Here is a 101,840-nt window from a genome sequence, read left to right as displayed (position 1 = left end):
TTTTGATCTGAAGATCACTTTGAACTCATAGACCATATTAATAATTAATCAAGGGAACCAGGTGGTGTTTGATTAAGAGACCAGCAACTCCCCCACGCCAGGGCGTATGTAGTAACTTCGAAATACAGCACGCATCTGTCTCTCGCTTATTTTGTTTGGGACAGAAAGACACTTCCCTGGGTCCTTTCTGGTTTGTACCCAGTGAGGCAGAGACCCTCAGGAGCATTTCAGGGCTGATGTTCACTCATTCATCCAACAGACATTTTGGAGTGTCTGCCACGTGCCAAGCCCTGGCTCCGCCCACCTCTGCCTGAACCCATGCGCGGTGGTCAGGGCTGGCAGTGAGCAGTTCTGAGATGGTTGGGGGGATGCAAGACACAGTGGAGCATGGGGTGGAGACTACCTGCTGGACAGTGGTCTCCCCCTGCTTCCGAGCTGTCCATAAAGTCATGAGCTCTGGAATGCACACACCACACTTTGCAGATGAGGAGGGGAGCGTTTCCTGAAGTGTTACTAAAAAACCTGTAGCAGTTCCTGCATTCTAGGGTAAAAACAACTCTGCTTTGAGTGGGACCCCTTGGTGAGCCTATTTAGTCTTGTAGATATAAGGCACATACCCACTGTTGGAGGGGAGATTCCAAGGGAGTCATCTGAACGCAGATGTTTCTGAGATGTTAACTACTGGTCTCTTGTTTGTGTTCTTATTTTTTTTTTAGTGTTTATTCCTTTTTGCTTTGGGGGGATGGGTGAGTGGGGACAGTCGTGGCATTGATTTGCTTAGCATATCACAGGGAACAGAGAACAGAAACGTGCTGTGTTCCTTAATTAGGGAGGCCCGGTCTAAGTGACACATGGCCCGGCAGCTGCTACGTACAACCCAGATGTTTTGCTTAATGATGGAAAGATGGACTTCGGGAAACCCTGAATAACCTCTGCAGAGATTATTGTGATGAAAAAGGGAGCTGGTTTTGCTGGCCGGGAGTGGGAGATAACGAGGGGAAAATATACCCGTCAGGCGTGCCAACTGACACAAGGGGACTGAACCCCATCTCTGGGGCAGCAGGCCAGAGGCTGAGGAGAGAGCCAGACAGAGGAGACCCCCTAGTGACACTGGGAGCAGGGATAAGCTGCTCCCCAGTTCCTAGTTTTATGTTTTTGTCTTATGCTTATAATCACCTTTTGTTAGCTGCAAGCCTCCTGCTCGCTGTGTGTGGGGGGGGATAAAGGAAGGGGCCAGTGTTCATGGCTTTTAGCACCTGAGAGGGCTGCAGCTATGGGGAGAAGAGGTTCAGGGACCCCCCCAGAGGGAGTGTATTGGGAGCAAGCAGACCAGAGTTTCCGTGTGGGAGTCCTCTGGAACCTTCTGGGACGGAACTGGATTTCCCGCAGTCAGGCGGGAGGGAAACTTGTTCAAAAAAGTAAAGATTTAAAAGGGAATCATGACTTTTGACTCTTCAGGAATGGGATTTTTATGTCACACGTAGTCAAGCACAGCACAAGGGGAGGGGGTGTTGGAGGCATGGCATGATGCTGCGAATAGACCATTCTGACCCTACACTGTTCCTATTAAAACTTCTTTTATCACTTTAGCAGAACAATACATGCTCTAAGAATGCTTTCCGAGCCACTCAAAGTTCTGTTCTCTTGAAGTGTCTGTTCCCAGTGCTTTTGAAGCCCACCAGCCTATGGTTAACTGGGCAGATGCTTTAATCAGAAGATAACTATTTATGGACCACATGATGTTTCTTGGTGCAAAATGGTTCTTTTTTTTTTTTTTTCTTCTTCTTCTTTTTGTTTGATTATGGTGGGTATTAAAATATATTCGGTTTGCTAGGTTAAATATAAAAAGACTAATTTTTTCTGTGTGTTTTCAGAAAGATTGCTTAAATTTCAACTTCAAAGTTAAAGCATATTTGAGTTTGTAGCAACATGGGGGGGTGCCTTGTAAATGAGTAATTTGGGGTTCTTCCAGTTCCGTTTCAAAAGAAGGACGTTTGAAAAGAAATCACTGGAGGCCACAGGTTCCTGGCATTTCCATCTTGATGCAGGATGGCTCCCGCAACCTTTGCTTGATCCTGCGAGCCGTGAGCGTGGTGGCAGGGAGAGTTCTGAGTTGGGAAGACAAGGGAGGTTTGGCTGGCTTTAGTGGATTTCCCAGAGCCCTGGCTTCTGCACTTTGCATGAGCATCAGAACCCTCCCTTTAGGCATAATATCATCGAGCTGCCTGATGAGTGAAACAGGAAAAATGGAGCAGCTCTGGGTTGCGCAGGGCCCAGAGCTTCATTTGGGCAGCCTGGGGGCGTGTGCTAGACCTGAAGCCCTGGCGGACAGGCTCTGCCAACAGTTGAGGGGAATAAAGTAATAATGACAAGGACAGCAGTGACATTCGCGGAGCGTTCACGCTGTTCCAGGTGCTGTTTCTTTCTCTTTTTTAAATTTATAGTGAATTTTATTAAAATTTTTTTAATGTAATTTTTACTTTATATTGGGGTATAGTTGATTTACAATGTTGTATTAGTTTCAGATGTACAGCAAAGTGGTTCAGTTATACGTATACATATACCCATTATTTTCCAGATCCTTTTCCCATATAGGTCATACAGAGTATTGAGTAGAGTTCCTTGTGCTATACAGTAGTTCCTTGTTGATTATCTATTTTATATATAGTAGCGTGTATATGTTAATCCCAGCCTCCTAATTTATCCCTGTGCTGTTTTAAGTACTTTTGGACGACCTTCAGTCACCCTAGGGCTCCATGTGTTCATTATGTCCATTACAGACTTGGCCCCCGTGAACAAGTAGCACCCGCTCACCCAGCTTTACACAGTGCTCCAACTGGGTAAATGTTTATAGCAGTAATGTCTCCACTTGGCAAAATAAGGACTTTAAAGTCAAGAGCTGCTTTATCATGAACCCAGAGATAAATACCAGAAGAGGGTATTTAAGGCCCGAAGATGCATAATTGAAAAGGGAAATGTGGGCAGGGAGAAAGGGCTAGTCATCCACGGGGCTCACAGCAGAGGCGGAATTAATTGCATATAATCCTAATACCAGACCTTGGCTTTTGGGTGAATAGTAATAGATATTCATGAGTAGGATAAGCTTTCAAGCTGACCTATGATACCTTTGGGACAGAAAGTCCCTGCAGGGTACAGACACTGAACTGTGATTACCCAAATGCAGTGTCTCTCACAGGGCTGAAGCAACAAGGTGTGTCCTCTTTACTGGGAGGTGGCGGGAAAAAACTCAATCCCGGGAGGAACTCAAGAGCCATGGATCATCAGAACCTCTTAGGTGGGAATCCACTTCCAGGATTGAGGCTGCACAGGGCCACCCACCATTGGCTGCAGCAGAGCTTGCCCGGACGCTGAAACCCATCGGGAGGGCAGCTCTGGCGTCTCAGGGATCCCAGTCTGGCACATTGTAGCAGGAGCAGCCTTCACCACCATCTTGGCTCAGGGGGATAAAACAAGAAGTTTCAGTAGTTCTCACTCACATGCAGACGCTGAGGGTTCTGTTCTTCCATTCCTCTATGCCCCATGGGTGGCAGCCCTGGGGCTTCGCAGGGCAATAGGAAAACAGTGCTCTAAACTGATGAAACTGCCTTTTGGGGGCTCACACTCAGGACTTCTACTCTGCAAGGCTGGGCTCCAGAAGGGTGGGGCGGGAGAGGCTCACTGAGCCTTGTCTGTTTAAGGGCACTACCCAGACCCCAAACACGAGGACCCGGCCAGATATATAATATTAAGAAAAGTGTGGAAAGAAAGATATTTGGCATGGTTGAGCTGTCATCCTCCAAATACAGGGAAATAACCTGCTAGAGACGTCTTGAAGTCTCACCTCTGGATATTCCCTGAGCCACAAGTAGACCTGTGTTAGGACTCTCTTAGTTTCAAGGGACAGAATACCCAACCACAAAATTGCTTAAGCGAAGTGACGAACTTACTGGCTTAAGTGACTGTCAAATCCTGGAACAGAAAAGAGTACATCTGGATTTAGGCCTTCATAACATCAGCGTCAAAATACCCTGATGGGCCAGTTCTCCAGAACTGTGTGATTACTGTGGATTAGGAAGTGAAGGAGTCAGGCGGGCAGAAGCAGCAAATGACCACAGTACACCTTAGGATCTCAGATCTTTGCTCTTCCTCTCCCAGTAGGACCCCAAACATGACCTAGCGCACAGAAGCTGATGGTTCTGTCCAGACTCATGGCTGGGATTCCTTAGAGAAGCTTTAAATGTAGTGAGATACGCGTGTAGCACTTGTTAACAGATTTCCCCCCTTAGGTTATTCCATAGGAAGTGTGTGTTTTGGGGTATACAGTTTTTGTGGTTTTAGTTCAATTCAGCATCGTAGAGAATCTATGGTTACAGATCGGGCTCCGTGGAAAACAGACTCTGAGGTGGAGGTTCGTGGGCAGGAAGCTTACTGGGGGAAAGTGGAGGAAGCAGGCTGGGGCAGAGGGAGAAGCTAAACTGTGATATGGTCCCAGCAGAGGCCCAAGCCAGCCTAAAGGGAGCTCTGGGGCTGGGATGGCCTTACAGAATTGTCCTGCATTGAGGCAAGAGGGTCAGTCCTCTCCATCTCTCCATTTATTAGTGTGTGGCTGCCAGCTGTCAAGGATGCGGGGGTGACCTTCCAAGAGAGGGTCTCAGTTGGGAGCTGTCAGCCACCACCAATCCTAGCAATTGGGGGAATTTGCCCCTCAGACCTAAAGACGGGGAACCAGGCAGCACACACTTTTCACCACACCTACCGTTTTCTGGGCAGTGTGTCAATTTCTGGAGATTCAGTGATAGAGACTCCTTGAGAAATTCAGCCTCTGGAAGAGGCACCCACAGGAGAGAAAACCACGGGGTTGCCTGCCCTCCGCATATGCTATCAATGGGATCCTGTCGGCAAATGTGAAAATGATTTCCATTTTAGGGTTGTTTGGATTTTACTCACTAATGTAAAAGTTGCAGATGGGACTTTCTTCACAGCCTGGTAACTAGTTTGTGCAAAAGTGTAACTTAGAAAAAAAGAATGTAACTTCACCTCTACTTGGAGTCCCCATTCTGTCTGATGGCAGACAGCACTGGTAAACTCAGTCATTTCAGGTTTTAATTGAGCCATTTCAGAATATTTTCTTCTCTTTCTTTTGCCCAAGAATGGTACCTAAGTGACACGGGAGGAGGCTGGAGTCCAGTCTTCTACTCCCCTCTGTCCTATGCTTGCATCTGCCTCAATTGAACTTATCCTGTCTCGGTCTGTGACTGTCCCTCTGACCCAGCATCTTGCTGAGGAACTTGCAGGTTTGTTCCTTTCCCAAAGGTGCAGTCCATACCGCTTTCCAGTAGGGTGCACCCTCCTCAAGACTCTGAAACTCTTCAAGCCATCAGCCCCCAACCCCCTTTTTAAAAATGGAAATACAGTTGACGTGCATATTATGTTAGTTTCGGGTATGCTACACAGTGATTTGACATTTGCATACATTATGAACTGATCACCACGATGTCTAGTAACCATCTGTCCCCATACCAAGTTAAATATTATAATATTATGGACTGTACTCCTAATGCTGTACATTACACCCTTGTGACTTCTTTATTTTATAACTGGAGGTTTGTACCTCTTAATCCGCTTCACTTATTTCAAGCCATCAATTCTTAGCTTTAGCTGTTCTCTTGGCCTGTTTGGAGGCCTTGAGGGTCTTGGGTCTGTCATCACGCCCTTTCTGGTATATAGTTGCCTTTACTCTGCTGCTTCCTTATCTTGGGGCAGGGGAACATCCAGACTAGAATGCAGGGGATTTCCCCGGCGGTCCAGTGGCTAGGATTCGGTTCTTTCACTGCAGTGGTCCTGGGTTCAATCCCTGGTCGGGGAACTAAGATCCCACAAACCACATGGTGCGGCCAAAAAAAAAAAAAAAAAAAAAAAATTCCAAACTAGAATGCAGTCAGCTGACAAAAGCCTCCCTTGGGAGTGGGGCACAGATTCCTTCTGCTCTCATTTCCCTAATTTGAGGGGGACAGAACCTAGCGTATATGTCACCTGGAATGGGTCACATTTTAAGCACTTTATCCTCTATGTCAAAATTATTTTTGGTAATAGTCATGAAATGAAATAAATAATAATAATAGCCAGAATAAATATATAGTGAAAAAAATTTTTAAACTTCGTATACATAACTATGCAACAAAAACAGCAGAATAAAGTAAAAAGAATTACAAAGCACAACTATTTACTCAAAAATTTTTATTCTACCTTACAGCTTGAACTTTAGTTCTTTAGCTACAGCCTTATATAATAACATTTTATATAAATAACTGTCCAGTAAGCAAATTAAAAAAAAAGGAAACATCACCAAAAGGTACAATCTAGGCAACTATTAAATTGTACCACTGATATAATATTTTGTTTTCTTAATTTTTCTCTTTAGTTTTAAATGAGTTAATCACTTAAAAACTGTAAAATTCAATGTAAAAATATTATTCAAATTCAGTAAAATATTTCATATGCAAAATGAAATGTTCACTCACCGAACAAAAATTTACATCTCACAGTTTTTGTTTTACTGTTTTAAATTTTAAACACAGATAAAACTTCAAGTCGTCACATAAAATGACATAGTCAAAGTCAGTCAAGTTCAGGTTTTTTATCTGTCCAATCACTATGCTTTCATTGTTTACTTTGAATCCTCTATTTAAAGTCAGGAATATGTCGTACCACAGGGACTGCAGACATAAGAATGTCCAAAGTGAGCTGGTATGATTCTGAATCCTCACGAACTTGTTCTTGAAATGAATGTGTGTAGCTGGGCCCACAGATGCCTGAAACCAACTGGAAAACTGGGAGTTCTCCAAATCAATGTCCATGTAGGGTACAATATTTATTAAGTGATAAGTAACAAAATGTGCTAACTTGGAGCCTACAGATATATTATTAAAACTTAACAGTAGGGACTTCCCTGGTGGCACAGTGGTTAAGAGTCCGCCTGCCAATGCAGGGGACATGGGTTCGATCCCTGGTCCAGGAAGATACTACATGCCTCAGAGCAGCTAAGCCCGTGAGCCACAGCTACTGAGCCCGAGTGCCACAACTACTGAAGCCTGCGTGCCTAGAGCTTGTGCTCTGCAACAAGAGAAGCCACAGCAATGAGAAGCCGGCGCACCGCAACGACGAGTAGCCCCCCGCTCGCTGCAACTAGAGAAAGCCTGTGGGCAGCAAGGAAGACCCAATGCAGCCAAACGTAAATAAATAAATAAATAAAAACAAAAAACAACAGTAATCACATCAATTATTTAGAACTTAGACCAACAAAATATTGTTTCTGGTTGGTTAGAAGGAGCTTATCATTTACATGAACGTTACCGATGCTCGGTGATAATAAAACAGAGACTGACTTTGGGTTAAGTTTTATTATTGTTTTCAAATTCTCTATGTAAATGCACCTCCTTACATTCTTTGTTTCCTACTGAGTGGGTGAGTTCATTGTCTCCGTTGTGGATGGTGGGGTGTGTACCCTGACCAAAGTTCTTTATCAGCTCCTACTCTTGCTCTCTCTCTCTCTCAATTTTTTTTTTTTTGAGTCTTAAAAGCTCCTACCCTCTTGTTTCCTCTCAGACACCCCTTCTCCAGCTTAGAAGATCTTTGGCTAGTTTTGGGGTTAAGGGAATGACATAGAGGACAGGACTCGCTAAATACAATGCCTCCCTAAATTTTTGTTACACTTGGACAAAGATTTTTGAACCCAAAGTAAAAAATTTGCTCGCTTCACCTTGACAGTTTCCCTCCTATGACATGGTGACTTGCTTCTAGGTTTAATAATTCATTTCTAAATGGTTCTGAAGAACCTAGGGGCAGGACAGGGTTAAAGACGCAGACGTAGGGAATGGATTTGCGGACATGGGGAGGGGGAAGGTAAGATGAAGTGAGAGAGTGGCATTGACATATATTCACTACCAAATGTAAAATAGATAGCTAGTGGGAAGCAGCCGCATAGCACAGGGGGATCAGCTCGGTGCTTTGTGACCACCTAGAGGGGTGGGATAGGGAAGGTGGGAGGGAGATGCAAGAAGGAGGGGATGTGGGGATATATGTATATGTAGAGCAGATTCACTTTGTTATACAGCAGCAACTAACACAACAATATAAAGCAATTATACTCCAATAAAGATGTTGAAAAAAAATTCATTTCTAGCTAGTTGACCTGAAAAGAAAGATCTAGGTAGGATGATCATAAAAATGAAACAGGCACTTTTGGTAGTAAAAGGAGACACTCTGAATAATTATTCCAAGATAAGAGGTGTAGGCTGGGCAAACCAGGATGTATCCACCCTAGTGCATAAGTGAAGAAGTTAAATGGAGTGGTGTGTGTGTATGTGTGTGTATATGTGTGTGTGTATTTGGGGCTGGAGAAAACATAAGACATAGTGGTTATTACTTAAAAATATTATCTTGTTTCATGTAAAAATATAACATACAGCACTGATAAATACCCCAGGCCTCTAAGATACATTTTTGATGATATAACTCTAGCATATATTATTTTAAATTATGTTCTTTCCCTTTGCACTAAATACAGAGTCTTCTGGCTTAAGCCAAAGTATCACCTAATGTAACCAAAAAAGGTTTCTAGTTTTTAAGAATGCCAGATAATTTTTTTCTTTTCCTCAGCGATCATTTTCTGAGACCGTATGTTTCTTTTTCACTAAAAAAAATGTGGTGCTTTCATTTTTATATTTTCCAGTTATTTTGTAAAATTATTTGCTGCTTTCCCGGCATTGCTCAGAAAAGTCATTAACTATTCTTTAATAAATCAGTCCCTGATGTAACTCAACCTGGAGTTCACAACCGGGATTTGCCCCTGTGTGAAGCAACTGGATTCCAAATTCCAACCCTTGTCATTCAGAGCATTTGTTCTTGTGCCCTTCATCTTGGGACCGTATTTTAAGTTATACTTGAAATCACATTGTTTTCTCTGTCTTTGGCTTCCTTTGGGGCTTTAGGTCCTGCTGCTCTAAAGAGTGACTGCTCATGCTCTTGAGGTGCTTTGAAGGTCTAGCCAAGAAAGTTTTGGGCCTATGAATGGTCTAGATTTTAGGGCAGACCACCCCCAAAATAAATTCCAAATTTAGTGAAATCCATCCAGCAGTTTTGTGTGATGTTTTTATATACAGACAGAAGGTAACTTTTGTTGACACAGATAAAAGTGTCAAATACCTCAAGTATAAGTGCCCAAACTCTGCTATGTAGTCAGAGATGGTGATGCGGCCACAGTGGAACCGTTAATTTGGTGGGCAATGTAACTGCTCGGTAGCTGCAAATGTTTATCCATTGGTGTATGAAGAGCAGCCCATCAAAGGTGCATGAATGTACTAACACATAGAGATGAAGATTGTATGGAACTCAAGTACATGGAAGACGAAGCTGTTCCTTGCCCCGGTCAGTGCAGCATCACAATAGCTACCCAGAAATGCATTAGTCTTCCAAAAGGCAGGAAGTGAGGGAAGGGCACTTATTCAGAGAAGAAAGAGCCTATTCCCTGCCTACTGATAAAAGAGCCATTTATTCATGGCCATGGATAAATACATTTGAACTAAACTGACCATCTTAAATGGGGTATCTCTGCCCTTGGATTAATCTTTCACAGCTAGGGTCGACTGGATGTGAAATATGTATGAAGTTGCTGGAGAATCATTCTGAGCAAATATTTCTGTCCTGGGAATTTGAAACTTGGCTGAAGAAATGCACAGAAGGGAAATTGTTGGGCTCAGTCATGTTAATGGCTTCAGAGTACAAGTTCCAGATTCCTGCTGCCCGGGCTCCAGAGGTAGCCTCATCCCTGCCTTTCTGAGACCTGTTTCTTCAAATCTTTTGATTTTCTAAGCTGCCCCAATATCCTTTCAAGAACCCTCCTTTTGTTGCATAAGCTGGCTGGCTCTGTTGCTTGAAGTTGGAAGAACCACCTCCACCCACCAAAAAAATCAGAAACCCAGTTTGATTGTCAGGAATTGTTTTTCAGGCTAAGATGGGTCAAAAGTCAGTGAGACTTCCGTTCCTTACTCCTGGATGGGAAAACTGTAGCCTGTGACACACGGTGGAGAATCAGTTTGTGGTTGTCTGTTCTATGTCTTCGGTGAGAAAGAAGGTGCTGTCTTAGACCAGAGGTAAAGAGGATGAGGAATGGGAGACTCTGGGTTGGGGTAGTGGCTTCTAGCTGCTCTGCATACCTTAAAATGGAGCTCAACAGAGCCAAACTTTGACATTATTGGTCCGGCACATGAAACTCAGGGCATTGCCTGAGCCCCCGAATAGCCTCTTAACCACTGCGAGATAATTGAAGGGAGGAGACCTTGGTGTTGTGTGTCAGGACTCTCCTCTCACTGAAGAGTCAAGTTTTAACTACCACAAGCCCTCCCCACCCCGCACCAAACTTTAGGGGCTCCAAAAAAGCCCAGGGTTCAGGGAGATGGGGTAGGAGAAATACGGCCCCTCTTTGTCCATTGCGGTCCTCCTTTTGCTGGAGGGTGGGTGCAGGTCCCCAGTGCCAATAGGCTAGAGGAAGGATTCCAAAATCCTTTGACGTTGCCAGCTCCAGTGTTATTGAGGTAGAACAAGCTCCCCAAACTGGCTGCTAACAGCGTTTCCAGCGGAAGTCCCAGTTCCCTTCTGCCTCTCCAGGAGGCTCTCCAAGATCAGCCAGTGGGTCTGACCCAGGCTCCTGTCAAACTACTACCTCTGTGCTAGGACTTGGAGCTTGTGAGATTTTGCGTGCCCCATTTAAGAGTGGAGTCTGTTGCCTGCAGCTCTCTGGCTCTCCTGATTATAATCCCGCTGGTTTTCAAGTGAGACTTTCTGGGGTCTTGTCTTCCTGGTGCAGGACCCTTGGGCTGGGGAGCCTGACGTGGGGCTTGGACCCCTCACTCCTTGGGGAGGACCTCTACACTTGTGATAGTCCTCCCATTTGTGGGTCACTGACCTGGGGGTCTGGATCATGACAATATCGTGTCTCTGTCCCTCCTCCTGTCTCATTGTGGTTCCTTCTTTATGTCTTTAGTTGTGGAAAATCTTTTCTGCTAGTTCTCATAGATGGTTGTTCTATAAGTAGTAATTGTGGTGTGTCCATGGTCAGAGGTGAGATTTGGGTCTTTCTACTCCACCATATTGGTCACCTGCCAAATCATTGAATATTGAATTTAGGAATAGGAAAAGGGAAAAAATCAAATTGACTCCTAGATTTCTTTCTTCTGCATCAGAATGACATTCTCTAAATACCAGAAGGGCAGATTTATGCTTTCCTTCTACTATTTTCTTGGGGATGTCTAAGTAGGGTTTTCTAGTTGGTATTTGAAATATACGTTTAGACAAAATAGAGGGTCTAGGCTGTAGACATAGCAGGTACAGGTGCACACCAAGTCTCTATCAGTGTCAGGAGTACCAAAGAAGGTCATGTCAAAGGAGAAGAGAAGAGGGCTAAGGATAAGCTCTTGGAACTCTGATTTTAAGTAGAGCATTGAGAAGAGAGAGCCAGCAAAGTAGATATTAAGAGTGGCTAGACAAACTACAAGAGAAAAAGAAATGTATCTTGCCACTATCTCCTTCTGATATTCTACCTCTTGCTACCATTTGCTCCTCTTGTTTATCCTGTAAATGGTACTCCCCTTCACCCAGTTACCCAAGTCAAAGCCTTTACAATACCCTTTGACTCTCCTTTATACTCACTCAAGGCTCAGTCAGTTCCACATCCAGTGAATTCTACTTAATAAACATCTTTCCATCATCACAATAAGTCCAGAGAGAAAATTGTAGTGTTGGCTGACTTCATATGGTTCCAGCCAAAACTGAAGAAATGATATTCATGTTAATTTGGGCTGCTTCACTGCAGACCCATGAACACTTTAGTATTTGTCTTGGGTTGGTTTCCTGGAAAAGAAGTTCTGAGGCACAAATGTGCACACAGGAGGTTTATTACAGTGTACTCTTAGAATTACATTCCATAAGTATGTAATGGAAGCATGATTGTTGAGAGGTACATGTTGAATCATGATAGAAAATCCTTAAGCCATTTCACGGGCAGGTGTGGAGATGGAATGGCCCTTCAGAAGTGTCTGGAATTAAGCCATAGTGGGAACCTTTGTAACCCCACATTGACTAGTCAGTAGATACAGGCTGCCCCTCACTGGAGGGATGTAACCTTGGGAAATGTAGTTCCCTTTGACGGAGGGCAATTCTAAGGGAAGCTATGAGCCACCACTTGCCAAAACTCACAGCAATGAGGGATTAGTATTTTGGTCCTTAAAGGGAGATTTAGGTGGTACATCAAAGCTATCACAGTTTCCATCACAGTCCACAATTTGTGCCACACAGATCCACTTGACTTGTATGAATTCATCTCACCAGGGAACAGCTCCTCAGGCAAAACTTATAAGACAGAGTTAGAATGGTGATCTATACACAGATCCCATCATTGTAGCTGGTCTCAGTGTTGCAGATGTTACTCATCATCTCTCTCCTGCAAGATCCATTCTAGATATCTCTTGGTCTCCTGGTCTGGTCTGCACACCAGAAGGAATGACACAAATCCAACCCCTGAGGCATCAGAGGTCCTATTCACCATGGCTTTTTCAGGTCCTGGCAAATTCTCATGTCCCCTTATTGTCAAAATTATTCAGAATAGTACCAAGAGATGTCCCAATGGAACACTGATAGCAGAGAAAAATGATGTAAGGCACACTGAGAAGATCAGCTGTATTTCCTGCTGCTTATCAGGGTCTGTTAATCTAGTCAGATTGGTGACTCCCTTCTAGAAATCTGATGTGAATTAGGGTAGGCATAGCTTAATGTTTGAGGCTCTTCCTGTGTCTCCTGCTGGAAATGTTCCCATTCTGTATACCAGGATCTCTGTACTCAGAGACCCTTGATTTGCAGTGAGAGAAAGAACAAACTTCCCAAATGGGGCGCTGAGAGTTTGATAAGATTGAGCCATTTCAACTTCTACCATTTTGTTCTCAGGCTATTTAATTCTACCTATGGGGGAACAATGCACCATATACTGGTCATTGATTTAGAGTATATACTGCATCCTGAAAAAAGTTTCCCATTTTAGCAGAGTATCATCTCCTAACTGAAGTCTCAACTGCACTTTCACAAGGCTGCTCCATTGCTCTTGGGATTGGCATCTTCTGGGTAGTAGAGTGTGTGATAGAACCAGGGGATCCCATGGTCATGAATCAACTGCCATGCTCTTTTCCTTCCACATCTGTTGGTTCAACGAAATGTTATGAAGAATCCTGTTTGGTTGACCATACATTCTCAATGCCTTTGGATAGTTGAGGACTGGTTGAGGGCATGAAGACAAAAAAGAGAAATCTTTACCCAGAATATATGTTAATTTTATTCAAGATGACCTCTACCCCTTTGGAAATGAAAGGTATCTAATGTAATCAACTTGTCATCAAGGTGCTGGTTGGTCTCCTTGAGGAATTGTGCCATATTGGTGACACAGCGCATATCTCTATTGCTTGCAGTTTAGACATTTGGCAGCAGTGACAGCTCGTTCACAGGTAGTGGGTGGGATTCCATGCTATGGGACCTGTACCTAACCTCAATCCCTGCCTCCAATCAGGAGCCAATTTTGCTTACACTGGAGAGGCTGATGACAGACAATGGTGGGCATCAACTCTAAGTCATTTTGGTTATGTCACTGTTTAGTGCCTCATCTACCCTCTGTGGGCTCTAGTGGGTGATAAATATGATACAAAGACCTTCACAACTCATGCCACTCCCGTAGACGCCTCCACATGCCTCTTGCCCAGGTCTTCTATCCCCCTACTATCCAATCTTTCTGTGTTTAGGCCCAGACTAACAAGCTAAGCCATTTGAAAATCTCTTTAATCCATATATATCTGATGGCAGGCTACTTCTCTTTTTATACAAAGTAGATGACCAGGTGTCATGCCTGAATCTCTGCCCATTTAGAGAAGTTCCTGTAAGCACTGACATTCAAGGTCACCCAGAGTGGGCCAGGAGTTCAGAAAACAGTCAGTTTGTGACTTGTATGCATATGCTGAGTCATTCCACATGTGAACCTAGCTCAATTATTTTCTTCCGCTGTCTTCTAGTCATGACAGGTACCCAGGGGGGCTTGGTGTGAACTGAGATGAAGTGTAATAATAGTAGACGACAGGGACTCTGAACTACACTCTTGTGTAACTTATTTGTGTCCTCTGTCCCTGCCTGTGCTTGTCCCTTGCTTCAGAATTCTTGATCCTCAGAAACTGTGAGAGAAAACAAATGTTTCTTGTTTTAAGCTGCTAAATATTGGAGTGATTGTTTTGCAGCAGTAGATAACTTCACGTTTCTACCAACATTTATCTTTTTTCTTTTTGATAATAGCCATCCTAACAGGTGTGGCTTTGATTTGCATTTCCCTGATGATTAGTGATGTTGAGCACCTTTTCAAATCCTTATTAGCCATTTATATGTTTTCTTTGGAAAAATATCTATTCAGGTCCTTTGCACATTTTTTAATAGGATTTTTTCTTTTTTTGCTATGGTTTCATGAATTCCTCATTTTCAATATAGTTACTGTATTTTTCATCTCCGGAATTTCTGATTGGTTCCCTTTTACAATTTCTATCTCTTGTTCTTATCTTGTTCATATACAGTGTTCCTGATACCTTTTAGTTCTTCGTCCATGTTTTCCTTTAGCTCTTTCAGCGTATTTAAGGCAGTTGTTTTAAAGCCCTTGTCTATTATGTCTGAGGCCTATGTTTACAAAGGGATGTTTTCTGCTGCCATTTTCTTCCTTTGATTGCACCATATTTTTCTGTTTCTTTGTATACTTTGTTTGGTTGAAAATTGGGCATTTGAAGAAACAGCCACCTCTGCTAATCTTTGTACATGGCTTTCTGCTGTCCTTTCTGTCCTTCACTAGTTAGCAGAGTGCGCTTTGAGCCTTAAAATCAGCTCAAGGTGAAGCTTAAGGTCTTCTCTGGCCTTTTCTGAGAATGCATCCTGTGTGGGTCTTCATGTGGCTTTTACAATTCCTCTGTATACACTGCTGCTTTTGAATTTCTTAATTTTGCAAAAAAATCTCACTTCAGCTTCCCCTCGGGGCTTTCATGGTTTGTTGTATTCTCCACCAGTAATCTCTGACTGAGGCTTCTGTAGATCTGTGGTCCCACCCAGTTTTTATAACCATTGCCCCTTACTTTTAGTTTCTTTTTTTCAGCCTGAGATCTGAGTTATGCTCCTTTTCCTGCCCTGAGATCTTTGGTGAAACAGAGACCAGTACTTCAGGCAGCCCCCAAATCAGTTAGAACATTGCAAATAAGGTCGTATTTGCTCCTCCCAGTTTTGCAGAAGGGATTGGGAGCTGGGCTGCTACTTTCCCTGGATTATCACTGTGTTACACTGGGGAAGGGATGGAGTAAATGTGAGTAAACATTTCTTACCCTTTTGAATGTCCTTTTTCTTAACTGGTGTTCTCTTGGTTGCTGTAGTCCTTTGTTTGTTTTCCAGATCTCCTATAAAATTATTTCAGGCAGTCTCTTTTTTTTTTTTAATCAATGTTGCCATGAGGGAATGAGTGCTTTGCGTTTCCTCATTTGCCATCTTTCTCCTTATATTTTGAAGGTCTCTTATTAGGTGTGTAAATGTTTGTAATTGTTAGATGTTCATACTGCATTGAAACTTTTATTAATATATAATGTTCTCTTTTGTCTCTTGTGAACTTTTAGATTTCAAGTCTATTTTGTCTGATACTGGTATAGCCAACCCAGACCCATTTGCATGGAATATCTTTTTCCATCCTTTCACTTTCAACCTATTTTTCTTTGGCTCTACAGTGAGAACTATAAATATATCAACCCTTGCCTTTTTACCCTTGTGTCTTTCCCACATTCCTATAGTTTGCCATGTCTGTGCTTCTTTGTCTCCTGGAAGGCATTTTGCAGGTGAAAAGCAGAAGAAGCTTGTAAGACTGATTGACTTTGTTTTAAAAATCTGAAGTCCATGGGGATAACTAGAAGGTCTCTGGAAGAGGTAATGAAAGAAGGGGAAAGACATTGAGTGTTTGTTTGGGAAGGGTAGAAAAATGGGGGAGATTCTGTGGGTTATGGAGGAGAAGGACCCAGTAGCGCCCTGGGGAAACAACAGACCCATAACAGAGTGGCTGCATAAACTGTTGACGAGTAGGCCAGATTCCAGTGCCTGATGTGGTGGTGAATGGCAAGGTGGTAGCAACCAAGTGTGTACAGGGCCAGTATTAACAGATAACTGACAATCAGCTATCTTGTTCTTAACCTATCACTGTGGCATTGCATATGCCCATGGGATCTAGACAGTCCTGGTAGGGAAGGATTATAGAAATAATCTCCCAAACTAACTGACTTGTGATTGACTGCGAACCTGGAGGAAAAGAGAACTTAAAATTATGTTCACCCGTAGAAAATAAAGATGTGAGACCACACCTGTAGCTGTGTACTGAGATATATACTGTTACACCTGCTTTATGCCCATCTTTTTCATTTCATCTGTATACATAGATTGCTTACCACACTCCTTGGTAATTACTATGTGCTCAGTCAACAGCTGCTGGATTAATGAAAGTTTATTTTAAAGCTCTTGATAATGATGCCAAACTGTGTTTTTAGCACCCATCTAGCATGAATTATTTTATAATTCCACCATCGATTAATACATTTCCATTGAACTGCACTCTCACTAGTCTTGACAATAAACACACTTTAACTTTTGGTCTTTTGAAAATAAAAGTTGATATTTCATTTTAACTTGTAGGTCTTCAATTTCCAGTGGGTTTGTACAGTTTTTCATACATTTATTGCCCATGTGGCATTTTTTTCTCTTAAAAATGTTATGTTCTGGCTCTTACTCATTTTTCTATTGACTTATTTATCATCTTTTTTGGTAGATATTTATGAGAATTCTACATATTAAAATACACTTTGAAAATTTTTTACTTCATCATTTATGCTTTCACTTTTGAAACCTTATAATATTTTGAAATTTTACATATTCCTTGATTGAAACTTTGAATACAGAAACTTATAAAAAAGAAAATAACAGTCACTTAAAAGTCCACCATTAAAAGTGAATTGTTGGGACTTCCCTGGTGGTGCAGTTGATAAGAATCTGCCTGCCAATGCAGGGGACATGGGTTCGAGCCCTGGTCTGGGAATATCCACCATGCTGTGGAGCAACTAAGCCCGCAAGGCACAACTACTGAGCCCGCATGCCACAACTACGGAAGCCTGTGTGTCTAGAGCCCGTGCTCCACAACAAGAGAAGCCACTGCAATGAGAGGCCCATGCACCGCGATGAAGAATAAGATAATGAGACATTCACCCAGATTCAGACAGGCCAATTTGTTCAATTTGCAGCATCAAGCTACTAGGGACAATTATGTTTTCTCCTGCTCCTTGGACAATAACATATTCTCTTGTGTTTCTGGAAAATAATTCTGCCCCTGGGCAATAAAAACCACAGAATTAAAGCCCGAACACAAACTATGGTATATGCTCTTTAGGCTACTGGGCAGTTAAACAGGCCAACTGAAGATCCATACTGTAGGACTCTTATGTATCTGATGATTACCTTAGGGGGTACCCACAGAAGTGACTGATAATGTTCTCATGATGGATATTACCTATTGATAACAGGCCAGCAAATGGCAACAAAATTTTAAGATCCAGATTGAAGATCAGTGAACTCTCTCATTTATAGTGCACAATCTGGCTCCCTCCCGCCTATGCTGAGTGGACTGGTATTGATTCAATGACTTTGACGTAATCCCTATAGTCAAACTTTATCCGTTCAAGGAAAAGCAGAACTGGGGCAAAGTCTAAAGTTCATCAGTTCCTAACGAGCACCAGATACATTATGCACTGATGAAGGTGTATTGGGGAACTTATGGCAACAAAGGAATCTCTTCATATTTTTGGATACTGAGGAATAATTCACTGTGCTGCCAGGAGGTACTCATGTTACATTGGGAAATTACTTTAACTGGATATGGCAATAACTTTCAGATTGGACAAAGGACTGTTATAATTTTGTGGGTGGGAACTTTAGGGCTGATACACATCAAGTAGTGGTGATTGATACTGCTGAATGTATTGTGGGAATAAATATGTTATATATGTATAGTATTCTGGTTATTGTAAGGGTGTTCCCAATGGGGAAATGTTGTAATTCAAAGCAGATTAGTAAGATAAGTGTACACCAGGAACCATCTATCTTCCCCAGCATTGTCACGTAGTTCCTTTGTAATAGTAGAGGATAGCATTGTAGAGGGAAACTGGTTACTACAGTAATCATGGAGATAATGGAGGAAGAAGAGCTTAATAAAAATATCACATTATTAAATAGCTTTGTGTGATCAATCAAAAAAGTCCAATGAAGCTTGGTGCTCCACTGTGGACCCCTGAAATTTAGGGAGGCATTATCTCCCTTGCAACTGCAGTTGTGATATCATGAAGTCATGGAGTCATCATGGAGTCCATTGTGCAGACCGAGGGCACATGTTAAGCAGTGATGACATTGCTAATGCCTGTTAAGAGACAGTTTCTTATTGCCATTTGGGTTCTAGTGAGGTATGAGCCTTCCTGATCTGCCTCCCTCAGGAAGGAGCTGCCGAGTGTAAAAAATATACTTTAGCTGCAGACTAGCATCAGCTCTTCATCAGTGGGGTGTCCCACAACTCAGACTATAGTCTTCTGGTCCCTTTTTGTGACCTCCTTTGTGGTTTGTGGGACAAAGACTATGAAGAACTTGTATCCTTGGTTACTCTTCACTTTACTGTCTATGTAGATAAATAAAAATGGTTTGTTTTATCTGTACTATCTGAATTAGTTAAGGCCCTGATCTTTTGATGTGATCTTGATAGACTAAGGATGAGCTCTTGGAGTTGTGGTTTGAAAATGGAGCATGGAGGAAATATAACGAGCAAAAGAGACATTAGGAATAGCTAGAAAATCTATTTTAGATATTGTCTACTTCAGATATTCTTTTACTTATTATTGCTTGCTTCTCCTGATATCTCTGTAAATTTTACCCTCATCCATACAGTCATCCAAATAAAATGCCTGGTTTTCCCTTAACTCTTTTTCGGTACACGGGCCTCCCACTGCTGTGGCCTCTCCTGTTGCAGAGCACAGGCTCCGGACGCGCAGGCTCAGCAGCCATGGCTCACGGGCCCAGCCGCTCCACAGCATGTGGGATCTTCCTGGACCGGGGCACGAACTCGTGTCCCCTGCATCGGCAGGCGGACTCTCAACCACTGCGCCCCCAGGGAAGCCCTTCCCTTAACTCTTTATTGTCATTCACTCAAAATTCAATGTCAAATTTGGTCAATTCTATCTACTAAATCTACTTCTATCATCATAATGAAATCAGAATGAAAATCATAACATTTCCTGACCTAATACAATTTTAGCCCACAATGAAGAAACAGTATTCATGGTCTCTTGGTGTGCAGTAAAGACTTTAACTCAATGGCTTAGGATGTTCAAAACCTGCTCTATCTGAGGAAAGGACTGGCCTTTTTCTCTCTCCTGGGGGACAACCTATAAGTCTTTTGAATATTTGATTTGATAAGGGTTTATTTGTATATTTGGGACTTGAGCTATGACAGATAGTTGAGCTATGAATCTGATTTATGGTGAATGAGTGCTTTTGTTAACCTGGGGCCATGGGTCATTTTATATCAGTCTGACCTCTTGGGGGACTAGAACTGAGTAGTTAAGGGCGGTCACTTGGGGCTGTCCAACTTACAAGACAGACACCCAATAAAAACCCTGGACACCTAGGCTTGGGTGAGTTTCTGTAGCTGGAATTTCTTCATACATCTTGTCATATACCACACACGTGTTGCTGGTAGAATTAAGCAGTGTATGTAACTCCAAACAGGAAAGGACAACAGGAAGCTTGTGCTTGATTTCTTCTGGATTCCACCTAAGGCATTTTTCCTTTTCTGATTTTAATTTTTCTTTTCACTGTAATAAACCATAAGCATACTATAACAGCTTTTCAGAATTCTGTTACTCCTTCCAGTCAATCATGAAACTCAAATGTGTTCTTGGGGAGCCCCAACACTCTTGGGATACTTCAGTGAAGGTAAATCAACAGATTAGTCTTTGTTTTGCGTCTGGTGTTTTGGGATAAAAAACCCTCTTAGCCATTAATTTTCATGCAGGAGGTTTATTAGAACTACAATCTATAAGTTTGTGAGGAAGGCATGACTGGTTACAGCTAAATGTTGAACCAGTATTGTTGCAACAGAGTGCCCAGGCAATCTATGGGAGGAGGTAGAGATGGAAGAGCCCTTTAGAAATGTCTGGTATCAAGTCACAGAATGAGCCAAGTTAATGCCACAAGGACGAGTTATTGTGTATGGGCAGTCCCTCAGGAGTGTAACATTGAAGGATGTACATCACTTTGACCAAGGACCAGTCCAAGGAATAGTTGTGTGCATTAAGTCATACTCTTGTTGTAGCCCATCTATCTTGCCCATAGGGATGGTATGCTTTATTTATCATTGCCATAGGTTGTCTAAAATGGAACAATATCTGCTATATCTAGGAAGTGAAACACATAGATAAATGACAAAAAGCAGCTCTTTAGTTGAGATATCCTTGTATAAGAGTTTTCAGCTCCTATAGAACATGCTATACAGACAATGGCTTATGGTGACTAAGCCACTTAGTCTCTGTCTTGTGATCAACAGCAGCTTATGGACTCTGGAGAAAATAGATTCTGGGAAACTGGGATCAACCAATGTATCTTTGAGTTTTCTGAAAAGAAAGATGATAGGATGGTAAAAAACAAAAACAAACAAACCCCAGCTTTACTAAATTGCATGAGTGCAATTGCAGGTCTCTAGTTTTCACACATTTCCTTTTCTCAGGTTCACTACAAGACTATATTCCACTCAGTGATGTCATAATAACTTTGAGAATAATAAAGGGTAATAACTTAGGGAGGGTACCAATGGAAGCCTCTTTCAGCAGAGATTTTCATGCCTTGTCATTACATAAATCACCTGCTGTCCTACTAATAGCTGCACTTGCTTTATGTACTACCCTTCTTTAGGAACCATTGACTAGATTCCATGATACTATTTCTGAATAATTAATAGAATTAGATTTTATATAATGATTGTCAAAAATTATATACAGCCTCATGGTTCAAAAGGGTATGGTTGACAAGGCCTCTGTTAGTGGGTAGTCTGTGTCTATGTCCAGGAAGAAGCTCTAATATTATAATTAGGAAGCAAGTTTTGCCATATAACATTTCCTCACTTGATTTTAAATGTCATTAGTTATCTGAATTCGGTTTTTCCTTTTATAAAAATCCTTTTAAGAAATACTACAAAATACAGAGTAAACAAAACATGTTCACTGATTATCCTGTTGCAGAACAATGGCAGATTGGATGTTTTTGAAGAATGACCCTGCAACTCTGTGTCACACTGAAAGGAAAATTCCCCAACCCTCTCACCACAATTTTCTATACTTGTGCTTACTATACTTCTCCACCAAAATATACCTCACTCTACTCTCTGTATCACAGAGCATCTGCTGGGCCACAACTGCTGGTGTAACGTCAAAGACCCATGAGGACCTGTGGGACTTTATCTGCCATGCAGCATCAGATTTTATGGACTGGCAGCTAGCCTTTGGGGTGAGGCACAATAGATGCTGTCTAGTCTTTCTCATGATGGGATATCAAACATTTCATTAGGAAGAAGATCAGATAAACCAATGACATTCATTATTGATAATTCCTTGGTATCTCCTTTCTCTCATTCCCACTTTCTGCAAGTGGGAATTTCTGTGCTTCTTGATCTCTTGGAAGTCATTTGGCAGGGAAAAGGCAAAAGAAGATGTAAGACTGCGGCTTCCCTGGTGGTGCAGTGGTTAAGAATCCACCTGCCAATGCAGGGGACACAGGTTCAAGCCCTGGTCTGGGAAGATCCCACATACCGTGGAACAACTAATCCCACAAGCCACAACTACTGAAGCCCGCGCACCTAGAGCCTGAGCTCCGCAATAAGAGAAGCCACCGCAATAAGAAGTGTGTACACCAAACAAAGAGGAGCCCCCACTCGCTGCAGCTAGAGAAAGCCCTTTCACAGCAATGAAGACCCAACGCAGCCAAAAATAAAAAAATAAAAATAAAAAAATAAATTTATTTTAAAAAGAACTGAAATAAAAAAAAGAAGACTGTAAGACTGATTGACTTGATTGTGTTTCAAAAACTAAAGCCCATGGGATAACTAGAAGGTATGTGTGGAAGAGCTAATAAGAGAAAGAAGTTGAGTGTCTAGGAAGTCTGAGGATGGAGGAGTGCTTCTAGGTTCTGGGGGAGCAGGAACCCAGTCCTGAGCCCTGGCAACACTCTATGGAAACAGAAGACCCTTTCCACTGTGGCTGTAAAAGGAGCTGAGCTATCAGATGAGAAGCCCCAGATTCCAACATTTCATTGTGGTGTGAATGGCAGAATTGCTGCACTTGAGTATCCACTGGTCCAGTAGTAATCTCTTTGAACAGGTAACTGATAACCAGTGCAGCTCCTGCTTGTAACCGTATATACTCCTGGAATCTGGATAGCTCTGGTGTGGAAGACTTGTGGAAATAATTTCCCAAAGTAACTGATTTGCAATTTTCTACCAGCTTGGAGGGAATGAGGACTTTAAAATAAATTTTCTTTGCCCATAGAAAATAAAAATGTGATGCCACACCAGTACACATAGACTAATATCTGCTCTATCTGTTTTTATAAAAATTTTTTCATTTCCTCTTTGTATCCAAGGTTCCTATCATACTGCTTGGTAACTATTATATGCTGAATAAATGGTTGCTGAATCAATGAAAGATTTTTAAAGCTCTTTATAATGACACCATTCTGTTTTACGCAGTTGTATGGCATACGTTATTTTATAACTCCACCATCAATTAACAAGTTTCCATTTACATTCTTCGGAAAATAAAAGTTGGTATTTTACTTAGCTTGTATGTCTTTAAATTCCAGTGGTTTTGTACAGTTTTTCATAAATTTATTAGTCATAGGATATTTTTCTTTTGAAAATTATATGCTCTTGCCTTTTGACCATCTAATATTGAATTATGCATTCTTTTCATGAATATTTATTAGAATCCTACATATTAATATATAATCATTTTGAAAATTGTTAATTTGTCTTTTGCAGTTTATTTTTGATAGTATCTTATAATATTTTAGAATGTTGCATTATCCTTTTAAAACTTAGAGTACAGAAACTTACAAAGAAGAAAGTAAAATCTCATAAAGGTACACCACTAAAATTTAACAGCTTTTATCATTTTGGTGAATATTTTTTCTAGACTTCTCCCATAAGTTTTTAGAGTTTTGTCCAATAGAGGTTTTAAATGAGTATTTAGTCAAATCTACCTATATTTAAGTCGTTGGCATTTGCTTTACTTATCAGAACATTTTCTTAATCCCAAGATTTTGTACCCACGTTTTCTATTAATAACATGGCTTAATTGTTCTATTTGTCATTTTAACCATATGGAATATATATTTTTTTGGTTTAGAGAATGAAATCAAATTATTAGTCATTTATTTCTAAAGTTAGTTAATGATATTTATTACATAATCATTTTTTTCTACCAGTGATTTATGATGCCCAAATTATCAAATTTTAAGTGTTCTACACACCACCATCTCATTCTGGACTTCTTTTGATTTGTAAATGCATCTGCATTTCATTTCAGCGTATGCTGCCCCAAATACTTGCACCACCTTCCCTCCATAAACTTCATTTTTCTGGATCTTGTCTATAATTAATTTGTAGATATATTTGGAACTTTTTCAAATTGTCCCCAAAGTAATTATTACATCAATTACTCAGTCATTAATTACAGCCAAATCAATGTTTTAAATACTATTCTATCTTTCTTTCCAGAAACATGCTAGGGTTCTACAATTATACACATATTTTATTATGATCCCTTTAAAAGTATTATGACTTTCCTCAAACTTCTTATTATGATTAGTCATAGGCATTTTATATATAGTTATTTAGAACTGCAATTGTAAATGGGGTCCATTTTTCCTTTATATCTTTTTATTTATTTGTTTTCCAAATTTTGCCAATATCTGGGAATGATCCTAATTTTTCTTGTTTATCTTGCTCTTTGATTAGCAGTTAGTTCCTGAAATCCTTTAAAACTGTGTCACTTTCATGGAAGTATCTTCCTGCTTTGCTTTTCTTGAGCCTTTTCTCCTAGGACAAATACAATGAAAACAACAAACAAACAACATTTAAAAAACATGGAAAAACATCTATGTCTTGTATTCTTTAGAGCAAGCTGATTCTTGGTCCACGAGTTTTGATAAAAACCATGACACCTGGGCTTCCGTGGTGGTGCAGTGGTTGAGAGCCCGCCTGCCGATGCAGGGCACACGGGTTCGTGCCCCGGTCCGGGAGGATCCCACATGCCGCGGAGCAGCTAAGCCTGTGAGCCATGGCTGCTGAGCCTGCGCGTCCGGAGCCTGTGCTCCGCAACGGGAGAGGCCACAACAGTGAGAGGCCCGCGTACCGCAAAAACAAAAAAACAAAAAACAAAAAAACAACCATGACACCTGCCTTGAGAATTTGAGTAACTTTTTTTTTTTTTTTTTTTTTTTTAAATTTATTTATTTATTTATTTTTGGCTGTGTTGGGTCTTCGTTTCTGTGCGAGGGCTTTCTCTAGTTGTGGCAAGCGGGGGCCACTCTTCATCGCGGTGCGTGGGCCTCTCACTGTCACGGCCTCTCTTGTTGCAGAACACAGGCTCCAGACGCGCAGGCTCAGTAATTGTGGCTCACGGGCCTAGTTGCTCCGCGGCATGTGGGATCTTCCCAGACCAGGGCTCGAACCCATGTCCCCTGCATTGGCAGGCAGATTCTCAACCACTGCACCACCAGGGAAGCCCTTGAGTAACTTTTGTGAAGAAAAAAGCCAAGCTCCCAGGGCAGAATCTAGAGAGGCAGCTTTGATAGTTTCAGCGCTCACCCTTGGACACCATGGTATAGGCTAACGGGGTCTTTGGAAGAGGCAAGGGAAGTATATAAAAGTTTTTAAACCCTTTCAAATTCTTGATCACTTAAAAATACCAATAACTACCACCCTTTTCCTCTCTTTTCTTTTTTTTTTCTTTTTTTTGCGGTACGCGGACCTCTCACCGCCGCGGCCCCCCAACGCCGCGGAGCACAGGCTCCGGACGCGCAGGCCCAGTGGCCACGGCTCCCGGGCCCAGCCGCTCCGCGGCATGCGGGACCCCCCAGTACCGGGGCACGAACCCGCGTCCCCTGCACCGGCAGGCGGACTCCCAACCACTGCGCCACCAGGGAAGCCCCCTCTCTTTTCTTAACACTTTAATTCCCAGTGAAAACCAGATGGTCTGAATCTTACAGGCAGCACAATAGGACTCCTTCCCCTGAGATATATTGTCATCTGTGGAAGGGGCTCTTGTCCTCTCACTGATCTCCCTCAGATCTTCAGCGACCAGGGCAGGTCACAGACCTACAGACACCAGCAATCTCAAGAGGTTACTGCCCTCACTGGGCTGAGGACTGCCAGGATCGGAGGGATGAGAATCTGGTGTTTGGATCTGTGCATGTTTGTGAAACACTTTCAAGGGTATGTATGTCACACTAGGGCATTGATTTTGGCTTCTTCATCACTAAACCTACTGGTGCCTACTCGTGTTGGTCTGTGTGATCTAGGGAGGCTTGGGGGAGTCTGAGGTCACTGTGAGGAGGGATGAGGCTGTAGCTAAACCAAAGGCACTGACCACCTGGAGTAGTCTAGGTGTAAGCCTTCTCCTGGGGACAATGACCCTGCATGGTGCCTTGCCCTCCTCAGCACGAACCTATATCACACAGCAACCCTAAGGGAGAGCCAGCGGTTTACTCACTCCTTTTCCACATCCTGGATGGAGTCAGGCAGAGGCTTATTCCTGGTTTCAGGAAGGAGTGGAACAACAAGGCCAGCGACGATAGAGCAGACTCCATAGATGATCCAGGGTAGGTGGGGAGAATATACCGTTAGGATCATCAAGAGGGGAGCCAGGGCTGCCCCAATATTAGATGCAATTCCCATGAATCCCGAGGCTGTTACCCTTGGAGTGCAAACAACAATACAAAAATAATCTGGTATAAATCCATACAAGTAATTTGTGATTTATTATTTTGCTTTGATTATGGGAGACACCTCAGCAATATTTAGATACATGAAGGCTGATGACGTACTCTTACACTTAAAATATGCTCTTATTTGCTCACAAATTTTTCAAGTGCACAAGTGCATTAAGACATGTTTTCATTATTTACAAAATACTCTTACCAACAGCACCTACCCTTTAATCATTCAGCAGATTATGGGAGATGATACATTAAAGGGCTTAACCCATGCCTGACAAAAGTGAGATTTTAACAAAAATTTTGGCTATAATTTTTGTTATTATTAATACTATTATAATCAATGCTTTTGATAATGAATCAGATTAGTTTTCTTTCCACTATAAGTCTTGATTAGCTGGGAAAGGTCTGTTTTGACGCTGATAGAGCTTCCATGAGATTGTGTACCTGATAACGGTGGGGACTAGTTCATTTCCATGGGCAAAAGAACACATGAGAGCCATAGAAGAAACTGCTATTCCCAAAGTTGACAAAGCCACACGCAAGGTCTGTATTTCTGGGGAAGAAGACAAGTGAGACTCAGGCAATCGGAGCTGAAGAAATCACCATCCACCAAATTATAACTGAAAAAGACACAGTTGCGGGACATCCCTGGTGGTCCAGTGGCTAAGACTCCACGATCCCAATGCAGGGGTCCTGGGTTCGATCCCTGGTCAGGGAACTAGATCCCACATGCCGCAACTGAAGATCCCGCACACGGCAATGAAGGTCCCACGTGCTGCAACTAAGACGCGGTGCAGCCAAATAATTAAGTAAATAAATAAATATTTAAAAAAAAAGAAAAAAGAAAAAGACAGTTGGAGACATTTGCATGTGTTAAATACCTGGTAGAGAAAGCGCACAGGGGCAGAGAATGTGCACAGCCTAATAGCTGAGAAATGTGACATCTGTATATTACAACTTAAGTAAGAAATTAAAAACCTGAGTTATTGCATCAACTCTTCCTACATATCAGAGATTTCAGAAATTTGCCAAAGATGGAGAGGGGAACAAAAGCCCAGCAAGAGTTTGCTTTCATTTACTCTGACCAGTGTCTCCTCTGCCTTTCATGTATAACATAGGACTATCATATGAGCAATTACTGATGGACGTCAGACTCATCAATATCCTCCAGGAGTTCAAAACCTGGGTGTTTACACAATATTGACATGGGGCTAGGAATTCAGTAGAGAGTAATAAAAGAATGGGGCTCATATTAATGGATAAGCTGGAGAAGTGCTTGATCTAGAATAATATTTGAAGATTCAAGAATAAGGATCTGTTTTAGGGAAAATATAGTTAGACTTTGGAAACCTCTGAAAGGAAGTTTCAGAAAGTCAGTTTTTTATTCAATTAAAAAAATCACGAAAGTGTTACAATATGGGAGTGGGCTCTGTTGTAAGGCAGCAAATTTGCGTTGATGCTGATATTCAAGATGGGATCCTGTAAAGTGCGTCACTGCACTGGGAGTTAGCTGAAGCATGGTGACCACATGGGTTCCCCTATTGATTACATATGGTCATTTAATTTTGTAAAATTGATTTTAAGAGAGGCTGTTAACAGCTTAATGCCTTTTTCCTACTCTCTGTACCTTCTATGCTTGAAGACAAAGGATTAAAAATACCTTAGAGTCAAGATGACACCCTGGGACCAGGGTTGCCGTTATGGCAACCTAATTCCAGACACAAGAGTGGATACATAGAACCAGGGAGTAAATTTTCACTGAAACTGTAGAGAGACCAGACAGAGGAAGTGACAGTTGTGTCCTCACATGAGATACAATTATATGTAGTGACATAATACTGTCATTTACAGTTACAAGGGTGATTGGCCAAAGAGAAAGTGATCAATTGCTTTCCCAGAGGAACTGTCAGGAATAAATGGCACCAATTACCAAGAACTTCTCAGATATGATGAAGACAACCATATGTCTGAACTGACTTTTACTGACCTTTGACTATTTCTCAGCCACTTAATGACAGAATCTATCCTAAATCCTCAGATTGGTTTTGGAAAATCCTTAAAACCCTAGTCTTCACTTCCTTCTGCCTTCAGATTCTGTCTTCAAATCTCTGAGGTAAGACATTTTCTTATTTCAACCTGTGCTCTCTTCTCACCTTGAGGCGAAAATGTGATGGCCAGAATGGAGACTCCAAGGAGAAACATGAAAAGCGTCTGGCTTACTTGACGGCCCAGGTGATTCAGTGCCAAAAATGCAACATAATTGGCTGGGAGGTTGACTGCACCAAAAAGAACCTGGAACAGGAAAACATTGCTCCCCATGTACTGGAGGTGGAGAATCAGGCCAAAAAAGGACATGAAGTTTGCAAATCTGTGGTGAACAAAAACAAAAGACACTTATCATAAGATTTAGAGCCTTTGTCTTACAAATGATGATAATAAATATTAGCCAGGCAGCCAGTGGTTGGTTTTAAAGTATAAAAACATGGTATATTTTATAGAATAATTCCTCGCAAGGCGATGATTTTAAAATTCTAAAATTGGAGCTCCTAATTATTGTTAAGCTTTGGGGGAGAGTTTGGAGTGTTTTTTGTGGAGGATGCATGATGGAGCCTTCTAGTGTTTTAGAGTTTTTTTCTATATCTTTATCTGGGTGATGGCTGCATATTTACATATGGAAATATTCATTGAGCTGTATATTTTTGTGCACTTTACTGCTTGTAATTTTACCTCCATTAAAATGGAAACGAACAAGTGAAGAAAGTTAAAGCCAATGTCTGTACCATGACTGAAGTTCTCAGTCTCAGTTTCCAGTGATGAGATTGGTAGGGTGAAATGATAAACAAAACTCTCCATTGTATAAATAGCTCTGGGTCAGTATTTTCATAACCCGTTGACTACTCTAAACACAGTAATTATCATTATGGCTTCCTCTGTATTTTATCTCAAATCTGTTCCCACAACATGTTGTATCCTTTGGTATGGGATAGATTCATGTCTCCACTATTTTAACGTCCCTCATGCACTCTGAGAAGCCCACCTCACAAAGGACAGGAGACAGATGTTCTTACGCAGGCTGGGTGTGCGGAACAAGTCAAACACAGAAGGTTTGGTCTGTGCGGCCTCCAGCTCTTCCTGCAGGATGGATCTCACAACCTACAACAACAACAACAACAGACTGTTCAGTTGTCACACAACGGGAAGCACTGTGAGGCCCTCAACAGATGACAAGATAGATGATGTCCCTTTCTGTCTACTGGAAAATATAGCCACTGAGGACATAATGACAGGAGTAAAAGTGGTATGACTAGAGAATTACCGAGTTAAAGAGGACTGAAGGAAATGACGTAGCAACAAAAATATTCAAACACAAGATTTGAGAGGACTTCAGGGCATCAGAAAGGGAGTGTACCTTAGATACTCAGATTAGAAAGGGAATCAAATGCAGAGTTGCTTGGATTACGTTCCAAAGCTCCATTTGTGCCAGATGGGCATGAAAGACCTGAGAACTAAGCTTGGTTATCAGCTGGCTGTCCTTTGCAGAGAAACTGTTTATCTCAGGAAAAAGAACATTTCCTGAGAATCTTTATTTTGGTTCTTTTCTCAGTCACTTTGGGGGAAATCCTGGCATGTTGTGCCTCCATGAATGAGATGCCTAGAATTAAAACTGAGGATGAAATTAGGAGAGATCTTGGTATAGAATGATTTAAACCCAGAGTTGGTTATAATCTGGAGTTACTTAATAGCCCTGCAACGTGCTAGGTATATACCTTGAGGAAGGTAATTAAATATTTCTAAAACTCAATTTACTTGTCGTTAAAAAGAATAATAAGTAGAAGAATCAGAGTAGGAGGAGAATAGGTGGAGAAAAATAATAGCATTTCCCTCACAAGGGTTTCCTGGTCCATACATGAGGCTAAAAATATGCATAAGGAATTATATCCAGCATACCTCAGATACTTACTTATTAGTTATTCAAACAATATAGTCTTAATTCTTATCCCACTTCTACAAATGAAAACGTACCATGAAGTCCATTGGAATAATTCCATGAGGAATTCAGAGAAATGAAAGGCCACCCTAACTGAGGACCTACACATGCAAGAATGTCCTTTCATTTAAAGAACAAGCCTAAATAGTGAAATATTGGACTTACACTTTAAGAAGAGAGGAGTCAGGATTGCATCTAACACCAGAATCCCATGACCACAGGCCATTGTCATGGATGATAATGTAAGAATGTGCTCAAATAATACTTTAAACTTGGGCCAGATGAGGGATGCAATGCCTGCAAGACTAGCCTTAAATTACATCCAATATCAAAGTTAAAGTTTGCAATATGGTGTGGTTATTTTACACTGGCCGTTCATTTTTGGTGAGCAAGAAGAGACGTGAATAGTGTTAGCAGATGTATTTGGGGGGCGATGCCAGATCACTTACAGGAACTCAAGGAGCTCCTCCTACCTGGTAAAATCCTTATTCAGGGGAAAAGAGGCCCATATTCAAATGGGAGCCTGCTGTATCTTCATTTTTTAAAAGGTACTTTTCTCTCTGATCTTCACTTCATTTTCTTGCTTAAAAAATGCTTTGTACCACTCATAACACTATCTTGGGGTAAAAAGCATGAAACAGCCCTCGACTGAACCCTTGCCCAGTAGCGTTCTGGAATCAGTGTGTAAAAATTCACAAAAGCCCTTTGTTAAAGTTTTAGATAGTTTGTAAAGCAGTTGCCATCTTGTTGGTGGCATGAAACTCACTGTGGTGGTAATAGTCACACCATGGAAATTGATAATTACCACAAATCTGAGATCTATGCTTCTTTTCCTCTTGTAACGTTAAGTGTTAAACATTTACCAGCACACCAGTGGCTTGACCCCTCTGTAAGTCATTTGGACTGCTCTCAACTGCAAATTTAATCATCTCTCTGCCTGGTTTAAACCTGGATAGTTCTACCTTAACCTGTAAGACCCATTTCAGATGTAACTACTTCCAATATGCATTCATTGCCCACATATCTGCAGTTCAGATTATATGTCCCTCCTTGACAGTCACATTCCACCCTTGCTTTAATTCAAAGAGACTTTATCAAGCCCATTTTACTTGCTGAGTGTGATCTTTCTGAAGACAGAAACTGTAGACCTTTCCCCTCGGCGACTGTCACAGGATCTGTCATCAAATAGTCCTGAAATAAATTTGGAAGAGAAAGAGGAAGACAAAAAGAAAAAGGGAAGACAGGGAGGGTGGAAGAAACTGGCTGAAGGCGGAATGCATTTAGAAGCTGAAAGATCTGAAATTCAAGAACCAATATAGGTATAAAACATTGATTTGGAGAGCTTTGAGAAGATGTTTGTCAATGAGATCAGAAATGGAGAAAATGGACATTTATTTCTTCAAAATTACAATTTATGATATTTAGAAAGAAACGTCTCTTAATGTAGAATAGTTGGGAAAACTCTGAAGTTTTATGGATGTAAGAGAAACCTGCAGAGGATTCAGGGGAGAAATTTGTGTTGGTCTCTCATAGTTGCCATGTCATTTACCACCACATAAGTGTGCCGTCACTGAGTTTGTGAGAATCGAGTTTCAATTGAATACTTTTTAATGGTTTGATTGGACAGTGCACCTTGGGATCCTTTAAGAAACTGTATTTCTTATACAGCCTGAAGTGTATTTCAGGCTGGGCTACTGTGGAGCATGGTTCTTGTGTTTCTACTGGGTCTGAAACAATTAGGACAATAGAAAAGAAGACTGTACATGTCACACAGGAATAGGAGGAGGAAATTGGACAGAGCAGAAGTGAGAGGAGAGTATCAGAATTTGGAATGTACAGAGTTTAGAGCAGGAAGGAAGGTAGATAAGACCACAATTGCATTGAAATACCAGAACCAGTAGAATAAAATGAGCAGGGGAGGAGGACAATTTATTAAAAGATAAAGAAGGAAAAGATGGAAAAATGAATCTGCCAAAGGATGACTGAAATAAGAACTGACCAAAAAGAAGTTGCCTGAGACACACTGGTGGCTTGGGGTAGGGGCACTTTCTTCATAATCTTCATGTTTCCAAGAAGAAAGACTTTGAAAGAGTAATACTACAGACCACTTTATACCTACCCTCACTGCCCCTGGAGAACTGAGGTATTTGACTGGTAAACTAGGAGAATGCAATGGATATGCTTCAGTGACCCAGAATGCCTTTAGAATGAAAATTCATTCAGATTTGCTGCCTGGGTCACACCTTATATTTAGCAATGCAGGCTCTGCATCGGTGGAAAAACCTGGCACTTGTGAATAAGTTCAGTTGTGGGTTGAAGTGTTAGCAAACTTATTGTTGCTTGAATTAGACACTTCTTCTATTTCAGTTTTCACTGTTGTGAAAAACATAATTTTTTATTGTCATCTTTCTGAGCACATTAACTATCCCTCAGTTGGGTGTGATTTAAGCAGAGGAAATGTTTATCATTTACTGGACTCCAAGACAGCCAAAACTGGATTAATCAATGGATTGTTATTGACATGAAGGGGAACAGCTTTAAGTAAGAAGGATTGTCTGGAGTGAATGTGTTTGGCAATCTGTCAGATGGAGGTTAAACATGACTAAGACCACAAATTTCTGAATAATCTTTACAAAATTTAAAAAATGAAATTAAGGCAATTTTGGGTACTCATTCATACATAGAATCCAGTTCCTAAACCAAATTTCATTTGTTCCTCTTTTACAATGTTGTCTTTCTTCTTCTTGGCACTGAGGTGATTGTCATTTGCCGTTTACCCTGATAATGCATTGTTCCTTTCTTTCTTCCAGCTCGTAACACTTATTTTTGTTATTGACCTGGCAGATAACTTTCCTGTAAGATTTAAGCTTTAATTCTTTGGATTGGGCCAACCTGGTAGACAAAATACTAGGTGAGGTCTTGGAACTAAAGATACTTCCAAGATATTAGTTGGCCCAAAATAATTTCCTATAAATCAAGTATATATTGACACAGTCTCAGAGTGCCATAGAGCTCCACCTAAATTTCAAAATTTCTTTAAAAAAAGGACTATGCCAATGGTTCTTTATCTTCTCAGGGCCTCTCAGGGCCACTGCCTCTATGTAATAACCCCAGGCACCATGCCACCCTTCTCAGGACCCCAGCAACATGCCTGCCTGTGGATCCCATCACCAGACCTGCTTTTGGCCCATGACCAGCAGCAGGCCCATCCAGGGACCCGGAAAAGAGACTTGCCTACCAACAACAGCACCTGTGGACCCTGACATCTAGCCTGTCCACAGACAATGGCACCAGGCCTGGCCACAGACCCCAGAACAAGTTCTGCCTCTCCATGGATGCTAGCAGTGGACCCTCTCACCTGCAGACCCTGGCTGAAGGCACAGCCATATGTGGACCGAGGCAGTAGGACAACTAATGAACCCTGCTAACTGGCCCACCTGTAGTCTCTGCCAATGGCCTGCCCAGAATTTCCAGTGACTGGTGAAGAGCTTCCCTGACAAAGCCAGACTGTAAAGACTGGAAGAAATAACTCCTTCTTCATATGCACAAACACCAATACAAGGCTGCAAGGATCACAAAGAATCAGGAAAACATGACGTCACCAAAAGAACAAAATAAAGCACTAGTATCCAATTCTTAAGAAGTGTAGATCTACAAACTGCCTACAAATATTTAACAATAATCATAAAGAAGCTAGTGAGCTGCAAGAGAACCCAGAAAGACAACAAAATGAAATAAGGAAAATAACACATAAAGAATATAAGGAGTTCAAAAAGAGACAGAAACCATAAAAAAGAACCAAACAGAAATTCTGGAGCTGAAGCATATAATAAATGAACTAAAAACTTCAATTAAGAGGTTCAACAGCATATTTGATCAAATAAAATAAAGGACCTATGAATTCAAAGACAGGCCATTTGAAATTATATAGTCAGAGGAACAGAAAGAAAACAGAATGGAAAAGAGTGAAGACAGCCTAAGGAACTTATGGAACAATATAAAAAAATCAGTATACACATTATAGGAATCACATAAGGAGAAGAGAGAGAGAAAGGACAAGAAACCTCATTTAAAGAAATAATGGATGAAAACTTCCCTTATCTGGGGAGAGTGGTGGATATTCAGATTCACGAAGCACAAAGGACTCCCAGTAGGTAGACCCTAAAGAGGTCTACATGGAAACATATTATAACTAAATACTCAAAAGTGAAAAATAAGAGAGAATTTTGAAAGCATCAAGAGAAAAGTGACTCACCACACTCAACAAAACTCCCATAAGACCATCAGTGGATTTCTCAGCAGAAATTCTGTAAGAAAGGAAAGAGTGGAATAATATATTCAAAGTACTGAGAGAAAAACCTGCCAACCAAGAATGGAGTGCCCAGCAAAATTGTCCTTTAAAAATGAAGAAGATAAAAACTTTCCCAGAGAAAAACTGAGGGAATTTGTCACTAATAGACGTGCTTTACAGGAAGGGCTAAAGGAAGTTGAAATGAAAAGGATACTAAGCAGCAACACGAAAGCATATGAAAGTAAAAATCTCTATGGTTAAAGTAAATATAAGACAAATACAGAATAATCTAATACCGTAATGGTGGCATGTAAATTTCTTTAACACTAGTATAAAAGTTAAAAGACAAAACTGTTAAGAATAACTAGAACCACAAAAATTATTAATAGATACATGATTTGAGAGAAGTGAATTCTGGCATTAATAACATCAAACATGTGTTTAGGGAAAGTAAAAGTATAGTTTTTGCTCATAATAGAATTTAAGTTGTTATCAGCTTAAAATAGACTGTTATAACTATAAGAAGCTTTATGCAAGTCTCATGGAAACAACAAAGAGAAAACCTACAGTAGATATACAAAATAAAAACAAAAAAGAATCAAAGTATTGTATATCACTATAAAAAATCAAATCACAAGGGAAGATAGCAATAGAAGAGAGGAAAAAAGAACAATAAAACAGAGGGAAAACAATTTATCAATTGTAAGTACTTACCTATCAATAATTACTTTAAATGCAAATGGATTAAACTCATCCATCAAAAGATATAGGGTGGCTGAATGAATTTTAAAAAAAAGATCCAATTTTATGCTATCTCTAAGACAGTCACTTTAGATTTAAAAACACAGTAGACATAAAGTGAATGGACTAAAAAAGACATTCCATGCAAATGATAACCAAAACAGAGCAGGGATAGTCAACTTGTACAGATAAAATAGACTTTAATCAAATACTGTCACAAGAGACAAAGAAAGTAATTTATAATGATAAAAGGATCACTGCAACACAAAGATATGACATATAACCCACAAAGATTGAATCAAGAAGAAACAGAAAGCCTCAATAGGCCAATAACTAATAAAGAGTATGTGACAGTAATTTTAAAAATTCCAGAAACAAAAGCTTAACACCATAGAGCTTTACAGGTGAATTCTACCAAACATTTGAAGATTAATTAATTAGATATTAATTAATTAATACCAATCCTCTCAAACTCTTTCAAAAAATAGAAGACAAGGACAGTTCTAAACTCATTTTGTCAGACCAATATGATCCTGATACCAAAGTGAGACAAAGATACCATAAGAAAAGAAAAGAAAAATGCAGGCCAATATTCCTGAAGAACATAGTTGAAAAAATCATCAAGATATTAGCAAACCAGGGCTTCCCTGGTGGCGCAGTGGTTGAGAGTCCGCCTGCCGATGCAGGGGACACGAGTTCGTGCCCCGGTCCGGGAAGATCCCACATGCCGCGGAGCGGCTGGGCCCGTGAGCCATGGCCACTGAGCCTGTGCGTTCGGAGCCTGTGCTCCGCAAGGGGAGAGGCCACAACAGTGAGAGGCCCGCGTAACAAAAAAAAAAAAAAAAAAAAAAAAAAAAAAGATATTAGCAAACCAAATTCAACAGCATATTGAAAGGATCGTGCACCATTACCCAGTGGGCTTTATTCCTGGGATGCAAGGATGCTTCAATATAAGCAAATCAATGTGATACACCAAATTAACAGAATGAAGGCTAAAGATTGTGTGATTACCTCAATAAATGCAGAAAACACATTTGACAAAATTCAATGCACTTCCACGGTAAAAATTCTCAACGAATTAGGTATTGAAAGAACTTACATTAAAGGCCATGTATGTAAAGCCCACAGCTAACATCATACTCTATGGTGAAAAACTGAAAGCTTTTCCCTTAAGATCTGGAACAAGACAAGGATCACACTTCAGTGTAGGACTGGAAGTCCTGGCCAGAGCAATTAGGTAAGAAAAAAATTAATAAAAGGCATTCGAATCAGAAAGGAAGAAGTAAAATTGTCTGTTTGAAGGCAACATGATCCAATTTGTAGAAAACCCTAATACATATCCAAAAAATTGTTAGAACTAATAAATGAATTCAGTAAAGTTACAGGATACAAAATTAACATATAAATCAGTTATATTTCTATACGCCAGCCATAAACTGTCTAAAAATAAAATTAAGAAAACAATCCTGTTTGCAGTAGCATCAAAATAATAAAGTATTAAGGGATAAACTTAACCAAGGAGGTGAAAGAATTGTATACTGAAAACTATAATCCCTGAAGAAAGAAATTAATGCAGATACTAGAAAATTGAGAGACATCATGTTCATGGATTAAACAAATAAATTAATACTGTTAAGATGTCCATACAACACAAAGCAATATGCAGATTCAATAAATCCCTGTCAAAATCCCAATGGCATTCTTTACAGAAATAGAAAAAACAATCCTAAAATCATATGGAAACACAGAAGGTCCCCACAGTCAAAGCATTTTTGAACAGAAACAAAGCTGGAAGCATCACATATTCTGATTTCAAAATATATTACGAAGCCACAGTAACCAAAAGTGTGATACTGGCACGAAAACAGACATATAGACCAATGGAACAGAATGGGGAGCCCAGCAATAAACTCATGCATATACAGACAATTGATTTCTGACAGTTGTGCCAAGAATTCACAATGGGGACAGGATATTGTCAATAAATGGTGTTGGGAAAACTGGATATCCACATGCAAAGGAATGAAACTGGAAACTTACACTATACACAAAATCAACACAAATGGATTAAAGACTAAAATGTAAGATCTAAACTGTAAAATTCCTAAGGAAAACATAGGAGAAAAGTTTGTTGATATTGGTCTTAGCAATAATTGTTTGGATGTGACACCAAAAGCACAGGCCATGAGCAGAAATAGACAAATCGTACTAAATACATCAAACTGAAAAGCTTCTACACGGCTAGGAAATAATTGACAAAATGAAAAAGCACCTACAGAATGGGAGAAAATATTTGCAAGCCATATGTCTTATAGAGGGTTAATATCCAAAATACATAGGAAACTCGTACAACTCAATAGTAAAAAAGCCAAATAACTTAATTAAAAAATTGGCATACGAACTGAATACACATTTCTGCAAAGACAGCATACAAGTGGCCAAGAGGTACATGAAAAAGTGCTTAACACCACTGGTTGTTAGGGAAAGGCAAATCAAAATTACGAGTTATCACTTCACACCAGTTAGGATGGCAATTATAAAAAAAAGTAATTAGTGCTGGTGAAGATGTGGAGAAAAGGGTACCCTTGTACACTGCTGTTAGGAATGTGAAATTGTGTAGCCACTATGAAGACAGTATGGAGTTTGCTCAAAAAATTAAAAATAGAACTAGTATATTATCCTGTAATCCCTCTTCTGGGTGTATATCCAAAGGAATTAAAATCAAGATCTTGAAGAGATATCTGCACTCACATGTCCACTGGATCATTATTCACAATAGCTAAGATATGGAAACAACCTAAATGTCCATCCATGGATGAATAGAAAATATATATGTGTGTGTGTGTGTGTGTATACACATATATAGGTAAAATGGCATATTATTCAGCAATATAAAGAAGGAAATTCCACCCTTTTCCACAGCATAATGAACCTAGAGGTCATTACGCTAAGTAAAATAATCCATGTGCAAAAGAACAAATACTACATGATACCACTTATGCGAGGAATCTAAAAGAGTCAAACCCGAAGAAGCAGAGAGTAGAATGGTGTTTGCCAGGTGCTGGGGGATGAGAGAAATGGGGAAATATTTGTCATAGAGTACAAAGTTTCAGTTGTGCAAGATAAATCAATCCTAGGGATCTACTTTACAGTCTAGTGTCTAGGGTTATAATACTGTACCATATACTTAAATTTGCTGTGAGGGTAGATCTTATGTTGAGTGTTATCACAAAAAAATAATGAATAAAGGGCAGAGAGAGTTTTAGGAGGTAATGGATATGTTTATTACATAAACTGTGGTGATGATATTTAGATGTATACTCATCTGCAAATACATCAAGTTGTACATTAAATATGTACAGCTCTTTGTATGTTAATCATACCTCAATAAAGTGTTTTTTAAAAAATCTATCACACGTGTAATTGAACTTATTTGCAGAAATGTTTTATTGCTTCTCTTTGGCTGTCTAGCTCCTAGCACTCTCTTTTTCCTGTTAAATGAGGGCAGATGATTTCTCCTTGTCTCTATTAGCATTCCTTTCATTCTCTTATCGTTGCAAACAAAAAAGTTAACAACAGAAATACCATATGATCTGGCAATATCAATTATGGTTATGTAGCCAAAAGAATTGTACACAGGATATTGAAGAGATATTTTCATACTCATATTCATTGCCACACTATTCACATATGGAAACAACCTAAATGCCCATCAATGGATGAATGTTTAAAGAAAATATAGTATATTCATACCATAGGATATTATTCAACCATAAAGATGAGGAAATCCTGCCATATGCTATATCATAGATGAATCTTGAAAATTTTGCTACGTGAAGTAAGTCAGTCACAAAAGGATAAATAGTTCTCATAGAAGGATAAATACTGCATGATTCCACTTATATGAGGTATCTAAAATATTAAAATAATAGAACAATAAGAAGAATGGTGGTCACTAGGGACTGGGGACAAGGGAATTGAGAAAGTGTTGTTTAATGGGTATAGTTTTAGTCATGCAAGATGAAAAAGTCCTAGAGCTCATTGTACTTATAGTTAACAATACTGTATTGTACAGTTAAAATTTTAGATTTCATTCTATGCATTTTGAACACAATAAAAGTTATTTTAAAATGTATGTTAAAATTTCTCTTTTTAATATTAAAGCTCTGTGAAAAATGGAATTCTGACTCATACTGCTATGCATGACCAAGCACCATGCCTACTACATTATAATTTTTCAATAAATAATTTATACATTCATGACATGGTGAATGGTCTACTTTATGACATACAGCAGCATCTGCCTTCCATACCTGGGGTGGAAAATAAAAAAAGAGAAAAATCTCTCTGAAGCCTTTCCACTCAGTCATGTTCTTGGAACTTGTAATAAGTAGAATGTAAACTCCACAAAACAGGGATTTGGACTATTGTGGTCATTACCATATTTCCTATATAGAACAGAATGTCCTTTCAGTAAATATACCATGAATGGAAGCATATATGATTGACTTGACAAATAAGCCTCCTTATGCTCTATTCTGCGTGGTCACTAAGCCGCCCTTCAACTTGCCTTACTATCCTGAAAAAAAAAGCCTTTGAAATGTTAATTGGAAAGAAATGGATTAGTTTTTGTTACTTTCTCTAATACAAAGTGAGAACAATAACAACCTTTACAATCATAAATATTGTACCATTTTTCTAGATTCCACATATATGCGTTATCCGCCTCTGTTGAGTAAAATATCTGCATCCAGTCCTTTCGGCATCAGCATCCTAATGTTCACTCAAACCATGTTGACAGCTATTGAAGACCAGGACGATGAGGTAAGAAGATCCCAAACCACACCAGGGTTCCCACCCCTTATTCACTTTATGGACACTGACTAGTGTATATGTCAGGTCATGTCTTTCCTATATTCCATAACCAACTCCCTCTCCTGTTCACCTCCATGGTTAGAGCGTCTCCAGCATTCTTCCTTCCATTCTTGTGAGCAGCTTTTCTAAGTTCCTTTAAGCCCTCCTCTGGTTTGTTGGTGATAATCAGCCACCGAGCAGACTCTGCCAGCCACCTGATCAAAGAAGAGGACAGGGGTGCCATCAACTTTCATTTGCCCATTTTTTTTCCACAGAGGCTTTTTCCTGAAATGCCTCTCCCCTCCCATCTAATACCTATCTCTTGTTCTGTTATACCAGGAAATATAAACTTATGTTCTTTTGTACCATAACTAGGAAGCTGTGAAGATGACCTCTCCATGCAGTACACCTTCACTGCCGGGAATATAGAGTTGGAGTCATAGTGCCCTCCCCCCATTATTCAGCAAGATATTATCAGTTTTAGCAAATAAAACACGGTGTTTGGGCTTCCCTGGTGGCTCAGTGGTTGGGAATCCACCTGCCAATGCAGGGGACACAGGTTCGAGCCCTGGTCCGGGAGCATCCCACATGCTGCGGAGCAACTAAGCCCGTGCGCCACAGCTACTGAGCCTGCGCTCTAGAGCCCACGAGCCACAGCTGCTGAGCCTGCGTGCCACAACTACTGAAGCCTGTGCGCCTTGGAGCCCGTGCGCCTTGGAGCCTGTGCTCTGCAACAACAGGGGCCACTGCGATGAGAGGCCCACGCACTGCAGCGAGGGGTAGCCCCCACTCGCCACAACTGGAGAGAGCCCGCATGCAGCAATGAAGACCCAAGGCAGCCAAAAATAAATAAATAAATAAATAAAATTTTAAAAACCAACAAGAAAACCCACTGTGTTTAGTTAAATTTGAATTCAGATGAACAGTGAATATGGGTAATTCTTGAGTATGACTATGTCCCATGCAATTTTTTGGACATACACTAAAGAGTATTTGCTGTTTATTTGAAATTTTACTTTAATGAGACACTGTATTTTATCTGGTTAGTAAAGGAAAATACAGAATTCTTAGGTAAATAGAAATTTCATATAAACAATTAATAATTTTTAGTGTAACTATGCTCCATACAATATTTGGCATACTATACAAAAAGTTTATTGCTTTATCTAAAATTCAAGTTTAACTGAATGCCCTTGATATTATCTGGCAACCCTACTCGTTCTGCTTCTTTAATTGTACATAGGGCACAGATTAGTAGAGCATGTGCTCAAGTGTTGACTAAGACCAACCAGAATTCTTGCATCCTAATTTCAGGTACCTTGCATCTAGGATCCTCTAAGACAAAGGAAGTAAGAAAGCTTATACCTTGAGGAAAGAAAGAAGACAAATAATGGTACAGAAAACACCAGCTGAAGGGTGTGCCAGTCTCGAATGGCAAAAGCTAGTCCTCCTAGGGTGATCTGTCCTATGCAAGCAGCACAGATTGACATGGTCATTCCCATGGCTTGGAATCGGGGCACTGTCCATTCTACAACTGAAAGAAAACACAAACAGGATTTTGACTTCAAACAAAGTTAGAATTTCAAAGTCAAAGTTAAGGCTTGGAAAATGGCAAACACCCAAAATTTTGACTTACTAAGCACAGAAATATTTGTCAGGATGCTCATGGTAGAAAACCCAGCCAAGAAGCGTAGGGAGCAGTAAATGAGGAAGGTGGGAGCAAAGGCTGCACAGGTGTCAGTAATGGCGAGCTGGAGCAAACACCATCTGAGCATTAACCTCCTCCCAAACCTGAGAAATGGAAACAGGTTAGATATAGTAATAGTAACAACCTGTTGTAGAAATGAACAAAAAGAAGACACACTTTGAAATTTAGGGGATGTTTTGTTATTTTTATTTTATTTTAAATTATTTTCTGTTTTTCTTTTTTCCCCCAGTTTTATTGAGATATAATTGACATAGAGCACTGGACAAGTTTAAGGTGTACAGCATAATGATTTGCCTTACATACATCATGAAATGATTATCACAGTGCTTAGTGAACATTCATCATCTCATATAGATACAAAATAAAAGAAATAGAAAAAAATTTTCCTTGTGATGAGAACTCTTAGGATTTACCGTCCTAACAGCTTTCATATATAACACACAGCAGTGTTAATTATATTTATCATGTTATACATTACATCACTAGTACTTATTATCTTATAACTGGAAGTTTCTACCTTTTGACTGCCTTCATCCAGTTCCCCCTCCCCTCATGCCCGACTCTGGTAACCTCAAATCTGATCTCTTTTTCTATGAGTTTGTTTTTGGAGTATAATTGACCTACAACACTGTGTTAGTTTCTGTTACACAACATAGTAATTCCATATTTCTATACATTTCAAAATGATCACCACGATAAATCGTCTTTCACTATACAAAGATATTACATTGTTATTGACTATATCCCCACACTGTACATTTCATACCCTTGACTCATTTATTTTGCACCTAGAAGTTTATACCTCTTAATCTCCCTCACCTATTTCTTTCCCCACACACCTGTCCCCTCTGGTAAACTACCTGTTTTTTTGTTCTCTGTATCTATAACTGCTTCTGTTTTGTTATGTTTGTTCACTGTTTTCTTTTTTAGATTCCACATTTAAGTGAAATCAGTATTTGTCTTTCTCTGTCTGAATTATTTCACTTAGCATAATACCCACTAGGTCCATCCATGTTGTTGAAAATGGCAAGATTTCATTCTTTCATATGTTTTATATGTATAAAACATATCTTCTTTATCCATTAATCTATTGATGGGCACTTAGGTTGCTTCTATATCTTGGCTATTGTAAATAATGCTGCAATGAACTTAGGAGTGTATATATTTTTTTGAATTATTGCTTTTGTTTTCTTCAGATAAATATCTAGGAGTGGAATTTGTGGGTCATACGGAAGTTCTATTTTTAATTTTTGAGGAATCTCCATACTGTTTTCCATAGTGGCTGCACCAATTTACATTCCCACCAAGAGTACATAAGCATTCCCTTGTCTCCACATCCTCACCAATTTATTGTCTTTTTGGTAATAACCATTCTGAAAGATGTGAGGTGGTTTCTCATTGTGGTTTTTTTTTTTTTTTTAGGAATCTTGTGGAGAAATCCTATACTAGACTATACTCAATAAATACTTTTTTTTATTTAACAAATTTAATCAGTTATACATATACATATGTTCCCATATCCCCTCCCTTTTGCGTCTTCCTCCCGCCATCCCTATCCCACCCCTCCAGGCGGTCACAAAGCACCGAGCTGATCTCCCTGTGCTATGCGGCTGCTTCCCACTAGCTATCTACCTTACATTTGGTAGTGTATATATGCCCATGCCGCTCTTTCGTTTTGTCACAGCTTACCCTTCCCCCTCCCCATATCCTCAAGTCCATTCTTTAGTAGATCTGTGTCTTTATTCCTATCATAACCCTATGTTCTTCATGACATTTTTTTCTTAAATTCCATATATATGTGTCAGCATACAGTATTTGTCTTTCTCTTTCTGACTTACTTCACTCTGTATGACAGACTCTAGGTCCATCCACCTCATTACAAATAGCTCAATTTCGTTTCTTTTTATGGCTGAGTAATATTCCATTGTATATATGTGCCACATCTTCTTTACCCATTCATCCAATGATGGACACTTAGGTTGTTTCCATCTCCGGGCTATTGTAAATAGGGCTGCTATGAACATTTTGGTACATATCTCTTTTTGAATTATGGTTTTCTCAGGGTATATGCCCAGTAGTGGGATTCCTGGGTCATATGGTAGTTCTATTTGTAGTTTTTTAAGGAACCTCCATACCGTTCTCCATAGTGGCTGTACCAATTCACATTCCCACCAGCAGTGCAAGAGTGTTCCCTTTTTTCCACACCCTCTCCAGCATTTATTGTTTCTAGATTTTTTGATGATGGCCATTCTGACTGGTGTGAGATGATATCTCATTGTAGTTTTGATTTGCATTTCTCTAATGAGTAAAGATGTTGAGCATCCTTTCATGTGTTTGTTGGCAGTCTGTATATCTTCTGTGGAGAAATGTCTATTTAGGTCTTCTGCCCATTTTTGGATTGGGTTGTTTGTTTTTTTGCTATTGAGCTGCATGAGCTGCTTATAAATTTTGGAGATTAATCCTTTGTCAGTTGCTTCATTTGTAAATATTTTCTCCCATTCTGAGGGTTGTCTTTTGGTCTTGTTTATGGTTTCCTTTGCTGTGCAAAAGCTTTTAAGTTTCATTAGGTCCCATGTGTTTATTTTTGTCTTTATTTCCATTTCTCTAGGAGGTGGGTCAAAAAGGATCTTGCTGTGATTTATGTCATAGAGTGTTCTGCCTATGTTTTCCTCTAAGAGTTTGATAGTGTCTGGCCTTATATTTAGGTCTTTAATCCATTTTGAGCTTATTTTTGTGTATGGTGTTAGGGAGTGATCTAATCTCATACTTTTACATGTCCCTGTCCAGTTTTCCCAGCACCACTTATTGAAGAGGCTGTCCTTTCTCCACTGTACATTCCTGCCTCCTTTATCAAAGATAAGGTGACCATATGTCCGTGGGTTTATCTCTGGGCTTTCTATCCTGTTCCATTGATCTATCTTTCTGTTTTTGTGCCAGTACCACACTGTCTTGATTACTGTAGCTTTGTAGTATAGTCTGAAGTCAGGGAGCCTGATTCCTCCAGCTCCATTTTTCGTTCTCAAGATTGCTTTGGCTATTCGGGGTCTTTTGTGTTTCCATACAAATTGTGAAATTTTTTGTTCTAGTTCTGTGAAAAATGCCAGTGGTAGTTTGATAGGGATTGCATTGAATCTGTAGATTGCTTTGGGTAGTAGAGTCATTTTCACAATGTTGATTCTTCCAATCCAAGAACATGGTACATCTCTCCATCTCTTTGTATCATCTTTAATTTCTTTCATCAGTGTCTTATAATTTTGTGCATACAGGTCTTTTGTCTCCTTAGGTAGGTTTATTCCTAGATATTTTATTCTTTTTGTTGCAATGGTAAATGGGAGTGTTTCCTTGATTTCACTTTCAGATATTTCATCATTAGTATATAGGAATGCCAGAGATTTCTGTGCATTAATTTTGTATCCTGCTACTTTACCAAATTCATTGATTAGCTCTAGTAGTTTTCTGGTAGCATCTTTAGGATTCTCTATGTATAGTATCATGTCATCTGCAAACAGTGACAGCTTTACTTCTTCTTTTCCGATTTGGATTCCTTTTATTTCCTTTTCTTCTCTGTGGGTAAAACTTCCAAAACTATGTTGAATAAGAGAGGTGAGAGTGGGCAACCTTGTCTTGTTCCTGATCTTAGTGGAAATGGTTTCAGTTTTTCACCATTGAGGACGATGCTGGCTGTGCGTTTGTCATATATGGCCTTTATTATGTTGAGGAAAGTTCCCTCTATGCCTACTTTCTGCAGCGTTTTTATCATAAATGGGTGTTGAATTTTGTCGAAAGCTTTCTCTGCATCTATTGAGATTATCATGTGGTTTTTCTCCTTCAATTTGTTGATATGGTGTATCACGTTGATTGATTTGCGTATATTGAAGAATCCTTGCATTCCTGGAATAAACCCCACTTGATCATGGTGTGTGATCCTTTTAATGTGCTGTTGGATTCTGTTTGCTAGTATTTTGTTGAGGATTTTTGCATCTATGTTCATCAGTGATATTGGCCTGTAGTTTTCTTTCTTTGTGACATCCTTGTCTGGTTTTGGTATCAAGGTGATGGTGGCCTCGTAGAATGAGTTTGGGAGTGCTCCTCCCTCTGCTATATTTTGGAAGACTTTGAGAAGGATAGGTGTTAGCTCTTCTCTAAATGCTTGATAGAATTCGCCTGTGAAGCCATCTGGTCCTGGGCTTTTGTTTGTTGGAAGATTTTTTATCACGGTTTCAATTTCAGTGCTTGTGATTGGTCTGTTCATATTTTCTATTTCTTCCTGATTCAGTCTTGGCAGGTTGTGCATTTCTAAGAATTTGTCCATTTCTTCCAGGTTGTCCATTTTATTGGCATAGAGTTGCTTGTAGTAATCTTTCATGATCTTTTGTATTTCTGCAGTGTCAGTTGTTACTTCTCCTTTTTCATTTCTAATTCTATTGATTTGAGTCTTCTCCCTTTTTTTCTTGATGAGTCTGGCTAATGGTTTATCAATTTTGTTTATCTTCTCAAAGAACCAGCTTTTAGTTTTATTGATCTTTGCTATCGTTTCCTTCATTTCTTTTTCATTTATTTCTGATCTGATTTTTATGATTTCTTTCCTTCTGCTAACTTTGGGATGTTTTTGTTCTTCTTTCTCTAATTGCTTTAGGTGCAAGGTTAGGTTGTTTATTCGAGATGTTTCCTGTTTCTTAAGGTGGGATTGTATTGCTATAAACTTCCCTCTTAGAACTGCTTTTGCTGCATCCCATAGGTTTTGGGTCGTCGTGTCTCCATTGTCATTTGTTTCTAGGTATTTTTAAATTTCCTCTTTGATTTCTTCAGTGATCACTTCGTTATTGAGTAGTGTATTGTTTAGCCTCCATGTGTTTGTATTTTTTACAGCTCTTTTCCTGTAATTGATGTCTAGTCTCATAGCATTGTGGTCGGAAAAGATACTTGATACAATTTCAATTTTCTTAAATTTACCAAGGCTTGATTTGTGACCCAAGATATGATCTATCCTGGAGAATGTTCCATGAGCACTTGAGAAAAATGTGTATTCTGTTGTTTTTGGATGGAATGTCCTATAAATATCAATTAAGTCCATCTTGTTTAATGTATCATTTAAAGCTTGTGTTTCCTTATTTATTTTCATTTTGGATGATCTGTCCATTGGTGAAAGTGGGGTGTTAAAGTCCCCTACTATGATTGTGTTACTGTCGATTTCTCCTTTTATGGCTGTTAGTATTTGCCTTATGTATTGAGGTGCTCCTATGTTGGGTGCATAAATATTTACAATTGTTATATCTTCTTCTTGGATCAATCCCTTGATCATTATGTAGTGTCCTTCTTTGTCTCTTCTAAGAGTCTTTATTTTAAAGTCTATTTTGTCTGATATGAGAATTGCTACTCCAGCTTTCTTTTGGTTTCCATTTGCATGGAATATCTTTTTCCATCCCCTTACTTTCAGTCTGTTTGTGTCTCTAGGTCTGAAGCGGGTCTCTTGTAGACAGCATATATATGGGTCTTGTTTTTGTATCCATTCAGCCAATCTGTGTCTTTTGGTGGGAGCATTTAGTCCATTTACATTTAAGGTAATTAGCGATATGTATGTTCCTATTCCCATTTCCTTAATTGTTTTGGGTTCGTTATTGTAGGTCTTTTCCTTCTGTTGTGTTTCTTGCCTAGAGAAGTTCCTTTAGCATTTGTTGTAAAGCTGGTTTGGTGGTGCTGAACTCTCTCAGCTTTTGCTTGTCTGTAAACGTTTTAATTTCTCCATCAAATCTGAATGAGATCCTTGCTGGGTAGAGTAATCTTGGTTGCAGGTTTTTCTCCTTCATCACTTTAATTATGTCCTGCCACTCCCTTCTGGCTTGTAGAGTTTCTGCTGAGAGATCAGCTGTTATCCTGATGGGGATTCCCTTGCGTGTTATTTGTTGTTTTTGCCTTGCTGCTTTTAATATGATTTCTTTGTGTTTAATTTTTGACAGTTTGATTAATATGTGTCTTGGCGTATTTCTCCTTGGATTTATTCTGTATGGGACTCTCTGTGCCTCCTGGACTTGATTAACTATTTCCTTTCCCATATTAGGGAAGTTTTCAACTATAATCTCTTCAAATATTTTCTCAGTCCCTTTCTTTTTCTCTTCTTCTTCTGGAACCCCTATAATTCGAATGTTGGTGCGTTTAATGTTGTCCCAGAGGTCTCTGAGACTGTCCTCTGTTCTTTTCATCCTTTTTTCTTTATTTTGCTCTGCAGCAGTTATTTCCACTATTTTATCTTCCACCTCACTTATCTGTTCTTCTGCCTCAGTTATTCTGTTATTGATCCCATCTAGAGTATTTTTCATTTCATTTATTGTGTTTTTAATCGATGTTTGATTCATCTTTAGTTCTTCTAGGTCCTTGTTAACTGTTTCTTGCATTTTGTCTATTCTATTTCCAAGATTTTGGATCTTGGAAGTAGAATCTTGGATCATCTTTACCATCATTATTCTGAACTCTTTTTCAGGTAGACTGCCTATTACCTCTTCATTTGTTAGGTCTGGTGGGTTTTTATCTTGCTCCTTCTCCTGCTGTGTGTTTTTCTGTCTTCTCATTTTGCTTATGTTACTGTGTTTGGGGTCTCCTTTTTGCAGGCTGCAGGTTCGTAGTTCCCGTTGTTTTTGGTGTCTGTCCCCAGTGGCTAAGGTTGGTTTAGTGGGTTGTGTAGGCTTCCTGGTGGAGGGGACTAGTGCCTGTGTTCTGGTGGATGAGGCTGGATCTTGTCTTTCTGGTGGGCAGGTCCACGTCTGGTGGTGTGTTTTGGGGTGTCTGCGGACTTTTTATGATTTTAGGCAGCCTCTCTGCTAATGGGTGGCGTTGTGTTCCTGTCTTGCTAGTTGTTTGGCATAGGGTGTCCAGCACTGTAGCTTGCTGGTCGTTGAGTGAAGTTGGGTACTGGTGTTGAGATGGAGATCTCTGGAAGATTTTCGCCGCTTGATATTATGTGGAGCTGGGAGGTCTCTTGTGGACCAGTATCCTGAAGTTGGCTCTCCCACCTCAGAGGCACAGCACTGACTCCTGGCTCCTCAATTTGGGATGATTTGTTGTCTATTCATGTATTCCACAGATGCAGGGTACATCTAGTTGATTGTGGAGCTTTAATCTGCTGCTTCTGAGGCTGCTGGGAGAGATTTCCCTTTCTCTTCTTTGTTCTCACAGCTCCACGGTCTCAGCTTTGGATTTGGCCCCACCTCTGCGTGTAGGTCGCCGGAGGGCGTCTGTTCTTCGCTCAGACAGGACAGGGTTAAAGGAGCAGCCGCTTCGGGGACTCTGGCTCACTCAGGCCGGGGGGGAAGAGAGGGGCACGGAGTGTGGGGTGAGCCTGCAGCGGCAGAGGCCGGCGTGACGTTGCACCAGCCCGAGGCGTGGCGTGCGTTCTCCCAGGGAAGCCGTCTCTGGATCCCGGGACCCTGGCAGTGACGGGCTTCACAGGCTCCCGGAAGGGCGGTGTGGACAGTGACCTGCGCTCGCACACAGGCCTCTTGGCGGCGGCGGCAGCAGCAGCCCCAGCGTCCCGCGCCCGTCTGTGGAGCCCCTTTAAGCAGCGCTCTTAATCCCCTCTCCTCGCGCACCAGGAAACCAAGAGGGAAGAAAAAGTCTCTTGCCTCTTCGGCAGCTCCAAAGTTTTCCCGGACTCCCTCCCGGCTAGCTGTGGCGCATTAGCCTCCTTCAGGCTGAGTTCTCGCCGCCAGCCCCAGTCCTCTCCCTGCGCTCTGACCGAAGCCTGAGCCTCAGCTTCCAGCGCCGCTCGCCCCGGCAGGCGAGCAGACAAGCCTCTCGGGCTGGTGAGTGCCGCTCGGCACCGATCCTCTGTGCGGGAATCTCTCCGCTTTGCCCTACCCAGGTATGTGGGGTGTTTCTTGCCTTTTGGGAGGTCTGGGATCTTCTGCCAGCGTTCAGTAGGTGTTCTGTAGGAGTTGTTCCACGTGTAGCTGTATTTCTGGTGTATCCGTGGGGAGGAAGGTGATCTCCGCGTCTTACTCTTCCGCCATCTTCAATAAATACTCTCATTGTGGTTTTGATTTGCACTTCTCTGATGATTACTGATGCTGAGCATCTTTTCATGTGTCTGTTGGCTATCTGTATGTCTTCCTTGGAAAAATGTTTATTCAGATCCTCTGCCCACTTTTTAATTAGGTTGTTTGCTTTTTTGATATTGAATTCTATGAATTCCAGTATATTTTGGATATTATCCCCTTATTATATGTATCTTCTCCCATTAAGTAGTAGCCTTTCATTTTGTTGATAGATTCCTTCCGTGTGTAAAAGCTTTTTAGTTTGATGTAGTCCCATTTGTTTATTTTTACTTTTGTTTCCCTTGCCTGAGGAGACATACCCCCCACCCCTCAAAATTACTAAGACCCATGTCAAAGAGTGTGCTGCTTATGTTTTCTTCTAGAAGTTTTATGGTTTCAGGCCTTACATATAAGTCTTTAATTCATTTTAAATTTATTTTTGTGCTTGGTGTGAGAGAGTGGTCTAGTTTGATTCTTCTATGTGTAGCTGTCCAGTTTTCTCAACACCATTTATTGAAGAGGCTGTCTTTTTCCATTGTATATTCTTGCCTCCTTTGATGAGACTAATTGCCTATATAAATGTGGGTTTATTTCTGGGTTTTCTCGTGTGTTCCATTGATCTATGTGTCTGTTTTTGAGCCAGTATCATACTGTGTTGATTACTGTAGCTTTGTAGTATAGTTTGAAACCAGAGAGCACGATACTCCAGCTTTGTTCTTTTATCTCAGGATTGTTTTGGCTGTTTGGGGTCTTTCATGTTTCCATACACATTTTAGAATTATTTTTACTAGTTCTATGAGAAATACCGTTGGTATTTTGATAAGGAGTGCATTGAATTTGGAGACTGCCTTGGGCAGTATGGTCATTTTAACAATATTTATTCTTCCAATCCTTGAGGACAATTTATCTTTCCATTTGTTTTGTTGTCTTCAGTTTCTTTTATCAGTGCCTTATAATTTTCCAAGTACAGGTCTTTTACTCCCTCAGTTGGACTTATCCTTAGGAATTTTATTCTTTTTGTTGCAATTGTAAATGGGATGGTTTTCTTAATTTTTCTTTCTGATAGTTTCTTGGTTAGTGTATAGAAATGCAACAGATTTCTGTATACAGCAAGTTCCCTACATATGAAAGAGTTCTGTTCTGAGAGCACATTCATAAGTCCAATTAGTTGGTAAGTCCAACAAAGTTAGCCTAGGTACCCAACTAACACAATCAGCTGTACAGTACAGTACTGTACTGTAATAGGTTTATAATACTTTTCGAACAAATAATGCATAAAAACAAACACAAAAATAAAGAAAACATTTTTAATCTTATAGTACAGTACCTTGAAAAGTACAGTAGTACAGTACAACAGCTGGCATACAGGAGCTGGCATCAAGTGAACAGGCAAGAAGAGTTACTGAATGGAAGAGGGAGGAGAGGTGGGAGATGGTAGAGCTGAAAGATCATCAGCAATAGGAGACTGAGTGCAAGCTGCAATTGCACTCATGGGTGACATTGATGGCACAGCTTCTGGTTCCTTGCTAGATTCAATTCTATCTACCCTCTTGAAAAAACAATCCAGTGATGTCTTGGTAATAGATCTTTTTTTTTTTCTCTCATCATAGATGACACAGTAGCACTGGATTGCATTCTGAGTGGCTGCTGCAAACTTCATGTACTGTTCTACATTTTGGTCCTGTGTCTCAAAAACTAACAGTGCCTCCTCAAAGAAAGAAAATCCCCTTGCCATTTCCTGCATCATGAATCTCTTTGGTTCTTCAGTTACTTTTTCTTCCTCTTCTCTCTTTTCGTCCTTTCACTGGGCACATTTGCATCTTTGAAAGTTTGCAACTTACTGTGTTAATTTTATATCCTGCAACTTTTGCCGAGTTCATTGATGAGTTCTAGTAGTTTTTTGGTAGCATCTTTAGGATTTTCTGTGTATAGTGTCTTGTCATTTACAAACAGTGACAGTTTTACTTCTTCCTTTCCAATTTGGATTACTTTTATTTCTTTTTTCAACTGGTTGTTGTGACTAGGACTTCCAAATCTATGTAAATAAAAGTGAATAAAATTGGTGAGAGTGGGCATCCTTGTCTTCATCCTGATATTACTAGAAATGCTTTCAATTTTTCACCATTGAGTATGATGCTACTTAGCTATGGGCCTGTCACATATGGCCTTTATTGTGTTGAGGTATGTTCCCTCTTTGTTCAGAGGTTTTCTCTTTTTATCATAAATGGATGTTGAATTTGTCAAGGTTTTTCTGCATCTATTGAGATCATCATATGATTTTATTCTTCAGTTTGTTAATGTGGTGTATCACATTGATTGATTTACAGATATTGAACCATTCTTGCATCCCTGGGATAAGTCCCACTTGATCATGGTTTGGGATACTTTTAATGTATTATTGATTTCTGCTCTGATATTTATGATTTTTTTCTTTCTACTAACTTTGGGTTTTGTTTGTTCTTCTTTTTCTTGTTCCTTTAGGTATAAGTTTAGATTGTTTATTTGAGATTTTTCTTGTTTTCTGAGGTAAGCTTGTATAAAACTCCCTCTTAGTACTGCTTTTGTTGTATCCCATAGATTTCAGATTGTTGTGTTTTCATTTTCATTTGTCTCTACATATTTTTAAATTTCTTCTTTGATTTATTTACTGAACGATTGGTTATTTAGTAGCATTTGTTTAACCTCCACATTCTTGTGGTTTTTGCAGTTTTTTTTTCTTGTATTGGATTTCTAGTCTCACAGCATTGTGGTCAGAAAAGATGCTTGATATGATTTCAACTTTCTTAAATTTACTGAGACTTATTTTGTGCCCTATCATATGACTTATCCTGGGGAATGTTCCATGAGTACTTGAAAAGAATGTGCATTCTGCTGCTTTTTTTTTTTTTTTAAAGTAAAGTTTATTTATTTATTTTTTTAATTAGTTTCTGCTTTATAACAAAGTGAATCAGTCATACATATACATCTGTTCCCACATCCCTTCCCTCATGCATCTCCCTCCCTCCCACCCTCCCCATCCCACCCCTCCAGGCGGTCACAAAGCACCGAGCTGATCTCCCTGTGCTCTGCGGCTGCTTCCCACTATCTATCTACCTTACGTTTGGTAGTGTATATATGTCCATGCCTCTCTTTCGCTTTGTCACAGCTTACCCTTCCCCCTCCCCATATCCTCAAGTCCATTCTCATCTGTTGCTTTTTGATGGGATATTCTATATATATCTATTAACTCCAACTGAGTTAATATGTCATTTAAAACCTTTATTGATTTTCTGTCTGGAAGATGTCTCCATTGGTGTAATTGAGGTGTTGAAGTCCTGTAGTATTATTGTGCCATGTTGATTTCTCCCTTTATGTCTGTAAATATTTCCTTTATGTATTTAGGTGCTCCTATGTTTTATACACACACACACACACACACACACACACACACATATATATATATATAATTTTTATATCTTCTTCCTGAATTGAGCCCTTGATCATTATGCAATGGCCCTCTTTGCCTCTTGTTACAGTCTTTGTTTTAAAGTCTCTTTTGTCTAATATAAGTATTGCTATTCTGGCTTTCTTTTGATTTCCATTTGTATGGAATAACTTTCTCCATTCCCTCATTTTCAGCCTGTATGTGTCTCTAGATATGAAGTAAGTCTCTTGTAGGCAGCATATATAGGGGTCTGTTTTTAGGTGTGTGTATCCATTCAGCAACACTATGTCTTTCAATTGGAGCATTTAGTCTATTTACATTTTTAATAATTATCGTTAGGTATGTACTAATTGTCATTTTGTTAATTGTTTTTATAGTTCTTTTTTGTTCCTTTCTTCTCTTTTGTTCTCTTCACTTGTGATTTGATTTTACCTGTGATAGATTTTACTATCTTTATTGTTATCTTTGGATTCATTTATCTTTTTTTCAGGGGTGGGGAGTGTATCTATTATAGGTTTTTGGTTTCTGGTTACCATGAGGTATATATATATATATCAGTCTCCTATCTGTGTGATTATTTTAAGCTGCTGATCTCTTAAGTTAAATGCATTTTAACAACCCTGCATTATTACTCCCCTGCCCCAACAATTATTGTTTTTGACATCATATTTTACATCTTTTTGTTTTTTGAATCCTTTAAATACTTAATACACATAGATATGATTTAACAAATTTTCTTTTAACCTTTAGCTTTATTCCTGGTTCATTTACTATCTTTACTGTATATATGCCTTAACCAATGAGATTTTTCCTTTCACAATTTTCTTGTTTATTATTTTTTGAATTTTATTTTATATTTTTTATACAGCAGGTTCTTATTAGTTATCTATTTTATACATATTAGTGTTTATATGTCAATCAAAATCTCCCAGTTCATCCAACCCCCCACCTCACTTTTCCCCCTTGGTGTCCATACGTTTGTTGTCTACATCTGTGTCTCTATTTCTGCCTTGCGACCCAGTTCATCTGTACCATTTTTCTAGATGCCACATATATGTGTTAATATATGATATTTGATTTTCTCTTTCTGAATTACTTCACTCTGTATGACAGTCTCTAGGTCCATCAACGTCTCTACAAAGAAACCAATTCTGTTCCTTTTTATGTCTGAGCAATATTCCATTGTATATATGTACCACATCTTCTTTATCTGTTTGCCTATCAGTGGACACTTTGATTGCTTCCATGACTTGGCTATTGTAAATAGTGCTGCAGTGAACATTGGGATACATGTGTCTTTTTGAATTATGGTTTCCTCTGGGTATATGCCCAGTAGTGGGATTGCTGGGTCATATGGTAGTTCCACTTTTAGTTGTGGTATTTTTTTTTTTTTTTTGTGGTACGTGGGCCTCTCACTGTTGTGGCCTCTCCCGTTGCGGAGCACAGGCGCCGGACGTGCAGGCCCAGCAGCCATGGCTCACGGGCCCAGCCACTCCGCGGCATGTGGGATCTTCCCAGACCGGGGCACAAACCCATGTCCCATGCATCGGCAGGCGGACTCTCAACCACTGTGCCACCAGGGAAGCCCCCACTTTTAGTTTTTTAAGGAACCTCCATACTGTTCTCCATAGTGGCTGTATCAATTTACATTCCCGCCAACAGTGCAAGAGGGTTCCCTTTTCTCCATACCTTCTCCAGCATTTGTTGTCTGTACATTTTCTGATGATGCCCATTCTAACCAGTGTGAGGTGATAACTCATGGTAGTTTTGATTTGCATTTCTCTAATAATTAGTGATGCTGAGCAGCTTTTCATGTGCCTCTTGGCCATCTGTATGTCTTCTTTGGAGAAATTTCTATTTAGGTCTTCTGTCCATTTTTGGATTGGGTTGTTTGTTTTTTTAATGTTGAGCTGCGTGAGCTGTTTATATATTTTGGAGATCAATCCTTTGTCCATCGATTCATTTGTATATATTTTCTCCCATTCTGAGGGTTGCCTTTGCGTCTTGTTTAAAGTTTGCTTTGCTGTGCAAAAGCTTTTAAGTTTCATTAGGTCTTATTTGTTTATTTTTTTTAATTTCCATTACTCTAGGAGGTGGATCAAAAAGATCTTGCTGTGATTTATGTCAAAGAGTGTTCTTCCTATGGTTTCCTCTAAGAGTTTTATAGTGTCTAGCCTCACATTTAGGTCATTAATCCATTTTGAGTTTATTTTTGCGTATGTTGTTAAGGAGTGTTCTGATTTCATTCTTTTACATGTAGCTGTCCAGTTTTCCCAGCACCACTTATTGAAGAGACTGCCTTTTCTCCATTGTATATCTTTGCCTCTTTTGTCATAGATTAGTTGACCATAGCTGCATGGATTTATCTCTGGGCTTTTTATCTTGTTCCATTGATCTATATTTCTGTTTTTGTGCCAGTACCATATTGTCTTGATCACTGTAGCTTTGAAGTATAGTCTGAAGTCAGGGCATCTGATTCCTCCAGCTCTGTGTTGTTTTCCCTCAAGATTGCTTTGGCTATTCAGGGTCTGTTGTGTTTCCATACAAATTTTAAGATTTTTTGTTTTAGTTCTGTAAAAAATGCCACTGGTAATTTGATAGGGATTGCATTGAATCTGTAGATTGCTTGGGGTAGTATAGTCATTTTCACAATATTGTTTCTTCCAATCCAAGAACATGGTATGTCTCTCCATCTGCTTGTGTCATCTTTAATTTCTGTCATCAGTGTCATAGTTTTCTGCATACAAGTCTTTCATCTCTTTAGGCAGGTTTATTCCTAGGTATTTTATTCTTTTTTGATGCAATGGTGAATGGAATTATTTCCTTAATTTCTCTTTCTGATCTTTTGTTGATAGTGTATAGGAATGCAAGAGATTTCTGTGCATTAATTTTGTATTCTGCAACTTTACCAAATTCATTGATTAGCTCTAGTAGTTTTCTGGTGGCATCTTTAAGATTTTGTATGTATAGTGTCATGTCATCTGCAAACACTGACAGTTTTACTTCTTCTTTTGCAATTTGTATTCCTTTTGTTTCTTTTTCTTGGATTGCTGTGGCTAGGACTTCCAAAACTATGTTGAATAATAGTGGTGAGAGTGGACATCCTTGTCTTGTTCCTAATCTTAGAGGAAATGCTTTCAGTTTTTCACCATCGAGAATGATGTTTGCTGTGGGTTCGTCATATGTGACCTTTATTATGTTGAGGTAGGTTCCCTCTATGCCCACTTTCTGGAGAGTTTTTTATCATAAACCAGTGTTGAATGTTGTCAAAAGCTTTTTCTGCATCTATTGAGATGAGCATATGGTTTTTATTCATCAGTTTGTTAATATGGTGTATCACATTGATTGATTTGTGTATATTGAACAATCCTTGTATCCCTGGGATAAATCTCACTTGATCATGGTGTATGATCCTTTTCATGTGTTGTTGGATTCTGTTTGCTAGTATTTTGTTGAGGATTTTTGCACCTATATTCATTAGTGATATTGGTCTGTAATTTTCTTTTTTTGTAGTATCTTTGCCTGGTTTTGGTATCAGGGTGGTGTTGGCCCCATAGAATGAGTTTGGGAGTGTTCCTTCCTCTGCATTTTTTTTTTGAAGTACGCGGGCCTCTCACTGTTGTGGTCCCTCCCGTTGTGGCGCACAGGCTCCGGACGTGCAGGCTCAGTGGCCATGGCTCACAGGCCCAGCTGCTCTGTGGCATGTGGGATCTTCCTGGACTGGGGCATGAACCCGCATCCGCCGCATCGGCAGGCGGACTCTACAACTGTGCCACCAGGGAAACCCCTGCAATTTTTTGATAAAGTTTGAGGAGGATCGGTTTTAGCTCTTCTCTAAATGTTTGATAGAATTCACCTGTGAAGCCATCTGGTCATGGACTTTCGTTTGTTGGAAGATTTTTAACCACAGTTTTGATTTCATTATTTGTGAGTGGTCTGTTTGTATTTTCTATTTCTTCCTTGTGCAGTCTTGGAAGGTCATACCTTTCTAAGAATTTGTCCATTTCTACCAGGTTGTCCATTTTATTGGCATAGAGTTGCTTGTAGTAGTCTCTTATGATGCTTTGTATTTCTGTGGTGTCCATTGTAACTTCTCCTTTTTCATTTCTAATTTTATTGATTTGAGTTTTCTCTTTTTCTTGATGAGTCTGGCTAAAGGTTTATCAATTTTGCTTATCTTCTCAAAGAAGAAGATTTTTGCTATTGTTTTCTTTGCTTCTATTTTATTTATTTCTGCTCTGATCTTTATTATTTCTTTCCTTCTGCTAACTTTGGGTTTTGTTTGTTCTTCTTTCTCTAGATCCTTTAGGTGTAAGGTTAGATCGTTTATTTGAGATTTTTCTTGTTTTGTGAGGTAGGATTGTATTGCTATAAACTTCCCTCTTAGAACTGCTTTTGCTGCTTCCCATAGGTTTTGGATCGTCGTGTTTTCATTGTCATTTTTCTCTAGGTATTTTTTGATTTCCTCTGATTTCTTCAGTGATCTCTTGGTTATTTAGTAATGTATTGTTTAGCCTCCATGTGTTTGTGTTTTTTAAGTTTTTTTCCTCGTAATTTATTTCTTATCTCATAGTATTGTGGTCGGAAAAGATGCTTGATATGATTTCAGTTTTCTTAAATTTACCAAGGATTGATTTGTGACACAAGATGTGATCTATCCTGGAGAACGTTCTGTGTACAGTTGAGAAGAAAGTGTAATCTGCTGTTTTCAGATGGAATGTCCTATAAATATCAATGAAATCTATCTGGTCTACTGTGTCATTTAAAGCTTCTGTTTCCTTATTAATTTTCTGTATGGATGATCTGTCCGTTGGTGTAAGTTTTCCTCTTTTATAGCTGTTAGCATTTGCCTTATGTATTGAGGTGCTCCTATGTTGGGCGCCTATATATTTATAATTGTTATATCATCTTCTTGGATTGATCATTATGTAGTGTCCTTCCTTGTCTCTTGTAACATTCTTTATTTTAAAGTCTATTTTATTTGATATGAGTATTGCTTCTCCAGCTTTCTTTTGATTTCCATTTGCATGGAATATCTTTTTCCATCCCCTCACTTTCAGTCTGTATGTGTCCCTAGGTCTGAAGTGGTTCTCTTGTAGACAGCATATATATGGGTCTTGTTTTTGTATCCATTGAGAGAGCCTGTGTCTTTTGGTTGGAGCATTTAATCCATTCACGTTTAAGGTAATTATTGATATGTATGTTCCTATTACCATTTTCTTAATTGTTTTGGGTTTGTTTTTGTAGGTCCTTTTCTTCTCTTGTGTTTCCCACTTAGAGAAGTTCCTTTAGCATTTGTTGTAGAGGTGGTTTGGTGGTGCTGAATTCTCTTAGCTTTTGCTTGTCTGTAAAGCTTTTGATTTCTCCATCAAATCTGAATGAGATCCTTGCTGGGTAGAATAATCTTGATTGTAGGTTCTTCCCTTTCATCACTTTAAATATATCATGCCACTCCCTTCTGACTTGTAGAGTCTCTGCTGAGAAATCAGCTGTTAACCTTATGTGAGTTCCCTTGTATGTTATTTGTCCTTTTTCCCTTGTTGCTTTTAATAATTTTTCTTTGTCTTTAAATTTTATCAGTTTGATTACCATGTGTCTTGGCATGTTTCCCCTTGGGTTTATCCTGCCTGGGACTCTCTGTGCTTCCTGGACTTGGGTGGCTATTTCCATTCCCATGTTAGGGAATTTTTCGACTATAATCTCTTCAAATATTTTCTCGTGTCCTTTCTCTCTCTCTTCTCCTTCTGGGACCCCTATGATGCAAATGTTGGTGCATTTAGTGTTATCCCAGAGGTCTCTTAGGCTATCTTATTTCTTTTCATTCTTTTTTCTTTATTCTGTTTCATGGCAGTGATTTCCACCATTCTGTCTTCCAGGTCACATATCCGTTCTTCTGCCTCAGTTTTTCTGCTATTGATTCCTTCTAGTGTATTTTTCATTTCAGTTATTGTATTGTTCATCTCTGTTTGTTTTTAAATTCTTCTAGGTCTTTGTTAAACATTTCTTGTATCTTCTTGATTCTTGCATCCATTCTTTTCCCAAGGTCCTAGATCATCTTCACTATCATTATTCTGAATTCTTTTTCTGGAAGGTTGCCTATCTCCACTTCATTTAGTTGTTTTTCTGGGATTTTAACTTGCTCCTTCATCTGGTACATAGCCCTCTACCTTTTCATTTTGTCTGTCTTTCTGTGATTGTGGTTTTCATTCCACAAGCTGCAGGATTGTAGTTTTTCTTGCTTCTGCTCTCTGCCCTCTGGTGGATGAGGCCATCTAAGATGCTTATGGAAACTTCCTGATGGGAGGAACTGGTGGTGGGTAGACCTGGGTGTTGCTCTAGTGGGTAGAGCTCAGTAATACTTTAATATGCTTGTCTGCTGATGGGTGGGCCTGAGTTCCCTCCCTGCTGGTTGTTTGGCCTGAGGCATCCCAGCACTGGAGGTTACAGGCTCTTTGGTGTGGCTAATTGCAGAGTCCGGGAAGGCTGATGTCAAGGAGTACTTCCCAGAACTTTTGCCACAGTGTCCTTGTTCCCGTGGTGAGCCACAGCAACCCCTGGCCTCTGCAGCAGACCCTTCAGCACTAATAGGTAGGTCTAGTTCAGTCTCCTGTAGGGTCACTGCTCCTTCCCCCTGGGTCTTCATGTGCACACTACTTTGTGTGTGCTCTCCAAGAGTGGAGTCTCTGTTTCTCTCAGTCCTGTCAAAGTCCTGCAATCAAATCCTGCTAGCCTTCAAAGTCTGATTCTCTGGGAATTCCTCCTCCCATTGCCGGACCCCCAGGTTGGGAAGCCTTATGTGGGGCTCAGAACCTTCACTCCAGTGCGTGGACTTGTGTGGTATAATTGTTCTCTAGTTTGTGAGTCACCCGCCCCGAGGTTATGGGATTTGATTTTATTGTGATGGCACCCCTCCTACCAACTCATTGTGGCTTCTCCTTTGTCTTGGATGTAGGGTATTTTTTTGGTGAGTTTCAGTGTCTTCCTGTTGATGATTGTTCAGCAGTTAGTTGTGATTCTGGTGCTCTCAAGAGGGAGTGAGCCCATGTCCTTCTACTCCACCATCTTCCCTTTTTATTACAATTTTCTTTTTTCTAATTGTGGTCTTTTCTTTTTCACTTGAAAACTTCCCTTTAACATTTCTCCTAAATCTGGTTTGGTGGTGCTGAACTCTTTTAGCTTTTGCTTGTCTGTGAAACTTTTGGTTTCTCCATTAAATCTGAATGAACGCCTAGCTGGGTAGAGTATTCTTGGTCAAAAGTTTTTTCCTGTCATCAGCTTAAATATTTTGTGCCACTCCCTTCTGGCCTGCTGAGTTTCTGCTGAAAAGATAGCTGGTAGACTTATGGGAGTTCCCTTGTACATAACTTGTTCCTTTCCCTTGCTGCTTTTAATATTCTCTCTTTATCTTTAATTTTTGCCATTTTAATTACAATGTGTCTTGGTGTGGTCCTCTTGGGTTAATTCTGTTTTGTACTCTTTGTACTTCCTGGACCAGGCTGTCTGTTTTCTTTCCCAGGTTAGGAAAGTTTTCAGCTATTATGTCTTCACATATGTTCTCTGCCCCTTTCTCTCTCCCTTCTCCTTTTGAGATCCTTATAATGTGAATGTTAGCCCACTCGATGTTGCCCCAGAGGTCTCTTAAACTGTACTTATTTCTTTTTATTGTTTTTTTCTTTTTCTTTTTCTTTTGTTCATGTTTAGTGACTTCCACTACCCTGTCTTCCAGTTTGCTGATCTTTTCCTCTTTATCACTTACTCTACTGATTCCTTCTAGTGTATTTTTCATTTCAGTTATTGAATTCTTGATCTCTGTTTAGTTCTTCTTTATATTTTCTAGCTCTTTGTTAAAAGCTTTTAACTTTTCATTCTGTTCATCCAATCTTCTCTCGATTTCTTTGATCATCATTATAATCATTACTTTGAATTCTTTATTGGGTAGATTGGCTATCTCCACTTCACTTAGTTCTTCTGGGGTCTATCTTGTTCCTTCATTTGGAATGTCTTTCCTCTGTTTCCTCATTTTGCCTAATTTGCTGGGGTTTTTTAAAACATCTTTATTGGAGTATAATTGCTTTACAATTGTGTGTTAGTTTCTGCTGTATAACAAAGTGAATCAGCTATACGTATACATATATCCGCATATCTCCTCCCTCTTGCATCTCCCTCCCACCCTCCCTATCCCACCCCTCTAAGTGGTCACAAAGCACCGAGCTGATCTCCCTGTGCTATGCGGCTGCTTCCCACTAGCTGTCTGTTTTACAGACAGTGTAGTGTATATATGTCCATGCCACTCTCTCACTTCATCCCAGCTTACCCTTCTCCCTCCCCGTGTTCTCAAGTCCATTCTCTTTGTCTGCATCTTTATTCCTGTCCTGTCCCTAGGTTCTTCAGAACTTTTTTTTTTTTTAGATTCCATATATATGTGCTAGCTCTATTTATAATTTGCTGTTTTTATTTCTATACATTTGGTAGGTTGGTTATGTTTCCTGACCTGAAGAAGTGGCCTTTTGTAGGAGTTGTCCTATCCATGCCAGCAGTGCAACTCCCTTTGGTCACCAGAGCTATATGCTCTAGAGGTGCCCCCTATGTGGGCTGCATGGGTCCTTCTGTTGTTGTGGATGCCAACTGTGGACAGTTTCATAGGAGTTTCTGGTCCCCAGTCCAGTTGGTTGCCAGGCCCTGCCTTGTGCAGAGGCTGCTGGCTGCTGGTTGGCTGGGCTCGGTTATAAGGAGGCTGATGCAGAGTCTTGCATTATCCCAGGGCTAGTGATGACCCTCTGGTGGGTGTGTTCTGGGGTGGCTGCTTTTGTGACCAGTGTTCTAGATCTAGTGTTGACCTGCTCGTCGTTTGGGTCAGTTCCTGACATACCTGGCTGTGAGGTCTGTGTTATTCTAAATCTGTTTCTGGCCTGTTGGTGAGTGGGGCTGGATCCTGGGGCAGCTGGCTGAGGGGTCCAAGGTGTCTTGGAGCTGGTGTTAGCCTGCTGGTGAATGGGCTGGGTCCTGACATGGTGAGCAGTGAAGCTGCCATGGTCCTGGGGCTGGAGTTTGCCTGCTGGTGGGCAGGGCTGGGGCTCAGTGGGTCCTGGAGTTGATGCCTGTCTACTGCCATGTGTGTGGCTGGCCCAGAGCTAGTGCTGGCCATCTGGTGGGTGAAGCTGGTCATATGGTGGGTTCCAGATTCTCTGGTTGCAGGGCCCTGGGTGTCCTGTGGCTAGTGATGGCACACTGGTGTGTGTGGCTGGGTCCTGGGTCCTCTGGTGGAAAGGGATGTGTGCTGGGCTGGCTGTGGCCTCAGGGTATCTTAAGGCTGCTCTCTTGCTGGTGGGTGGGGCTGTGTCCCTACATGGCCAGTTGCTTGGCCTGAGGCATCTCAGTACTGGTGTTGACAAGCTGGTGAGCAGGGCCAGGTCCTGGGAGAGGGAGGATTCCAAAATGGCACTAGCCAGCAGCAGTGTCCACATTGTAGAATGAGCTCCCCAAATGGTTGATGCCAGTGTCTATGTCCCCAGGGTGAGTTCCAGTTACTACCTGCGTCTCTGGGAGGCTCCCTAAGATCAGCAAGTGGGTCTGACCCAGGCTCCTTTCAAATTTCTCTTTCTGCACTGCATCGCAGAGCATGTGAGATTTTGTGTGAGCCCTTTAATAGTGGAGTCTCTATTTCCCACAGGCCTCTGGTTCCCCTGAAATTAAGCTCTGCTTGCCTTCAGAGCCAAACCTTCTGGGGGCTCATCTTCCTGATGCAGGACCCCAAGGCTGGGGAGATCAATGTAAAGTTTGGGCCTCTTGTTTCTTGGGGAGAACCTCAGCAATTGTAATTATCCTCCCTGTTTGTGAGTCACCCACCTGAGAGTATAGGTATTGACTATACTGAATCTCTGCCCTTCCTCCCTGTCTTGTGGTTGGTTCCTTCTTTATATCTTTAGTTGTAAAAGATTTTTTTCCTGCTAGATTCTGGTCTTTCTTATCAATAGTTGCTATGTAAATAGTTGTAATTTTGGTGTGCCCCAGGGAGAAAGTGAGCTCAGGGTCTTCCTACTCCAATTATCTTGGCCACCTCCCCCAAAACAGCAGTCTTGACTTTCTCCTCTATATGTCCTCATTCCCTATCCTCCTTCATCTCACTAAATAGTATCAGCATTCATCCATTTCTTCAGCCTGGACACATAGATATCTTCCTCGACCCTCTGCCACACCATTACCTCCTTAAAAATCTGAAAGCATCAGGAAGTTCTACTGCATTGTCCTCGAATTACGACCCAAATCCAGATATTTGTTACCATTTCTGTGGACATCTTCCTAATTCAAGTTCCCACCATCTTTCCTAAGGCCTATTTTGACAGACTTTTAAAATGTCTTCCCCAACATGATTCTGGCTCTCTTAGTTAATTATCAATGGAGATTCAAGAATTAGGTTTAAAATATATTATTATAATACTCCTCTTAAAAGCCTCTGATGTATACATTTCTGCTTCCAGGAATAAAGGCCTTAAACCCTACTATTTGCCCTCCATTCCCTCAGAAAAGAAATATAATGCAGGTACATTCACAAAAAGGAACTACTGGAACATAGGTGAGAGTGAACAAAAGCAGATAGACTGTAATGGGGAGTGTATACTCTCTCAGATAAGAACAGATGGAGAGCAAATAAAGAACATCCTGTTTCCATGGCTCTTAGCCTGGAATAAGGTGCAGTCCTCACAGTAAAGTGAATGAGGTGCATGAAAAAAAAAACTGCCATCCTGCAATCTGGAGAATCAGGGCACAGATGGTGGGAAACTGGGAACAATGAAAAAAGTGGGGGTTCCAGCAAGGGAAAGTGGTAAAGAGGGGATCCCAAAATTGTGTCTACCATACATCCCCCAGATGGCCCCTGAAACATACACCTGCAGAGTAAGTTCAACTAAGGACAAAGATCTAAACTGAGGTCAGAGCTGCTGCATAAGAAACAGTTTTTAGTTTAATTTCAGGCATGAAAATTACTTGCTAAAATGAAGGAATCAATATTACTGGTGAATAATAATGGAAAATGGAATCTTCACAACTTAATATTTATAATATTCAAGATATAATTCAAAATATCTTGATATGTGAAGAACCAAGAAAATGGAACTCATTCCCAAGAGAATGGAAATCTTTCAAATCTTCTCCTGAGATGAGACAAATTTTGGAACTAACCAACAAGGATTTTAAATATCAAAGATCCATTTGATACGATTGATGAACCTACAATTATATGTTATTATCCCCCAATGTTCATAATTTACATTAGGATACACTCTTGGTGTTGTACATTTTATGGGTTTTGACAAATGTATAATGACATGTGCCCACCATTACAGTATCATAAAGAGTAGTTTCACTGCCCTAAAATACCTCTGTACACTGCTTATTCATTTATTTCCCCCTCTACCAACTACTTATCCTTTTACTGTTTCCATAGTTTTGACTTTTCCAGAATGTTATATAGTTGGAATCACACAATATGTAGCCTTTTCAGATTAGCTTTTTTCACTTTGTGATACATATCTTAGGTTCCTGCATGTCTTTTCATGGCTTGATAGCTCATTTATTTTAACATTGAATAAGATTCTATGGTTTGATGTAACACAATTGATGTAACACAATTTATTTATATGTTCATCTACTAAAGGACATGTTGGTTGCTTCCAAGTTTTGGCAATTATGAATTAAGCTGCTATGAACATCCACAGGTAGGTTTTTGTGTGGACATAGCTTTTCAACTCCTTTGAGAAAGTACCAAGGAACTTGATTGTTAGACTATTTACCAAGAGTGTGCTTAATTTTGTAAGAAACTGACAAAATGTCTTCAAAAGTGGCTGTAACATTTTGCATTCCCATCAGCAATGAATGAGAGAGAGTTCCTTTTGCTCCTCATCTTTGTCGGCATTTCGTGTTGTCAGTGTTTTGTTTTTTTGCCATTCTAATAGGTGTGCAGTTTGCATTTCCCTAATGACATATGTTGTGGAGCATCTTTTCATATGCTTATTTACCATCTGTATAATTTCTTTGGTGGGGTGTCTTTCAAGTTTCTGATCATTTTTAAATTGGAATGTTCATTTTCCTTTTGTTAAGCATTCTTTGTATATTTTGGATAACAATACTTTTTCAGGTGTCTTTTGCAAGTATTTTTTCCAAGTCTGTGGTTTGTCTTCTCATGCTCTTGATTAAGTCTCTTTTTAATTGCAGTATAATATATAAAATATGATTTGCTATTTTAACCGCTTTTGACTGTATAGATCACTCACTGGTATTAATTACATTTACAATGTTGTGCAACCATCGTCACTAGCTACTGCCAATATTTTTCAAAATCCTCAACAGAAACTTTGTACCCATTAAGCAATAACTCTCCATTCCTCTTTCTCCCCATCTTCTGGTACCTATATTCTACATTATTCTCTATGAATTTTCCTATTCTACATATTTTATATAAGTGGAATCATAAATATTTGTGGTGTTTTTTCTTATTTTACTTTACATGTTTTCATGGTTTTAGTATGATTCAGAACTTTATTTCCTTTATGGCTGAACAATTTCCACTGTATGTACATATCACATTTTATCCATTCATCTGTTGATGGATACTTGGGTTGTTTTCATTTTCTGACTATTGTGAATAATGCTGCAATGACATTGTTGTATAAGCTATTTGTTTGAGTTCCTGTTTTCAATTCTTTCCGTTTTATACCTAGCAATGGAATGCTGGGTCATGTGGTTTCCCTACCTTTAGCTTTTTGAAGAACTCCCAAAGTATTTGTCATAGTGGTGGCACCATTTTACCTCCCCATCAGTAATGTACAAGATTCTAATTTCTCTATATCTTTGTGAATACATGTTATTTTCCTTGTTTTTGAATTATAGCCATCCTAGTAGGTGTGAAGTGGCATTTTATTGTGGTTTTTGACTTGCATTTTTAAAATGACATCATGTTGAGCATCTTTTTATGTACTTATGCACTATTTGTATAACTTCATAAAATAAATGTATATTCAAGTCCTTTGCCCATTTAAAAATTGAGTTTTTTGTATTTTTGTTGTTGAGTTGTAGGAGTTCTTTGTATAGTCTAGATATTAAACCCTATTCCATTGGTCTATTTGCCTACCTATTCTTTATATATGATTTACAAATATTTTCTCCCATCAGATAAGTTATCTTTTCACTTTCTTGATAATGTCCTTTGATGTGCAAAAGTTTTTAATTTTGATGAAGTCCTATCTGTATATATTTTCTTTTGTTACTCAGGCTTTTGGTGTTATATCTAAGAATACATTGCCAAACCCAAAGACATGTAGATTTACACCTGTTTTTTCCTGAGTTTTATAGTTTTAGATCTTATATTTAAGTTGCTAATCCATTTTGTGTTAATATTTATTATGGTTTTAGGTTTATTCACATTCTTTTGCATGTGGATATCCAATTGTCACAGTACCATTTGTTAAATGGGCCATATTTTACCCATTGAATGGTCTTGGAAACTTTTTCAAAATCAATCAGCATAGATATATTGTTTTATTTTTATTTCTGCAAGATGAGTAGTTCTGTGTTATAGAACTGTTAGAAATGAACATTCTGACTCTGAACACTTTTATAAGTTACCATTTATAAGGTCATAAATTCAGAATTCACAGTTTTCACCTGAGATAACAGATGGCATTATGCTAGTAGTGGTAAGGGGCACCTTAATTCCCCATACCCTTTAGAGGAGACAGGCTTGGGTGGTGGCAAAGGTTGGCTGTCTAATTCAGAAGTGATATGGTCAGGCACAGGGTATTCCAGTTTCTAATACCACAAATGGTGACAGAAGTTATCATTAGATTAATTAGCTACATGGTTGAAAAATTTACCTTTAAAGTAATGTTTCAGCAAAAATAAAAATCAAGGTCATTGGAATACACCACCAAGACGCTTTGCTATGTATAACACAGGATTCTTAGGAATGTCTACCCATCACACTAGAGAAACAGGGACATGATGACCATGCTCTGAAAATCCACAAGCATTCAGCTAAGAGGGACTGAACACGGTCCCCTGGCTAAGGCATGCAACACTGTTTTCCATACTGTATCATTGAACAGGTTGAATCTCATGATGTAAAACACCTTCCTCTCTGTTCCCATAGGTACCTCTTTCTCGTCTTTATAAACCATATGTTGTGGCACCTCTGTTCTAAACCTCACCCTAAAACGCTCCCATGTCTGATGGAGATGTTGTTTCTGTATCCCATACACTGCTCACAGCTGATAAAATAGCCCTCACCACATGGACTGTAATTCTCCATTTGTTTGTGTTTCTAGATCCCTGGGGAGCAAGGAAGCCCCAGGGCAGTGTAATGTGCCATAAGTGTTTCTTTTTTTTTTTCTTTTTTTAACATCTTTATTGGAGTAAAATTGCTTTACAATGATGAGTTAGTTTCTGCTTTATAACAAAGTGAATCAGTTATACATATACATATGTTCCCATATATCTTCCCTCTTGCGTCTCCCTCCCTCCCACCCTCCCTATCCCACCCCTCTAGGTGGTCACAAAGCAGCGAGCTGATCTCCCTGTGCTATGCGGCTGCTTCCCACTAGCTATCTATTTTACGTTTGTAGTGTATATATGTCCATGCCACTCTTTCACTTTGTCCCAGTTTACCCTACCCCCTCCCCATATCCTCAAGTCTCTGTCTTTATTTAGTAGGTCTGTGTCTTTATTCCCGTCTTACCCCTAGGTTCTTCATGAACTTTTTTTTTCTCTTAGATTCCATATATATGTGTTAGCATACGGTATTTGTTTTTCTCTTTCTGACTTCACTCTGTATGACAGACTCTAGGTCCATCCACCTCACTACAAATAACTCAATTTCGTTTCTTTTTATGGCTGAGTAATATTCCATTGTATATATGTGCCACATCTTCTTTATCCATTCATCTGTTGATGGACACTTAGGTTGCTTCCATGTCCTGGCTATTGTAAATAGAGCTGCAATGAAAACTTTGGTACATGTCTCTTTTTGAATTATGGTTTTCTCAGGGTATATGCCCAGTAGTGGGATTGCCAGCTGGTATGGTAGTTCTATTTTTAGTTTTTTAAGGAACCTCCATACTGCTCTCCATAGTGGCTGTATCAATTTACATACCCACCATCAGTGCAAGAGAGTTCCCTTTTCTCCACACCCTCTCCAGCATTTATTGTTTCTAGATTTTTTGATGATGGCCATTCTGACTGGTGTGAGATGATATCTCATTGTAGTTTTGATTTGCATTTCTCTAATGATTAATGATGTTGAGCATTCTTTCATGTGTTTGTTGCCAATCTGTATATCTTCTTTGGAGAAATGTCTATTTAGGTCTTCTGCCCATTTTTGGATTGGGTTGTTTGTTTTTTGATATTGAGCTGTGTGATCTGCTTGTAAATTTTGCAGATTAATCTTTGTCAGTTGCTTCATTTTCAAATATTTTCTCCCATTCTGAGGGTTGTCTTTTGGTCTTATTTATGGTTTCCTTTGCTGTGCAAAAGCTTTGAAGTTTCATTAGGTCCCATGTGTTTATTTTTGTTTTTATTTCCATTTCTCTAGGAGGTGGGTCAAAAAGGATCTTGCTGTGATTTATGTCATAGAGTGTTCTGCCTATGTTTTCCTCCAAGAGTTTGATAGTGTCTGGCCTTAGATTTAGGGCTTTAATCCATTTTGAGTTTATTTTTGTATATCGTGTTAGGGAGTGTTCTAATTTCATACTTTTACAGTATGTAAAAATCCAGTTTTCCCAGCACCACTTATTGAAGAGGCTGTCTTTTCTCCACTGCATATTCTTGCCTCCTTTATCAAAGATAAGGTGACCATAGGTGCGTGGGTTTATCTCTGGGTTTTCTATCTTGTTCCATTGATCTATATTTCTGTTTTTGTGCCAGTATCATACTGACATGATACTATACATAGAGAATCCTAGATTCTACCAGAAAACTACTAGAGCTAATCAATGAATTTGGTAAAGTAGCAGGATACAAAATTAATGCACGGAAATCTCTGGCATTCCTATACACTAATGATGAAAAATCTGAAACTGAAATTAAGAAAACACTCCCATTTACCATTGCAGCAAAAAGAATAATATATCTATGCATAAACCTACCTAAGGAGACAAAAGACCTGTATGCAGAAAATTATAAGACACTGATGAAAGAAATTAAAGATGATACAAATAGATGGAGAGATATATCATGTTCTTGGATTGGAAGAATCAACATTGTGAAAATGACTCTACTACCCAAAGCAATCTACAGATTCAATGCAATCGCTATCAAACTACCACTGGCATTTTTCACAGAACTAGAATAAAATATTTCACAATTTGTATGGAAACGCAAAAGACCCCGAATAGCTAAGGAAATCTTGAGAACGAAAAATGGAGCTGGAGGAATCAGGCTCCCTGACTTCAGACTATACTACAAAGCTACAGTAATCATAAGTGTTTCTTAATGGAAGAATGATTCATGAGTTCATGAAAATACCTGAGTAAAGAGATCTATGATCCAGAGACACTCACCTGTCTGATAAATGGCCATATATGATGCTTCCCACCAGCATTCCAGCCATGAATAAGAATTTGGCCATTGATTTTAGTGACTGAGATTCACATACCAGGTCCCACTGGAAGAGAAGGAAACCATCAAAGGAGAGCTCCACAATTTATAACCCCTCAGTGGAAACCTGATTGAAACAGTTTAAATGATTTACACATTTCTTTATTTCAGCCCTTTTTTCCTCTCCAGCTTCCTTTTTTACTTTAGTTGACTTTTATCATTCAGGTATCAGCTTAAACATAACTTCCTTTAGGACGCCTCCTCTAAACCTGTTGCTTATATTTATGCCTTTTTAAATTCCATAATAAGTGATCCTCAAACTTGGCCACAGAGTGCATTCATTTGAGGAGATTTAAAAATTTACTGATGCCAGAATTTCATTACAGATCTTCTCATATGGTTACTCTGGGGTACGGTGCTTGGAGGTTTTGATCAATATCCATGATATTTCTAATTTTCAAGCCAGGCTGAGCATTACTGACCTTTTAAACACATCGCATAAATTACTTGCTTAACCTTTGGTCTTTTAAATAATAAAAGCCATATAATAGCAAGGTCACATCTATTTTTGAGTTCATTAGACTCATTAAATATATAGGTGTCTGGCATTCAGTAAAGAAGTAATTAATATTTGCTGAAAGAATGAAGAATGAGCACTTAATAGTGATAAAAATTCTAGAAGCTTGTTCATTACTCTGTTACCCTTAAACACCCAGACCATGCACTCATAAGATGTAAATGGGGCCTCTTACCTCAGTCACAACAGTGGAGGAGAAGGAGCTTTGGTCATACACCCAGCCATCCACACAGGGTTCTGTGTCCAGGTCACTCATGTTGGGGAAGGTCCCGTTCAGGTGAAGGAGCTGCCACTGGGGGAGGAGGAAGCGACGACACTTCTCTGGCCTCAGGTTTGAGTCCAGTGGGATGGAGATTCTCAGGAGGGTGTCTTGGCTGAGGGTCCCAGTGCCATTAGCAGAGTCAGTGTCGTTGTCAAGGATGTGAACCCAGCAGCGATGACCAGGAACAGCTGCAGTGAAGTTCTCCAATAGAATATGAGGGTACACTATGAGGCTGGAGATACAAAGGAAAACCATCTGAAGGATCTGGAATCTCCCCAGGCCTCCAACTTGATCCAGGAGGTCCTGAAAGGCCATTGAGCTGAGCAGTGATCCCCAAGGGGAGGCAAAATGACTATTTAGAGAAGTTCAAAGGGAGAAAAAGTTTCCTTTCACTATGTCACACACTAAGTGTGTATTGATCCTGATCTCAGTGTTAGCTCAATGGGCCCTGTCTCACCTTCACAGCAAGGCCATGGAAGCTATTTCTCCAACTTCTTTGGGAATCAGGTCGGTAACTGTCTTCTCTAAAGTCACAGAGAAATATTTTGCTGAGATGCTTCCAGCAATTGACAAAACTGTTTAAAGGTCTACTTTGTGAAAATTCTTTTTGTCAGCAGTGTCCCAAAGTGACACTGGACTTTGAGCTACACATCTGTAAATAAAATAAAATAAACCTGCTACATGGTTTGCAGTCCCTTTCAGAACATGTCATTTGTCAGACTCGAAAGTGAAACGTGTTTTGTTTTTCTGTGAAAAGTACTGAAAGTAAGTGCTTTGCTTTTTAGTACTGACTTTTGATTAAAAGAGTTAATGAAAATAGTCCTGAATTAATTTAAAGCAAGTGAAATATGATACAATATTTTTCTTTTGGTAAATGACATTATTCTGCTTAAAGTCAAATCAAACCATGATTTCACATTGAAAATAAATTACTCAAAATGGGATCAGGGTGGGTAGTGATGGAGGGCAGAGGGTTAAGTCATTGGTAAGTGCATAGAGAAGTTTATTTTTTACAGGCTTATAGATTCATTCGGATAACATTTGTGAGGACCTGTTCTGTTCTAGGAATACAGCATTGTGTTAGACAAGGTCTTTAAGTGTAAGACTATGGTGAGTAAGGGAGAGGTATGTAAATAACTACAATCTGATATTATAAAACATATATATGGCAATGCACAATGTGCTATGGAAGAACTGAAGAGCAATATAGGAAAAATGTCACCTTTGTTAGCACTAAATCTTCCATTAAAAAATCTTTTGAAGCCTTATTGTGGTATAATTCATATAACACATAATTCTCTTTAAAATATACACTTACATGGATTTTATTTGTTCACAGTTGTGCATCCATGACTATGCTCTCATTACAGAACATTTTTGTCATCACAAAAGAAACCTGTACCCACGAGGAGTCACACCCCCACACCCCCTTTCCCACTTTACCCCTAACTCTTAGCAACCACTAATCTACGTCTGTCTCTATGGATTTGCCTAATTTATGTATTTCATAGAAATTACGTTATAAAATATGTGGGCCTTTGTATCTGGCTTCTTTCTGGTTTTTTTTTCACTTAACATAATGTTTTCAAGTTTCATCTATGTTGTAACATATGCCATTCTTTCATTCCTTTTTATGACTAATTAATTCTTTTTTTGGCAATTAATTTGACTTTATTATTTTTCTACATATATATTTATTTTTTACTTTATATTGGAGTATAGTGGATTAACAATGTTGTGTTAGTTTCAGGTGTACAGTAAAGTGATTCAGTTATACATATACATATATCTATCCTTTTTCAAATTCTTTTCCCATTTAGGTTATTACAGAATACTAGGCAAAGTTCCCTGTGCTATACAGTAGGTCCTTGTTGGTTATCTATTTTAAATATAGCAGTGCATAAATGTCAATCCCAAATTCCCAATTTATCCCTCCCCCCACCTTTCCCCTTTGGTAACCATAAGTTTGTTTTCTAAGTCTGTGAAACTGTTTCTGTTTTGTAAATGATTTCATTTGTATCATTTTTAAAAAGATTCTGTATATAAGAGATATCATATTATATTTGTCTTTCCCTTTCTGATTTACTTAGTATGATAATCTCCAGGTACATCCATGTTGCTGCAAATGACATTATTTCATTCTTTCTTACAGCTGAGTAATATTCCACCATATATATGTACTACATCTTCTTTATCCATTCCTCTCTTGATGGACATTTAGGTTGCTTCCATGTCCTGGCTATTGTAAATCTCATTGTAGTTTGCATTTCTCTAATAATTAGCAATGTTGTACATCTTTTCATGTGTTTTTGGCCATCTGTATGTCTTCTTTGGAGAAATGTCTATTTAGATCTTTTGCCCACTTTTTGATTGGGTTGTTTGCTTTTTTGATATTGAGCCACATGAGCTGTTTGTATATTTTGGAGATTAATCTCTTGTTGGTCGCTTCATTTGCAAATATTTTCTTCCATTCTGTGAGTTGTCTTTTCGGGTTTTTTTTTATGGTTTCCTTTGCTGTGCAAAAGCTTTTCAGTTTAATTAGATTCCATTTGTTTATTTTTGTTTTTATTTTCATTACACTAGGAGGTGGATCCAAAAAATATTGCTGTGATTTATGTCAAAGAGTGTTCTATGTTTTCTTCTAGGAGTTTTATTGTATTTGATCTTACATTTAGGTCTTTAATCCATTTTGAGTTTATTTTTGTGTAAGGTGTTAGAGAACATTCTAATTTCATTTTTTTACATGGAGCTGTCCAGTTTTCCAAGCACCACTTATTGAAGAGACTGTCTTTTCTTCATTGTATATTCTTGCTTCCTTTGTCATAGACTAATTGACTATAGGTGCGTAGGTTTACTTCTGGGCTTTCTATCCTGTTCCCTTGATCTCTATTTCTGTTTTTGTGCCAATACCATACTGTTTTGATTATTGTACATCTGTAGTGTAGTCTGAAGTCAGAGAGCCTGATTCTTCCAGCTCCGTTTTTCTCTCTCAAGATTGCTTTCGCTATTGGTGTTCTTTCATGTATCCATACAAATTTTAAGATTTTTTTGTTCTAGTTCTGTGAAAAATACTACTGGTAATTTGACAGGGATTGCATTGAGTCTGTAGATTGCCTTGGGTAGTATAGTCATTTTGACAATATTGATTCTTCCAGTACAGAACATTCATATATCTTTCCATTTGTTTATGTCATCTTCAATTTCTTTCATCAGCATCTTACAGTTTTCAGAGTACAGATATTTTGCCTCCTTAAATAGGTTTATTTCTAGGTATTTTACTCTTTTTGATGCAATGGTAAATGGGATTGTTTCCTTCATTTCTCTTTCTGATCTTTCATTGTTAGTGTATACGAATGCAATAGATTTCTCTGTATTAATTTTGTATCCTGCAAATTTACTGAATTCATTGATGACCTCTAGTAGTTTTCTGGTAGTACCTTTAGGGTGTTCTATGTATAGTTTCATGTCATCTGCAAACACTGACAGTTTTAATTCTTTCTTTCCAATGTGGATTCCTTTTATTTCTTTGTCTTCTCTGATTGCTGTGGCATTTGCCTTATATATTTACTTGCTCCTATGTTGGGTGCACATATATTTACAATTGTTATAACTTCTTCTTGGACTGATGCCTTGATCATTATGTACTGTCCTTTGTCTCTTGTAACAGTCTTTTTTTTTAATGACTTTATTGGAGTATAATTGCTTTACAATGGTGTGTTAGTTTCTGCTGTATAACAAAGTGAATCAGCTTTACGTATACATATATCCCCAAATCTCCTCCTTCTTGCATCTCCCTCCCACCCTCCCTATCTCACCCATCTAGGTGGTCACAAAGCACCGAGATGATCTCCCTGTGCATTGTGGCTGCTTCGCACTAGCTATCTATTTTACATTTGGTAGGGTACATATGTCCATGCCACACTCTCACATTGTCCCAGCTTACCCTTCCCCCTCCTCATGTCCTCAAGTCCATTCTCTACGTCTGTGTCTTCATTCCTGTCCTGACCTTAGATTCTTTTTTTTTAACATCTTTATTGGAATATAACTGCTTTACCATGGTGTGTTGGTTTCTGCTTTATAACAAAGTGAATCCGTTAGACATATACATATATCTCCATATCTCTTCCCTCTTGCATCTCCCTCCTTCCCACCCTCCCTATCCCACCCCTCTAGGTGGTCACAAAGCACCAAGCTGATCTTCCTGTGCTATGCAGCTGCTTCCCACTAGCTATCGATTTTACATTTGGTAGGGTACATATGTCCATGCCACCCTCTCACTTTGTCCCATCTTACCCTTCCTCTCCCCGTATCCTCAAGTCCATTCTCTAATAGGTCTGTGTCTTTATTCCCGTCTTGCCCCTAGGTTCTTCATGACCATTTTGTTTGTTTGTTTTTTAGATTCCATATATATGTGTTAGCATACAGTATTTGTTTTTCTCTTTCTGACTTACTATACTCTGTATGACAGACTCTAGGTCCATCCACCTCACTACAAATAACTCTATTTCGTTTCTTTTTATGGCTGAGTAATATTCCACTGTATATATGTGCCACACCTTCTTTATCCAGTCATCTGTTGGTGGGCACTTAGGTTGCTTCCATGTCCTGGCTACTGTAAATAGAGCTGCAATGAACATTGTGGTAATTGACTCTTTTTGAATTATTGTTTACTCAGGGTATATGCCCAGTAGTGGGATTGCTGGGTCGTATGATAGTTCTATTTTTAATTTTTTAAGGAACCTCCATACTGTTCTCCATAGTGGCTGTATCAATTTACATTCCCACCAACAGTGCAAGAGGGTTCCCTTTTCTCCACACCCTCTCCAGCGTTTATTGTTTCTAGATTTTTTGATGATGGCCATTCTGACTGGTGTGAGGTGATATGTCATTGTAGTTTTGATTTGCATTTCTCTAATGATTAATGATGTTGAGCATTCTTTCATGTGCTTCTGGGCCATCTGTATATCTCCTTTGGAGAAATGTGTATGTAGGTATTCTGCCCATTTTTGGATTGGTTTTCTGTTTTTTTGATATTGAGCTGCATGAGCTGCTTGTAAATTCTGGAGATTAATCGTTCATCAGTTGCTTCTTTTGCAAATATTTTCTCCCATTCTGAGGGTTGCCTTTTCATCTTGTTTATGTTTTCCTTTGCTGTCCAAAAGCTTTTACGTATCATTAGGTCACATTTTTGTTTGTTTGTTTGTTTGCTCCTATTTCTATTTCTCTAGGAGGTGGGTCAAAAAGGATCTTGTGGGCTTCCCTGGTGGCGCAGTGGTTGGGAGTCCGCCTGCCGATGCAGGGGACACGGGTTCGTGCCCCGGTCTGGGAGGATCCCGCGTGCCGCGGAGCGGTTGGGCCCGTGAGCCATGGCCGTTGGGCCTGCGCGTCCGGAGCCTGTGCTCCGCAGCGGGAGGGGCCACAACAGTGAGAGGCCCGCATACAGCAAAAAAAAAAAAAAAAAAAAAAAAAAAGGATCTTGTGTTTTATGTCAGAGTGTGCTGCCTATATTTTCCTCTAAGAGTTTGATAGTGTCTGGCCTTACATTTAAGTCTTTAATCCATTTTGAATTTATTTTTGTGTATGGTGTTAGGGAGTGTTCTAATTTCATTCTTTTACATGTAGCTGTCCAGTTTTCCCAGCACCACTTATTGAAGAAGCTGTCTTTTCTCCATTGTATATTCTTTCCTCCTTTATTAAAAATAAGGTGACCATATGTGCGTGGGTTTATCTCTGGGCTCTCTATCCTGTTCCATTGATCTATATTTCTGTTTTTGTACCACATTTTCTTGATTACTGTAGCTCTGTAGTATAGTCTGAAGTCAGGGATCCTGATTCCTCCAGCTCCGTTATTCTTTCTTAAGATTGCTTTGGCTATTCAGAGTCTTTTGTGTTTCCATACAAATTGTGAAATTTTTTATTCTAGTTCTGTGAAAAATGCCATTGGTAGTTTGATAGGGATTGCACTGAATCTGTAGATTGCTTTGGGTAGTATAGTCATTTTCACAATGTTGATTCTTCCAATCCAAGCACATGGTATATCTCTACATCTGTTTGCATCATCTTTAATTTCTTTCACCAGCATCTTGTAGTTTTCTGCATACAGGTCTTTTGTCTCCTTAAGTTGGTTTATTCCTAGGTATTTTATTCTTTTTGTTGCAGTGGTAAATGGGAGTGTTTCCTTAATTTCTTTTTTCATCATTAGTGTATAGGAATGCAAGAGACTTCTGTGCATTAATTTTGTATCCTGCAACTTTACCAAATTCATTGATTAGCTCTAGTAGTTTTCTGCTAGCATCTTTAGGATTCTCTATATGTAGTGTCATGTCATCTGCAAACAGTGACAGCTTTACTTCTTTTCCGATTTGGGTTCCTTTTATTTCTTTTTCCTCTCTGATTGCTGTGACTAAAACTCTAAAACAGTGTTGAATAATAGTGGTGAGAGTGTGCACCCTTGTCTTGTTCCTGATCTTAGTGGAAATGGTTTCAGTTTTTCACCATCAAGAATGATGTTGACTGTGGATTTGTCATATGTGGCCTTTATTATGTTTAGGTAAGTTCCCTCTATGCCTGCTTTCTGGAGGGTTTTTATCATAAATGGGTGTTGAATTTTGTTGAAAGCTTTTCCTGCATCAACTGAGATGATCATATGGCTTTTTTTTGTGTGTGTGTGTGGTACGCAGGCCTCTCACTGTTGTGGCCTCTCCCGTTGCGGAGCACAGGCCCCAGATGCGCAGGCTCAGTGGCCATGGCTCACGGGCCCAGCCGCTCCGCGGCATGTGGGATCTTCCCTGACAGGGGCACGAACCCATGTCCTCTGCTTCGGCAGGTGGACTCTCCACCACTGTGCCACCAGGGAATTCCAATCATATGGTTTTTATCCTTCAGTTTGTTCATATGATGTATCACATTGATTGATTTGTGTATATTGAAGAATCTTTGCATTCCTGGGATTAACCCCACTTGATCATGGTGTATGATCCTTTCAATGTGCTGTTGGATTCCGTTTGCTAGTATTTTGTTGAGGATTTTTGCATGTTTGTTCATCAGTGATATTGGCCCGTAGTGGTCTTTCTTTGTGACATCCTTGTCTGGTTTTGGTATCAGGGTGATGGTGGTCTCATAGAATGAGTTTCATAGTGTTCCTCCCTCTGCTATATTTTGGAAGAGTTTGAGAAGGATAGGTGTTTGCTCTTCTCTAAATGTTTGATAGAATTCCCCTGTGAAGCCATCTGGTCCTGGGCTTTTGTTTGTTGGAAGATATTTAATCACAATCTCAATTTCAGTGCTTGTGATTGGTCTGATTATATTTTCTATTTCTTCCTGGTTCAGTGTCAGAAGATTGTGCTTTTCTAAGAATTTGTCCATTTCTTCCAGGTTGTCCATTTTATTGGCAAATAGTTGCTTGCAGTAATCTCTCATGATCCTTTGGATTTCTGTGGTTTCAGTCGTTACTTCTCCTTTTCATTTCTAATTCTGTTGATTTGAGTCTTCTTTTTTTTCTTGATGAGTCTGGTTAATGGTTTATCAATTTTGTTTATCTTCTCAAAGAACCAGCTTTTAGTTTTATTGATCTTTGCTATCGTTTCCTTCATTTCTTTTTCATTTATTCCTGATCTGATCTATATGATTTCTTTTCTCCTGCTAACTTTGGGGTTTATTTATTCTTCTTTCTCTAATTGCTTAGATGTAAGGTTAGGTTGTTTAAGGTAGGATAGTATTGCTATAAACTTCCCACTTAGAACTGCTTTTGCTGCATCCCATAGGTTTTGGGTCATCTTGCTTTATTGTCATTTGTTTCTGGGTATTTTTTTATTTCCTCTTTGATTTCTTCAGTGATCTCTTGGTTATTAAGTAGTGTACTATTTAGCCTCCATGTGTTTGTATTTTTTACAGATTTTTTCCTGTAATTGATATCTAGTCTCATAGCATTGTGGTCAGAAAAGATACTTGATACGATTTCAATATTCTTAACTTTACCATGCCTAATTTTGTGACCCAAGATATGATTTATCCTGGAGAATGTTCCATGAGCACTTGAGAAGAATGTGTATTCTGTTGTTTTTGGATGGAATGTCCTATAAATATCAATTAAGTCCATCTTGTTTAATGTATCATTTAAAGCTTGTGTTCCTTATTTATTTTCATTTTGGATGATCTGTCCATTGTTGAAAGTGGGGTGTTAAAGTCCCCTACTATCATGGTGTTACTGTCGATTTCCCCTTTTCTGGCTGTTAGTATTTGTCTTAGGTATTGAGGTGCTCCTATGTTGGGTGCATAAATATTTACAATTGTTATATCTTCTTCTTGGTTTGATCCCTTGATCATTATGTAGTGTCCTTCTTTGTCACTTGTAATAGTCTTTGTTTTAAAATCTATTTTGTCTGATATGAGAATTGCTACTCCAGCTTTCTTTTGATTTCAATTTGCATGGAATATCTTTTTTCATCCCCTCACTTTCAGTCTGTATGTGTCCCTAGGTCTGAAATGGTTCTCTTGTAGACAGCATATATACGGGTCTTGTTTTTATATCCATTCAGCCAGTCTGTCTTTTGGTTGGAGCATTTAATCCTTTTACATTTAAGGTAATTATCGATATGTATGTTCCTATTACCATTTTCTTATTTGTTTTAGGTTTGTTATTGTAGGTCTTTTCTTTCTCTGTGTTTCCTGCCTGGAGAAGTTCCTTTAGCAGTTGTTGTGAAGCTGGTTTGGTGGTGCTGAATTCTCTCAGCTTTCGCTTGTCTCTAAAGGTTTTAATTTCTCTGTCAAATCTGAATGAGATCCTTGCTGGGTAGAGTAATCTTGGCTGTAGGTTTTTCTCCTTCATCACTTTAAATATGTCCTGCCACTCCCTTCTGGCTTGCAGAGTTTCTGCTGAAAGATCAGCTGTTAACCTTATGGGGATTCCCTTGTGTGTTATTTGTTGTTTTTCCCTTGCTGCTTTTTAATATTTTTTCTTTGTATTTAATTTTTGATAGTTTGATTAATATGTGTCTTAACGTGTTTCTGCTTGGATTTATCCTGTATGGGACTCTCTGTGCTTCCTGGTCTTGATTAACTATTTCCTTTCCCATGTTAGGGGAGTTTTCAACTATAATCTCTTCAAATATTTTCTCAGTTCCTTTCTTTTTCTCTTCTTCTTCTGGGACCCCTATAATTCGAATGTTGGTGCATTTAATGCTGCTGTAATCTTGATTGTTAACTTCCTTCTACTAACTTTGGGCTTAGTTTGTTCTTTTTTCTACTTCTTTGAGGTATAAAGTTAGATTGTTTATTTAAGATATTTTTTCTTTCTAACATAGACATTTGTTACTATAAAATTCACTTTTGGGCTTCCCTGGTGGCACAGTGGTTGAGAGTCCGCCTGCCGATGCAGGGGACGCGGGTTTGTGCCCCGTTCCGGGAAGATCCCACATGCCGTGGAGCGGCTAGGCCCATGAGCCATGGCCGCTGAGCCTGCGCGTCCAGAGCCTGTGCTCCACAACAGGAGAGGCCACAGCAGTGAGAGGCCTGTGTACCGCAAAAAAAAAAAAAAAAAAAAAAAAAATTCACTTTTACTAGTATCTTGCCACATCTCAGAAATTATGGTGTGCTTTGATTTTGTTTTTGTTTGTCTCAGATATTTTTAAAACCCTCTTTTAATTTCCTCTTCAGTGTAATGTTTGTTCAAGAGTGTGTTGTTAATGTCTACATATTTGTGATAAAAATATAAGTGCTCAGTTAACTGGGTATAGAAGGAACATACCTCAACATAATAAAGATGATATACAACTGGTCTTCAGATAACATCATACACAGTAGTGACACTTTGAAATATTTCCCTCTATGTTCAGGGGAAAAAAGTGGGCCCACTCACACCTCTCCTATCAACATAATCCTGGAATTCCTACTCAGAGCTACCAGGTGAGAAAAAGAAGTAAAATATATCCTTACTGGAAAGGAGGAATTATATTCTCTATGGTTGCAGATGATATGAACTTGTACATAGAAAATCCTGTCAACTCAAACAAAAAAATTTGCTAGAACTAATCTACAAATTCAGTAACTTTGTAGGATACAAAATCAACATATAGAGATCAAATGCATTTCTACATGCTAACAAAGAAATATCTGATTCCTCCAGCTCCGTTTTTCTTTCTCAAGATTGCTTTGGGTATTTGGGGTCTTTTGTGTTTTCATACAAATTGTGAAATATTTTTTGTTCTAGTACTGTGAAAAATGCCAGTGGTAGTTTGATAATGGTTGCATTGAATCTGTAGATTGCTTTGGGTAGTAGAGTCATTTTCACAATGTTGATTCTTCTAATCCAAGAACATGGTATATATCTCCATCTATTTGTATCATCTTTAATTTCTTTTATTATTGTCTTCTAATTTTCTGTATACTGGTCTTTTGTCTCCTTAGGAAGGTTTATCCCTAGATATTTTATTCTTTTTGTTGCAGTGGTAATTGGGAGTGTTTTCTTAATTTCACTTCCAGATTTTTCATCATTAGTGTATAGGAATGCAAGAGATTTCTGTGCATTAATTTTGTATCCTGCTACTTTGACAAATTCATCAATTAGCTCTAGTAGTTTTCTGCTAGCATCTTTAGGATTCTCTATGTATAGTGTCATGTCATCTGCAAACAGTGACAGCTTTACTTCTTTTCCAATTTGGATTCCTTTTCTTTCTTTTTCTTCTCTGATTGCTGTGACTAAAATTTCCAAAACTATGTTGACTAATAGTGGTGAGAATGGGCAACCTTGTCTTTTTCCTGCTCTTAGTGGAAATGGTTTCAGTTTCTCACCATTGAGGACGATGTTGGCTGTGGGTTTGTCATATATGGCCTTTATTATGTTGAGGAAAGTTCCCTCTAAGCCTACTTTCTGGAGGGTTTTTTTTTAATTAATTAATTTATTTATTTTTGGCTGTGTTGGGTCTTCATTGCTGCACAGGGGCTTTCTCTAGTTGCGGCAAGCGGGGACTACTCTTCATTGTGGTGCACAGGCTTCTCATTACGGTGGCTCCTCTTTTTTTTTTTTTTTTTTTTTTTTTTGCGGTACGCAGGCCTCTCACTGCTGTGGCCTCTCCCATCGCGCAGCACAGGCTCCGGACGCGCAGACTCTAGCGGCCATGGCTCACGGGCTCAGACGCTCCGCAGCATGTGGGATCTTCCCGGACCGGGGCACGAACCCGCGTCCCCTGCATCGGCAGGCGGACTCTCAACCACTGCGCCACCATGGAAGCCCTGGAGGGTTTTTATCATAAATGGATGTTGAATTTTGTCGAAAGCTTTCTCTGCATCTATTGAGATGATCATATGGTTTTTCTCCTTCAGTTTGTTAATATGCTGTATCACATTGATTGATTTGCATAGATTGAAGAATCCTTGGATTCCTGGTATAAACCCCACTTCATCACAGTGTATGATCCTTTTATGTGCTGTTGGATTCTCTTTCCTAGTATTTTGTTGAGGATTTTTGCATCTATGTTCATCAGTGATATTGGCATGTAATTTTCTTTCTTTGTGACATCTTTGTCTGGTTTTGGTATCAGAGTGATGGTCCCTGACTTCAGACTATACTACAAAGCTACAGTAATCAAGACAGTATGGTACTGGCACAAAAACAGAAATATAGATCAATGGAACAGGACAGAAAGCCCAGAGATAAACCCACGCACATATGGTCACCTTATCTTTGATAAAGGAGGCAAGAATGTACAGTGGAGAAAAGACAGCCTCTTCAATAAGTGGTGCTGGGAAAACTGGACAGCTACATGTAAAAGAATGAAATTAGAACACTCCCTAACACCATATACAAAAATAAACCCAAAATGGATTAAAGACCAAAATGTAAGGCCATAAACCATCAAACTCTTAGAGGAAAACATAGGCAGAACACTCTATGACATAAATCACAGCAAGATCCTTTTTGACCTACCTCCTAGAGAAATGGAAATAAAAACAAAAATAAACAAATGGGACCTAATGAAACTTAAAAGCTTTTGCATGAAAAAGGAAACCATAAATGAGATGAAAAGACAACTCTCAAAATGGGAGAAAATATTTGCAAATGAAGCAACTGACAGAAGATTAATCTCCAAAATTTAGAAGCAGCTCATGCTGCTCAACCTTAAAAAAACAAACAACCCAATCCAAAAATGGGCAGAAGACCTAAATATGCATTTCTCCAAAGAAGATATACAGATTGCCAACAGACACATGAAAGAATGCTCAACATCATTAATCATTAGAGAAATGCAAATCAAAACTACAATGAGATGTCACCTCACACCAGTCAGAATGGCCATTCATCAAAAAATCTAGAAACAATAAATGCTGGAGAGGGTGTGGAGAAAAGGGAACCCTCTTGCACTGTTGGTGGGAATGTAAATTGATACAGCCACTATGGAGAACAGTATGGAGATTCCTTAGAAAACTAAAAATAGAACTACCATACGACCCAGAAATCCCACTACTGGGCATATAGCCTGAGAAAACCACAATTCAAAAGGAGTCATGTACCAAAACGTTCATTGCAGCTCTATTTACAATAGCCAGGACATGGAAGCAACCAAAGTTTCCATCAACAGATGAATGGATAAAGAAGATGTGGCACATATATACAATGGAATATTACTCAGCCATAAAAAGGAACGAAACTGAGTTATTTGTAGTGAGGTGGATAGACCTAGAGACTGTCATACAGAGTGAAATAAGTCAGAAAGAGAGAAACAAATACCGTATGTTAACACATATATATGGAGTCTAAAAAAAAATGGTCATGAAGAACCTAGGGGCAAGATGGGAATAAAGATGCAGACCTACTAGAGAATGGACTTGAGGATATGGGGAGGGGGAAAGGTAAGCTGGGACAAAATGAAAGAGTGGCATGGACATATATACACTACCAAACGTAAAATAGATAGCTAGTAGGAAGCAGCCGCATAGCACAGAGAGATCAGCTCAGTGGTTTGTGACCACCTAGAGGGGTGGGATAGGGAGGGTGGAAGGGAGGGAGGTGAAAGAGGGAGGAGATATGGGGACATATGTATATGTATAACTGATTCACTTTGTTATAAAGCAGAAACTAACACACCAATGTAAAGCAATTATACTCCAGTAAAGATGTTAAAAAAAAACGAAAGAAACAGTCCCATTTACTATAGCATCAAAAACAATAAAATAATTAAGTATAAGTTTAACCAAGGAGATGAAAGATCTGGACACTGAAAACAACAAGACTTTGATGAAAGAATGTAAGACACAAATAAATGGAAAGATGACCCATGTTCATATTAGAAAAATTAGTATTTTTAAAATGTCCAGGGGCTTCCCTGGTGGTGCAGTGGTTGAGAGTCCACCTGCTGATGCAGGGGATGGGGGTTCGTTCCCCGGTCCGGGAAGATCCCACATGCCGTGGAGCAGCTGGGCCTGTGAGCCATGGCCACTGAGCCTGCACGTCCAGAGCTTGTGCTCCGCAACGGGAGAGGCCACAACAGCGAGAGGCCCGCGTACCGCGAAAATAAAATAAAATAAAATAAAAATAAAATGTCCATACTATGCAAAACCATCTATAGATTCAGTGCAGTCTCTTTCAAAGTTCTAATGACATTTTTCACAGAAATAGAAAAACTATCCTAAAATTTATGTGAAATCACCAATGACCCCAAATAGTCAAAGCAATCCTCACAAAGAAGATCCAAGCTAGAAGCATCACACTTTTGATTTCAAACTATACTACAAAGCTATAGTAATAAAACAGTATGGTACTGGCATTAAAATAGACCATAAACCAATAGAAAAGAATCATGATCCCAGAAATTAAGCCTTCAGATACCATATGTGGTAAAGAAGCCAATAACAGTGTCTTCAGTAATGGTATTGAAAAAACTGTATAATCACATAGAGAAGAATGAAGTTTGACCCCTATATTCACAATTGAAAAAATTCACTCAGAATGGATTAGACTTACACAATACCCTGAAACAGTAAAACTCCTGGAAAAAAAGATAAGGACAAAGCCCCTTGACATTCTTGAAAACAGTGTTTTGGATATATTAGCCTTCTGAACTGGCATAAGGGTACTTCTCATTGTTTTCATTTGTAATTCTCTAATGATTAGAGATGTTATGCATCTTTTTATATACCTGTTCACTATTTCTATGTGACCTTTGGAGAAATACCTATTGATTTCCTTTGCCCATTTTAAAAAATCAGGTTATTTGTGGATTTTTGCCATTGGTTCTAGTAGTTCCCTGTAAATTTTGGATAGTAACTCTTTATCAGCTATATGACTTTCACATATTTTCTCTCATTCTGTAGGTTTCCTTTTCATTTTGTTGATCATTGCTTTGTTAAGTTTTTTGGTTTGATATAATCCCACTTTGTTTTTCCTTTTCATGACGGTGTTCAGAAGTTTTAACCTATTTTTAGTTTAAAATCTTTAGCTTAGCTATAAGGCTCCGTCTTCTTTCCTTAAGTTTCCACACTCATTACCTGTCATAACCCACTTCCACCCACAGCCACACATATCTATCACTCTATGCCCATATAAAGAGATCAATCAGCATTTTATTGTGAATCATCATAAAGGGTTCAGTTGGAAGACCGGCCAATATGAGCACTCTGACCCTGAAATCTTTTATGAATTACACTGAGGTGATACATTCAGAGTCCACAATTTTCAGCTGTAAGATTGAATGATGTTAGGCTTACAGACAACAAGGGATACTTTAAGCCTTTCACTTCCCCTACAGGAGACTTGCATGTATGGCTGCCATGGTTGTCCTCTTACTTTCAAATGATTACTGCCAGGCACAGAATAACCCAAACCTCTCACACACAAGTTATAACACCAGGGGTCTACAGATTAATTACCTTACATGTTTGCAAGTATTACCTCTAACGAGGATTTTTTTTTTACAGAATCAAACATCCAGATTATAGCCACAACATGTCTTAATTCAACTTCAGTACCAAATAACAAAGCATCAGGTTTTATAGAATGAATACTAATTACAGTGGGGGTAACCGCAACATGATGACTGATGTAGGAAACCACAGCATTTAGCTCACTGAATCTGTAAGGTACTTAATATAGAAGCTATGGCAAAGGCCTGCATTCCTTTTACTTCCCATTGGCAACTCCTTCTCATCTTTATAAATGAAGTTTATGGCAACTTGCCTCTAAATGCTGTTCTGAAATGCACCCAGATCTTATAAAGAGGTCATTTCTGTCTCCAGTACAGAGAGCTCTGTGGCAACAAAATGGCATTTATCACAATGAGTCTAATTCTGCATTTCCATCTATAGCTCCCTGGGAACCAAGGCAACCCACAACAGTTTAAATTATATACTAGGGGAGCTCAATAAAGACTTCTTTATGAAACAGTTAATCATAAACTGTGAAAACACCACAGAGGAAGGGCAGCAGTGAGCTAGACACTCATCCGTCTGAGAGATGGCCATATATGAGGCCCCACACCAGCATTCCAGCCAGGAATCAGGATTGAACCACTGGTTTCTGTGACTGATGATCACATACGAGGTCCCACCGGAAGAGAAGGAAACCAGCACAGAGGAGCTTCACATCATCTTGAATCCCTCGATGTGCACTGACTCCAATAGCCCTCAGTGAACACACCCTCTGGCTTCCTTTACTACATCTACTCATCTGTATCATTCATGTCTCAGCTTAAGCATATATTTTCTAGAATTCCTCAGCTAACTCTTCTAGGTTATCTTGGGGCCAATCTTTACATTCACTTAGCACTGCATACCTCAGTAGACCTCAATATTTGCACACATTGAAACCACTGAAGTTTGGCCTATCGCTGTTGTGGCCTCTCCCGTTGCGGAGCACAGGCTCCGGACGCGCAGACCCAGCAGCCACGGCTCACGGGCCCAGCCGCTCTGCGGCATGTGGGATCTTCCCGGACCGGGGCACGAACCCCGTGTCCCCTGCATCGGCAGGCAGACTCTCAACCAGTGCGCCACCAGGGAAGCCCAGTTTTTTTTTTTTTTTTGAAGATGTTGGGGGTAGGAGTTTATTAATTAGTTTATTTATTTTTGCTGTGTTGCATCTTCGTTTCTGTGTGAGGGCTTTCTCTAGTTGTGGCAAGCGGGGGCCACTCTTCATCGCGGTGCGTGGGCCTCTCACTATCGCGGCCTCTCTTGTTGCGGAGCACAGGCTCCAGATGCGCAGGCTCAGTAGTTGTGGCTCACGGGCCTAGTTGCTCCGCGGCATGTGGGATCTTCCCAGACCAGGGCTCGAACCCGTGTCCCTTGCATTAGCAGGCAGATTCTCAACCACTGCACCACCAGGGAAGCCCCACTGAAGTTTTTTTTTCAACACTGATTCCCAGATTTCACACCCAGAGTGAAATGCATTCCGATTTGTTTCTCAGACAAGTAGCCAGGACATGGAATTAAAAAAAACTAATAGTTGCAATTTGCAACTAGGTTGAGAGCAAATGACCAAGAATAATTTTCCACAATTTATATCAAGTACTTATCCAACCATCAACATTCACATTAAATTTAAAACTTTGTGATAGGAAAATTCATGTCTACTTTGTTGATTTCACTGTCACCAATTGTGCTATAAGTGCTTGGCAATTAAATAGATAAGCAATCACTTTTCCTAAAAGAATGAAAGAGAGATGGCTACATTATCTACTCAGTAACTGAACAGTTGAACTGTGTTTATTTTATGCTATTGTAAACACCCACACCATGTACTCAGAAGAGTTAAATGGGGACTTTACCTCAGTCACGATGGTGGAGGAGAAGGAACTTCGGTCATACACCCAGCCGCCCACGCAGGGCTCCGTGTCCAGGTCAGTCATGTTGGGGAAGGTCCCATTCAGGTGAAGGAGGTGCCACTGGGGGAGGAGGAAATGATGACATTTCTCTGGTTTCAAGTTAGACTCTAACGGGATGGAGATTCTCAGGAGGACATCAGGGCTGAAGATCCCAGCGTCATTATCAGAGACAGTGCCATTATCAAGGATGTGGACCCAGCAGTGATGACCAGGAATGGCTGCAGTGAAATTCTCCAATAGTAGATGACAAACTACTATCATGAGAGAAGGAAGAATTAAAACCATCTGAAGGATCTGGAATTTCCCCAGGCCACCAAATTCATCCAGGAGCTCCTCAAAGGCCATTGTGTACAGGTGATCCTCAGGATGACTTTAGCTACAACTTCAAAGGGAGAAAAACATTTCCTTTCACTAATTGACACTAAGTCTATGTGACCTCACACCAGTTTCTCATCAATGGTTCCTGTGACCTCACTACTGCAACAGAGCAGTGGAAGCAATTTCCCCAGTCCTTTTGGAATCAGGAGGTATTTCTTCTTTAGAAAAGTCACAGAGAAAATAATTTACCAAAGATACTTCTATCTGATGACCATTAAATCTGTTTAAAGTTTTACTCTCTGAATGTGCTTGGCCTCAGTGATTTCTGTGAAGTGAACTTTGGACTTTGGCATGTACATGGTCTCTAAACAAGCTAAAATAAGCCTGCTACAGGGTCTTCAGTCACTTCCAGAAAATTGAATTTGAGACACACAGAAGTGAACTGCTTTATGATCTTTCTGTGGAAAAAACAGAAAACAAGTGTTTTTATTGTTTACACTGAATTTAGATTAAACTAATTAACAAAATACAATCATTTTTGTTTTCAGTTTTAGGATCAGCTTTATTCTGCATTTTATCTTCACCAGGGAGAAGGCAAAAAAGCTGGAGAACAGACCAACCTGCACCACACAGTCACAGATCACATCTCTAAAGAGTATACATGGTGGAAATTAAGGGCCTAAAGCAGGTCAGCAGTGAAGCACAAAGATCAATCACCAGGATCCCAAACATCTCATCTCGTCTTTCCTTATTGGCTGTTTGGAATCAGTCATTTATATTTCATTTAGTTTCCTTTTTTAAAGCACAACCAACATTCCAACAAATAATCATTTTCTGTTCTTTTTTGGGGATGCAGAGACAAAATTACTCAGTTTTTGATTTTTGCAACATCATCAGCTTGTTCTCCACAACCATGGTGGTGGTGATCCACACAGTCCACAAAATTCAGTTTATTTTGAGGTTCAAGTGAGAGGTTGACACTCTGAAAGATGGATGGAGGCATCCTTGGCTATTACGCACCCAGGGCTAGGTGAATTTTTGCCCCAAAGGAGCTGAACTTGGTTTCTGTTGTCTCCCCTGAAAACCACATCATTCCTACAGCTGAGACCCTCTTCTTTTTTTTTTTAACATCTTTATTGGAGTATAATTGCTTTACAATGGTGTGTTAGTTTCTGCTTTATAACAAAGTGAATCAGCTATACGTATACATATGTCCCCATATCCCCTCCCTCTTACATCTCCCTCCCACCTTCCCTATCCTACCCCTCTAGGTGGACACAAAGCACCAAGCTGATATCCCTGTGCCATGTAGCTTCTTCCCACTGGCTGTCTATTTTACATTTGGTAGTGTATATATGTCCATGCCACTCTCTCACTTTGTCCCAGCTCACCCGTCCCCATACCTGTGTCCTCAAGTCCATTCTCTACGTCTGCGTTTTTATTGCTGCCCTGCCCCTAGGTTCTTCAGAACCATTTTCGTTTTTTATTAGATTCTATATACATGTGTTAGCATACGGTATTTGTTTTTCTCTTTCTGACTTACTTCACTCTGTATGACAGTCTCTAGGTCCATCCACCTCACTACAAATAACTCAATTTCATTACTTTTTATGGCTGAGTAATATTCCATTGTATATATGTGCCACATCTTCTTTATCATCTGTCAATGGACACTTAGGTTGCTTCCATGTCCTGGGAATTGTAAATAGTGCTGCACTGAACAGTGGGCTATATGAATCTTTTTGAATTATGGTTTTCTCAGGATATATGCCCAGTAGTGAGATTGCTGGGTCATATGGTACTTCTATTTCTAGGTTTTTAAGGAACCTCCATAATGTTCTCCATAGTGGCTGTATCAATTTACATTCCCACCAACAGTGCAACAGGGTTCCCTTTTCTCCACACCCTCTCTGGCATTCGTTTGTAGATTTTTTGATGATGGCCATTCTGACCAGAGTGATGTGATACCTCATTGTAGTTTTGATTTCCATTTCTCTAATGATTAGTGATTTTGAGCGTCCTTTCATGTGTTTGTAGGCAATTTGTATGTCTTCTTTGGAGAAATGTCTACTTAGGTCTTCTGCCCATTTTTGGATTGGGTTGTTTGTTTTTTTCATATTGAGCTGCATCAGCTGCTTGTATGTTTTGGAGATTAATCCTTTGTCACTTGCTTCATTTACAAATATTTTCTCCCATTCTGAGGGGTGTTTTTTCATGTTGTTTATGTTTTCCTTTGCTCTGCAAAAGCTTTTAAGTTTCTTTAGGGCCCATTTGTTAATTTATGTTGTTATTTCCATTTCTCTAGGAGGTGGGTCGAAGAGGATCATGCGGTGATTTACATCATAGAGTGTTCTGCCTATGTTTTCCTCTAAGAGTTTGATAGTGTCTGGCCTTATATTTAGGTCTTTAAACCATTTTGAGTTTATTTTTGTGTATGGTGTTAGGGAGTGTTCTAATTTCACTCTTTTACATGTAACTGTCCAGTTTTCTCAGCACCACTTATTGAAGAGGCTGTCTTTTCTCCATTGTATATTCTTTTTTTTTTCCTTTTTTGCGGTATGCAGGCCTCTCACCATTGTGGCCTCGCCCGTTGAGGAGCACAGGCTCCGGACGTGCAGGCTCAGTGGCCATGGCTCATGGGCCCAGCCACTCCACGGCATGTGGGAACTTCCCCAATCAGGGCACAAACCCATGTCCCCTGCATCGGCAGGTGGACTCTCAACCACTGCGCCACCAGGGAAGCCCTCCATTGTATATTCTTGCATCCTTTATCAAAGATAAGGTGACCATATATGCGTGGGTTTATCTTGGGGATTTCTATGCTGTTTCATTGATCTATATTTCTGTTTTTGTGCCAGTACCATACTGTCTTGATTACTGTAGCTTTGTAGTATAGTCTGAGGTCAGGGAGCCTGATTCCTCCATCTCCATTTCTCTTTCTTAACATTGCTTTGGCTATTCGGGGTCTTTTGTGTTTCCATACTAATTGAGAATTTTTTTGTTCTAGTACTGTGAAGAATGTCATTGGTAGTTTGATAGGGATTGCATTGAATCTGTAGATTGCTTTGGGTAGTATAGTCATTTTCACAATGCTGATTCTTCCAATGCAAGAACATTGTATATCTCTCCATCTGTTTGTATCATCTTTAATTTCTTTCATCAGCATCTTATAGTTTTCTGTATACAGGTCTTTTGTCTCCTTAAGTTGGTTTATTCCTAGGTATTTTATTCTTTTTGTTGCAATGGTAAATGCAAGTGTTTCCTTAATTTCTCTTTCAGATTCTTCACCATTAGTGTATAGGAATGCAAGAGATTTCTGTGCATTAATTTTGTATCCTGCTACTTTACCAAACTCATTGATTAGCTCTAGTAGATTTCTGGTAGCATCTTTAGGAAACTCTATAGTTTCATGTCATCTGCAAACAGTGAGAGTTTTACATCTTCTTTCTCTATTAGGATTCCTTTTATTTCTTTTTCTTCTTGGATTTCTGTGGCTAAAGCTTTCAAAACTATGTTGAATAATAGTGGTGAGAGTGGGCAACCTTGTCTTGTTCCTGATCTTAGTGGAAATGGTTTCAGTTTTTCACCATCGAGAATGATGTTGGCTGTGGGTTTGTCATATATTGCCTTTATTATGTTGAGGTATGTTCCCTCTATGCCTACTTTCTGGAGGGTTTTTTTTAATCATAAATGGGTTTTGAATTTTGTCGAAAGCTTTTTCTGCATCTATTGAGATAATCATATGGTTTTTCTCCTTCAGTTTGTTAATAAGGTTTATCACATTGATTGATTTATGTATATTGAAGGATCCTTGCATTCCTGGCATAAACCCTACTTGATCATGGTGTATGATCCTTTTAAGGTCTGTTGGATTCTATTTGCTAGTATTTTGTTGAGAATTTTTGCATCTACGTTCATCAGTGATATTGGCCTTTAGTTTTCTTTTTTTGTGACATCTTTGTCTGGTTTTGGTATCAGGGGAATGGATAAAGAGGATGTGGTACATATATACAATGGAGTATTACTCAGCCTTAAAAAGGAACGAAATTGGGTCATTTGTAAAGACGTGGATGGACCTAGAAACTGTCATACAGAGTGAAATAAATCAGAAAGGGAAAAACAAATATAGTATATTAACGCATATATGTAGAATCTAGAAAAATGGTACCGATGAACCAGTTTGAAGGCAGAAATAGAGACACCGATGTAGAGAACAAATGTATAGAGACTAATTGGAAAAGATACAGGCACACTAATGTTTGTAGCAGCATTATTTACAATAACCAAAACATGGAAGCAACTCGAATGCCCATCAGCAGCTGACTGGATTAAGAAGATATATTCCATATGTATATATGGAACATTACTCAGCCAAGAAAAAGAATGAAATATTGCCATTTGTAGCAACATGGATGGATCTAGAAAATATCATGCTTAGTGAAGTAACTTAGAGAAAGACAAATACTATATGATATCAGTCATAAGTAGAATCTAAAAAATAATACAAACAAATGTATATACAAAACAGAAACAGACTGACAGACATAGAAAACAAATTTATCATTACCAAAAGGGAGAGGGAGTGGGAAGGGAGAAATTAGGGGTATGGGATTAACAGAAACAAACTACTATACATAAAATAGATAAGCAACAAGGATTTACTGTGTACAGGGAATTACACCCAATATCTTGTAATAACCTATAATGGAAAAAATCTTAAAAATCCCTGAAACACTATGCTATACACCTGACAATGACACAATATTGCACATAAACTATATATCAAATTACAAAAAAAACCACCTAACAATTTGATTTAAAAATGGTCAGTGGACCTGAACAGACATTTCTTCAAAGAAGATATTCAAGAGGCCAATAGATGCATGACAAGGATTTCAACATCACTGGTCATCAGGGAAATGTAAATCAAATCTACAGTGAGATACTACCTCACACCTGTTAGAACAATTATTGTATAAAAGAGGGGAGCTGTTAAGTGCTGGTGAAGATGTAGAGGAAAAGAACACATGTAGACAACTGATGGCAACGTGAGTTGGAACAGCAACTAAAGAAAACACTATGGAGGGTCCTCCAAATATTAAAAATATAAACACAATATGATCCAACAATCCTACTTCTGGGTACCTAACCAAAAGAATGAAATCTCTATCTTAAAGAGATATCTGCACTACCATGTTCATTGCAGCATTATTTATAATACCCAAGACATGGAAACAACCTAAGTATCCACCAATAAGTGAATTAGAAAAATATATGTATGTACCACCTATGAGATATAGATAGATGAAATATAATAGATACAGATATAATAAATAAATAATATGGAGAATATTATTCAGCCATGTGAAAACTCAAGAAATACTGCCATTTACAACATGGATGACTCCTTGAGGGCATTATGCTAAGTGAAATAAGTCATAAAGAGAAAGACAAACACTGTATAACCTTCCATATATGTGGAATCTAAAAAGCCTGAACTCATAGAAACAAGGAAGTGATTACCAGGTTGGTTGCCAGGGGAAGCAGAATTGAGTGATGTGTTCAAAGGGCACAAACTTCCAGTTATACACTTAATAAGGTCTGGGAATGTTATGTACAGCATGTTGACTAGAGTCAGCAATATTTTACTGTAAATTTGAAAGTTCCTAAAAAATTAGATTTTTTAAGTGCTCAACAAAAATAATATAACTATGTGAGGTGATGGATGTGTTAACATACATTATTGTGGTAATTATTTCACAACATGTACATATACCTAATCATTATGTTGTACATTTTAAATGTACACGATTTTATATAAATCTTATCTCAATAAGCAGAACTTTTTTAATTTTAAAAAAGAAATAATTTGATTTGTAATCTTTTGGAATTGGCTTTTTTCACTAAGCAAAATTATACAGATATCCATCCAAGTTGCTATGTTTATCTATAGTTTGTTTTCTTTTTATTGGTGAGTACACAAAATATATGCAAAAGTTAGTTTAACCAATCTTCTGGGGAAGTCCATCTGGATTGTTTCAAGTTTTTGTTTGCTTGTTCTTTATTGTAATATAATTGACATATAAGCTGTATAAGGTTAATGTACACAACATGTTGATTTGATACATTTGTATATTGCAATATGATTACCAGCATAGTGTTAGCTAACACTTTATTCATGTCACAAAATTATTATTTATTTTTTGTGTTGAAAACAATTAAGATCTAACTTATCAAGTTTGACATTTATAAAATAGTATTGTTGACTATAATCGCTAGCTGTGCATTATATCTCCAGACTTTATCTACTAGTTGCAAGTTTGTAACATTGAACGTTTCCCCATTTCCCCCGTCCCCTGATAACCACTATCTTACTCTCTGTTCCATGAATTTCTTTTTTCTTTTTTAGATTTGACATCTAAGTTACCTACAGAATCTGTCAATCTCTGTCTAACTTAATCTCACTTATCACAGTGTCCTCAAGGTCCATCCATGCTGTCACAAATAGCAGCACTTCCATTTTTATCATGGCTGAATTATATTCCATTTTTTATACATATATCATATCTTTGTCCATTCATCAGTTGATGGACACTTAGGTTGCTTCCATATCTTGGCTATTGTAAATAATGATGCAATAAACATGAGAGTGCAGTTAACTTTTCATTATCTTGTTTTCATTCCCTTTGGATTTTTTGTGGATCCTTCATACTGTTTTCTGTAGTGGCTGTACCAATTTACATCAGCATCAACAGTGTACAAGTATTCCCTTTACTGAACATAACTTATTATCTCTCATTTTCAGATGATAGCTGCTGATGAAAATTAATCAATCTTCAATCAAAAGGGAGAAATGAAGAATTTTATTCGAGCCAAGCTGAGCATTATAACCAGGAGAAAGCCTTCCAGAAAATTCTGAAGCCTATCCCATTTGTTAGAAGTCAAAGGCACAGTCACATACATTTTTGAGACAAAGAATTTTACATCAAAATGACACACTGACATTTTACATCAAGTTCACCAAAGATACATAGTTCAGTTCTGCACATACCAAGCAATCAGCAGGTTACCATGACCTGCTAAATCAAGCATGCATTCCCTCCTTTCAGGAGGTCTGGTTAATGTATAATGCAGAAGCACATTGCCTACTAAGGAGAGTCCAATATGGGCAGGGAATATGCTATGCTTAAAATTTCTTGTCCTGCCTTAAAACATAAATTTTTTTCGATCACAGTCATTCTAAGAGGTTGAGATGATTCCCAGTTGTATTTTTGATTTGCATTTCCATGATGATTAGTGAATTTGAACAAGTTTCCATATACCTGCTGGCAATTTGTATGTCTTCTTTGGGGAAATATCTATTCAGGTTCTTTGCCTATTTTTAAAGTAGTATTTTGGGTTTAGCTATTGAGTTGTAGGAGTTCCTTAAGTATTTTGGATATTAAACCCTTATCAGATAATATGGTTTGGGAATATTTCCAAGTCCGTTCTATGTAATACTACACAGCAATAAAAAGGAATAAAATATTGATACAAACAAAAACATACATTAATTTCATGTACAATATACTGAGAAAAAGCCAAATACAAAAATATTAACCTGTAATTCTAATTATAGGTTAATAATAAACCTAATACCTAGTGAAATATATATTGGAAGAGAAGTGAGGGCTATGTGACAATTCTGACTGAGGAATGAGCACAAAAGAGCTTTCTGGATGATGGAATTAATCTTCCCCTTGAAAGGATTGTAGATGACACTAGTATATGAATTTATGCAAATACATTGAATTTTAACATAGGATTTGTCCATTTGACCATGTGTAAATTTCATCTAATAAATGAACCATAAACAACAACAAAATGATATGAATTGAAATGATTACTATAAACATTTAGAGGGTGATTATTAATAAAATGGTAAGAAGGAATATTACTTTGTACAGAACATGTGTATCATCTTATTTACTAGTATGTTATATTTTCTAATTTGGGTGGTGGTTAAACAGTTGTCTTTATAATAATTCTTAAAATATACTTATATTTTAATATACCTTTCTGTATGTAAATTGCAGCGCTCACAAGCTTAAAAGTGTATATGGAATAAAAATGTTCTGCTGATAGCTATGCTAATTTTGAAAAAGAACAAAGGTAAGTGACTTTCTCACCCAGATTTTAAAGATACATAAAACAAGTGAGTCACTAAAGTTAAAGAAACACTGAGTTATAGGAACAGGAGGAAACAAGCTGACCAATAAAACAGAATAGGTGTTTCTGAAAACAAAGAATCTGTTATATGATACAGAAAGCATGACATATAGAGAGGCTAGAAGATTTGTTTTAAAAGATTGTGATGGAAATATATCCCATTCTGAACACAAATATAGGTGGACATCACAGCATTTGCTAGAGTTGAACCCCAATAGAACTTAAGATAATAACCAGGTTGGTGTCCTTGCAAACTACATTTCCAGATGGCCTTGCCGATTGGACTGTGGTTCGGGCAGTAGGAGGTGATGGTGAAAGATTGGAGAGCAAAAGGAGAAGGGAAGCAGTGACTTCACCAGTGACAATATCTCCTCTGTTTCTCCAGCAACCACCTGGTACATTTCTTCCAGTCTGGTACATTTCTTCCAGTCTCCTCTCGGTGACCCTGGAACCTGAACCTCCTCTAGTAGCACCAACTCCTCTATGTGTTGTCTAGACTTGTGGTAGCAACTTCTTGTTACTGATGACCTAAATTGTCTTGCCACCCCTTGTTGGAAAATTTGCCACTTAGTTCCCCATATTAAATCCTTCTTATTGAAATAAATGATATTTTGTGGGTTATATGATTGGATCCCAATACCTCGGGCTTTCTCATGTTCCTTTTATTCAATATTCCACAGTCACTTAATATGTTCCCCAAACTCTTAATGTACCAAGAATTCTTCAACGTGATACAACACAGAACAAAACATACCTCTTCTATTTGAATAATGAGGAAATAGACAATATTCAAATATATAGCTGGGAGTGCTAAGTGGTGTGAAGAAGATGAAGCAGGACAAGGAAATATTAACATGTAAGGAGACTGCATAGGGAAATTCTCTCAAATGTGGTAACAATTGGCTAGAGAACTGAAAGGACTAAAAAATTTTTGAAGTAAGTATTTTGTGGGGAAAAGAAAGGCAGTGGGAGTATGCCCGGTATCCTTTGAGACATAAAGGAAACTGGTGTGTCTATAACAAAGTTAGATAACGTAAGAGAGGTAAAGAGACAGAGGGGAACTAAATCTAACATGGACTTGAGTGTAACAGTGTTGATTTTCATTCTGGATGAGTTGGAAGCCATAAGAGATATTTGAGCAGAGATTTGACATCACATGATAAATTTTAAAAGATTTACATGAAGATTTATTTGGAGAAATTGGGGAGGGGACGATAGTCCAGATGAGAAATGAGAGCAACTTAGACTTGGGAAGTTATAGTGCAGATAGTTAGGGTCAGCCAGATTCTGGATGTCGTTTGAAGGTGGAGCAAGTTTTAAAACCTGGGGTTTACAGGAGAGGCTATGCTGGAGGTGTCAATTTAGGAGCCATCAGTAAAGAGATGGAGAGAGTGAGTACACATAGAGAAGAGAAAATATTCAGGATCTGAGCCCTTCAGCAATCCAGTGTTGGAAGAGTCCGCACAGGAGAATGAGAAAGAGAAGCCTGCAATGAGTTAGTAAAACAAGAACAGAGTAGGGTTTGGTGGCCAAAAAAAGTTTCTAGGAAGAGGAATTTACCAGCTACCACAAATAACCATTTGGATGTGAAAATATGGGAAATACTAGGATCTTAAGAAATTTGGGTTGAATATGTTATAGGAATGGGTAAAAATATAATTGGGAAAGAAAGAAATCAGAGAATAGGGCAGTAGCTGAAGGAGAAAGTGGGTTCATCAGAAGTTTATTTTGTTTTCTGTTTAAGTTGGAATACTTCACTCCCTGTTTGTACTTCAGGGCCCTGGTGATTAGAGAAAGCTTATCTCATACCACAGAATTCTTCTGTCTATGTCCTATTTTCTTGTCTCCCCAAAATTTGGGACAGCTCTGATCCCACTGATATAGAAGAATATGTCTTTTGGTTGAGGGCAACATGTTCCAGGGGCATCTTTCTTGGGAGGCCCCTTGAGAAGACCTCAGTTTTCAGTGCAGCCTTGCCTTACAGAGGTTTCTCATGTGGTCTAGGCACTGTATGTCTCCACTAAGCAAACATGGATATGAACACTAATTTTGCCCCCTTGTAATATTGAAGGGTTTCAATGAGATCAAAAGAATGAACTGAATTCTAGAACAAATCAATGCAAATGTCTTTTTGTGTGTGTGGTAATATACTTTGATAATTTCCTCTTTATCATTTTGTATCTACTGTTAGGTTTTCCTTCCTGTTAACCATATTCTTGCATAAACCTTTTTATTGTTTGGACAGTCTATTTTAAGCTGACAACAACTAACCTCGATTGCATGCAAAAACTCTACAATTTTACTTGCCACAAAACACACACGGTATATGCTATTTTTGTCAGAATTTTCATTTCATATCCTGTATTTATAAAACAAATTTTTTATTTTATTTTTTAACATCTTTATTGCAGTATAATTGATTTACAATGTGTGTTAGTTTCTGCTTTATAACAAAGTGAATCAGTTATACATGTACATATGTTCCCATATCTCCTCCCTCTTGTGTCTCCCTCCCATCTTCCCTAATCCACCCCTCCAGGTGGTCACAAAGCACTGAGCTGATCTCCCTGTGCTATGCACCTGCTTCCCACTAGCTATCTATTTTACGTTTGGTAGTGTATATATGTCCTTTCCACTCTCTCACTTCGTCCCAGCTTCCCCTTCCCCTTCCCCGTGTCCTCAAGTCCATTCTCTACGTCTGTGTCTTTATTCCTGTCCTGCCCCTAGGTTCTTCAGAATGATTTTTTTTTTAGATTCCATATATATCTGTTAGCATACGGTATTTGTTTTTCTCTTTCTGACTTAACTTCACTCTGTATAACACACTCTAGGTCCATCCACCTCACTACAAATAACTCAATTTAGTTTCTTTTTATAGCTAAGTAATATTCTACTGTATATATATGCCATATCTTCTTTATCCATTCATCTCTTGATGGGCACTTTAGTTGCTTCCATGTCTTGGCTATTGTAAATAGAACTACAATGAACATTGTGGTACTCCTTTTGAATTATAGATTTCTCAGGGTATATGCCCAGTAGTGGGATTGCTGGGTAGTATGGTAGTTCCATTTTTAGTTTTTTAAGGAACCTCCATAATGTTCTCCATAGTGTCTGTATCAATTTACATTCCCACCAACAGTGCAAGAGGGTTCCCTTTTCTCCACACCGTCTCCAGCATTTATTGTTTCTAGATTTTTTGGTGATGGCCATTCTGACTGCTGTGAGGTGATACTTCATTGTAGTTTTGATTTGCATTTCTCCAATGATTAGTGGTGTTGAGCATCCTTCCATGGGTTTGTTGGCAAACTGTATATCTTCTCTAGAGAAATGTCTATTTAGGTCTTCTGCCCATTTTTGGATTGGGTTGTTTTGTTTTTTTGATATTGAGCTGCATGAGCTGCTTGTGAATTTTGGAGATTAATCCTTTGTCAGTGGCAAATATTTTCTCCCATTCTGAGGGTTGCCTTTTCGTCTTGTTTATGGTTTCCTTTGCTGTGCAAAAGCTTTTAAGTTTCATTAGGTCCCATTTATTTCTTTTTGGTTTTTTTTTCCATTTCTCTAGGAGGTGGGTCAAAAAGGATCTTGCTCTGATTTATGTCATAGAGTGTTCTGCCTATGTTTTCCTCTAAGAGTTTGATAGTGTCTGGCCTTACATTTAGGTCTTTAATCCACTTTGAGTTTATTTTTGCGTATAGTGTTAGGGAATGTTCTAATTTCATTATTTTACATGTAGTTTTCCAGCACCACTTATTGAAGAGGCTGTCTTTTCTCCATTGTATATTCTTGCCTCCTTTATCAAAAAACAGGTGACCATATGTGCGTGGGTTTATCTCTGGGTTTTCTATCCTGTTCCATTGATCTATATTTCTGTTTTTGTGTCAGTACCATACTGTCTTGATGACTGTATCTTTGTAGTATAGTGTGAAGTCCGGGAGCCTGATCCCTCCAACTCCGTTTTTCTTTTCTTTTTTTTTTAACATCTTTATTGGAGTATAATTGCTTTACAATGGTGTGTTAGTTTCTGCTATATAACAAAATGAATCAGCTATATGTATACATATATCCCCATATCTCCTCCCTCTTGTGTCTCTCTCCCACCCTCCCTATCCCACCCCTCTAAGTGGAAACAAAGCACTGAGCTGTTCTCCCTGTGCTATGCAGCTGCTTCCTAACTAGCTATCTAATTTACATTTGGTAATGTATATATGTCCATGCCACTCTCTCACTTCATCCTATCTTACCCTTCCCCCTCCCCATGTCCTCAAGTCCATTCTCTATGTCTGAGTATTCCTGTCCTGCCCATAGGTGTTTCAGAACCTTTTTTTTTTTAGATTCCATATATATGTGTTAGCATACAGTATTTGTTTTTCTCTTTCTGACTTACCTCACTCTGTATGACAGTCTCTAGGTCCATCCTCCTCACTACAAATAACTCAATTTTTCTTTCTTTTTATGGCTGAGCACTATTCCATTGTATATATGTGCCATATCTTCTTTATCCATTCATCTGTCGATGGACACTTAGGTTGCTTCCATGTCCTGGCTACTGTAAATACACCTGCAATGAACATTGTGGTACATGACTCTTTTTGAATTATGGTTTTTTCAGGGTATATGCCCAGTAGTGGGATTGCTGGGTTGTATGGTAGTTCTATTATTAGTTTTTTAAGGAACTTCCATAGTGTTCTCCATAGTGGCTGTATCAATTTACATACCCACCAACAGTGCAAGAAGGTTCTGTTTTCTCCACACCCTCTCCAGCATTTATTGTTTGTAGATTTTTGATGACGGCCATTCTCACCAGTGTGAGGTGATACCTCATTGCAGGTTTGATTTGCAATTCTCTAATGATTAGTGATGTTGAGCATCCTTTCATGTGTTTGTTGGCAATCTGTATATCTTCTTTGGAAAAATGTCTATTTAGGTCTTCTGCCCATGTTTGGATTGAGTTGTTTGTTTTTTTGATATTGAGCTGTGTGAGCTGCTTGTGAATTTTGGAGATTAATCCTTTGTCAGTTGCTTTATTTGAAAATATTTTCTCCCATTTTGAGGGTTGCCTTTTCATCTTGTTCATGGATTCCTTTGCTGTCCAAAAGCTTTTGAGTTTCAGTAGGTCCCATTTGTTCATTTTTGTATTTATTTCCATTTCTCCAGGAGGTGAGTCAAAAAGGATCTTGCTGTGATTTATGTCATAGAGTGTTCTGCCTTTGTTTTCCTCTAAGAGTTTGATGGTGTCTGGCCTTACATTTAGGTCTTTAATCCATTTTGAGTTTATTTTTGTGTATGGTGTTAGGAAGTGGTCTAATTTCATTCTTTTACATGTAGCTGTCCAGTTTTCCCAGCACCACTTATTGAAGAGGTTGTCTCTTCTCCATTGTATATTCTTGCTTCCTTTATCAAAGATAAGGTGACCATATGTGCATGGGTTTATCTCTCGACTTTCTATCCTGCTCCAAAGAACTATATTTCTGTTTTTGTGCCAATACCATAATGTCTTGATTACTGTAGCTTTGTAGTACAGTCTGAAGACAGGGAGCCTGATTCCTCCAGCTCCGTTTTTCTCTGTCAACATTGCTTTAGCTATTCGGGGTCTTTTGTGTTTCCATACAAATTGTGAAATTTTTATTCTAGTTCTGTGAAAAATGTCATTGGCAGTTTGATAGGGATTGCACTGAATCTGTACATTGCTTTGGGTAGTATAGTCATTTTCACAATGTTGATTTTCCAATCCAAGAACATGGTATATCTTTCCATCTGTTTGTATTATCTTTGATTTCCTCCATCAGTGTCTTATAGTTTTCTGCACATAGGTCTTTTGCCACATTAGGTAGGTTTATTCCTAGATATTTTATTCTTACTGTTGCAGTGGTAA

At 39.1% G+C, this 101,840-nt stretch overlaps 2 protein-coding genes across 2 annotated transcripts; both read right to left on the bottom strand.

The window, feature by feature from the left end:
- Window positions 1-21,372: 21,372 nt before the first annotated feature.
- Window positions 21,373-71,244, bottom strand: LOC308620965 (organic anion transporter 7). Its single transcript, XM_081240906.1, has 10 exons — window positions 70,545-71,244; window positions 69,756-69,859; window positions 41,686-41,840; window positions 41,415-41,583; window positions 40,141-40,264; window positions 29,213-29,328; window positions 28,329-28,543; window positions 26,620-26,728; window positions 25,950-26,153; window positions 21,373-24,274 (listed from the first exon to the last, which is right to left on the bottom strand). The coding sequence occupies exons 1-10, from the start codon at window positions 70,944-70,946 to the stop codon at window positions 24,214-24,216; spliced, it is 1,659 nt and encodes a 552-aa protein (XP_081097032.1). The 5' UTR covers window positions 70,947-71,244; the 3' UTR covers window positions 21,373-24,213.
- A 15,849-nt stretch (window positions 71,245-87,093) lies between these two features.
- On the bottom strand, window positions 87,094-87,784 carry LOC308620850 (solute carrier family 22 member 10-like; the record flags this gene model as incomplete). The annotated part of the gene is made up of 1 exon (XM_081240742.1): window positions 87,094-87,784. The coding sequence occupies one exon, from the start codon at window positions 87,782-87,784 to the stop codon at window positions 87,326-87,328; it is 459 nt and encodes a 152-aa protein (XP_081096868.1). The 3' UTR covers window positions 87,094-87,325.
- Between the last annotated feature and the right edge of the window lie 14,056 nt (window positions 87,785-101,840).

Source organism: Mesoplodon bidens (assembly GCF_964165515.1).
Source record: "Mesoplodon bidens genome assembly, chromosome: 7".
In the NCBI taxonomy this organism is placed as follows: Eukaryota; Metazoa; Chordata; class Mammalia; order Artiodactyla; family Ziphiidae; genus Mesoplodon; species Mesoplodon bidens.
This window is presented reverse-complemented; position numbering and strand designations above follow the sequence as displayed.

Coding starts and splice junctions, on each gene's coding strand:
- LOC308620965 (XM_081240906.1), bottom strand. CDS start 70,946: ATGGCCTTTCAGGACCTCCTGGATCAAGTTGGAGGCCTGGGGAGATTC. Junction 69,860..70,544: donor CCTCCACTGTTGTGACTGAG/GTAAGAGGCCCC, acceptor CTTCTCTTCCAG/TGGGACCTGGTATGTGAATC. Junction 40,265..41,414: donor GTCTTCTTTCTTTCCTCAAG/GTATAAGCTTTC, acceptor TTCTTTGATCAG/GTGGCTGGCAGAGTCTGCTC.